This window comes from Triturus cristatus, chromosome 1_2 (genome assembly GCF_964204655.1).
Source record: "Triturus cristatus chromosome 1_2, aTriCri1.1, whole genome shotgun sequence".
NCBI classification, from domain to species: Eukaryota; Metazoa; Chordata; class Amphibia; order Caudata; family Salamandridae; genus Triturus; species Triturus cristatus.
In genome coordinates, this window is record NC_140580.1 from 502,762,580 (window position 1) to 502,906,758 (window position 144,179).

The window sequence follows — 144,179 nt, forward strand, 5'->3', positions numbered from 1 at the left end:
AGGCACTGCCATCGCAGGGCCACACAGCAACAATAATTCAAATTGCGGCAAGATGTAGGAAAATACACTGCACACTCTGGGCTTCAACCTGGCTTCTGCAATGCGGCTATTACCATAGGAGCCTGGTTCCAGCTCCATAGATGGGCCTGACTGCCAGACACTGCCATTGCAGGGCCACACAGCAACAATAATTCAAATTGCTGCAAGATGTAGGAAAAGACACTGCAAACTCTGGGCTTCAACCTGGCTTCTGCAATGCGGCTATTACCATAGGAGCCTGGTTCCAGCTCCATAGATGGGCCTGACTGCCAGACACTGCCATTGCAGGGCCACACAGCAACAATAATTCAAATTGCTGCAAGATGTAGGAAAAGACACTGCACACTCTGGGCTTCAACCTGGCTTCTGCAATGCGGCTATTACCATAGGAGCCTGGCTCCAGCTCCATAGATGAGCCTGACTGCCAGACACTGCCATCGCAGGGCCACACAGCAACAATAATTCAAATCGCTGCAAGATGTAGGAAAAGACACTGCACACTCTGGGCTTCAACCTGGCTTCTGCAATGCGGCTATTACCATAGGAGCCTGGCTCCAGCTCCATAGATGGGCCTGACTGCCAAGACGCGTTTTAAGAGTTAAGTAAATATTGCACCTGTGGCGGAGCAATTATTCAATACATTACCTTAAAAGTGAGAAACGCCCACTTATTCAATTGAGGTGCCATATTAGTCAGATGCGGAGTGTTAATGATTTCACAGTGCCCTTGGATAGTTCCATAACGCAATAAATACATTCATGTTGTGAACCCACCAAGAGCCAAACGATTAATTGATACGTTTAAGTAAGCTATAGTGTATTTACATGTCACCAAACTCTGCCAAAAGAAACTACATTGTTATTTTTCCTGATATGGTGTAGGAGAGTGGTCTGTATGCACAGGTAAACTGATAGCCAATTATGTTACTAGACCCTTCTACTGTGATTAGAGGGACATCTGGCAGTGGCTTGAGTTAAGGCACTAAAGATTGTTATTAATGACCTGAGGTGCCATTCACTTCAAGCAGGGCCGGACTGGTTGTAGCGGGAATCGGCGTTTCCCCAGGAGGCTGGAAGGGTGGGGCTGGTTTTTCAGCAGTGGAGGCTGGTTTTGTGACTGGGGGCCGGTTTTGCAGTTGTGCTGCAATATCATCGCCCGTTACAAAAGCAGTAATGCACACTTGCGCACCCCCGGGGGCTAGCCTGACAAAATTGCCAGGGCTGCTTGGGTCCTCAGTCCGGCCCTGACTTCGAGGGACATCACATGCAGTCGACAAGGAAGCACCGTCTCTCCAAGCTTCAGCATACAAGGCAGAACCTCCAGTGTCTTACTCACTCCAAGCTCTGCCCTTACCCAGCAATGAAGTCTAAGGTTCCTCTGAGCAAGACCACAAGCTGCGGCACTTCAGGTCTCAGCCCACCTCTCCCGCTTTCACGCTCTCACACAGGAGGACCCTATACACCTCCAGGGATGCGCAGATTCAGCATGTTTTATCTCTTCTTGCGGATGTATGACGTTACAACGCATGCTGTTACAACACATGCTGTTACAACGAAAGTTTTACAACGCGAGTGCATTGACAACGCAGGACATTACAACGCAAGTCTTTACATCGACTTGCACTAGATGGCGTGCTAACATTAAAAAAGTGTAATTTACTATTCCAACTCCAGTCCACGTAACAGTAGGGAAGGTGTTGGGATAGTAAACTACACTATTTTTAATGTTAGCACGCCATCTAGTGCAAGTCGATGTAAAGACTTGCGTTGTAATGTCCTGCGTTGTCAATGCACTCGCGTTGTAACAGTTTCGTTGTAATGGTAGTGCGTTGTAAAAGTTGCGTTGTAAAGGTTGTTCCCCATTTAAAAAGCTCAGGAGTCTTGCAACGGGTCGTGGTACTACACCCACTTGACCTCAAAGGTAATTCTAGTAACATTCTGATAGTAGGAAATTACTATATTTTGTGTGATGTTCCCCAAATTTTGCCCAACTTGTTTTTCTAGCATTAGAAGTCTGTGCACGTTTCTCCTGCTAATCAGGAGTAGAGTGCCTTTATACCCCCATAACACATGATGAAATTGCCTTAAACCTGATTGGCACCATTCACTTTCTTATAAGGCCATAGCATGGGGTTCAGAAATGTACCCCTGGCATGGAAAGTCAAATGCCACTTGTGGACTGCAGCACCTATTGTGCCATCCACTACATTAACAGTGAAAACTTGGTTTCAGTCCTACTTTGTGTAGCCTGAAGCAGCAGCTTGAACCCAGTTGCACAGATCTGTCATTATTTTGAATGGTAGGAGCACCTGATTTTAAGAATTCAATAAGTCACCACTACTTCCGACCACGGTGTGGGGTCCGGGATCCCGCCGCGACCAGCAGCCGGGTGGGGTCCGGCGCAGAGGCTCCGTCGAGCGGAAGGGCCCAGTGACAGTGTCGTCCTCGAGTGGTGGGCCTGATTTCGGCAGCAGCGGCCTTGCACCGCGGAGGCCTGTGATGCATCCCTCGCCCTCCCCCACCCACAGCGACTAACTTATGCGGTGGCTGCTGGACGCTACGACTGGGAGCCCACTGTGTGGTGGCTGTGACCCGCTACACCTGCGAGGACCCAGGAGGTGGTGAGGCTGTGCCAGCTGCAACCCAACCGGTAGCGGAGATGATCCTGTGGCAGCATCACCACTGAGACGTACAGGTGAGGACCCCACCGGGCGGACTGTAAGGGTGCCGCATCAAGTGTCTATACTGTCCCAGCAAGGTGCCACTCCGGATGCAGGGAGACTCGTGTTTTACTCCCGACTCCAAGTTCTTCAACTGCAGCTCTGCTTCACAGTGATGGGCTCCTCTTGGGGGTATCAAAGACTGTATTGGCTCCCCCTTTGCCTGTGGCATTGGGGTCGGTGGGACCCCGGATTCACCGGCTGGTGGAGTGCAGCTGGAGGTCGTGCGGACGCCTGCCCTGCGTGTCCCGGAAGGGACTTGTCACAGACTAGCAGAGAAATGGATCGCAGTAAAGGCGCTGGGGCCCGGGGGCTCAAAGGGGCGCAAACTAACAAACTGGACTGTTACGCGGTTCCCAAAGAAATGCAACAGGGCCGGTTGTCCGGTGTGGCCTCCCAGGATGGCTCATGTGGGGAGGAGCAGGAATTGTCTCTGAAGGACGTCATGGATGCTATCACCGGAGTCAAAACCTCCCTTGAACATAAAATAGACACCATGGCGATTGAAGTAAACCTCATCAGGGCGGATCTGAGGAAGGTGAATGAGAAGGTTAAGCAGGTGGAGATCACCGCCACACGTCTTGTTGGAGATGTCACACAGCTCCAAGAAGAAGTCCGCGAACTACAAGACTTCCGTAAACTTACAGACTTAAAACTGGATGACTACGAAGGCCGTCTATGACACAATAATCTCCGCATTTTGGGTGTTCCAGAAAAATCAGAGGGGCAAACCCCTGACCTATTTACCGAAGACCTTATCCTAAAACATCTTCAGCCTAAAGGCCTCAGTAAGTTCTTTGTTATCGAACGGGCACATAGGGTCCCGGGCGCTCCCCCTCAGCCGATGTTGGCTAGAGTTCTAAACTTTCGGGACAGAGATGTCATCCTCCAGAATGCGAGGACGGGGGCCCCTCTCTGCTACGAGAATGCAGACATAACCTTTTTCCCGGACTTCACGCAGAGGGTACAAAAGCAGAGGAGGTCGTTCCTCTCAGTGAAACGTGCACTTAGAGACAGAGGCCTGAAATATTCGATGTTATTTCCAGCATGTCTCCGGGTCGAGGCGGATGGGAGGGCCTGGTTTTTTGAACGTCATGAAGCAGTGGCGGACTGGATCGAGAACTATGGACTGAGGAGCCCAGGCAGTCACATCGGAAGGGAGAGTGAGGACAATCGTCCTGACTGAAGGGAGAACACCATCATCATTTCTTTTCGTATTGAGTGCTTTGGGCCTGGGGCGGGTGGGATTGGCTGGGGAATTCCTTATGTCTGATCCTTCACGATGCTAGACTCTCTTAGACTTGCCATTTCTAATTCAATAAGGGTGTACATTTGGCTTGTTTCGGGACAGGGAGGCGGAGCGCTTTATTTCCCCCTTTTCTTCTACTTTTAGTTCTACTTGGGCGACAGGCACTCTGCAAGTTTTTTGATGGGCAGTTTTAGGCCCAGAGTGCAGGGCAGCGGGGTGGAGGGTTGTTGGGAGGGGTTGTTTTGTTTGATTTTGGTTGTATTCATTGCATCAGCATCTTCTATGGTAACTTTCACGGAGGTAGTCGAAATTCATGTCACAATCCCTGGAGAGGGAATGGTGATATTTTCTAATCATTCATGGCCACACAGAGAGACGTAGGGATTAAAGTGTTAAATTGGAAAGTCAATGGGTTGGGGATAAGATCAAACGCAATGTGGTCCTGTAATACATCAAGCGTCAGGCCCCCGATATTGTTTTGCTCCAAGAAACTCATCACGTGGGCAATGCATGCAAAGCCTTACATTGAGGGGGCTATATACTGCTGGCACATGCGGGATTCACCTCTAGCTCCCGAGGGGTGGGTATTATGATGAAGAAATCCCTTCCATTTGCGGTACAGGCCACCTGGACGGATGACCAGGGCCGATATATTGGGGGTCTCGGGCACATGGGAAGGTCACCCCCTCCCTTTTCTTTCGGTTTATGTGCCGCCTGGCCTACAATCCACCACCTTTAGAGATTTAGGGACTATACTATTAGCTCTTCCTGAGAGTCTGTTAATTTTAGGAGGGGGCTTAAACTCGGTAGTCTCAGGTGAGTTAGATCGGCATCCCCCCCAAGAACTGAGCCCCACATCATGTTGGCTTCCTGAATTCCTTGAGACCATGGGGCTGGTGGCTTGCTGGCGGTCCTTTCACCCATTTTTTTATACAAAGGCTGTTGAGAAAAAATGAATTCTCGTGCCCAAAGGGTAGAGAGGATATAGGTCAGAGTAACACCTCCCAATATCAATAGTTACACAAATAATTTTACTCTAACTAACCATACGGTGGTCATTATTAGTACATATAGATGGTCCTTTCACCCAAACACAGTGCAGCACACCTTCCATTCCGGGGCACACGGGAGCCTCTCAGGTATAGATTATTTTCTGATGCCTGCATCCCAGATTACACACATCCATGAGGTTAAACACCTGGCCAGGGGTATATCTGATCATTCACCAGTTTGGCTTCACGTGGTTCTTACTTATAAACAGGTGGGATGAGTGGCCCCCATTAACCCGTGGTATTTCAGAGACCCTAAAATCCGCAAAACACTCCTTACAGCAATAGATAACTACTTTATTGACAATGACGGATTAGTGGACTCCCCACAGACATTATGGGAAGCCTTCAAGACTGTGATTCGGGGTCAGGGTCTATCCCTAATCTCTGGCAAGAAGCTGGATCGCGATAGAGCGATTGTGGCCATTGAGGCGGAGATTAGCCAATTGGAATCCGACCTGGAGTTGGGGGATACACCCGACAAACTCCACTATTTAGCGCTCCGACAGCAGGAATTTAGAGCACTGGCAACGGACCAGGCAAGGGCCTTGGGGAGGGCTACGCAGAGACGGCTATATGAGGTGGGAGACAAAGCTGGGAAACTACTAGCATGGTTGGACAGGAAAGAGTGGGCAAGCCGGCTAGTACCGGAGCTTCGCGGGGAGTATGATACCCCCCTCACGGATCCACAGGGCATTGCTGACAAGTTTGCTGCCCACTTTTGCACTGTCTACTCTTCAGTAGCTCCCTATTCCATAGAGGACTCCCGTCAGATGTTGGCCGACATTACGATGCCCATAGCAACATAACCACTGATGAAATAGCGAAGGCGATCAGGTCCATTAATTCAGTAGCCGAATGGGCTTCCGATTGAACTTTACAAGCTTAAACCGTGCGGGCTGGCCCCATATCTCTGGACCATGTATGAGGACTCAAGAGAAAAGGGGTTCCTGCCGATAGACCAGAGGACAGCCACCATAATCGCTATCCATAAAGAGGGTAGACCTAAAACCGAATGTGGGTCATATAGACCGATTTCCCTCCTGAATGCGGAGCCCAAGATTCTGGCCAAGCTTCTGGACAACCGTCTGATTACAGTGATAGAGACGCTAGTCCATCCAGATCAATCTGGTTTCATTCCCCATCGTAACACCGCGCTTAATCTGCGCAGGGTGCATGGCGTCTTAGACAGAGCGGCTTCGATCGAGGAACCTGCGGTAATAGTATCCCTAGATGCCACCATGGTCTTTGACACCATTGAATGGCCGTATCTGTGGGCAGTTCTGGAGAAGATCGGTTTCGGCCCGAAATATATTCAGTGGGTGCAACTTCTGTATGCTAAACCACTAGCACAAGTAGTAATCAATAACAAAAAATCGGCCACCTTTGAGCTGGGGCAAGGGACCCAAAGATTCAACATATTTCTGCTCAACCCAATCACCCATAGAAAATAGTGTGACATTTTGCACTCGCAACATTTGCAAAATTGTCAGATTTGGTGTTTGAGCATGGAATGTGGCAGTATTACCGAGTGCTAGTTTAAATATGGAAGGAACTGATAATTAGTGAGTAATAGTAAAGATAGTAACATGCATTAATATTTTCTGTGTGATGATTGTGCAACTCTGAACATGCCCATGTATTATAGTACAAGTGTCCCAATGCAGCCAAGTTTTCAAGTCATGGCTTAAATTAGGAATGGGTGGAATTCACAGAATTTCACTCCTTGGAATTCTGTGGCGTTACATAAAAATTCAGTGAATTTTTGCAGAGCTCCTCCAATGGGCAGATATATGCATGTTGCACTGCTCGAGCTGCAATTTAGCACCCGTGGCATGCTACATGATGAATAATCCATGTGAACAGCACCAGCAAGAGCGAGTAACCCTTTGAATTGATTTTGCTGCTGCTCAAGAAGAAAATCTACCCGAAAAGCAGCCCTCTTGCTGCAACTGCTCACTACTGCCCACCTTAGAAAATCCGATCAGAAGACCTCCTAATGATTGGAAATTGTATGAGGGGACACTCACTCATGCTTGTCAGCTCGTATTTCTAGAGCTTTGCAGGAGACAAAATTCTCCCATGCAACAATTGGCTTAATTTGCCCAGACCTTCGCATTACAAAAGTAACTCAGAAACTTCGGCAATTCCACAAGCGGAATGAAACTTCCCACCCACTAGTTTAAATCTGTCCCATATGGACAAATTCTGCTTTGTGAGTCCAGTTCCACTAGGGAAATATTGTACAAAAATGTTGAGGTGTGGGGGCTGGCCCAAAAGGGCAGAGTCAGTCTTTCTACCCCGCAAGGGGGCAGATGGGGCAATGTCCCCAAATGTGCCCCCCCAAGGGGGCAAAAAGACCACTAGATACCAGGAACTGCATTTATGCAGTGTTTTGTTGTAGAGGAGTGGCCTCTCTGGCAATGGGCCTATGCTCTCCCCCAACACTTCACCCAATAGACTTTTTCCCCCTGGTGTGTGGGTAGGGATACTGACACCCAATGTGCTTCCCCCAGGTAGCAGAAAGTCCACTAAACACGAGGGATTTCAAAACAGAGCCAAAACAAACAATAAGGAGGGGGCAGCCCATACTGGCATCCAGTCATACCCTACCCCAGAAGGGCCAATAGTGTCTTTCTGCACTACTGGGGGCAAGTAGGAGATTCCTCCCAATTTGGAAGGATACCCCAAACATGTGCCACAGTGAGGGTAGAAAGTCCACCTGACAATAGGGACTTTGAGTGTAGGCCAAAAGAAAGTGGTGCAGGTATTACACTCCGGTTTGACCCATTTGGGGTGGGGTGTGGCCAATTTCTCAAAATTACTAGTACATCCAGTGCAAGAAGAAAAAAAACTAAGTAAAAGAAAATAAAGACATGGTCATCAAATTACTCGAAATACAAAAAAGACCACTTCAGAAGTAAGCATTATAACCAAAGCATGAAACTAAAATGAAAGTGAAAATCGCATAACATAAACATAACAATAAAAATGCTATATGACATGTATTACCTGCAGGTTTAGTGTACTTGTCTTACAATATTATTATGCCTTTGTAACCAGATTCACTTGTTTACTGGTTTTATTGTTTCTTTTCATAGCATTGTATAGCTTTGATCATTGGTCATTGGACTTAGTAATGGAAATAATATCATGTGTTGTCAAGAGGATTTCAATGCAAATATTGATATGTGTAGTACTGGCATAACCATGTAAATTGAATAAAAAGCTATACAATTTAAAATAAAATAAAGTAAAGCAAAAAAAAGTGTGCTTTACATTAAAAAACAAACTGACACATTACCTCTCAACTGACTGCAACAAATGCAAACGATGCCAAAAACAACACCCAAAATTTTTTGCAAACCAAACATCTATAATTAAAGTACAGACAACATCCATAACATATGTTAAATTGTGTACTTGTAATGTTAACATTTTAAAATGAACATATCATGCATTTTGTCTTTTGAAAAAAGTAATATATATTTTCAATACTCTAAAGCCCAGATAAAATTTCAGAAACAACAAAATATACCAAATCCCAAAATGGGATCCTGTTAAATTGTAGAGGATATACTTATAGTACGGAGAGTACAACAAGCGAGAAAACACACTGGAAGTGCATGGCATATTACTCAAACACGTTATGGTAGTGCGAACACCAAAAATAAAATAGCTGAAAATGTCAGGAAACATAACCATCCTCATAATATCAATGAAATGGAATTCGGAATTTTTTTACAGCCCCTAGGGGCAGATTACGATGGTGGAAGGACTTCTGTACGTCCACCATCATATCCTATTTGGGACTGCCCACCTACAAGGTGGCAGTCCCACAGTAGGAATTACGTTGCGAAGGCCACCGAGGCTTTTCCATTGCCTATCTTTTGTACGCTGCAGGATAAAAAGGGGTCACCACACATATTCCTGAACTACATGGCAGGCACCATGCTCTGTCTGCCACATGGTGCAGAGACGTGCCCCCCAGTGCCCGCAGCCTAGGGCCAGGGGAAAAGGGGGGCCCGCTACAGGCCCCCAGTGTCCCTTCCCACCAGCTTTTTCATGGTGGGTGAATCACCATGGAAACGCTGTCGGGGAAGGGACATCGTACCCCTACGGCGGTGCCTGGTAGGCACCACCACCAATGCAGGGATTGTTCAGCCCTCCATGTACCCACGGGCTTTAGGAGCCCGTCGGATGTGTGGCAGTTGGTGTTTACGACTGCCATCACACTGGCCACCATCCTAACTTAGCGGATGGTGAAGGTGGTCCCAATGGCGGTGAGACCGCCACTGAAAGCCTGTCTGTGGTGGTCTCTCTGCCATCGTAAGGACCCCCTGACTGCCAGTATCAGCTCACAAGACCCAACAGGTGTTGGGTGGGCTCATCGTAATAAAGCCTACTGTGTTCCAAAATTTCGATGTTAGATAGGGAAAAAAGTGTCCACTTCTGGGTTTGTAAATTTTGGGCACTGCAAAAAGTCTCTGGTCAGTGGCGCGTAATGATTAGGCCTCAGCAGAGTTTGTGGAGTTCTACTCTGCGGAACTCCGTCAAGTGCCGAAAATACTCCACTGCACTCCGCGGAATTCCGCCAGTTGCAGTCTTTTAAGTTGTACTGCTCACACTGATTTTAAGCACTGGGAGTTTGTCCCGCACTTTAAAGCCGGAGGGTACTGCTGCTTTCTGCTGTGTGAGTAGACATTCTGCTCAAGCAGGAGCTTCCACAATGTGAGCAGCAGATTTCTCAATGCGAGGGGTCATGACCTGCTGGGACCACCTGCATTGAGAAATCTCGCTGGGAGGAGGTCTAGCGCTCACATTTTTCTTGTGAGTGCTCACCATCTTAATGTTGGTGAGCTGCGCAAGAGAAAAAGCTTGACTCCACATCGGTTTCAGGAGTTTTGTGGAACTCAGCACAGAGTGCGGAGTGGGTAAAACTCTGTGAACCCTGCCAGCGGAGTGGATTCCTTCACCCACCCCTAGTAATGATCTTTTGAGGTAGTAGGGGGTTACCAACCACTGTATTGGAGGAGAGCTTTTGTTATACATCACCCGATGGGCCAGACAGAGAGATTTTAATGTAATTCTCTGGAATACTGGCAACCAATGAAGGGCTGCAAGAGACGAGGAAACCAAATGATGCTTCGGAATCCTTAAAAGAGTGCGCACTGCAGAATTCTGAACCCCTTGTAATTGCTTGACCACCTACAAAGGGTTTCCCAGATACACTGAGTTGCCATAATCCAAATGGGACAGCATTAGACCTTGGACTACAGTTCGAGTGGTAGAGGGAGACAGCTCAAAATCAACTTCGTGTCCTAAGTATGACAAAACAGCAGGCTGCTAATTTTCTTACTTGGACCTCTATAGTGAGATGGCAGTCAATCCAGAAGCCAAAACTTTTTATTGCCATTTTGTGAGGGGGTAGATCACCTGGACAGTTGGGCCACTGTAATTCAGTTCATAGAGTGGGGTTGTTACCGACTACCAGGCCCTCAGTTTTGTCTTTGTAGAGTTTCAAATTACTGCTTGTGGTATCCTAGTTACCGGCTCCTTGGTGACTAGATGCCACAGGTTCCAAAATGATGGGTGGTCAAGGGCAGTTGCTGGCTGTGTCATGCCAGAGGAAGGCTGTACCTGCCTCTTTTCTTCTCCAATAAAGATACTACTACCTGATTCTCTGTACCATTGGTTCTTACACTGCTACTCATCCAATTGGTGACTTCTCTTAGACAGGCATTGAGTTGGGTGGGGAGTGCTGCTGTATCTGATGTTAAGGGAACCATTATTTGAGTATCATCAGAGTATAATCCTATTGAAAATTCATGCCCCGTTATAATGTCTGCCAATAATCGAACATAGACATTGAACAGGGTGGAGCTTAATGATGAACTTTGTGGCATTCCGTATTACAGGGCCAGTGTGTCTGAGCAGAACGATTCCTCACAAACCTGAAAGCTTCAATTCCTTAAAAATGAAGAACTGCTGTATCATAATATTGCTCCACATTCTTTCTTTTCTTTTACATTTCTTTCCAGGGCTAAAAGCTCATTTGCGAACCATGGGGCATGTGCTTCAATGCAGCAACTTTTCTGTAATCTCTTAGGGATTGACTGCTCCAGTGAGTTTTCTATCTATTCTTCAAATGTAAAGTGTATTTCGGCAATTTCTCCTGTTATGATGGTAACAGAGCTGGAGAGGATTACATTCCCAGTTATTGCCGTCTAATTATGCCCAACTTCAGCAGGGCCTAAGCTTCTAATATGAGTTGGTTTGGTTCATAATTTACTAATATGGAATGGGGTCATATAATGATTTGACCAGCACAGAGCGAGAGGAGTTGCTCTTTTTAAATCAGGTAAGTTTTAAAATATGGAATCAAGAAGATGTCCTATTTTGTGAATGGGCAGCATCACTTTTTTAGTGAGATGAATGGCCTCAAGATCCTGAATTAAGTTGTTTGCATTGGTGCATTAGGTATTTTCAAAGCGTAAATTGAGATCTCACCAAAATATCTAGGTTTCCATCTGCATACTTTGACCACTTCATAAAAATGTAATATATATAAACAAACGTTACACCAAATGAATGAACATTGCCCAAGATAACACTTATGATTTCATAGCTGAAGTCCTTGTCAGTAAAACGATGGTCCACAAAAAGCATTCCCAAAAATAAATCAGAGGAAAATTGAATATCCAATATGAACATCAATATTCCAAGGAATCCACCCAAACCCACAAGATGAAAAATCTGTTTTGATTAAAAAAAATCCAACTTTTTTCCTTGAAAAAATTAATAAACACATAAAATGTATCCTGTTTGAACATAAATCGTATTTTTGCAAATAAGCAACTGCAAAGGAAAAAATATATAATCCCACCCGAAAACACTTACTACCCTTGCACTTACAGTCATAGTATAAAACAAATCGTAGTAAAAAATCATTAACAATAATGTTAAACACATAGAAAAAATATATAAAATACAAATCAATGACCAGTGACAAAAAGTAACCTATCTCAGTATACCACTAAACCCTTAAGAAATAAATGTCAAATACTCTTACACGAAACGGAGTGCAGGGATAGGAAACTGCAACCGCAGACTCCAAGAAGAGCCCAAAATGATCAAGAAAGACTGCAAAATGCAAGAAAGTGCAAAAACTGAGAAAATGAGAATAAAAAAAGACTCCATCCCATAGAAATCGATGTTAAAACGTTTTTTCATTTAAAATGTTTATAAAGTAATAAAAAAGTAAAAACTGCAAAAAAAATCTGTTGAAATAAATTTACAGGTTTTATGTATAAATATATATTACAAATACTGATAAAAATACAAAACTATTATTGAATACAATTTAATATATTTAAGATTAAAAAATATAATCAATATACAAAAGTCAAATCCAAGCATAAGTTTTGTTTCTCTAGTTGAGGTGTTTTGAGCACAAACATGAAAGTGTTTCTATATCCCTGATGATGGACTTGCCCTTTTGCAATGTGGATTGTTAAGCATATCTCCTTTATTTTCCAGTGGACCATTGTGGGGCTGTGTGTATCAATTGGGGACTGATACTTAGACCTACTTTCCTTCTCCTTTAACCTAGGACTTTCGTCCCTATTGACACTCGCAGTCAGTTGTGAGCACTGCTGCCAGATAATATATATTGTCCTACTTATTTCCTGCAATTTTATTGTACCGTGAAATGCAAAAAAAACCTAATAAATGGATTCAAACAAAAAATAAAGAAATAGCATAACTATAACATAATGTACACTACAACTATGTCACATTGTAATTGCCATTTTTCTCGAATAAAAATAATATTTTTTTCTTGGAAATCAAAAAATATTCTAAAATAGTTGCTGTATTTATTGAAATATAATTAACAATAGAAAAAACATTATTTATTAAAAGTTATGTTTACATGTTCTTAAAATAAAAATAAAATAGTGATACTTTACAAAAACTATATTAAGAAACATACAATGAATTAATAAATAGTATAACTTTTTAAATCTACTGAATATAAAAGACAAACCAATGCTATCACAATTTGGATATCACATTCACATTTCCCAACACAAACGGAGTAACACTGTTGGCAAAAGTATAATTTACTGCTCCCTTCAAACCTTACCACACTGCAGAAAATGGACTCGGGGGGGGGGGGGCAGATGTACCTTTCCAACTCAAACCTTAACAACATTAGGGAAAGTGTTGGACTTTTTGGATTTCAAATTTACTATTCCAACTCCAAATCTAACCATACTGGTGAAAGTGCTGGACTTTGGGGGTCGGTGGCAGATGTAATATTCCCATTACAAACCGAACAGCATTCAGGAAGGTTTTGGAGTCTTTCTCGGTTGGGGGGTCAGATTTATTATTCCAACACCAAATTTAACAACAATAGGGATAGGGTTGGATGTTGGGGGATTCAGATTTACTATTCTACCTCAACACCATATGACATCAGGAAAGGGGTGGTCTGTGGGGGGGCTGATTTACTCTTCCCACAAATTTAACAACAGTTGGGAAAGTGCTGGACTTGCAAGGGGGATTCAGATGCACTATTCCAACTCTAAGCTAGGGGTAGGTGAACCCGTGGAGTTTCACTCCACGGAATTCCTCGGATTTACATAAAAACTTCTTGAGTTCTGCCATTGGGCGGAATTATACATTTTGCCTTGCTCACGTTGCAATTTAGCCCCAGTAGTGTGAGCAGTGCTGAAAAATTGGCACAAATGGCTGCACGCAGCGAGTATATTTTAGAAAATCTACTCAAGTGGCTGCAAGTGTACTCAATTAGCTGCCCTCTGACCACGACCTCTTACCACCACCCACGACTGTCCACTTTAGAAAATGGAGCAAGGGGATGCCAAATCTCGCTCAATTTTTGGAGCCTTGCAGGAACAAAGATTCCTCCATGCGGCGATTGGCAGAATTTGGACGGAACTCTGTATTACAAGAGTAATGCAGAGTCACCAAATTCTCCTGGTGGAAGGAAACATTCGATCCACCCCTACTCTAAACTTAAGCAGATTGGTAAAAGTTTTGGACTTGAAGGGACATCCGATTTATTATTCCCACCCCCAAGTTAATAATATTTGGTAGAGTGTTGTACTTTGATAGGTGGGTCATATTTACTATTCTAATTCCAAAATAACCACATAGGGGAAAGTATTGGGCTTAGATCTGTTCAGATTTACTATTCCAACTCCAAACCTAACCACATGGGGAAAATGTTGGACTTTGTTGGTTGGTGGATTAGAATTTCTATTCCCACTCCAATTGAAACACCCTGGGAAAAGTGCACTACTTTTAGGTGACTAAATTAACTACTCCCACAAAATATTAGCAGATATTAGACTTAAAATAAAACATTACAGAACACCATTTAAATTATCCCCAAAAAAGAAACTCAATGACATAAATAGAGTTAATTTACAGTACTATCAAAAAGGTTACAACATTAAAAAAGTGTACTTTAACTTGAGAAATATAACTAATTAGTATATTTTTCAATTAAAAATAATACAGAAAGATTAAAAAATGTTTTACATTTAAAATTACATCTCACAAAGGTTTAACTCCTAATAAGAAAAAGATACACATGTTGAAAAGAAACCTCATTATAAAAAGAAACATATATTGCAATTAAGTACACTCATTTCTTTACTTTAAAACATACAAAAAATATGACAAGTAAAGAACATTTGCTTAGAAAATTAAGTTAAAAAAATTATCCCAAATTTCCAAAAGTATACCAATATGGTTATGAAATTTATTTAAAAAATGCCTGTAAGATATAAATCAAAAATAGATACGGCAATAATATATTTTTTTCAAAGAATTAAAAACAATTACTTTAAACATTACAAAACTTAGAAAATTGCAACGTTTGATTGCAATAACTCCCCACCCTATTCCCCTATAAATCCAACATCCCACTCCTAAAATTAATGTGAAAAAAAGCAAACATTTTAATAACAAATACAATATAATAATGTAAATTGAATACACAAAAACACTTAAAAACAACAATATAAATTACAATGATAAAATACACAATTACATTTTTAGTGATATTAAAAATATTTAAAAAACATTATCTTACCTGCGATATTCTGAATTGATATTTTGACTTTATGATATTTCACACACGATATTTGTGTCTCACAATATTTTGCTGGAAGCACTGATTCACAATTACTTCTTACGGTAATGGACCAATGAACTTTGATTATAACTTAGAATCATTTTTCACATGTTGATTTTTAGGGGCATATTTATGAGCCCTTGCAACAGTTTTGCACCGCTCTTGTGTCACTTTTGGTGACGCTGCGGTGGCGTAAAACATGCGCCACGTTGCGACATATTTACAAGGTGACACATCTAGGCAGATGTATCACCTTGTAAAGCCCTGCGCTACATTATACCTGCATCAGGTATAATGTATGCAGGGTGGGCGTTCCGTCACAACAAAGCCTTGTAGAAGTGTCGCAGCGAAATCGATGAGATTTCACTGCGCACTTCTATGCCGTTACTGCGTCAAAACCACCTTACATCTGCCTCATGGCAGGTGTAAGTGTGACGCAGGCCCTTTCACATGGGGCTTGCCACATGTGAAACGAACATTGCTGGAGTTGCGTCACGCTTCAGACACAACTCCAGCAATGCTCCACATTTGCGTCGAAAGATACGTCCGTAATACTGACATATCTGTCATTCCTTGCGACATTGGTGTGGAAAGAGGGTGCACTGAGAAGTGTTGCATCGCTGCTTTCACACAGCGATGCACCACTTCTCATAAATGATGCCCCTAGTGATTAGACATCCTTTCTCCTTTACTGTGTTTTGGTGCAGGGGTCCTTCTTTGATAAGCATGCAGCTTATATCTACCTTTGACATTTTTTAAAGTTTCCTGTTCTGGCTTTTCAATTTACGTTCAAAACATAATTCTATGTTAATTAAAGCTGTAGAATAGTGTTTTACAGTCTTGTAGGGCAGAACTACTATCAGATCATTAATCAATTTACTTTTATTTTCAGTTTGACTTGGGACAAAGTATTAACTTCAGCATTATTTTGACCTGATTTGTAATCAATTACACCTTCATACCCTGAAAAATATAAGGGCAACTGACAGCTAAGCTGTCTGCCAATCAGTGTTGTTACTGATATCTAAAACTGTAAACTCCTGTGATTAGAATGTACATCTAGAGTGTTTGACACAAAATAAATAATGTCTACACTTCTCAAATCCCTTTTTATCACCTAAAGCTCCTTCTGAGTGATTATATAATTCAGTTCTGCTGTGAAGCATTTGAGAAAAATAAGCCACTGGGCAGGCCTGCGCTGTATCTAGATTCCCCTGGGACAGAACACATACCACAGCCTGATGGGAAGTAATCATTTCAGCAATAAATGGATTATCTGTATATGTATGCTTAAAAATCATGGTACTACAAAAACATTTCTTCAAAAAGCAAAAAGCTTGATTGGCCCTTTTGGAGCATACAAAAACTGCTCCCTTACATAGTAATTAGGTAATAGGTCTTTCTATTTCAGAAATCACATGAATGAATCTTCTCTTAAAAGGAAGCTAAAGCCTAGGGGGCTCATGAGGATGGCGGTCCGAAAACCCCCCGACCGCCATGGAAGCGGAAAACAACCGCCTGCCTGTACTGTGGAAAAACCGGGGGCCAAATTAGGATCCTCCGCCAAAAAACACCGACCGTGGCAGAACGGGGCCAAGAAAAACTGCCCGTAGCAGGCGGTGAGTGCCAAAATCCATCTGCGGCGGTCAGATACGCGGCGGAAAAACACCAACCCGCCGCAAGCACAGTAGAGACACCGCATGGGAAATTAGGATATCCCCGACTGTCCCGCGGTACGTACCGCTGTTTCCGACTGCCGCGGTCGCACACTGGGATGAATGGGAGAGCCAGCGGAAGAGCTGCGGCACAGCCACCACTGCGGACGAACCGTGAAAAACATGGTGGACAAAGCCAAAAACCCACAGTAAGTCCAAAAAAAGCACACAGCAAAGTAGCAATGCCCCCCAACACACAAAACACACCCCAATAGCACAACCACATGGCTAAAAGAAAAATACAGCTCCCAGGACAACACACACAACACACCTGACAGCAATACCCCATTTGGACACACCCACATAGCTGACTACAAAACCAGCCCCTTCCCTGACCACAATCCTTTGCAATACTCCAGAACAGAAGGGACACACACCCCAGCTCAAAGGAGAGGCAAAGAACACAACACCACTAGCCACACCACATACAGCACCACCGCCACTTCCACATCTGCACCACTAACCCCCCAGCACATCACACACCACACACACCACAACCACACACACCACTCACACCCCTGCACCCACAACCACTTTGCACACCACACACCATGGCAACACACAAAATGCCCAAATTCACTGAGAGTGAGTTGAAGGTTATGGTAAATGAGATAGTCAGAGTGGAACCACAACTGTTTGGTACCCTGGTCCAACAGACACCTTTAGCCACAAGGACACACATGTGGGCAAGGATAGTCGAAAGGGTCAATGCAGTAGGGACCACCCCAAGATCCAAAAAGGAGATCATAAAGCGGTGGCATGATCTGAAGAGGGTTGTCAAAGAGAGGAGGAGCAAGGACCGTGAGCTGGCTCAGAGGACTGGCGAGGGCCCTCCCATTCCACCAAAACCATTCACACCATGGGAGGAGAAGGTGCTTGCCATACTGCATCCAGAGAGTCTCACAGGAGTAGCCAGGGGAGTGGAGGCTGGTAAGTACAAACAAATGACTTCCACCACACTGACATGTACTGTCTTGCACAACTACAAAGCTAACCACCTAGGACAAATTCCATTCATCTGCACCACACACTCACAAAAACATGTCTCACAGATCCAACAACCACTCACTCCCATTCACCCCAAATGTAGCTAGCAACATTACCATGTGGGCATGTGTACAGGCAGCCAGCAATACAACTCCCACCAGGCCCCCTTGTCCCACAGCATCAGCAAGATGGAGCCCTCCCCCACCCCACCCAGAAGCATGTGTCAGCCATTACATTACCCTCATCAAACCAACAGGTAGGTAGATATCTTCACAGTGAGGGTGTTTGTGGGTGGGAGGCCTGCACCACGACTCCCGCCATGCGCCCTGTCCCACACCTGAGCAGGATGAAGCACTCCCCCACCCCACCCAGAAGCAGTTGGAAGCCATTGAAGTACACCAAACAAACTTACAGGTAGGTAGACATCTTCCATGGGATGATGTTTGTGAGTGGGAGGCCTGTACCACTACTCCTACCATGCCCCCGTCCCACACCTGAGCAGGATGGAGCCCTCCCCCACCCCACCCAGAAGCAGTTGGAAGCCATTGCAGTACACCAAACAAACTTACAGAAAGTAGCCATCTTCCATGGGAGGGTGTTTGTGGGTGGGAGACCTGCACCACTACTTCTACCATGGCCCCTGTCCCACACCTGAGCAGGATGGAGCACTCCCCCACCCCACCCAGAAGCAGTTGGAAGCCATTGCAGTACACCAAACAAACGTACAGGTAGGTAGACATCTTCCATGGGAGGGATTTTGTGGGTGGGAGGCCTGCACCACTACTCCCACCATGCACCCTGTCCCACACCTGAGCAGGATGGAGCCCTCCCCCACCCCCCCCCCAGAAGCAGTTGGAAGCCGTTGCAGTACACCAAACAAACAAACAGGTAGGTAGACATCTTCCATGGGAGGGTGTTTGTGGGTGGGAGGCCTGCACCACTACTCCCACCATGCCCCCTGTCCCACATCTGAGCAGGATGGAACCCTCCCCCACCCCACCCAGAAGCAGTTGGAAGCCATTGCGGTACACCAAACAAACTTACAGGTAGGTAGCCATCTTCCAAAGGAGGGTGTTTGTGGGTGGGAGGCTTGCACCACTACTCCCACCATGCCCCCTGTCCCACACCTGAGCAGGATGGAGAAGAGAAGCCCCCACCCCACCCAGAAGCAGTTGGAAGCCATTGCAGTACACCAAACAAACTTACAGGTAGGTAGACATATTATTCTGTCTTGTGACCCCACTGAGCAGCATGTGAGCCTCCAACACGCACACACAGACGTGTCACATAACAAAGCAAAATGTAAGCACATTACAGGTAAGTAGGCAGTATGTGCACCCTCACATTCGCCCAAAAAGAAATGCTGCCATATGACAACACCAGACCTCCCATTGCACAAATATGCACACCTACCCCATTACCACACACAGTGTGCACACAGGTAAGCTAAGGAAACTGTCACAGCTACCAAAGTGTGACACACCAATGCACATTTAGAAGAAAGGCTGTGCACAATCATGCACAGCACCTATTGACATGGGCATCGCCATGGGGCAAGTGCAACAAGGACCATTCGAAAAACACAAAAGCAGGTCTGGTGGTACAAATCAAGATAAGCACATTACAGGACAAATATATGCAGGAGATGACAGTGACCAGTCCATGGGCAGATGTGGCGCCTGCCAGGTAAGACAAATCAATAGAGTCCTCAATGAAAAACATGTTGTGCCAGTCCCCAGATGGCAACAGGTCCCCGTAATCATGAATTAGGCACGGCTCGCATGGTATGTCTTGACACCTCACACCATGGACCAGTAATGCATGTACCACTGCATCATGTCAGGAAGCACAGTTTTGCACATAGTCAACAATGTGATGATCAGTCAATTGTGCAGTGTACAAAAAGTGAATGACACACAGCTAACACAAAGCTTGCGGGGTTCACTACAATGACCATTTTTCCATCTGATCCACAGGTGACCAAGAACTCACTGCAGAGGACAACACCAGCAACCTGCAGAGCCAGTCTCCCCTACCGGTACATAGACTCTTGGAAGTTGACTCCCGGGATTCTCTGGACGATGAGCTCGAAGCCGGCCCATCTGGTGTGCCAGGGAGCAACAGGTCCCAGGACCCCATCATCCCCACCACCACAACTGCGGCAATAACAACTTTGCTGCAGACCCCTGCTGTTATGGCCTGTGTGGCCACCGACACCACCTCCACCACTGCCACCGCCACCACACCACCACCACCAGTGCAGCATGCAACACCATCCCTGTCCCAGAGGATGACCACCCCACACCACTGACGGTGGAGGACAGGGAGAGGATGCGGGTGCCCACAGTGGTGAGGCAACAGGTCCGTGGCAGCAGGGCAGGTGGGATGGGCAGGGTCGCCCACAGACACCAGGAGGCTGGGACCCAATTCCTGGAACACATCACCAGAGTCCTTGGCGCATACGAACAGGCCCAGGGACGAACGGGCCGGTCTGATGAACTGTTGCACGAGCTCATCCTGCAGATGAGGTCTATCGACACCCGCATGGGACAAATTGTGGACCTCTTGGGCCAGCAAGTGGCAGAACCGAGGGACAGGCCTGTGTCACAAACAACACCTCAACCTCCCTCTGGTGGGCTGCAGGATGACAGTTCACCATCCTCCCCTGCGCCCACAGAGAGGGGTGAGTCCTCAGATCCCACTGGCCCTGCAGCAGGCCCCCCCCTTGCCAAATGACGGTGGGGCCATCCTAAGAAGACCCTGAGAGTAGCTGGAGGCCACGCACCTGCCAGGCTCCAGTTACGGAGCCAGCCATGATGGCAACCCTCTTCACCACTGCATTGACTTTTTTGACTGTCCTTCCCCACACTGCCTTGTGAATGGCAACTGTCTGTTGGACTGGGTAACCACATCAATGTGGTGACTACTCGATCATCTCCTATACCATTACTGTCAACTCACTGCTCCACCACCACCTCAATGGAAATGTACACCCCCTCATATGTCACCATTGCAAAATAAATATCCTTACACACATTTTGTTGTGTCTGCTCTGTCTTTATTGCAGGATGCACAGCCTTCAACGTGATCACAATGTACCAGGAGTATGGGCTGTATGTAGGCAAGGAGAGGTTGAAGGCACCTAGGGAAACACAACAGAACAACATTCACTGGTCTGGGTGTGGCATCACAGACATCACACAACAGGTAACATCAGGATAACCCAACATGCATACATCACAATGGACAGCAAGTGTCAACATACATGTCCTGTAGATCTTCCCAGATGACCTGTCCAAGGAACATTGCCAACCACTGCTGAGCCCACAACTGACTGCTGTTACAATTCTCACATACCCCTTCACGACAGCAGCAATATCAGCAGAACATGGGCATGTTGTACAATGTCACCCACTGTCAAGTGAAGTAGAGGGTGATGAGTTGTTGACGCAGGTCAACACCTTCCTCCTCTCCACTGTCCTCATCACTGGACACAGGTTGGTTTGCAGGCTGGGGCCCTGGGTCATCCCCATCATCCAGGAGCAGGGGAATCCCCTTGCGAATGGCTAGGTTGTGGAGTATGCAGCATGCCACTACAATCTGACACACCTTCCCGGATGAGTATGCCAGTGCACCTCTGGTCCTGTCCAGGCAGTGGAAATGTGACTTGAGCAGACCAAAAGTACGCTCCACCACACCACGAGTCCTACCATGTGCCTCATTGTAGCAGACTTCAGCGGGTGTCCTGGGATTCCGCAGTGGGCTCAGCAACCAGGGACGGTTGGGATATGCATACTCACCTAGGGATGACAAACACAAATACAAATTGCAATGTTGCTGAGGCCGAGGGCAGCAGGTCACACACCCAGCACGCCATACGACTAGGCATACTCACCCACAATCCATGCACGCTCAGGGAGCAGATTAGCCATCAGCTGGGGCACAGTGCTGTTCCGCAGAATGTAGGAGTCATGGGCAGAGCCTGAGAATTTAGCACACATGTGGGAGATGATCATATCTGCCAGGCATACCACTTGCACATTTATGGAGTGGTAATGTTTGCGATTCCTGTATATGTGCTCACGTGCCTGTGGAGGCACAAGACCGACATGGGTGCAATCAATGGCACCTACGACATTGGGGATGTGTCCCAGGGGATAGAAATCTCCCTTCACAGCTGACACTTCAGCACCCCTGGGAAAATGGATGTATCTGTCCTTGTATATCATCATGGCGGACATCCCACCAGCGCTGGCCACTGTCTCCTGGAGCGATCCAGTGGCAACAAAATGCAGGGCCGCCATGACCTTGTAAGTAGGGGTGAAAGCTGTTAGATATGCCCTGCGAGGCTGCAGGTGGGGCTCCAACAGGTCACAAAGGGTTTTCAGGGTTGCTCGATCCAGCTGGCATTTCTGGATGATCACAACATTCTCCATGTCCTCCAGCACCATCAAGTGATGAATCAGATTTGGGCCCCTCCTATTTTAGATGAAAGTGGACACATGTCAATGCAATACATCATGAGATGGGGACAGCATCTCACATTCTGGATGGCACAACGACAACAATCACTGCCATAAAAATTGAGTTACAGACCAGCTTACATGTGGGAGCACCTTCAGCTACACAAAGGGCACACCTGTCAACTTACACAAAACAAGTATCTCAAAAAACACCTTGGTCAATGTGAATGCACATAGGGATATGGCCACATTTCACATGGGTACGCCTGGGAGTATAGCATCCAGCACATGTGTAACAAATCAACACCACTGTCCCCTACATAGCTGCTGTACCTGTCACACCTTCAAGCGTCATCTCAACATGCCACACCTCCACTACACAATGACCACAGTCTGCGCAGAAATGTCAAATGTGTGCATGAGCAGACATGAGAGGCCATGCAAAAAGGATCATCATACATTGAGCCAAGCATTGCTGTGATTGTCAATGCACCTCAACACTTTGACATGTGTACACATTGTAGAGTCAAGGACAACACTGTCCTGCCTACCCGAACATCAAATCCATAAGTGACATGTCAGGGAGTACAGGCCAATACACAACTGCACATACACACACATGGCATGCGTAGTCACCAGTGGAGTAAATGGGACATTGGCATTGTGTGCACAATGATGTGCCATTGACCATGTGGACACTGTGCACTGTTGATGTTTGCCAGATGGCCATTGCCATTGTATGGCACCCAAATCATGGTGGCTACCACCTGGCCCCAGCGGTGTGTCACCAGCACCCCCATTCACACAAGTGCGGTAGTGATAGGCATGTAGATATGGGTGAATGGCGGTTGGCATGCACCGCCATCCATGTCACGGTAGCTACCACCTCGCCCCGGTGGTGTGTCTCCAGCACCCCCATTCACACAAGTGCGGTAGTGATAGGCATGTAGACATGGGTGAATGGCGGATGCAATGCACCGCCATCCATGTCACAGTAGCTACCGCCTGACCCCGGCGGTGTGTCACCAGCACCCCCATTCACACAAGCGCAGTAGTGATAGGCATGGAGACATGGGTAAATGACGGTTGGCATGTCCGCCATCCATATCGCGGTAGCTACCGCCTGGCCCCGGCAGTGTGTCACCGTCATGGAGCTTGGCCTACAGCCAATGGGAACCTTGATAGCGGTGGCATGATGCAATTTTGAAGATCGCGGTAGGTGTGCTCCACCACCGCGGAGGGGGCCATTGGATGCACTTGAAAGATGCACCATCGCGGTAGCACACACCGTGCCCCGGCGGTGTGTCACCACCATGGAGCTTGCCCGTGAGCCAATGGGAACCTTGATAGTGGTGGCATGATGCAATTTTGCAGATCGTGGTAGACGTGCACCGCCACCACGGAGGCGGTCATTGGATGCATTTGAAAGAGGCAGACCTGGACCACCAATTGCTGCTGCTTGGCACTTTAGAAATGACCCCAGGAGGCTATATATGTGTGGGAGTGAGCCTCACATTTCCCCTGCTCACAGAGCCTGCTGCCTGAGACCCCTCACCTGCTGTTGCCTCCTGGGACTGCTGCCTGAGACCCCTCACCTGCTGCTGCCTCCTGGGACTGCTGCCTGAAACTCCTCACCTCCCGCTGCCTCCAGGGACTGCTGCCTGAGACCCCTCAACTGCTGCTGCCTCCAGGGACTGCTACCTGAGACCCCGCACCTGCTGCTGCCTCCTGGGACTGCTGCCTGAGACCTCACACCACCCAATTCCGCCACTGTTGTCTCATGTCCACAGTGATGGAAAGGACAGAGAAGATCCGGGCCAGTCCCTTTACGAGCGATTTGCTGGAGGTCCTGGTGGATGAGGTGCTCGCACAGTTCCCAAGGCTATATGGTGCCCCAAATGTCGTGGTAAGTCCTCAACAGGGGGTGCACACATGTAGTAGGAGTGATGCAGTATGTGGCTGGGAGTGTGGGATTGTGTCATGCACTGCCTGACATGCTGTCTCCAGGGGGAAGGTGTGTGTACCCAATGCCACAGGGTTGCCTGCCTGCACATGGATGTATGAGTGACCGGTGTTGTCCGCCATACAGTGACGCAGAAGGTTGTTCATGCAGGAGTCAGGACAGTGATTGCTTGGCTGAATGGCTGTGTGTGCCCCTGTAGTCCATTCTCGGTGTGAGCCCAGCTGGCCAGCACAGTCCCCGCCAACAAAGACAAGGACACATCACTTCAGCCACAGAGTATTACATCAGTCTTTTTACATTACATTCCTGCTATGGTCCATCTCAGCACTCTAGATTGCACACGACTGGCCCTGTGAAGAGGTTTTGGATTTGTGAGATCATGTCCCTCAATGTGACATCCATGACACAGTCATCTATTCACAGGGCAGGGATATTGAGGGCTGCGCATTCTTGGACACAGTGAGTCCACCCCCAAACACAGGTTGACATGTGATGTATGCGTTGCTCAAGCCGAAATGGACTGGAGATGTGGGCAGGCAACATAGGTGTTTCAGTGCTGGCATCCTGCATGTGTGTGAGATGTGCAGGGACTGTGTTCCCCCTCACACCTTCATGCATTTACGTCAGGTTTTAGCATGCAGGTGTACCATGTGAGATGTACTCTAGTCTCAGTCAGACATATCGTTGGAAATGTGATGAGTTTGTATCTTGCTGCTATACTGATAGATGTCGGTACATGACACTGTGTCACTGATCATTTCCCTCTCTTGTCTCCCATGCCTGCAGCTCAAGGTACACCACCGTAAGGCCATGTGGAGGGCCATTGCAGCAAGGGGTGCGAGCTCTGGGGGTGCCAAACCGACGGCTCACTCACTGCCACAAGAGATGGGACGACATCAGCCGGCTGGCAAAGAACGTAGCGGAGATAACCTTGGGTATACTTCCTCGCACTGGGCATTTGGCACAGCGCAGCATGGCACCACTAATGGGGTGCATCTTGGCGGTGACACAGTCTTTGCTGGATAAACATTTGAAGGAGCATCAGCAGCAAGCCAGGGGTGAGCATTTTGGGAGTCTGACTTTGGCTGGGAGTGGCTTCATGTGTACAGAGCCAGTGCCGGCGCTGGCATATGTGAAGTTATTAGTGTGATGCAGTGGCATGTAAGTGGCTACTGGGCTGGGTACCGGTGGCATGCATTTACCCTAACTGTACTTACAAAGGTGGTTTGCATGCTGTGCATTCACATTACATTCTGAGTTGTGCTCTTCAGGTTTCTTCTGCATTGGGGTAGTCTTGGGAATCCCATGGGAGGGAACGGCAGTGTGCCCAATCTAACTGTGCCTTCATCAATGCGTCCATTGCATGCACCCAGATTGGGGAAGGCCTACACATCTGACAACAATATGCACCATTCTATTGTCCCCAAAGTACAACATGGTGGGTGGCATGGTCTGATGTCCATTGTGGGCTGTCATGTTGTAGTCTGTGTCTGTGTTGTCCCCTCCTGTTCCATCTAGTTCGGTCATTGGCAACAAGTAGTGCGCCCCCATCATGTCCCTAGGTGTGCTCAGAGCTAGTTGTGTGTCTGGTTGAACAGAGCCACATGCACAGTGCTGTGCTGTTTGGTCATCTCATGTCTCACTCATGCCTGAGTTTCATGTCGTCACACACTGCTTACGTCTATATGGTGAGTTTGCACGATGTGATTGCACAGGGTGGTGTGCAACATGTAGATTTGGTCATCTTTTGTAATGCATTGCTTGCATGTGTTTGTTCTGTTGCTGCCACTGACCTGACCCTACATCTCTCTCTCTCATGCAGCATCTCCTGTGGTCACAGAGGGACAGGAGACGGAGACCAGTGGAGGTGAAACTAGCACAACAGCTGCACAGGAGCCCAGTGACACAGATGTCACCAGCGCCTCATAGGAGGACAGGAGTCTGCTGGAGGAATCCCAGATGCAAAGCACCACATCATCTGATGCCAGAGGGGATGCATCCATGTTGGAGGGCACAGGGAACAGGGACTCTGCATTGTCTTCCACCACACAGCGGCCAGTGCCCACCCTCCCAGCCACTTCCTCTGGTGCTGCCCGTGTCTGCCTCAGTAAGAGGGGAAAAGTGTCCTTCACCCCTGGCACCGCTGCCCCTGTCCCCCCTGCTGCCATCAGTGCTGAGTCTGTGGGCCTTTTGCGCCAGCTGTGTGCAGGCCAGACAGCTCTCCTCAATGCCTCCATTGACCACGACAAGTAATTGGCCCAGGTGGTTGCATTCATGGAGGGCATACATTCAGACGTGGGTGGGCTGCACCGGACAGTCCAGGCTTTGTTAGAAACAGTGACGTCTGCCCTTCAACAGGCACATACTCACAGTGCAGCTCCGGGCCATTTGTCCTCCCCCCTGGCAGTAGCCACGTCTGACGATAGTGACCATGGTCCAAATACATCCAAGTCATGATACAGCACACGTAGCACACAGCAGCAGCAACCCAATCAGTCCCGGGTGCAGACACCATCACTACACAAGGCCAAAGCCACCCCAGAGGGCAGGGAGAAAAGCCCGTCAGGCGACACCAGTGGACAAAAAGCAAAGCAGCAGACCTCATTCACACATGCCTCAGAGGCATCCCTAGCCAAGGACTCTCCTGCCCCTAAAGCATCGCGCAAAGAGAAGCCTACAGTGTCTGTGCCCACCAAGGAGGTGGTGCATGCCAAGGGTACACCTAGGAAGGGCTCCAAGGCAGATTATCCCACCACCTCGACTTCCATTCCAAGCCCTGTGAAGCAGGGGCCGGAGGGCACTGTAGGGGTGACACCTAGTAAATAGGGGAAGGGAGGGCAGAGGCGAAGCCAGGCAAAACGTTCTGCTGGGTCCAGCACATCACCAGAGGGGGTGCCAGCGTCTGCACCTGATGCCGTTTTGGTGGTGAGTGTGCCTGTTTTGCCCACACCACTTCCCATTGATCCTAAGTCAGGCAAGCCATTTAGAATCCCCAAGAAGTGGAAGGGCACCCCTCCACAATCTCCCAGCCACACCGTGTCTCCCTTATGCATGACTTTACGTCCACGTGCCACTACAACACCTGGTCCAAGTCGCCCTCCGGCTTGCCAAACCACTGATAGCTCCACCTCAGCTGTTCCGCTCTCTCTCTCCGTTCAAATGCCCAGACAGTCCCCGAGACACAGCCAGCTCCCAGTCCGCCTGACAGCCAAGTCTGAGTGTTAGTCAGCCTCACACACCGGTCTCTCACACAGGTGGGCCTGTACTGCACATTGTTACCCCCCGACTGTGTTGCTGACCATGGAAAGGCACAGTCGCACACATTCCCTATACAGCCTCTCCTGGACATGCTTAGCACTTCTTTTTTGCCACTGGCCTTGTTGATTTGCAGTGTTCAAATAGTCCCTGTGCAGCTTCTCATGGACATACCCTGCACCCTGCCCTGGCAACTGGACTTGCTGTTTTGCCCTTGCCTGTGCAGCTTCTCATGGACTCGCTCTGCACCCTGCCCTGGCCAGTGGCCTTGTGTTTTTTCCTTGCCTGTGCAGCTTCTCATGGACATGCTCTGCACTCTGCCCTGGCCACTGGCCTTGTGTTTTGACCTTGCCTGTGCAGCTTATCATAGACATACTCTGCACCCTGCCCTGGCCACTGGCCTTGTGTTTTGCCCTTGACTGTGCTGCTTCTCATGGACATGCACTGCACTCTGCCCTCGCCACTGGCCTTGTGTTTTGCCCTTGCCTGTGCAGCTTCTCATGGACATGCTCTGCACTCTGCCCTTGCCACTGGCCTTGTGTTTTGCTCTTGCCTGTGCAGCTTCTCATGGACATACTCTGCACACTGCCCTGCCCACTGACCTTGTGTTTTGCCCTTGCCTGTGCATCTTCTCATGGACATGCTCTGCATTTAGTGCCTTGCTCTTCTTTTCTCATGGTGCCTATCTGTGCAATATTTGAATAAAGACAGTTGCTCAAGTTGTCTATTTTGTCAGTGTCCTTACTGAATAAAGTTATTTTGTTGTGTGTATATGGTTTACTGTGCCACATGGTCTGTGTGCCCCTTCAACATAGTCAATGTTTGGGCTCACTTACTCTCTTTTTTTCAGGGGTGGCAGGGTCCTCAGTTCTTCCTGACCCAGATACTTGTGGTGGCAATGGTGTCAATTTACAATGGTTGGCAGTAGTCATTTGCTTACTTAGTTCATGTTGGCTATATTGTACACATGTCAGGTTGGGGGGCACTGCCAGCACAGAGTGGGTTTCTGCACACAGTATTGCAGGCAGGCTGGCCAGGGTCATCATGTATGTGTGTTCTTCCTTTATGTGTGCCCATTGGTGTATATGTGTGGTCATCTTGTGATGGCCAGTCACCCTAGGCCCATGGATTACTTTCCATGTGTGCTCTTGGATGGTCAGGTAGTGTGCAGTGTGAAGGGGCTGAGTTTGTGGGGGATGTTGATGTGTGCATGTCCCTGCATTGTCAACTACACACATATGTCACCCAGGAGTTGTGTGGCTGTTGTTTTGATTGTTCAGCCCTATGTATGTGGCTGTATGCACATGTGTGAGTTGTATGTTGTGCACTGTGCAGTGTGTTTGTGTGTCCTTGCATTTCTGTCTGACTCCTACTTGTTGTTTTTGTCACTTGTGAGTATGCAGTGTGTGTGACTGGCAAGTCAGTGTTGTGTTTTGTTGCACATCCATGTGTCTTGTGGCTGTTTGTGGGTACTATGCATACCTACTGTTCCACACTGGCATTGTGGTTGTGTTTTCTCATGCATTGCTGTCACATGGTACCTTTTTGCCTCCAGTGTGGCATGTTGTGTGTGTTGACATCCCATCCTCTATCTGTGCTTCAGGTGCCTACCCATTGTGGGTCTGCACTCCCTCTCTGTGTATGGTATACTCCTGCCATGTCCCCTACTGACATGCAGTATACTTCACTTTGGTGTCAGCTGTCTCCTTGTTTTACATGTGTGTGTGTGCCCCCCTTGACTTCATTAGTGACACTGTGCTTTGTGGTGCAGTTCTTTGGCCAGGGTCAATGTGTCACTCAGGGCTTTTCCCCAATGGGTTGTATTGTGATGTTCTGGTGCTGTTTGTCAGTCATGTTTGCTCCTGTGCAGTTCAACTGTGTGTGATGCCCAGTCCTCTGGTCAAGTTGTTTCCACCTTTGTGTGCCAGACTTGTGCATCTGTTGGTGTTGTGTTGGATGTGTGTGTGTTGGCTGTGTTCTTGCTTCACTTCTTGGGTGTGCTGTTGTCTTTGTGCTGTGCTGATTGGTGTTGTGTGGGTTGCTGGCCTGTCACTGATGTCTGTGTGTGGCTGGTAGACTTGGTGTGCACACACTGCTTGTTGTGCATGCAGTGCTGTGTGTGTATGTTGGCTTGTCATTGCCTGGTGTGCATCCTCTGATGTCCAGCTGTGTTTGCTATGTGATATTTCTGCCCGTGCATTTGTTGTTTGTTTGATGTGGCTGTGTTGTTCTGTGATGGTTTATTTCTTGTGTGTGTTGTGGTATGTTGTCTGTGCATTATTCCTGTGTGATGAGGTTGTGCACTCCTGTTGAGTCTGTGCTCCCATTGTCTTTCCACAATTTGGCTGCACAGGGCATGTCTGTTGTTGTTGTGGTTCTGTGTGTGTTTCTGTTGAGTTATGTGTTTGTGTGTTGTTTTAGTGCAGATATTTGTTGTGGCATCCCTGTGTGTGTGATGTTTGTGGCTACCCTTCAGGGTGTGTGGCTGTTTGTGTGTGTATTGGCTGGCAAGTATTGCCAGCCTTCAGTGTGTTTGGCATTGGTGTTGTGCTGCTGGGGGGGTATGTGTGTAGATTCCTACTGGTGTTTCTCAGTCATGGAGTGTGTCAATGGGCCCTGTGTGTAGTGCTGCTGGTGTACTCCTGTGAAGTAGTTGTATGGATGTGTGGTTGTTCACAGTTTGACTTCAGGGCCTTCTTTTCCTCCTTGTGCCTATGTGTGGTTTGCCTTGCTGTCTCCCTGTGTTGTTGCACTGAGCTGTCTGTGGTTTGAGTTGACTCACTGTGCCAGCCATGTTTGCTTTGATGGTGTGTTGTGTGTATCCATGGCCTTCCATTTGTGTGCAGCCCACTTTGGTTTCCCTATTTGTTTTGCTCCATTGCTGTTGGCATGAGGGGTGTGTATGTGTGTCAGTCTGTGGTATGTATGTGTGACTGTGCAGGCTGTGTGTCCATTTGGATGTTGATTTCTTGCATGTGTTTATTTGGTGATTGTCCTCATTTTTGTTTCCCTGAGTGTGGTGTTGTGGTGGTGTGTGGCCCTGTGATCTTTGTGCCCTGCCCATGCCTGGCCCTGCCTTCTGCATTGTGCGCATGTGTTTCCTTGTGTTCGCCACTGCGGTGACGTGACCGGGACATTGCTGCATGGTGGCGGTAGCTGTGTGTCCAGGATGCAGAGAGGTGACTTGACGGCAGGTGGGTGATGTGTTGATGCCCTTGTGGATGTGTCCCTGTCCCCACCAGGGTGTCTGATGTGGATTTTGGCCCTGTGTCTGCCCATGTGTTGTGTGTTGAGTTATTGCGTACCTGCGGCGGCGTCCACGGCGGTCCATTAGTTCCTGGTGATGTAGCAGGTACAGCACCGTAAAGACGTGGAGAGCAGGATTCATGGCAGTCGTGACCGGGTGGTGTAGACCGGGACTCTGGTTCGTGCTCCGCTGTCGAGCTTCCACAGTCTCTGGTTGGGCGGTATCTCCGCTGCAGTGCGTCTGCTTGTTTGGGTCATCCTAATTTGTGGAGCGGGGCGGACGTCATTCCGCATGGTGGAGGGTCTCCATTGGTTTCCACCGCCGCGGTGGCGGGTGCACTTTGATGGCGGTGCGCATCCCACCGCGGCGGTCGGGTGATGGGCTATGTTTGGCCATACTAATATGACAGATGTGAGGACCGCTGCTCGCAGGCGGAAAAAGGCATTTTTTCGCACCGCCAGGGCTGCGGTGGTGCCACCTCCCAACATCCTAATGGACCCCTAAATCTCTGAATAGCTTTTACTTAAGCTGGTGTTGGTCACTGCTTAATTGCTGACTCTTTGTTCTCGTCATCCTAATGGTTACTTTACAGAAGAAAGTAGGAAGGACTTGTCAGTTTCTCTTAGCAAACAGATGGTGATCTCTTACCCATTATAGTAATCCCTTGATAGGTTGTATATGTGCTAGCAGATAATCTGAATTAAACTAAGACATCATCATGCAGAACATATTAAACTGCCTTCTCAAAACCTCTATGGAATATTGAAGGGGAGAATGAGTAGTGCAGAGTTTGAAAGAGCTGACCTTATTTTCAACTAACACAACCTTTACACAAAACACACTTTATCCCTCATCACCCTCTCAGACTCTGACTACACTGTATGCTCAAGGGCAGTGGGCATCACTTTTCTTTGCTGTGGTTCTGATGATTGCTCTAAAGTCTATATGTGATCTTCACTCATTTCCTTTCTTTGTAACAAACATTATGATGAGGCAGAGGGTGACTGTGAAGGTCCAATAAATCGGTTGGCCAAATGTTCAGCTATATGCAAAGACATTAGTGCATATACTCAACTACATGATATTGGAGTACAAGGTACCGAACTGTTCTTACAATCATAAATTCTTTGTTGGGAAAAGGTGCCGTTTTATGTCAAATAAATCACTGAAGCGTTTAGAACAGGAAGGTAAGGTCATTACACAAGCAATAATGTGAGGTATTGATATTCTTGCTACCTTGAAAGGACAACCTTTAAATAATTTTCAGGATATTAAAAACAAATGTTTTATCAATAATCAGAATTAAACTGTAGAATTCTAGCTGCTGTGTCAATGTTGAAATTATAAAATTTCACTCACTGCAAACCTAAAATATTTGTAACATCAATTAAATCAAAATAAATCATTTCATGTTAATTCCCAAAGCAGTTCCCCAAAAGCATATGTGTTTGCAAATGAATTGAACCTAAAGATAAAATAAAACTATTAACTGTTTTAATCAATCAATCAATCAGAACATTTGTAAAGCGCACCACTCACCCGTGAGGGTCTCAAGGTGCTGGGGGGGAAAGGGGAGGTGCAGCTACTGCTCGAACAGCCAGGTGTTGAGTAGCCTCTTGAAGGTTAGTAGGTCCTGGGTCTGCAGTAGGAGGATGGGGAGGGTGTTCCAGGTCTTGGCGGCGAGGTGGGAGAATGATCTGCTGCCGTTGGTCACTCTTCAGGTGCGGGGATCGGTGGCGAGGGTGAGGTCGGCAGAGCGGAGCTGGTGGTTAGGGGTGTAGAAGGTGAGTCGTCTGTTGAGGTATGCTGGTCCGGTGCTGTGGAGTGCCTTATGTGCGTGGGTGAGGAGCTCTTGTTTACGGGAAGCCAGTGCAGGTCTCTCAGGTGGGATGTGATGTGGCTGCGGCAAGGGATGTCGAGGATCAGGCGTGCAGAGGCGTTCTGTATGCGTTGTAGTCGTTTCAGGAGTTTGGCCGAGGCTCCTGCATAGAGGGCGTTTCCGTAGTCTAGCCTGCTGCTGACAAGGGCTTGGGTGACCGTTCTTCTTGTTTCAGTGAGGATCCACCTGAAATCCTGCGGAGCATGCGGAGGGTGTTGAAGCAAGAGGACAAGACGACGTTGACCTGCTTGGTCATGGAGAGTGTTAAGTCGAGGATGAACCCTAGGTTGCGTGCATGGTCGGTGTGTGTTGGTGCTGCTATCAATGCGGTCATGGAGACTGTTGAGTCGAGGATGAACCCTAGGTTGCATCCGTGGTCGGTGGGTGTTGGTGCTGCTATCAGTGCGGTCGGCCACTAGGAGTTGTCCCAGGCCGAGGGGGTGGAGCCGAGGATGAGGACTTCTGTCTTGTCCGAGTTCAGCTTCAGACAGCTGTTCTTCATCCACTCTGCGACGGCTTTCATTCCTTCGTGGAGGTTGGTTTTGGCGGTGATGGGGTCCTTGGTGAGGGAGAGGATCAGCTGGGTGTCGTAGGAGATGATGTTGAGGTCGTGCAGTCGGGCGATGTGGGCGAGCGGTGCCATGTAGATGTTGAACAGTGTCGGGCTAAGGGATGAACCTTGGGGTACGCCGCAGATGATCTCGGTGGCTTCGGATCAGAAAGGGGGGAGGCGGACGCTCTGGGTTCTGCCGGAGAGGAAGGAGGTGATCCATTCCAGTGCCTTGTCTCAGATCCCTGCGTTGTGGAGGAGTGTGCGTAGGGTGCATTGGCAGACAGTGTCGAAGGCGGCTGACAGGTCCAGGAGGATGAGGGCCGCGGTTTCACTGTTGTCCAGCAGGGCCCTGATGTCATCGGTGGTGGCGATGAGGGCAGTTTCGGTGCTGTGGTTGCTGAGGAACTCGGACTGGGACGGGTCCAGGATGCTGTTCTCCTCGAGGTAGCGGGTCAGTTGTCTGTTGACGGTCTTCTCGATGACCTTCACCGGGAACGGGAGCTGGGAGATGGGTCGGAAGTTCTTGAGGTCCTTTGGATCAGCCTTGGGTTTTTTGAGTAAGGCGTTGATCTCGGCGTGCTTCCAGCTCTCCGGGGAGGTCGCAGTCACGAAGGAGATGTTGATGGCCTTGCGGAGATGGGGTGCGATGGTGGTGCTTGCTTTGTTGAAAATGTGGTGTGGGCATGGGTCTGACGAAGAGCCAGAGTGGATGGTGTTCATGATTTTAATGGTGTCGTTGTCATTTATGTTTGTCCAGGTAAGCAGGGGATCGTTGTGGATGGTGGCCGTGAGGTCAGAGGTCTCGGTGGCTGTCGGGTGGTCAGGGTGTTGAAGCTGTTGTGGATGTCTGCGATCTTGCGATGGAAGAAGGAGGCAAGGGAGTCGCACAGGTCTTGCGAAGGTGGGATGTCGTTGGTGTTGGAGCTGGGGTTGGAGAGTTCCTTCACGATGTTGAAGAGCTCTTTGCTGTTGTGTGCATTATTGTCTAGGCGGTCTTTGAAGGAGGCCCTTTTGGCAGATCTGATGAGGTGATGGTGTTTGCGGATGGCGTTCTTATGGGCTGCGTAGCTGTCTGATGTCTGCTCGAGGTGCCATTTCTTCTCTAGTTTCCGGCAGGTTTGCTTGGAGGCCTGGAGGTCCGTGGTGAACCAGCTGGCTTTCTTGTTGGTGTGTCTGTTGGAGGGTTTATTGATCGGGGCAAAAGTGTTGGCGCAATCGTCGATCCACTGTCAGAGGTTGCGGGCGGCGGTGTCAGGGTTGGTGGAGTCAATGGGTGGGCTTCGGGTGAGGGTGGTGTTTAGCTGGTCTTCGGTGACTTGGCTCCAGCAGCGGCGGGGGATCTGTTGAGATTTTTAACCTCTTAAAGGATTTTTTCTTAATCACAGGTATCTTTAGAGATTGACCAAACTCACTGTCCATATAATTCCCTGATTCTCCTGATCTAAAAGTCCTAAAACAATCTGTTAATTGGCCAAAATAATCAGCAGTTCTTTTTTCATGAGCCTGATGCAACCGAGTCATCTTCTTCTTTAGCAGGTGTTGGTACAAATCTGACAGTTCTTCTCCAGGAATGACCAGGGTTAGAGTGTGTATAGTGATGAGGGAGCAGAGGCCACACTATCCGGGGACGAGCTGAGTGTAGGCAAACTCGCCACACTGCCAGAAGATATCCATCAGTGTGGAGGTGCCTCATTGCATGTCAGGAATGTGCAGGATTGTGTCACAGTTTTCATTTGTGCCTAGTAGAATTGTTTCTTTACTTCTGAAGCACTAGGAATACAGTGTACATTTCCATACGATCAGGGGTTGCCCCTTCCCTTCTAGCCATGTATATCCACCTACCTCTGTATCCCAGATTTACTAATGTGGGGTATCTAAGCTGTTGTTACACCCTCCCCTTAGAGACTCATCTCCCTTCGTATCATCGATACAAATGTCCCTACACTGGAACTTCATGTCTGGGGTCCATTTGTTATTATAAAAGACTGCCCCAGATAAGGGCCACCTTGGGACAACAGATGGAAGCCAGGGAGGACATGCTCGTGCACTGGTTCCGTGATTTTGCTACCTTCAAGAATCTCTTTTCTGGGAAGTCTCAGGGCCAAACAGTATCTTCCCCTGTGGTGCCCCTCCTGAGGATCCGATCTAGCTCAGTTTGAATCTCACTAGACTCAGTAAATAGGTACAGTTTGCTGAATTGGTCTACTATCAGGTAGGATTTACTACTACTCTGTGGGGTTCTACCATGTTGGGTTGTGTTTTGGCCCTAATCCTACATAGGTATAGGTTGAGGAGGTATTTTGCTTTTCCAGGGCTAACTCTTGGGAAAAGCAAAGCCTATCTGTGCCTACTACATGCGGTATCAGAGAACAGACGTAGCATGACCCGGCTGATGTCTTGGAGCCCGCAGAATTCATGTGCTGTTACAATGTGTTGTGTAAGAGGGTGCTGTGTGGTACATGTGGGATGCCAGTGTTGGATTCTGTATAATTATAAGTGATATGGGAGAGGTCCCTACACAAGTGCTGTATAAGTTCCTGGGTGGACTCCATCTGACCAGGCAGGTCTTTTTGTGATTGAATGGATGAGACAATACCCATAGTAAACAAAGGGTACATTGAAGTGCAACAATACATAACTTATTGAACACGGCAATTCATGGTATGAATCCAGGGGAGGCGTCTGTAGTCTTCTGGTAGTTGGTAGTTTCTTAAGTTTAAAATCTTTGAGACACAAAGTTCACAGTATAGTTTGTAGTACTCAATTTGCACACTGTAGATTCTGTCTGGTACTGATGGGGCTCTGAAAAGGTGGTGCACTTGGACATTCGATTGCTGACCTGTTGGATAACAGCTATGTTCATTGGTTTGTTCAGAAAACAGTTCATAATTGCAAATGCCATTGTCAAGAGGATGCAGCTTTCTGGCTAGAGCGGTCGACCTCGAAGCTGAGGAACCGGTTTTGAGTCTCAGCAACGACGCTCAAAATCAAAATCCTGTTATTCTGGGCAAATCACTTATTCTCCCCTTGCCTAAAAAAAATGTATGTGTCCTTCTGTAACAAAACTGGTGCTCATGTAAACAGCTCTGATACCTGATGTCTCGGGTCTAGTTCGCGCTATATAAAACTAGAAAAAAATATACTTTTCTTCAAGGTTCCTGTGCTCTTCTCTAGGGATGTGTTCTTCACACTCCATTCACACAATTTTAGTGAGGCACCTGGAAGGTGGTCCCTGTCAGGGTATCTATTTTCGACAGTTTATGTGAAAGAGTGGGTAATGTTTATGAAGCACATCCATTTTCTATGAGTTGTTAGGCCTCTCTGTGCCTAACTGGGTGTTGGACTGTTGAAGGATTTTTATGGGGTGATCTCATGAACATTAGCGTAGGTTACTATGGGCGTTGCCAGCCCTGCTCTCCTAGTCCATGAATGGGGGTGCTGTCAGTGCAGGTGGTGTCTTTTGACCTACACATGCATGGGAGGATGTGTAATGAGGGGACTTGTCACTATTTGAGTGCTGTTGGTGGGTGCAATAGCTGAGGTCATGTGTGTACCCCTCTAGTCTCTGGCATGTTGCATGACCCTTTTGCAAAAGATGTCTTGGCCACGCCTTTTTTCAGGAGACTTCTTTTTTGGCCTTTTTTGTTGTTGATCTTTTCGGTGCCTCCCTTGATCTCAAGTGTCTCATTTTTCATGAAACTGAGGTGGTCAAAAAGCTGTTCCATGCCCCCTGCGTGCCCCTGCTCGTGCTCGAGGTTGGGCTTACTGCTTTCTCCAGATGGTCTATGTAAGGCATTGTGTGTTGGCTGATTGCTAGGCCTGATACAGGGTGAGCACATTCTGACTTTGCAGAGCTGTGAAGGACTTTGGAGAATCCCTTGTTCCAGGAGCCCCCTCTCCCTCGGACCATGTATTTTCCAGGGTATTTGGACCTGGGGTTACTATCTGTGGCTAGAAACTTCTAACCAGTGGAATGCTTCTGTCATTATTTTGAAGGGGCATGACCCGGCCAACAGGCTTTGGATATTTGGATATATAGAAAACTTGAGGGAAAGGAAGAAAAACATTGCTGCATGCAGAATCTGGTGTTAAGGTCAAGAACTCATTGAAATTTGCCTAATGATGGTGATGGACTGAGATAATTGTTTGTTCTGGAAACCTCCCCTCCTGACTGATGCAGTGGCATGCAGCACAATTGCCATACTTTGCTTTTGACATAAACGGGTTACTCCTCTGACATTGAAGAGTGATTTTCCGACGCTTTCATGACGAGTAGATCCTTGAACGCGTCACCCATTAAGCTACGTAAGGCCTGTCACTTGGTTGCCTAGCTACCGTCTCTAAACTTATGACGCATCGGCGTTTCGCGACGGACGCGTCACCTAGCAACTAGTGGCCCGCGCGTTTGTAGCTGACGGGCGCCACGTACACGCATAGCTGCTTGTATATCTATCGGCCGCTTTCATGAGCACTCACCGATTCGGCCGTGGGGAGACAGGACGTATGCCTGAGCCCCTCTCTAACTAATTTCCAGTCGTGAAATCACACCAAGGTGAGCGTACGATATATCGTGGTTTGTCCAGACACCGAACCACTGACGGTACTGGAAAACTAACGAATCCCCCCCCTTTTTATGCAGAACCCTCCTGACGAGTGACTAACACGCTCAACGGGATCCGGACGCACGTCTGCATCCGGCTTCTAACTAATGCGAAACCTGACTGCAAGACATAACACTGATACTGGGTGAGTGCTAATTCCAATATAGACGAGCACCCACGAGAGTACATTAGAATATGTAACAAGCACTGGAAAGGCTAACGAATTCCCTTCCATACAGAACCCCCCAGACGTGCGATTTATGCGCTCAGAGAAGTCAGGACGTATGCCTGCGCTTGGCTTTTGATTAATGTGAAACCCGATTGCAAGACCCAAAACAGATACTGGGTGAGTTTTATTTCACGTTTAGACTAACACCCATTAGAATTACTGCAGAGCATTCAATAGGCAACGCGTGATTATTCCCCACCCCTTTCTCTCAGAATTAGTGTGACTCAGGAGATCTTTGAACACTTGCCAGTCGAAGATTTCGAACCAAGTCCTTTAGGAAATATCGGACTACACTAGGTGAGTCTTCACCTTGCATGCCGATATATTACGAGCATCCCCCTCCCTACTTACACACATTTGACCTTATACTTTGCTATTCTACAGGCTGTCAACCCAACCCCCCCTTCGTAATGTCCTGATGAAGACCCGCATTGACTAACCAGTTGTGCACCTTCAGGGCTGAAACGTCGACTAATACTGGATCAGTTGAAAGACTCTGCTAAAAGACTGACTTAAACCTATTTGCAGACCTATTCAATTACCTGCTTTTCTGGCCTCTTTAAATTGTCGGAATTTTAAGAATCACCTTGTATATAGTACGCACTATCACTAGTGCACTGAGCACCACATGTCACCTTGTCACCAATAATTCTTTAATTATTCTCGTTGTTTGGCAGCCACATAATTCAATTCAAGTATTTATAAATGACGGAATTTATAAAATCATTTATATTCTTTACGGTCTCATTGTGTGTGTATATTTTTATAAATTGCTGTTGTGTTCTGAATAACTAAAGAAGTTACTCAATATCTAAAGAAATTATTCTTACCCGACAGAACCAATTGTTGTTTTTGCATAACTGCCCAGGTTCTGAGGGATACTGGGTTACCCCATTGCTATTCGAGTTGGATTAGTGCAGGTCTTTACCTGCGAGGGTTTTTCTCTCATTTATTGTTTTTTGGAAGTATCGTTTGTACTGTGTTTATTACTTGTTGTTTAGAAATTGTTTGTTTTCTGTATTCTTGTAGCATGTCTGAAAAGGAAACTCTGTTTTACAGTGAAGATTACATAGCAAAGCTAATTCAAGATCAGGGTACTTCCAATTTTCTTCTAGGTTCAGACAGAGTGTCAGTCGATATAGGCTTCAATGAGAAACTAGCCAAAATAGAGAGACTAGAGAAGAAACTCATCAGATCGCGTCTGCATGGACACGTATTAACTAAGTACCTGCAATCCAACATAATTCCCAAAGGATTGCAAGTTCGTAACGAACCTGCCATCTTCATAGACATCCCAAGGTTCAGGGAAGGGTTTAGTTACGTAGCGAACAACTGCTCCAGACATTGGATGGTACTTGGGGTAGACACTGCGATTGAATACGTTAAAAAACTCTCACAAGAAATCGCTGATTTAAAGAAGGAAATACTGGATGATAGAACCCTCTCAAACGCCAGAGAAGCGTTAGAGCGAGCATAAAAAACATTGGCTGACTTTAACACAGTCACACTGAATAGGAAATTAGACAAACTTGCAAAAGACATAAGGAACTACGACAAAAACACAACGTACCCCTACCTGGCTGACGACTATTACCAACAGGACAGCCAGGGCTTCTTTTCCAATAGAAGTAGACAGGGCCCAAGAAGGTTTAAAACATTCTTCGATTCTTCGGCAGGAAGTGGCACAGACTCTGAGTCCGATAGACCCTCCACTAGTTACCAAGGAAACCAGGGCCCCCATTTTTAAGGGGAAGGCTACCGGCAGGCAAACAGGGGGGGAGGGAAGACACAGAATTGGGAAAGACCAAGGGGTTGGAACAGAGGCAGGAACACACAGCAGGGACCATCCCGTGTCCGCTTCTATCAGCCAGAAACGCATGGGGAGATCTCCACACGGAGACAAACCTACAGATGGTAGACACCCGTAGAGGGAATCACGAGACAGTCCAGTTACAAAGTGAGCACGCCCGAACCACTGTAGACAACAACACCGTCAAAATCACAATCCTTACCCCCCTTGATAACAACACCAGCAATACCTCAGGGTTACCCATAAACGAGGAGATGCTTGCCCCAGTACACAATACGAACATCTTGACAACACAGACAAGGCCCTGTCCAAATGATACACCTAACCAGAAAGAACCTATAATCAACCTGTCAGACCACGTTATGTCTAATGCCGAAAGGGAGGTCCTTGCCAAAGGACTCTCATTTGTACCAACTGTTATACCCGACTCTTTTCAAGTTAAACTGGAGCTCCAGCAATTCTTTCGGAAGATTAGACTGAAATATTACTTCAGCAAAAACATCTACAATCCAAAGTCAGCAGCCACAAACTTCAGACCTGTCTCTACCTTCACACCTGGTGCATACTTAATGAGTGAGAAGATATTGGCTTTTGAAAAAATTGTCCTCCATGAAACCATGCAACTCTTGGACACAAGAAGATATATACATTATAACATCACCAAGGAAGAAAGACTGGCATTGAACTCTCTAAGCAACAACAACTCCATCGTTATCAAAGCCGCAGACAAGGGCGGCGCTGTAGTGCTGCAGAACACTAGTGATTATGTTGAAGAAATAGAACTGCAACTGGGCTGCTTGGAAAGCTACCAACCAACCCCACGTGACCCTACGCCTGTTCTTAAATCATTGATAGAAGAATTAACCAATGATGGAGTGAAGGCTGGATTCCTGAGCCAACAAGAACATGACTTCCTCAACAAAAAAGAACCTAGGATCCCCACAATCTACACACTACCAAAGGTGCATAAACGGCTGGTCAAGCCACCTGGTAGACCAATTGTGTCTGGATGTGGTTCTATTTTGGAACCATTGAACCAATTCATTGACCACTTCTTACAACCTTGTGTCCCCAAAACTAAATCCTATGTAAGAGACACCATGCACATCATCCAACTATTGGAGGGACAAGCATTTGATGTACATACACAACTACTTGTAACAATGGATGTATCCTCGCTGTACACATCAATTCCTCAAGAAAAAGCGGTGGACATCATCAGAGCAACACTAGATGAACGCGAGAGACCACATTGGATTCCAAGTGATTTTCTGATCTCACTTTTGGAGATTGCAATGAAAAAGAACTACTTCCTTTTCAAAAACCAATTTTACTATCAGTGTAAGGGAGTAGCGATGGGAGCTACCTATGCGCCGAGCCTGGCGAATATCTTCATGGACCACTACGAAGAGGAACATCTGTACAGTCATGGAAATCCATACCTCAACCAGATCACCGTATGGAAACGTTACATCGACGATGTCATAATGGTATGGTCTGGCGACACTGAGGAACTCAACAAATTTCATGACTGGCTCAACGCAAGAACGAATGACATTCAGTTTACGATGACGAGCAACAACGAGTCCATAGACTTCCTGGACCTTACGTTCCGAGTAGGGGAAGGTTTATTATACTGTGATTTGTATAGAAAACCGATGGAAAGGAACACGCTACTAATGTATGACTCACATCATCCACGAAATCTGAGGGACAATTTACCCTATGGGCAATATCTGAGATTAAGAAGAAACTGTACCAGAAGAAATGACTTCTTCAAGGAATCTGAGACCCTCACAAGCCGTCTGAAGGAAAGGGGATACCCAACTGGGCTGCTGAAACGGGCAAAGAAGCGCGCATGGTACTGTCCACGTGACCAACTCTCAGAAGTCAAGGTTAAGGACAACGCATCAAACAACATTGTCTGTGTAACCACATTTAACACCAAGAGCAACGACATCAAGAAGATAGTAAAGAAATACTGGAACCTGGTTGCGAGTGAACTTAAGATTGAGCAGGACCCTATCTTTGCCTTTAGGAGAGGCAAAAATATCAAGGACACGGTTGTCAGGGCATTCTTGGAACCTCCCAATCAATTGGACCTCAGAAACTACTTTGGTCTACCACCTGTGAATGGACACCACAAGTGTGGCCATTGCAAAGCATGTGACCAATGTCAAGAAGGGACTACATTCACATACAACAACAAAACATACAAGCTAGCTCACTTCACCAACTGCAATAGCTCTCAGGTTATATACGCTATTCTTTGTCCCTGTGGGCTGATTTATGTCGGTCAAACAATCCAGAAAGCAAAAGCCAGAATCCTACAACACATGAGCAGAATAAGATGCAAAGTACAGGGCGCTCCCATGGTTGAACACTTTGTTACCCATAACCACCCTCCAGACAGCATGAAATGGTGGATCATAGAGAAGATCATTCCCAATGCGAGGGGAGGTGCGATTTCTGTGGCCCTGAACTTCAGGGAGTGTAGATGGATTCATTCGCTCAACTCGGTACAGTCCGGGTTGAACGAGATGGAGGAGACTGCAAAACAAATGGGGCAACTCTAGCCCTCAACGTTCTCATTGGACATAAGCTGTAATTTTTTTTTACTGTAGTCGCCATTTAATTTCCTGTACAGTATCATGACCATGTTAATGTACACATATGTTTTTACAATGTAAACACTGTAAAATGTTGTGCATCTTACACATGAAGCAATATGTAATTGTGAATTTTTAATTAAGCTGTGAGAAATGCATATAGAATAATCAGTTGCACCTAAATCAATTCGACAGGATGCCACACGTTTGCACCCACATTGGCATTGGCAACCTTTACATTCTGCCACTAACCACTAAACTGTAATTGTGCTTGGCTCCAGCGGCAATTTTTTAATTCTGTGCCATATTCACCGGCAATCCTGGTTCCTGTCTGGAGTCAGATCACACAATTGCCATACTTTGCTTTTGACATAAACGGCTTACTCCTCTGACATTGAAGAGTGATTTTCCGACGCTTTCATGACGAGTAGATCCTTGAACGCGTCACCCATTAAGCTACGTAAGGCCTGTCACTTGGTTGCCTAGCTACCGTCTCTAAACTTATGACGCATCGGCGTTTCGCGCCGGACGCGTCACCTAGCAACTAGTGGCCCACGCGTTTGTAGCTGACGGGCGCCACGTACACGCATAGCTGCTTGTATATCTATCGGCCGCTTTCATGAGCACTCACCGATTCGGCCGTGGGGAGACAGGACGTATGCCTGAGCCCCTTTCTAACTAATTTCCAGTCGTGAAATCACACCAAGGTGAGCGTACGATATATCGTGGTTTGTCCAGACACCGAACCACTGACGGTACTGGAAAACTAACGAATCCCCCCCCTTTTTATGCAGAACCCTCCTGACGAGTGACTAACGCGCTCAGCGGGATCCGGACGCACGTCTGCACCCGGCTTCTAACTAATGCGAAACCTGACTGCAAGACATAACACTGATACTGGGTGAGTGCTAATTCCAATATAGACGAGCACCCACGAGAGTACATTAGAATATGTAACAAGCACTTGAAAGGCTAACGAATTCCCTTCCATACAGAACCCCCCAGACGTGCGATTTATGCGCTCAGAGAAGTCAGGACGTATGCCTGCGCTTGGCTTTTGATTAATGTGAAACCCGATTGCAAGACCCAAAACAGATACTGGGTGAGTTTTATTTCACGTTTAGACTAACACCCATTAGAATTACTGCAGAGCATTCAATAGGCAACGCGTGATTATTCCCCACCCCTTTCTCTCAGAATTAGTGTGACTCAGGAGATCTTTGAACACTTGCCAGTCGAAGATTTCGAACCAAGTCCTTTAGGAAATATCGGACTACACTAGGTGAGTCTTCACCTTGCATGCCGATATATTACGAGCATCCCCCTCCCTACTTACACACATTTTACCTTATACTTTGCTATTCTACAGGCTGTCAACCCAACCCCCCCCTTCGTAATGTCCTGATGAAGACCCGCATTGACTAACCAGTTGTGCACCTTCAGGGTTGAAACGTCGACTAATACTGGATCAGTTGAAAGACTCTGCTAAAAGACTGACCTGCTTTTCTGGCCTCTTTAAATTGTCGGAATTTTAAGAATCACCTTGTATATAGTACGCACTATCACTAGTTCACTGAGCACCACATGTCACCTTGTCACCAATAATTCTTTAATTATTCTCGTTGTTTGGCAGCCACATAATTCAATTCAAGTATTTATAAATGACGGAATTTATAAAATCATTTATATTCTTTACGGTCTCATTGTGTGTGTATATTTTTATAAATTGCTGTTGTGTTCTGAATAACTAAAGAAGTTACTCAATATCTAAAGAAATTATTCTTACCCGACAGAACCAATTGTTGTTTTTGCATAACTGCCCAGGTTCTGAGGGATACTGGGTTACCCCATTGCCATTCGAGCACTTCGCATCCTGTCAGATCTTGTGTGTGTTGTGGAGCTATTGGGGTCTTCACTATCCCAAATGTACGGAAAACCTTGCTCTGGAGAACAGCTTAGTTTTTTGGAAAGAAAGAAAAGGGGCTTCCATTTGGCTAGAGGCTTCTGGTGTTTTGGGGGGGGTCGCACTGCTGGGACCACATGACATGAAGGAATATCGGTCTGGGCTGGAAGTCTGACAATGTGGATCCTTCGACTTGGTGATCAGAACCTGTCCCAATTGGATATGGGTACGGGGACTTGCCTCCCTTGTCAGACTGCCCTCCTTCTGTGGTGTGTCCAGTCAGACCTGCCCTTAGGGATCAGCAGCAGAGTGGAGTCTAGGCTACCACAGGCACCCTGAACGGCTGCCTCTAGTGAGGATACCCGATCATCAAAACACATGCAGCAGCACTGAATTCCTGAACTCAAGTAAAGGCTTGAATTCCTAATATTGTCTCATTGGTCCTTCTTTTGAGTTTTGGTGCAGCAAACTTTGAGTTGTGGGATAAATGGGTGGTATGCATTGGGGGTTTTAGCTCACTTCACATTTATTTTTCTGCGTCTGTGTGAAGGCACCACGTTCCAAGACAATTACCCCTCCCTGCTGACGATTTGGCCCTGGTCCCAGTTGAGCTGGGATTCCTGTCTGCTGTTGCTGTTTCCACATGTTTGCCCAACTACCTGGTCTCTATTATGGTGGTGCAGTGGCTGACTGTTGGCTGCATTTAGATTTCCCTGGGACTGGTCTTGTGGATGGAGATTTTGTAGGGACTGTCCCTGGCTCATCAACCTCTGTTCATCTGTCTGTCATGTGGCCCATTCTGAGGCAATAGGCCCTGGTTGTCCAGCCTCCCTGGCCTCTGCCGCTATAGCTATGTTGAAAGCCTCTGGGTATTGCGGGGAGCCCTGTTTAAGGCTGGTGCCATTTGAATGCCTGTGGGCAACACAGCCCCCTCGAGGATGGTCTTTTTCAATTTGTGGTGAACCAGCTTAACAGTGTCTCTCGGGGCTTGCTTCAGTTTGGGAGTCTTCCTAGTGGGTTGCTAAGTGGAGGGTACATGTGACTGCCTACCCATCTCACGCTCAGCTTCCCTCCCCATGTTGTAAGTGGAGACACTTTCTTGTTGTGGTTGTCTTTCTACTTTACAAGCAGTATTTTCTGTGATAGCTACATGTTTGGGTACCATAATCGGCAACAGAAAGGGGTCCTCAGGCATGGAGAATTCCTCACATAGCACCAGACAGCCTTGTCTGTGCAACTTCTTTGTGCACAGAGGTGCTAAGGTGGCAATAGAGGCTGAGTTCAGTGGTCCTAGAAGTAGGTATGCATTGATTGTTACTGCCGTTGCCCCTGTGTGCCTTAGCCCTGTTTCCTGTCTCATCCAAGGGGACCCAGCAGGCTTGTGCATGGCACAGTCCAGACTCTTTTCCTTCTTACATCCCCTATTAGCTATCAAGGTCCGTATATTTTTAGCTGTCTGAAATAAGAGACTGTGCATGCGACATGCCCACTGCCAAGCAAGTTCGCACATCTCAAAGAAATTACCTATAATTCTAAGACTGCCTCAGCAAAGGGGATCTGATTGGTGGGGATTGTCCTCGCCTGTGTGCATATGATGTGGGAGTGTTTTAATGGCCCTGGCTCAGGGGCAAGAGATCCAGGGGAGGAGCAGGCTATAGTCCCTTCATTAGTAAAATGGATGGACATATTGAGCTTGGTCATCAGGTCTCGCCCTAGTATGTTAGTCGGAGATGAGGGAAAATACAATAACTGTTCCCTCACACTATTCCCTCACTACCTCTAGATCAATAGTTTCTGTGAAGTAGATCCCTGTCACTGTATCTGAGAAACCTTGAATAACTGCAGTGTTTTTGGGGGACTATCCCTTCTCTTAGGCATGACCTTATCGCCCCTGTGTCTGTTAGGAAAGAGTATGGCGAATTATTCACAAGTACCATAAGTACTGGTTCTTTCTCTTATCGGCCCAGGGTGAACAGTAGCGTTTTTGTGCTTTTGGGTGCCTCATCTTCTTTGGACATTGAATCCTGATTTTCCCACTTGGTTAGCTGGGCAAACCTTGGAGTCTCATTCTCACCATTAGATGCCGGGGGACTGGGATCTACTTCCTCACCCGCACGAGTTATATCACTGTCCAAAACCACTAGGATTCTCTCTGTTACCCAAGTGTGTTAGCCTGAACTGGTGAAAGTAGGTGCTCTGCACATCGCTGGGGTTGGATGGGCTGAGCCAAACGGAAAGGGGGTCTAATTTCGGGGGGGCCTTTGCACTAGACAGGGGCGGCATTGGGATTGCTTTGGCCTGCGGGCCTGTTAGATTCACATGCCTGGACCTAGCAGTTCATTGTTCAGAAGGAGACCCTCCGGTTTCCTTAACTGGTGGGTTGGTGTATCCTAATGCGGGGAGAGCAGGCATTGGAGAGAGCACCTCCATACCTGCATATGGAGGGGGAGGTGCGCACGCCTTGTTGTTGTCTGTGGAATAGGATTATTTGTCTTGGTCTCCTCGAAGATGGCCCATAGTTCTAATAGGACCTCTCTCCTGTTCTCCTTCCGTCCTGCATATTTGATTTGTATATCTGTTTCCAAGTGTTTGATTGCATTAGTGTCAAAAGTTCCCTCCTTTTGCCAAGGAAGGGTGTGTGCCTTAGTGTGTGCATGCCATTCTTGGCAAAACTTGTTAAGTTTTTTAGCCTGTGTGTGGAACGTGCTTTGCATGTGTTTTAGTGGCGACTCTATGATCAGTTGGGTAGTTTTAGAGGACAGTTTCTCTTATTTAGGGAATCATTAGTTTTGCCCTAATCGTGGGAAAAATATATACAGCGGGGTTTACTGGCTCTAATTATTTACTATGAGCTCAGTGATGTCTACAGATCCATCAACATGAATATTTCACAAACACAAATAACAATGGATATTTTGGGTTACAACCTAGAAGAAAGTGAAACTGTTAATCAAACAACATGACATTTGGCAAATTTTGCTTTGGCATCAAATTACAATATTGAGAAATAGCATCCCCTTCATATAGGACATTGAATCATTCACAAAGTACAGCACTTAAGACAAAAAACAGTTGCATCAATTACCAGCACCACAACATCGAATATACCTTGCATCAATTTCCAACTATAATAAGAAAAACTGATGGAGCCTTAGCCCACTCCTACTGCATGGTATCCTGAAGCTCTGAGTAATACACAGGACTAAGTGAGCCTTATAGTCTTTCAATATCGGCTCCGGGGCAAAGATAATAAAAAGTTGTGTGGACAAAAAGCAATACGTTGAAAAATGCCTGGCCCCTCTTGGTCAAACACAAAGTACACGTAATCTCCCAGATACAAATATTTTTCCCTAATGCCCAAAACACACCCTGTATCACCCCCAGGAGCTCTGTGTCGTGTCCATGGGTCCAACCAAACAACACTTCTCACATCATTCGGATACCAACAGTGTACAGAAACCATTAGTACTGAGAAATCCTTTTAGACTAAAAAATAAGATTAACCTGCTGGCCCAATATTACACCCTAGGGCCCATGCGCATCATCTGTGTTATGCCCAGGGGTCCTATTGTTAAGGCCTCAACCCTGTATCAAACCCAGGGGACAAGCGTACCATCTGTGTCATGTCCAGTGGTCCAAGCAACAAACAATATTCACATTTCCTAGAATGCTTTTGAAAAAAAGGAGACCTCTGTGGAAACGCCTCCGAGGCCGCCTTGCGACTACTCAGTTTGGACACATAAAAATGTAACATGCCAGATTTCTGTCAGTCTCCGCGCGCTCAGGTTAAATTTCAGCATTTCTTCCTAGTTTGCCATACACCAAATGCTGAGACTGAGGATCTGATGTAGTCTCTTATCCACTGTGACGGCGAATTCAGGATAGATCTCTGCCCTGCAAATTCAGCAGAACTTCCAATCAATTGCGGTGTCTGCTGACCTTCCTTGCTGCGCAAATGTGCATCCGTGAAGGTGGGGTCCCTTTCCTTCGGCTGCAGTCACATCCGAGGTACTAATCACTCCTATCTGGTTCATCAAAATGTTGCTCAAATATGAATTTGCCTTGAAAAAACAAGAGGCGATTGGTTTAATTGAATGCTCATGCCAGGAGTACAGTTACAGAAGTGGGTTGGAGGACTGTCTTAAAGTACAATCGATCTAAGCAAGGTTTAATGCATTTCTTTGACTGACTGGATGAATGAATGAGTGAATGAGTGAATGAATGAAATGGAATTTGTATAGCGCTCCAAAAGAGTTTCCCAGCGCTGAACATTGAGAAAAGCCTGCCCACTGCCAAAAGGATGATCGTGTTACTCATTTTGCTGGAACAACCAGGTTTTTAGTTTTTTACTAAAACCTTGAAGCTCTGGGATGGCTCGAGTTTATTCCATGTTTTTGCCCCAGGAAAGAAAACGATTTTCCACCTTTTCTTTCCCGATGAGTTTTTGGAAACCTGGGAGGAACGCAATTCTTTGAGGGGGAATGCACACATTCTCCTTCTCAGATACTCAGCTCCTTTCCCATGGAGAGCTTTGTGTGCCAGGGTCAGTGTCTTAATGAGTATCCTCTTTTTTATGGGCAGCCAATGTAGAGTCTTCAAATGAGGGGTCATGTGTGTTCTTGGAGTGAGATTAAGAATTAATCTGGCTGTTGCATTCTGAACTATCTGTAACCGGCTAAGCAAGTAGTCTGGGAGGCCTACGTAGAGAGCATTTCCGTAATCAAGCTTTAACGTAATCAAAGCCTGGACAACTGTTTTCCTAGTTTCTACTGATAGAAAAGAGAAACATTTCTTCAGAGAGCCTAGGATCCTGAAACAGGAGCCCACCACTGTCTGAATCTGAGGTTGGAACTAGGACAATGCTCCATCAATTTTGATTCGCAGATTTTTACTGCGTTTTGGTGTGAGATATGGCATGGGAGTATCTTGTGGCCACCTTGACCTACAAAGATCAGGAGAGGAGTCACCAAAAACCAGGACCTCAGTTTTATTTGGGTTGCATTTTAGTTAGTGCACTGATAGCCATGTGAGTACATGGGAAAGACAAAATTTAATGGCTATTCAATATAATTAATTCCCCTTTCGCATGTAAAGAGCAGCTGAGTGTCGTCTGCTATTACTTCCCCCCAAGCGTCTGCTAGAATGGCCAGGGGTGTCAAGTACAAGTTGATTAATGTGCGACTCAAAGCTGATCCCTGGGGCACAACTGCCGCCAATTCAAGAATCCGGGCTGCGTATAGAGGGGTCCATACTTCTTGACTCCTCTTGTTTAAAAATTAGGTTAGCCTCTTCAGAGCGAAGCCTTTAATTCCAATGCCCTGTAGGTGAGCCACTAGTCTTTCATGAGGGGTGGTGTAGAGCTGAAGAAAGGTCTAGTAATATCAAGACAGCCTTGCCCCCTTTGTCAAACGTGCCTTTTATATGCCTTTTATATGATCAGTTATTTCTCTAAGGGCCATTTCAGTGCTGCATTTGGCTCTAAAACCTGATTGACTCGTGTGTAGGAGGTTATTATTCATTAACGTGCTTTTATTAAATCTTTGAGAATGCAGGGAGTAATGAGATTGGCCTGAAATTGTCCAGTATTTTGGGATCTTCCATAGGCTTTTTAAAGAAGAGGTAGAATTGTTGTATGTTTCCATCTGGCTGGCATTATATCGGTCTATAATGAGTCATTTAAGACGTTGTTAATTACCGGGTTAATGGACAGGGCCACTTTGACTAGAAGAATGGGTGGGCATGGATCAGCTGGATCAGCTGGCGACCTTGATTTAAGTTGTTTGATGACTCCCTGGAAATATGACAAAGAGTGGAGAGTATGGACGTCTCCTGAATGCTGCTACATCTGTATGAGCCTATCCCTTCAGAGATTCTATTGTCTATCTTGGGCGAAATCAGAAAACTCACCTGAATTGTGGTTATTTTCTTGTGGAATTAATCTGCCAGCTGTTTACACCATTCGTCCGAGGAGTGTTAACCAAAGGTTGTTGCCTCTGGGTTCAGAAAGGATTTTAAGGTCTTGAAAATGTTATTGGGTTTGTTACATGATTGATCAATTTTCTTTCAGTGAACAATTTTTTCTCCAACTGTATCTGGAGACAATACTTCTTTAGTGCTTTTCTATATATAGTTTTGTCCGTCAACTTATAGTTTTTTTGCCAATTTCTTTCAAGGCATTTGTAATGTTTGTTTCCGAACCGTACGTTTTCAGTAAACCAGGGGGCAGATGTGCTAGATCACCGCCCATGTGCCACATTACACAACTTCACCATGAGCACCACATCAACATAATAGGATCAGATGATAAATTACCACTACTATAGGTGCAGATGGACAGGACACATGCAGCAGTGGGTCGCACACGATGCACAGAGATCATCAACAACCTTTTTTAGGTAAGAGTGTTTATAAAATCTAAGATATGGACATCACCCAGGATGGTAATGCATTGTGCATAGCTGAAAGATCACCTTTTATTCAGGTTGTTACAATAATGTCCCTCTCCTAAAGCAACTGTATCTATTGCGGATGTAACCTTAACTAGGCAGCAAGGTATGTCATTACAAAAAAACAAACAGTGGACTCTTGACTCTGAGTGTTCATTTTAGCCATTTCTTCTGGCATCTAGGGTTGGGTGCCTTGTCAGCAACATTGGCCTGTGAGAGTGGGGACATGTCAGACACAGCAGTGTTCTGCCTTGTATGCCTGGTACTGCAACGATGTGGCATTAATGCTAGAACCCTCTTCACTCTCAGGTGGCGGCAGTATGTTGGGGACAGAGAGGTTGTGGGTCTGTATGTTCTTAAGGGCTGTGGTCACTTGAAGCAGCCCACATGCAACATCCTGACAGCAGTGTTCCATGTCATTCTGTATGTTGATAGGTCTCCTTGCAAGAGTTGTTATGGCTACTGCCAATCGATTGATGGAACAGGTGAAGGCAACAAAGCGTGCCTGGTACTGCCTGTGTCTCTGCCCCTACTGCAATTGCTCCATCGACCTTGACAATACCACTTTTAGAAAGTGTGATAGGTAATTGGGCAACCCACTCAACCCTTGTAGGACTTGGGTAGGAAAGTTGAAAAGTAAAGCTGTCTCGAAAGGGATTTATTGAAACACAAAATTATAGAAATTCAAAGAATGTTTCCATGGAGTGATATCTAACAACACTCAAAACACTCATATGTATAGGACAGACTCATAACTTCAGTGTTTGGAGATGGATATACACATTGATAACTAAGATATTTTCCTTGTATTTAATTCATATATGTTCTGTTGTCAATGTGATTTCAGTCTGTGTCATTGTGTTCTTTGTATCCCTATATATTTGTTCTGTGAATTTAACGTCATTTATTTTGTTATTCTATGACTTTTGAAATATATTTTTCCATAATTCATCACCCGGTTGTTGTAATTAATTTACTAATTTGTTTAATACAATTTTGATTTGCTCTTTTGAGTGTTATTAGATATTACTCCATAGAAACATTCTTTGAATTTCTATAACTTTGTGTTTCAATAAATCCCTTGTAGACAGCTTTACCTTTCAACTTTTAGAAAGTGGGCCTTTTCCTCCTTAATCATCCTCTGTGCCTCTGCCTGTTAGTGTATTCACTGTCTGGTTTTGGAGTGACAGGAGCTGAGAATGAGCATTCACACTAGAAAGTCACAAGTGAGGTTGAGGTGTGTACTGCCTTTCCTGGGTAACTCATAGCCAGGCTGCATAGACCTGTCTGCATTTACTCTGGTAGCAGGAGTTTTCATCAGCATATGAATAGGCTGTGTCTGCTCTGCACAATGCTGTCTCCACCTCCTGTAGTGAAGCTGGACGAGGTAGCACAGAACTGTTTTTTGTGGAGCTCAGAGACTTTTGCCTAAAACTTCAAGGGGAAAAGTAGTATAAATATTGGGGTCCTGACCACAGAACTTCAGAACTCGTTTGGACTAAGGAACCTACCAAGAAGAGGAGCTGGGGAAGATATTAGGAGGAACTACCACTGCGCTGTGTGCTTTGCTGTGTTGGCCTGAGGTGATGGCTTCTGTCTTGGGCATTGAAAAGACTGGACTGGACATTCTGCAACTTATTTTCCTGAGTTTCTCCAAGGCTTGAGCTAGAGGGTGCCCCCTGTTCAAGAAGTCTCAGGAACAGCAAAGTCTTCAAGATCATCTTCTACCACCACAGGGAACTGTGTGTTTTGTGCTGCAACAGAAGAAAAAGCAAATTGACGCTGTCAATGATGCTGCTGTAGTTTCTGTGACCTGTTGGCACTGCAGAAAGCACCGCCCTGCTTCGCACCGCAACCCTGGTCTCACGACAATGCCGCCTGATGCCGCCAATGAGCCGCTGCTTGCACTGTGACCTGAGGGCACCGCACTTCGCATCACTGTGCTTCACATCGCCGCCCTTGTATCCCCGATGATGTTGCTCTTAATCGACATCGATACCTCTGCCTCGACGCATTGCCCCATTCCACTCTGCAGCCTTGGCCAACCAAAGCATGCCTCATCGACTCTGGATCGTCTTATGACAACCGCGCTTCAGCAACAATGATGACACTGCTTGCACCGTGACCTGCCAGCACTGCGATGGGCACCACTCCACTTCACACCACAGCCCTGGTCCCACTGATGCCGCTGGACGCCGTCACTGAGGGCACTTCACCACTCCACTTCGCACTGCAGCCCGACGCCTGCCAATGGCAGCGCTCCTAACTTCAACCTCCAGGAGTTCGATCTGCAACGTATGTGACTTCAAAGGACCATCGACTCCTGCACTGACCTCTGAAGCCGATGCCTGCCAACACTGCATCTTCTTCTGATCTCATCACAAGGTCCACCACGTCCTGCATTTTGCAAGGTGATGTTTGCGGGTCTTCCTGACACCGTAGCTGGCCTGCGCTGCTGCGTCGGCCTAAACAGTTGTATTTCTTTGTTCACGATGATGTGGTAGCCCCGGACGGAGCTATTGACTTCAAGAAACTGTATTTTAAGTCTATTTTTGCAATGTTCATATTTTGATCACTGTATGTTGGATCCTTATCGCTTATGGTCTTGTTTTACACAGATAAATATTGGCTATTTTTCTAAAACTGGTGTGGCGGCCTTTTGCCCCGTTTTCACTGTATTACTGTGTGTTATGTGCAAATGCTTTACACATCGCCTCTGAGATAAGCATGACTGCTTGTGCCAAGTTACCAAGGGAGCGAGCAGAGGATATTTTAGAACTGTAATCCCTTACTCTGACTAGAAGGAAGGGTCCGTAGTTGGACAGGGTACAAACCTTCCATTCAGAGACCCCAATTTCTAATAGTGCCTAAAAAGGATAAACTTGCAACTCACAGCTTGAAATCTGGATTAGACAGACACTGACATCAGAATTATTTAGGTGAGTAATAAAACACCTACTTTTCAAGTGCCAAGAGACAGTTGCTCTTCCTCTTTTTTGTGGTGTTACCTGGATTCATTTATGCCCTTAAAGGGGCTGGAGGTCAATTGTTACTCATGATGGAAGGCAGAGGTTTAGGTATCCTGGGTCAGGAATGGAACTGTGTGTTTTTACATCCTGAGCAAGGCAGTACATTTAACCCATAGATCAAGCAAAGTGTTGTGTGCTTTTTTGCTCTGGACCGTGCACGACTTTCTGCTTTTTGGTCTTGGTTTAGGTCAAGCAGAACTATTTGACGTCTATTGTTAGTCTAGTACCCAACGGTTTCCATTTCAGTACTTAGTGAACTGTCAGTGTATGCTTTTCACCCCTAGGTCAAGAAAGCAGTTTGCATTTTAAATAGACTACAATCTGTATTGTATCTACGTGCTAAAATGAGAAATGTTATAATCGACAAACTCGGTGGAACACATTTTTCCAACCTGGAAGGTTGAAGTCTACAATGGCCGAATTTAAATCTTTGACTCATATACCTGTCAGCGCTGGTCAACCACTGAGCTATCTTACAGACCTATCCTGCCAGTATATATGTTTGCATGATACTTTTTACTGGTTGGCTAACCTAGGACTTGTGGATTTTTCAGTCTTGGCTAAAAGAAGGATTTTTGTAATTTTATGCTATAGCTCATATAGCTGTGTACTTTACAAGCATGTTTCTGGTAGAGAGCCATGCATATTTCACTTATTTTAAATCAGATAGCTGTAGTTTTATATCATAAATTGAGGGGAGCATCCCATCGAGAACTATGAGGCATATTATCAAGACAGGCGATAAAATTATTGCAGCTTTAGCAGCAGAAAACTGCCGCTAAAACGGCGATAATGCGCTTGATTAAATGCTCTATGGAATTCCACTTGAAGACCATGTTAAACGTCCTTCACATTTAACATGGGCTTCAATTGGAAGTCCATAGAGCATATTATCAAGCCCATTATCACCATTTTAGCGACAGTTTTCTGCCGCTAAAGCGGCAATAATTTTATCGCCTGTCTTGATAATATGCCCCATATGATCAACTTTTCAATGACAAAGAGCTGTATCATGGGTCAGTTGTCTGCTTTAAGTGGTCTCAGAAGATTTTATAGTTGTTAGGATGACAGAATACAATGGCAGACTAAGATAGTTTTGGGCCCACAATTTTTTTTATAGGTTGATGGAAAGTGTTTCTTATTGTTGTAGCTTGGGACATGCACTATTAATTGCCTTGAGGATCCATATAAAGAATAAACCTTGATAAAACGATCTCCCAAAACACCTGTTGCATAATGTTTTGGAAAATACACCGGATGGCTGATATGATAGAATACACATAGAGTACCCACAATTTAGGATAGAAATTTTGTGATCAAATATATATTTGGCAATAAGGTGAAGATACAAGATAGTTGTTATTTTTAATTTGTATTGGCTTTTCATTCTCTAGGGCACAATTTACTAAGAGACAGGTCTCAAAAAGTAATAGCAAATGTGGCATCATCTTTTTGAAATATGTTTCTGATGTTGTGATTCGACCTATCCACTAACAGGTTTCATTGCAAATTCCTCAGTCACAGAGGGTTTCGAAATGGCCTGCCTAGTGCTTATTAAATATGTATGTTTCTATTTGCAACTTCGCTCTGTTTGCATTCCTAAACAGGAATGTGTTTTTAAAGCTGCCCATTTTTCTTAAAGGAACCATAGCTGCTTTACAAATGGAAAATGTTTTCTGCTTGGGAAGTTGGAGAAAAATCGGGGGGGGGGGGCTGCGCCAGTGGTCCATTGACTAGTTGGTTAATGATCTGTGGTTTGTGTCTGAAACTGCAGCAGCACATTTTTGCTACAGCCAATTGTGACTCTTAATTAGGTGGTGGTGTCTCTTTTAAACCTCCTGCTAATTGAGATTCGGGATTGATTGCAAAACCCATTTAACTGGTCAGAAAGGCGTTCCTAACTTGAAAAAGTGGGCTACGTACATAGAAATAAAGATTTTTTGGGGTGCATATCCTGTGATTTTGCGAATTCCAGGGTTGGTGAGCCAAGGAGGTCTTTGTATATTTAGCCCTTAGTTCTGTGTGACGTGCCTTTCTAAATTTATGTTGTAAATATAGCACGTGGATGTTACTTGCCTACGACCTTTCCCTTTGAATTAATCAGACAACTGTGTTAGTGTATGGATTGGGTACAGCAGGGAGATGTTAACTTTTCAGCCATGGTTCAAGTATGGAGTTTTGTACTCTTTAGCAATGGGTTGACTGCAAAGTTGTGCCCTTGTAGTGTTCATTTGTAATCACAGCAGTATACAAAGGGGATTTTCCAAGCTTCAGTGAAGAAGAAATCTAAAACTCTTATTAAAGACAATGAGATGTATAATGTGCAAACTCTTTTTTAATTGCCTCCTGGCAACAGCAATGAGAGGTGACACAACGAAGGCAAGATTATGTCACTGGAGGTACAAGGGTTAATACGAAGAATGAAGAAGTGGAGGTGGACTAACTGGAACGAGCTGGAGAAGGGAGTGCAACAAATCAAACTTGTATGAACTAGAAAATGGGTTGTGACAATTCCAAGGCTAGAGGCAGAACTACTGATCCTGGTGTGAAATCCTCTTAGGCTGAAACTGTAGAAAAAGGGATGGTGAAAAGGGTGGAAAAAGGCAGCAAAATCAAATAGTAATCACAGAGACGGTGGGAAAAGAAATGCCTAGTGGAATCAGAAGATAGTAGGAGATATTAGAGATCCTACCCCTTCGGGAGGGAGGCTGATATATTATACACACCTCATTGTCTTTAACAAAACCTTAGATTTTCTCTTTGCTGAAGCCAGAAAAATCCCAATTTCTTTCCAACACACTGGCAGTATAATATGCAAGTTTGAAATCTGGTGAGGACTTGAGCAGCCATATGTTCGACTGGCTTAAAGTAAAAGGTCCTGAAGGTAGCCGCTCGGACTTTTCAACGGCTTTGAGAAAGTCTTTAGAGGCCATAATATCTCAAATTGAGTGGCTACCAAGAGAGGTGGTGTCAATGCCTACATTTGCCATGGTTAGTCTGACCCGGTGAGCCAAGGTGGGACAAGAAACCAGGTTGTGAGGGTTCTTGAAAGAGAGTAATAGTCCATTTCAAGAGCAGATGGCAGCAGTGCAAGCTTGTTATCACCTGAGACAGAAGCTCCACAGAGGGCTGGAACGGTTATAATGTAATGGAAAAGAAATTAACAAGAGCCTATTTAGGTGTAAGCTGAGATGTAAAAGACAGCACTCTCAGAGGAGAAGTGAACGCCTGAAACAAAGAGGACTCTCATGTCAGAGATCTTCTTACAGCAGATCAGACAAAGTAGGGGCGTCAACTAGAGAGATACATAGAGGTCTTTTCAGGGTAGAGAAGAGTTGGGATATGGTAAGATTAAAAAATTAAGAAAGATGGAGATGCCCCAATCAGAAGAGGAATAGGGTAAGGGGGCGGCTCTTAAGATGAATGGCCTTCATAAGGCAGAAGATTAGAGAGCATCCTTACCCAAGCAAATGGAGTTGTTTAGGGAAAGGTGGGCTGCAATGACGGACTGATATACATTGATCTTTCCACAGCAAAGATACTTATAGTATAGAATGGAAAGGAAATTACATAATTTCAGTGGTGTGATAATAAGCTGATCCATCGTTAACCCCAATCAACAGCAAAGACAGGCCTTCCAGGCAGAATTATAGGTCTACGGTTATTTGGGGCCCAGGGTTTATCAACTAGGTGCAGAGATGTCCCATGCCAGGTGGTGAAGGTGTGCATTTTGGTCCAAAAGGGAATTACTGGACATCTGTAGTTAGATCCAGTAAGTAAGTAAAGCAGGCTTGTGAGGGCCAATAGGGGGTGATAACCACAATTTTGCAGAGTAAGTCCCTTGCAAAAAGGAGACTCCCAAGGTAGAAGGGTGAACACGGCAAGACATAGGGCCAAAGTTGCAACCAGATAAAAAGAAAGGGGTTTGTTGCCCAACCTTCCGGATCTGGTTGCCAATTCTCAAAATGGAAAGTTGGTGATTCAGGCGTGATGTGAAAATATCCATGCAGGGGAACCCCAGAGAAGAGACAAGGCATCAGAGTAAAATTGGGAAGACCAGGGAAATGTTTCGCATCACCAAGAGGTTGTTGTGGCGACAGTGTTCTCATAATTCCCATAAGAGATCCATTGGTGGCTTGGACTTTGTTCCTCTTAATTTATTGACATATCTTACTGCTTACACATTGGCCATGCGAAGCAGAATACAACAGTGGATTTTTTTTTTTTTTAGGCTTTTTAAGCTAAAGGTCCCTGTCAAATGTTCTAGACACTAATGAGGCGATTTCTTTCAATTGAGGGTCTGGAGCGAGTTACTATGGTTCCAGAAACAGTACACCAAACTAATCTTCTCACATCTGTTTGATCACTTGATCTAGAGAGGAACCAAAGATGGCTTTGCAATTCTAGGCCTCCAATTTTAGTAACCGCTATTGGAGCTCCACATGAGTCTCCTTGTCTAGAGAGACAAGATCTGAGTAGGAAAAGCCTTGATGGAGAAGCTGAGTTTTGTGATGTTGGAGGTCCCAGACATACAGTGGGGTCTGAATGATTGCCTAAATAGAGGCTGCTAGGAGTCTTAAAATGCGTGCTACAGACCTTAAGAAAAGAGATGAGGTTGTTAAGGTGTGCTTCAGTTCCCATCTTATGAGCGTACATTATTGTATGTAGGTTTTTGTGTCTAAGAGATTTTGTGTCCATGGCAAAATCTGTTGTCTGAGAGGGAGTGGAAGAGGACTTCTCAAAGTAGACCCGGATGTGGAGGATTGTGATTGTTAGATCTAGCTGTCATGGAAGGAGGATGTTGTCTAAGGATATGATGAGACAAATTCCTCTAGATCTTCTGTTGGCAATTACTGCACGGAGGACCTTGGTGAAGCAGCAAGAAGCAGAGGAGAGCCCAAAACGTAAGATCACAAAATTGCATGTCTGACCTTTCCAATGGAATGGGAATTTTCAATCCGACAAATTGGAATTTCAAGACTGGTTGATGGTCTGGGTCGATCAATATGCGCAGCTAGGTGGAGACTCTCCGCAAGTATGCCTCCAAATTTTAAACCTTTTAACAAAAAAATGTTAAGTTTAAATTACAAAACTTAGCAGCTTTGGAATTTTCAGCTTTTTGCTTTCTCTGTTGCCTCCTACCTTCACGTCCTCCTCCAGGGTTGCTCCCCGGTACGCCTTGGCTGTTTGGGCGCCGTTTGACCAGAGGGAGCAAACCCTGGAAAGGTGAATTCTGGGACGTTAGCTGTCCGCCATCTTGGCAACTGGCATTCTAGTCTTTTAATTCTGATCTCCCTGGGCTCCGCTCTCTTATTTAATCGGAGCCTGACGTGGACGTACAGCGGATGCCCACAACAGGCACACCAAAGGCAAGCCCGTCTTTTAATTGTGATCTACCCGGGCTCCGCTCCGCTCTCCTATTTAAATGGAGCCCGACGCAGACGCGCAGCTAGGTAGAGACTCAGCAAGTACGCCTCCAATTTTAAACCTTTTAACTCACATTTTTAAAGTTTTAATTATGAAATTTACTAGGGTTCCAGAAACAGTACACCAAACTAATCTTCTCACATCTGTTTGATCACTTGATCTAGAGAGGAACCAAAGATGGCTTTGCAATTCTAGGCCTCCAATTTTAGTAACCGCTATTGGAGCTCCACATGAGTCTCCTTGTCTAGAGAGACAAGATCTGAGTAGGAAAAGCCTTGATGGAGAAGCTGAGTTTTGTGATGTTGGAGGTCCGAGACATACAGTGGGGTCTGAATGATTGCCGAAATAGAGGCTGCTAGGAGTCTTAAAATGCGTGCTACAGACCTTAAGAAAAGAGATGAGGTTGTTAAGGTGTGCTTCAGTTCCCATCTTATGAGCGTACATTATTGTATGTAGGTTTTTGTGTCTAAGAGATTTTGTGTCCATGGCAAAATCTGTTGTCTGAGATGGGAGTGGAAGAGGATTTCTCAAAGTTGACCCGGATGTGGAGGATTGTGATTGTTAGATCTAGCTGTCATGGAAGGAGGATGTTGTCTAAGGATATGATGAGACAAATTCCTCTAGATCTTCTGTTGGCAATTACTGCACGGAGGACCTTGGTGAAGCAGCAAGAAGCAGAGGAGAGCCCAAAACGTAAGGTCGCAAAATTGCATGTCTGACCTTTCCAATGGAATGGGAATTTTCAATCCCACAAATTGGAATTTCAAGACTGGTTGATGGTCTGGGTCGATCAATATGCGCAGCTAGGTGGAGACTCTCCGCAAGTACGCCTCCAAATTTTAAACCTTTTAACAAAAACATTTTAAGTTTAAATTACAAAACTTAGCAGCTTTGGAATTTTCAGCTTTTAGCTTTCTCTGTTGCCTCCTACCTTCACGTCCTCCTCCAGGGTTGCTCCCCGGTACGCCTTGGCTGTTTGGGCGCCGTTTGACCAGAGGGAGCAAACCCTGGATAGGTGAATTCTGGGACATTAGCTGTCCGCCATCTTGGCAACTGACGTTCTAGTCTTTTAATTCTGATCTCCCTGGGCTCCGCTCTCTTATTTAATCGGAGCCTGACGTGGACGTACAGCGGATGCCCGCAACAGGCACACCAAAGGCAAGCCCGTCTTTTCATTCTGATCTACCCGGGCTCCGCTCCGCTCTCCTATTTAATTGGAGCCCGACGCAGACGCGCAGCTAGGTAGATTTTAATCCTTTTAACTCACATTTTTAAAGTTTTAATTATGAAATTTAGTAGCTTAGGTATTTTCAGCGTTTAGCTTTCTCTGTTGCCTCCTACCTTCAGGTCCTCCTCCGGGTCTGTTCCACGGTCCGCCAGGGCTGTTTTGGCTCCGTTTGAGCAGCAGGAGCAAACCCTGAAAAGGTGACTTCCGGGACATCAGCTGTCCGCCATCTTGGCAACTGACGTTCTAGTCTTTTCATTCTGATCTCCCTGGGCTCCACTCTCCTATTTAATCGGAGCCTGATGCGGACGCACAGCAGATGCTGCAGCAGGCACCCAAAAGGCAAGCCAGTCTGTGCCCGTCCACGCCTGGACGCCACCAGCCACGAGGAAGGCGGCATCTTTTTGGGTAAATCATGTCCCATAAGCCATGCTCAAGTTTGGAGCTTACTGAGATAGGAAAGCATACTCTCGGCATCTCTTGTAGAGAGAAACTTCATCTATCTGAAAAAATAGACAACTGGCAATGCAACACTTGCAAGTTCTCCTGGCTCTACACCACCCCCCTAGCCAGGTATAAGGCTCTTGGGCCCTCAATATATGACCCCTCAACCAGCAAATCTCCAGTCAGTAACAATAGCATTAATCCGGTTAAGGCCAATCACATCCCACCTCAGCTTCAGTGCACTTATTTAAACACACATTCCATCCTGAGCACACTTCAGAACTTTGGAATCTTTTAGATTCAGTGAAGCCAGACATATGTTTCATTACCGAAACCTGGTTAAACCTGTCCTCCTCCCCTTCCATAGCTATAACATTTCCTGAAGGCTATAGTGTAACTAGGTGCAACAGACAGCTCAAAAAGGGAGGGGGAGTGGCTATTGCAACACAAATCCTTTAAGAATGAACACTCTGAACTCCTGTTCTACTCCTGGGTTGGAAATGATAATATTCCAATGAAAAAATTCAACAAACCTAATTTGGAAGGGGGCATTGATCTACCGTCCAGCAGGTGAAAAAAAAGATTTTAGCGCGAAGCTCATGGAACAGCTAGCACCTCACATTTTAGCAGCAGATCATTGTCTGCTCTTGGGGGATTTCAATTATCATATTGATAATCAATCTGACCCGGATACCCTCCGTCTCCTGGCAGACATGGAATCACTGGGACTCCATCAAATGGTATAAGGTCCTACACATGTGGCCGGGCACACTCTCGATTTAGTATTCACAGATGCCCAAACCTAGTGAGGACTGACCACTTCTCCTTAGAGCTTCTCCTGGATGTTCAGAAACCTATGGGTGACCCTGTGATGCCATGAAGCTCACAAGACCATGGAGAAAGGTTGTTCCTTCAACCTTTTTCCCTGCTTTTACTCCTCCTATTGTATCTGACTATGAAGACACCAATCTTGCACTAAAAGCCTTTGAAGACTCATTTATAAAGGCCTTCGAAAGGCCTTTATAAATCATTGCTCCACTAAAAGTATCTAAAATGAAAAGGGAAAACTCCCCTGCACCCTGGCATTCTGAAACCTTAAAAAAGGAGAAAGCCGCATGTAGGAAATTGGAATGTAAATGGAGTAAATCCAAATAAGAAGACGGGAAACTTGCTCTTAAAACAGCCCTGATGGAATATTTAAAATAGTGTAACATCACTAAAAGGACTCACATAGCTGAGAGAATCAATTCTGCGAAAAACTCCTCCAAAGAGCTCTTTAGAATCCTTAAGGAACTTACGAATCTGAGCAGTTGTAATCCCCTAATATCTAAATCCCAATTACATTGCGACAATCTTGCAGCGTATTTCGAACTAAAAATGTAGAACATTTACATTTCTTTCGCAAGTAGCATGATAGCAATGACTCTAGAATCTCTGGAAGCCTAGACTAACTCTCAATCTCCCAGCTTGAAATTTTCAGTCCTGTTACAGTGGATCAAGTATTGGTCTGAATAAACACAATAAAACTGGTTCCCCGCTGGATCCTGCCCCCGCCTCATGTGATAGCTACTTTGACCCCTATTTTGCTTACCACGATCACAGACTTATATAATTTCTCTTTACAGTCAGCTACTCTTCCACTTAAATGGATGACAGCACGTATCAAACTCCTTCTTAAAATTCCCTCGGCTGACCCCCTGGATATGCAAAACTATAGACCCATATCTCTACTCCCTTTTATGTCCAAAATCGTAGAGTCACTGGTGAACCAACAATTGTTGTCCTATCTTGACTACCACCACCTGCTCTCAGTGAGGCTTCCTTGCATTTTGTAGGACGGAATCCGCCTCAATGGAGGTCACCGATACAATCAAACTCACCCTAGACCAGGGAACCTCAGCTTTGCTAGTTCTCCTGGATCTATCAGCGGCTTTTGATACAATTTCCCGTCAAAGTTTAGCTCAAAGATTGGGGGCAATTGGTATCACCGGCAAAGCCTAAAATGGATGGAAATTTTTTTTTCTGAGCGCCCCCATTCTGTTCAGATGGGTAACTACTTATCAAAACCCATGGTCCTGGACAAATGGGTGCCCCAGGGTTCAATTCTGAGCCCCATTCTTTTTAATATTTATGTTGCTCCCCTGGCAGAACTCATTAGGTCATGTGGCTTTGAAACCATCTCTTACGCTGATGACACGTAATTGATCATTACCATGGATTCTAACTCAACACTCACAAAGATCAAATTCAAGGATTGTATGCTAACAATTGGCTCATGGATGGCTGCAAAGTTTTGAAGCTTAACACGAATAAGATGGAGATCCTTCTATTCGGGAAAAACCCACTCAGTCTGGTCTGCTGGTTAATCCAAGCGCTGATAGTCCTTCGCCTCGACTACGGAAATTTCCTATTGGTTGGAATAAATTAAAGTCTTTTTTCTAGGCTCCAGGTGGTGCAGAACACTGCCACCCATCTTATCCTGACTCGCCGTCCTCGCTCCCCATTGGAACCCAGTCTGCGTCTTCTTCATTGGTTACTGATCAAAAAACATGCTCTTTTCAAACTTCTTTGTCTAGTCTGCAAAACTCTGCATGGAAAGGGACTGTGTTACCTTAAAAATAAACTAAAGCCATATACCCCTGTTTGCCAGCTCATATATAGTGATTTATTACAGTTACACCCCAAACGTATTTGTATGACCAGATTTGGAAGTCGCTCCTTTTCATTTTTGGCCCCGCATCACTGGAATCAATTGCCCATGTCCATCCATTTCTGCCCCAATTTCATAATTTTTAAAAAACTTCTGAAAACGTGGATGTTTAACCTCTAACATTGCCATTGTATTGCAAACTGCCCATTGCTGCCAAGACGCCTAGATAAACCCTTTGGGGATGATTTGTGCGCCCAATAAATAAAATAAATAAATGAAGTATTGAGAAATAAGCATCCTAGAGGTCCAGCCTGACTAGCTAGACCCCTGGAAGGAGGGTGTCCCACAGAAGGTGGTCGCCCTCCATCTTGAAATGATTGAATGTGATCCAGTGGTGGAGGGCCCGGAGATTGATGACTGAGTGAAGGCCTTTTTCAATTTTGTGGATGAGAAAGAATGAACTCATGCACTCGCTTTCCGTGTTGGGCAGGGTGATTGCACCTTTACATTATATGTCTGATTGTCCCTGTTACCCAGGAGTGGACTCCTCTGGACTTAAGGTGATGGGAATGGGACTGTTGGAAAATGGCCTTCTCTGAAGGGGCACCCCAAACTTTTTGCCTTCCTCCTCTTCTTTTTCGCATTGTCTTTTTGTTGGCTTTAGGATTCTGAGCACTTTACCACTGCTAACCAGTGCTAAAGTGCATGTGCTCTCTTCCCTAAACCTGATAAGATTGTTGTATACACAATTGACATAATTAGTTTATGTGTAAGTCCCTTGTAAAATGGTATACTATATACCCAGGGCCAGTAAATTGAATGCTACTAGTGGGCCTGCAGCACTGACTGTGCCACCCCCACAGGTAGCCTTTCAAACCTGTATCAGGCCTGTCACTGCAAGGCCTGTGTGTGCAGTTTACTGTCACTTCAACTTGGCATTTAAAACTACTTGCTAACCACTGAGCTCCCCTTTTATTGCAGATAGGTCACCCTCAAGGTAGGCCCTAGGTAGCTCTAAGGGCAGGGTACTGTGTAAGTTAAAGGTACAACATGTACTTTTAAGTTTTGCATATCCTGGTAGTCAACAACCAAAGTCGTTTTTCACTAGTGTGAGGCCTACTCCTCTCATAGGCTAGCATTGGGAATTCCTTAATACACTTTTAAGCTGTAATTCCTGATAAGAAAGGAATACCCACCTCATGTTCCATATCTTTGGAATAGTAATGATAAATCATATTTACTGGTAAAGTTGCATTTAACATTGCTGTTTTAGAAATGTCACTTGTAGAAAGTGGACATTTCTCTGCTCTTACTGCTCAGTGTGTCATGCAACATGTCTCCAATACACATATGGGATGGGTGACAGCTACACTTTGCGTATTCTCTCTAGACAGACAAAAACACAGGTAGGGTAGGTGTGTCTGAGTGCTCATCTGCATTTGATAGCTTTTCCTGGTCAGGAAGAGAGGTGGAGCCGACACACACTTGCACCTGAATAGGCAGTGACCTGTTTCCCACACAAAGGTCGGATTACCCCCTACTGATAGTCTGGAGCCAGGGCTAGGAAGAAACAACCTATGTGCACATCAAAGACCCTTCTTTGAAATCACCCCCACTTCCAAGGCAGTATAGTACAGGGTATAAGTACTGGGCCTACCATGACAGCACACTACTGGACCTGTGAAGAACTCTGCCAGGAGTGAGAATGCTGTGCCACAAGTATTGCCACTCTGCTTGACTGCTGTTCTGGAAGAACTACTTTTCTGCTTTGCTGTGCTGCCCTGCTGCCTGCTGATCTCTGCCCTGCTGAGGACAAGGACTGAACCCATCTCACTTGAACACAGAGTGACTCCAATGGCTTACTTGCTTGCTCCCTGTTTTGAAGTCTCAGGGCCATCAAGGACAACTCTGCAACAGCACCTGGATTCTGCCATCTGTGAGTCCTGACCTGCCAAGTTGTGCCAATCCAGTCCTGGGCCCTTGAAAGTGAACTTTTGCTGTGCAGAACCATCAAAATCGACAAAATGATGACCATGCGCCGGTCAGAACCGATGCATTGCTGTTTGATGCTGACGCAGGAGCTGATCGACAACATCGCTTCTAAGGACTGCACAGTACGACAATGATGGGCAGCGTGGCTTAACTATGACGCAGCATCTTCATCGTACAGGGGTTCGTTGAAGAAACCTTCATTGTCTGTGAAGTTCAGAACCAACGCATTGAGTCTTCAATGTCGCCTTCTCCAGCCAAGGTACTTTTTCAGCAGGACCTGCATGTGTCCTGTAGCCAGCCCGCCCTCCATCATGTTCGGCCTGAATTTTGGATTTACCCTGGTCCAGCATGACCTCAAGTAACCCCTTAAGCGCTCTTTGTTTCTAAGCAGTACATTTTGACTGAATCTTTCAAAATTAATAATTCCAGATTTACTTATTGGATTTTTGGTGTATTGGTCTTGGTTTACTTATAAAATTTATTCTATTTTTCTAAACCTGTGTGGAGTATTTTGTGGTGTTTTCATTGTATTGTGTGTGTATTGCAAGAATTCTTTACACATTGCCTCTTTAGATAAGCCTGACTGCTACCAGAGGATGAGCACAGGTTATCTTACAGTGTATATCGAGCTTATCTTGACTAGAATGCTGGTTCCTCCTTGGACCTGGTGCATATCTCTTCCAACCAGAAACCCCAGTTCTAACAGGGACTGATACAGATTAACCCAAAACTCTATTTGGTAAACAAAGACTGTCTGGAGAACTCAGAAATCAGATGTTTTGGCATGCCGTGCTGTAAAGAATAATGCAATTCGACCACCAGTGGTAGTCTTTAGGGAATATGAACTGCTTGATTGACTTGCCTTGGTTAGGTGGGTGCTGCTTGGTTGTTTGAAGCCCAGGATGGTAACTCTGGAGGTGATAGGTCCTCTCAGGAAGAACGCAGGAGATCAAGAGCTGATGGAAAGGTCCATCCATCTTTGATAAGGATGGTGAAAGGAGGCTTGCCCTCTAAAATGGCTGGATGATCACCACCGGTAGTTGCTGGCCAAGGCAAATAGGCGGGGCTTGTGGATGACACGTTTCATATTTGATTGAGCTTTGTCCAAGGAGAAAAAGATAGAAACAAATTTGGACAGAAACATAATAAACCTTTTTCAGAACAGATGTACTTCAACCGTATTGAGGATTGGATCAGAGTATAAGTCAGCAAGCTTTGGTGCAAGGCACAAGAGAATTGTGTGCTGTCTTTTAGCTATAATGGAGGCATGACAACCCCCCATAAAGACTAGGGTACATTGTGCTCAGCATTGCAAGGCTTCTAGGTCCATCTCTTTAGTTAGGACTGCTGTCTATTAAAGGGTCTCTAGAGGCAGACAAGAGGAATTGATGTTTTTAACAAATAGTCCTGGCAGTGTTTAAGGGCTCTATTGAATCCCCTGTGTGGTTCACAACCCAGATATTGGAGGAAGGCTAAGAGGTAAGTGTTGGGCTCAGGGGTGAAGCAGACTTTGGATGGACAAGAACACGCAGTTCTTAAAATTATTCTAACATGTTTGTTTAGTGGTGTAGAAATTCCACCACAAAGGGGGAAAGTTGCTAGTCTTTGGAGTTAGGGTGCCCTAATTCTGAAGGGTCAAACACAGGCTCTCTCAACACTATAGGATGGAGAGTTTTTAGTTGGTGTGTAGGGGTAAGGTGAGTTTGGTCTAAAGTATTTACTGACAAAACACCGGTATCAGTGACAACATCATCCCCACTTGATAGTGATATGGTGGAGAAGTCCTCTTCTGTAGTATCAAAGTCGTCCTCATCTACATCCACAAATGGGGCCAAAAGGGTAGGGGGTTTGGGCACATTTCTCATTTGGCATTGTGCTCTCGTTCAGTGAATGGAGCCAGTGGGTGATGCAATCTTTAGCCCGGGTAAGGCATCAAGCTGGCCCTTGCATTTATGGGTGGCTTTAAGGAGATCACAAGAGGGTTCTGGGGTAGTGTGAGTTTGAGAGAGATTAAGGAAGAAAGAACACTACATTGAAATAAGTTTGAATAAGCTCATGGAGCACCTGGTAAAGGGCTCCTTTATCCTTTAACTTTTTTGTTGATTTAATTTGCATGCTTTTAAATTAATTACTTCTGTATGCTAGGTACAGTACTTTGTGAAGTGACTGGGAAAGGGCTCGTAATTTTAATGATCATTAGCTTGCAGGTTCAAATTTTATTTTCAACATTGTAATCCTACTCAGTTTGCTCACCTGTATGCATTGTAACTAATTGTGTCCCTCCCCGGTCCATCGCGGATTGTTACGTTTGGGTGGAGGGAGGTGCCACCTACCGGAAGTGACCCACTAGCACTTCCGCCGGATACCAGAACTGAGGTCAGCAGTCTAGCTACACACCTCTCTACTTATACTGATGCCTGGCCCAACCAGCAGGGGGCACACCGCTGGCATGCCGAAGGCACGCCTAAGGCAAGCCCGTCTGCGCCCGTCTGCGCCCGTCCACGCCTGGACGATGCCAGGAGCAGGATCCCCTGTTGGTATGGTTCCAAATCCAAAAAGTAGGATAGATGCTCTCCATATCTATACTACTCTGGAGCAGGTTAGGAATAAAGACGAATATTTCTTTAGACTTCTAGGAATTACGACATGCATCACATCCGCAGAAGCAGTGGGACCTTTCTCATGTAGATCCTGCAGAAGTATGAAACAAGCTCAGCACCAGATTTATAAAACTACTACCGATCAGGAAATAAATAAACCCCACTGCACCAGCGATAGGAAATGCTCTCCCCTGCCCACTATGAGGACGAGGAGATAATATCCGCTATTATGCAATTACAATGTGGCAAGGCCCCGGGCCCTGACGGCCTACTGGCCGAGTTTTATAAATTATATCAACACCTCATTATTCCGATATTGCGGCATGTATTCGAAGAGGCCAGGGAAACCGGTATCCTACCTCGATCGATGCGCGAGGCACTTATAATATCCTTACCTAAGCCAGGGAAATCGCCTACGCAACTAGATTCGTATAGGCCCCTCTCTCTTATCAATTTCGAAGCTAAACTCCTCGCCAAACTTGTCGCCAATCGGATTAGTCCTCTCATGCCAGTATTGGTCCTCCCGGATCAATCCGGGTTTGTTCCGACAAGGAGCACCGCCCACAACTTGCATACCCTATTCGTGCTCTTCCAAGACATAGATCCAGAAGCGGACGCGGCGGCTATTTTTCTTGATGCCACTAAGGCATTTGACTCCCTGGAGTGGGACTACCTCTCGTTCATTCTGGTGCGCATGGGTTCCCCCCCCCTTTCCTTGCCTGGATTAATCTGCTGTATACGGGTCTCCGTGCCACAGTAATGGTGAATGGAATGTGCTCATCTTCTTTTTCACTGGCCAGGGGCACTAGGCAAGGATGCCCACTCTCCCCTCTCTTATTTGCTCTTGCCATTGAACCCCTTGCTGCAAAAATACGACAACATCATCATGAATATGCGCTTATATACCCAGAAAGGCAGATCCTTATTTCATTATATGCGGATGATATCACGTTATACCTGCGCCTGCCCGAAATAAGCTTGAATCCCATCTTACGGCTCTTTATTCTATTCGGGGAGGTCTCCAGAGTCAACATTCCCCTAACTGCCTCCACTGCCAAATTTCAACCCGATTTTCCCCTCAAGTGGTGTGATTCCACCCTCACTTATTTGGGGCTCATACTTTCTCGCAATCGTGAAGAACTCATGAGGGATAACTATGGGCGGACGCTAGATTCCATTACTGTCAAAGTTACTGGCTGGATTGTGCTGCCTTTGTCAATGGCTGGTAGAGCAACGTTAATCCAAATGGTTATCTTGCCCAAACTTTTGTATTTATTTGTCAATATTCCGTATGCTCCCAGCCGTCACTTCTTTTCGGAGATCAGAACCCAGCTAATAAGGCTTGTCTGGGGGCAAGCAAGCCAGATTAAAATGGGATGTTCTCACGCGTCCTTTTGAAGTGGGTGGGTTCTCGATACCGGATTTTGAATTGTATTTTAGCTGTGCACAGGCACATTATGCCGCATACTGGATGAAACCCCACCCTTTTATGCCTCATTTGGCGATAGAGGACGGGTATATGACCACATACCAAGCATGGCCTACCTGAGTGTTCCCGAGCTCCCGCAACACCTTGTGCACACTACCGTTCAGTCCACGGTTAGTGCGTGGCATGATCTCACAAAGGCAACCCACTGCACTTTACTATACTCCCTGCTTCTGCCCCTCTCTGGACGACAGGACCTCCCCGTTACACAGGAGGGCGGCTGTCGCCGGCTCCTCCATAAACTCTCTATTCATACTTGGGGACATCTCTATACAGGGGGAACATTTAAGACCAGTGCAGACTTCTTTAAAGATATCACTCCACTGGAACGCTTTTATTATATCAGACTCCGTCCAGCAGTGAAAACACCACACCTACGTTCCCTCTTGAGCCTCAGATTATGCTCCCATTACATGTGTTATTGCAACAGGAGGCCCCCGCTCACGTGCTCTTGCTTCTGTATCGCACTGTACAAACTAATGGGGATTATGCGGCCCCGCTAGCTCACACCAGGTGGGAGGAGGAACTCGGACACCCTCTCACGGAGGAGCAATGGAGATACTGCTGCAAGCAGACTGGGGTGATCTCCGCCAGCAGTAGGTTCAGAATAATACATTACAAATATATTCACCGATTATATTACACGCCAGCGCGACTGTACAGGTTGAAGCTCCGAGATAACGCTTGCTGTGATAGATGTGGTCGGGAGGGGGCGGACTTTAAGCATCTAGCTTGGGATTGTCTGCCCATACAGAGCTTCTGGGGCGAGGTACTTGCTGCATTAGACCTCATGACAGGCCTACATATTCCCAACGATCCCCTGACTGCCCTGCTGGGCTACACTGCCCCTCTTGCTGCTAAAATACATAAATACACCTCCCTTGCGCTGCTTCTCGCCAAAAGGAGAATTGCTTGCAAATGGGGAAGGGGTAGAGCGCCGAAGTTTAAGGATTGGATTCAGGATCTTATTTATTGTCAGGAGCAACTCCACACATATGCAGATCTTCAACCCCCCTCATCACGTCCAGCAGATATATGGGCCCCCTTGCAAACCTACTTATTGGAACACCCCATCGATACAAACACGGGAACCTCATGAGAATTGCCTACAACCCAGCCATAGAATTTATTGATTGAGCCTGCACACACCGCACACAGTAGGATTGGGGAAGGATCGAGGTGACGTGTCTGCAAATAATGGTTAAAAAGCCTCGTCACCTTCGCCATGCTATCTTAGAGCACAGTGCCTTAGTGGAACCAGTCCATGGGAATGTTCTTGTTGACCAGTGTACTTCTTAACTGCATGCTCGAAAGTGACTGCATGCCTGCTTTGGAACCTCCATCAACGCGGCCGGCCAGAAAGGGTTATAGGCGGCTTGCTGTGTATTCCCTTATCCCTTCCTGCATTGATCATATATTTGCATTTACGTACTGATGCATTGCCGGCCAGATGGTGGTTGTAGGCAGTATGCTAAGCTGTATACCTTCTTATTTTTTTGAAGTGCAATAAAGGTTTGATTTAAAAAAAAAAATTAAATAAAGTGTGCGATATATACTAGTTACATCCGCTTAGTAAGCAGCCTGAAGAGTCACTGGCAGATTAATACTTTGAAACTATATAATTTTAAAGTCCAACATTGTTCGGCGAACACAAAGCACCTTCTGTTTGAGGGCTCAATAACATTAAAAAGCTATAATGCTAATTGTACATTTTTTATTAAAAATATATTTTGCTCAAAAAAAGAAAAAGGAAATGCTCTCCCCTGATCTTCCACAACAACGGAGACTGGAACTGTTTTTTGACTAACGTCAGATCTTTGTCCAAACATGCAGTCAATATTTGGGATCTGCTTTCCTCCACACGCCCCTATATAGGGTTTCTGACAGAAACCTGAATCAAACCCTACTCTTTTCCCGCAATAATAGTGGAACTTCCAGATGACTATATCATTCAAAAACTGGACAGATCGCATGGGGGGGGGAGAGCCGTTGTTTATAGAGACCCCATTAATGTCTCCATCTTAGACCAAATATGTAATGACATGATGGAGGTCTTAGTTTTCAGAATAGATCTACACTCGCGATTCAGCTGGAAAGGAGCTCTTTTATATCGCCCTCCGGGACCACTCTCCAACTTCACTTCACAATTTTTGGAACTAATCTTCCCACATGTTATCTTATTAAGGAATTTTTTACTTCTTGATGATTTTAACTTACATAGCGAAAATCCTGCTAATCAAGAGGCTTGCACACTTCTGGCTGATCTGTCTACACTTAACCTAATCAAGATAAATAATGAACCCACCCATCTGGCAGGACATACGCTAGACTTAATCTTAACTAATCCCCCTAATATTTCTTACGGGGCAACCTGCCCCCTGACATGGTCAGATCATTCTATGATTGAGTTCTGAATTAACGGTCCCAAGGCACATACGGTTCCTAAACCACATTCGAAAAGGTGCTGCAGACAGTGGCATAAAATCACGCCTATGCAGTTCCAAGATAAGTTTACTCCATCACAAAATTTGAACTCTGATAACGTAGAGAGGCGCTTAGCCTCCTTCAATACCATCTTGATATCCACTATGGACCTCCTATTCCCCCTGAAACAGTGCCCTCTCATTAAACGCCACCAGTCAACATGGTACTCTGCCACTCTTCGGACCGAAAAAAGTCAGTGTAAAAAAACTCAAACGTCACTGGCGCCTCTCACATGACCCGCAAGATAAAGAAAGATTCAAGTATGCACTGACTCAGTACCACAAAACCTGAAAAACGCTCGCAAAACGCATATTGCATTGCAATTGGAGCAAGCAGGGAATACTCCGGGAACTCTTTACCAGATTCTAAAAACATTTACCATTCCCAAGGCCTGTGATGTTGAAGAAGCTCCATCTCAAGCCTTGTGTGATGATATAGCAAACCATTTAATTCAGAAAATTGAAGTGATCTACAATAAAATCACTTTGGCTCTCAGATAGGCCCTAAGTTCGACCTTCGACCGGTTATTCCTAATGCTCTAACACTGGAAAATTTCCTGATACTCACACTGGAGGAGATAGAAACTCTACTAAAAATTGTTAAATCAAGGTCTCCATTAGACCTCATTCCTGCCAAAACTGCCTCTACACTATCCAAGCAACTTGCTGGCCCCATCTGTTCTATCTTGAACAGCTCTATGAAGGAAGGCACTCTCCCACTAGAGTGGAAAGCCGCACAAATTCTTCCCATTAGGAAAAATCCCAAACTCCCCATGGAAGATGTATTCAATTATCGTCCCATTTCTTTGCCCCCCTTACAGAGCAAACTCCCAGAAAAGCACATTAACAAGCACTTGTCTGAATTTGTTGAATCCTCGAACTGTTTGGACTCCTCTCAATCTGGATTCCAATCCAGACATAGTACAGAGTCTGCGTTGGTGGAAGTCACGGATAATATCACAATGCTGTTAGATAGTGGTCAAGCGGTACTTTTGGTGCTGCTTGACCTGTCTGCTGCATTCGATACCATCTCCAACCAGACTCTACTCAGGAGACTTGGGGACCTCGGCCTTAAAGGGAATGCTTGAAATGGATGTCTAACTTCCTGTCTGATATAACTCAGACCATTAATCTGGGACCCTTCCGCTCGCAGACCAACAGAGTGACCAAGGGAGTACCACAGGCCTCCTGTCTGAGCCCTACTTTATTCAACATCTATGTTACTCCCGTGGCGGGACTACTGAGGAACTTAGGATCCATTCCTATATCCTATGGCGATGACACCCAACTTTTACTCTCCTTCGACAAAACCAATTCCAATATTCAGAGCAACTTCTCAGAGGGTATGATAGTCATCTCGGACTGGATAAGAGACAATTTTTTGCAGCTCAATGCAGGTAAATCAGAAATAATGTTGTTTGGAGAAGCAATGGTAAGGTGGTCCCCTAGATGGTGGCCAGAGGAACTTGGCTCAGCTCCAAGCCCGAAACAGGTGGTAAAAAACCTAGGAGTTTGAATAGACCAAAAATTAACACCGGGGGAGTATATCACCTCTACCGCTGGAGCTTGCTTCCACAACCTTAGTCTTCTCAGAAGAGTTTTACCTTTCTTGCCACTTTCCACTCTGAAAACCCTGATTCAGGCCTTAGTACTAAGTCGTCTGGACTACTGCAATGCTTTGCTGATCTCAGCTAATGAAAGCTCCCTAAATAAATTGCAGGTAGTCCAGAACACTGTGGCCCGCTTGGTGGCCAATGCCCCCCCTAGAACAGCATCTCTTCCTCTTCTCCAAAAACTGCACTGGTTACCGGTGCGAAAGAGGATTAAATTTAAGAGCTGCTGTATTACTTACAAATCTGTAAACAACTTGGGTCCCAGTTATTTAAATGATAAATTTGTCAGTTATTTGCCATCCAGGCCCATGCGGTTCTGGGTCTAAAGCACTTCTTCATATCCCACGCTTTAAAACAACCCGCTTGGGTGGCAAAGCCTTCTACCACCTTGCCCCATTCTACTTGAATCAACTCCCCATACACGTACGTCAATGTACGGACTATCTTGTGTTTAGAAAGCTGTTGAAAGCTACACTGTTCTGATTCATCTCTTCTTGGTTGACTATGGCAGTCTTAGAGCGGAGATATCCTTATGGGGTGATTTAGGCGCTTTCTAAATTAAATTAAATTAAATTAAGGCCTTATCTAAGGAATATGGATCTAGGCAGTAGAATCATTATTTGCCCTTTGCAACTGATGCTACAAGACTGAGGGCAGAGAGGGAGAGGAGTCATCTTTAGCTTTTTTTAGAGGCTGGCATGATAATGTGCACTGTAGTGCTGAGGATATATCATAAGGTGCCAACATGCTGGACCAATAGACTTGGTGTATGGATCGGTAAGGTGCTATTACGTGTAGAATTACCAAGCCTGAAAACTTGGGATGGACTGTATTTATTGAATCTATTTGTAAATCTGAGGCATTGAAAATTTTAGATTGGCATCTTGCAAGGTTGAGGGGAATGTATGATATAACAATGCACGCATTCATCACGCATGCCTTTACCACGCATCCACTACCACGCATGACTCACTACTATGCATCCCATTGCCACGCATACCATTTCATCACACATGCATCCCGACACTTTGTAAGTTCCATTTAAATGCGTACACTAACCACGCATACCACTTCATGCACACTTTTATAATGTATTTGTGGTATGTGCTAAACTACCTATAGCGCTTAAACTTTCGCTCAGGGCAGCTCTTCGGCTCCCTCTCTACATTACTGTTTATGCATCACACATGCACTCTCGCACCCGTACTCCCCTCTCTTTCCGATTAACCTACCACTTACCCTTCACAGTGACATACCCGTAGTTCCTGGTGTGCTCCTCTTTGGTCCATGTCCACACCTCCGAGATTGTTTGCTTCCATTTTTTTTTCTGCACCTGTTGTAGTCTCTACGCATGTGCAGCCTCGTTTCCAAGACCACGCTTCTTTCTTTTTCTTCAAGTTCGCCAAGCCACCCTCTCCTCATTTCAGGTACTAAATTTCCGCTTTGCTCTCCCGGGCCGTGTGCCTCATCCGCTGCTACACGTTTCTAATATATTAATATTAATAATCATATTCTAAATATATTATTTCATTTTTTTGAAACGTGTTGCCTGGGGCGCCAAACCAGGATTACATACTCTGTCCTCCGCCATTTTAGCAGTTTTCCGCCGTCATTTTTATTTTACCTGCCACCTACCTTCTCTGTGAGCCATGAGATTTCCTGCCACAGAAACCCCCGTGTTTGTCCTTGGCCTCCGATCTTATCAGACTTGGTCACACGCATACCTAAAAACTAATTTTAAGCACTTAAGCCACAGCCATTACAACGCGTGACCGTCACCACAAAGCCATTACCATGCTTATGCCTTTATCATGCGTGGCAAATGCATACTCGTGGTAAAAGCATGTGTGGTAAAGGCATGCGTGGTAAAGGCATATGCGTGGTAATGGCTTTGTGGTGACGGTCACTGCATACTCGTGGTAAAAGCATGCGTGGTAAAGGCATGCGTGGTAAAGGCATATGCATGGTAATGACTTTGTGGTGACGATCACGCGTGGTTATGACCGCGTTGTAATGGCTGTTTCCCGGTTGAGGTGAGTTAGAAGAAGCCTTAGGCACCACAGCTTGAGCATTATCATAAATGTGTAATGTCTGGTTACTATTTTTTACGACAAATTTAAAGAGTATTTGTAGTGATGAAAGTGTCCACAATTCACCTCAAGATATGAAATGAGCTAATTGTAAAAGCTGCTGAGGGCGGTTCATGGCAACAAAGTAAGCACCAAGGAATCGTTAATGATAGCATTGCTAGTTAAGTATACTGAAAGAAATAGCAGGTGCACCATGTCATTACTGACCCGCCAATATGGTGGTTGAGGAGGACCAAAAAGGGGGAGAGCGTGCCACACCAATGAGAAGCGGATTGATATAGACTGTCCAATCAATAAGGCAGAGGTAGGAAGTGCGTGGTGAGCAGCATGAAGTGTAAAGAAGGAGGGGCATTGCCAAGCCAAATGCAATGGTGGTTGCAGCGCAGATAAATAGTGCAGATCCTGCAAAATGGAGGGGCCAAAAACCAGTGATACAAATTGTGGCGTGGCTTCACACGTCTTTGTTGTGAACCATAAGGGCGCATCAGCCAGATACCAGACTAGAAGCACGAAGGCACGAGGGCACAAGGGCGTCTGAGCGACAGTTGTTCCCGCAGCAGCGGGTACGCAAGAAATAGAAATAGAAACTTGTTGACACTGACTGAGAAACAACAGAAAGAAGTAACAACAATGCAGTGAACGTTAAAAGAAAGCGTTAATGACAGGGGTGGATTTCCTGGGAGTGAAGAAATATTTGGGGGCCTATTGAAAAGGAGAGCAGGTGAGAGATTAATTATGTGTTGCCAACAGCAGCAATAAGAGAGAATGTGTGGCTTATGGTCTGCTTCTCATATACCTCAAGTGACATCTTCTTGCCTTTCTTGACTCTCATCTCGTTGCTGCCAGAAGACAGATAATAAAGAGTATGCCTCTTGTACTGCTGCATTGTCTTGGAATAAAATCACTAAAACTTCCTTTAGTGTATGTCGGATTAAGAAAAAGCTAAATTATCAGCCAACGATGGTAAACCTATTTACTGGGGGTGAGTGGTTGAAAAGTTTCAGCACTCCATCCATCATCTTGTTCTGTTTGGTAAACATATTTGCCTGAACACTCCCACTAAAGAAAGTGAAGACAACTAACAAGCATTGGGAAACCCAATATATCCGGCTTGCGTGTTGAGTCATGACTGGATTATTTTTTTAAAGCCTGCTGGTTTGAAAAATCAAAGCAAATAACACTTGCTTTATGCATACCATGCCTTTATGTTTGATTTGTCATGAATCAGAGTACTTTTGACATATAAAGTAGTCCCTCGTGCTATGCAGGGCAAGCATCCCTCAGTAGTTGGAGCAAAACACAAAACATGTAAGAGATGGGCAAGCCAGAGAATTTATGGAAGCAGTTGAGCCAGAGCAGAGGTAGAGGTACGGTTCTAAAAGCGTAAACATTAGCTCATGCCTGAAAAACGTTATCATGCTGTGACAGACTGGAGGGAACATGGGGGAGCAGTGCAAATCCACAGGACCGGCAGAGGCGGATGAATGCATAGTTTAGCAAGAAAACGCAGTGACAGGCACCTGATAGGCCGGTAGTGCATTCAGTCGCACTCTGTAACATTACATTACTGATTCTGCTCCAACCCTAATTGCCTTTTCATCCAGCCCGTTGTGGTTTCACTCATCTTCCTTAGCATCTGTTAGCCCCTATGCTCTTTCTCTCTTCTATCATTTCTCATATCATCCCATGCCAAATTCCCCTCCTGTCTAAGTTACATGTGCTTTACCAGAGCAAACACAATGAGATGATGGACGGAGCGCTGAAACTTTTCAGACACATCATCGTTCTTTAGCTCACTTCGCCACCCCAGTTCAGATCCAGTCATATGCAAATGAGCCTTGACTCTGTTCCTCATGGGAACAGTCCAGTTTCAGCTGCCAAGCCAGGTCCTCCCTGGACCGGAAACAAGCAACCTGGGACTTATGTCGGGGTTACACCCCTCATCAGCCAGGCTAGCTTAAATCCAGTGGCAAAGTGAGCAAGGGACCCATGTCTGGGCATACCCTGCCAACGTAGGGCGAACAAAGCAAACACAAGAGGATGATGGATAGAGTGCTGAAACTTTCCAGACACTCCCCCCCAGTCACAGATCTGGGTTGAAGCCATAATCGTTCTTCAGCTCAATTCACCACCCCAGTTCAGACAGAGCCATATGCTAATCAGTCTTCACCCTGTTTCTCATGGGAACAGTCCAGCTCAAACTGCCAAGCCAGGTCTTCCCTGGACCGCAAACAAGCACACTGAGACCAGTTTTGGGGTTCCCATGGGGAACAGGGTTAAGACTGATTTGCATATGGCTGGATCTGAACTGGAGTGGCAAAGTGAGCTAAAGAACGATAATGGATTCAACCCAGATCTGTGACTGGGGGTGAGTGTCTGAAAAGTTTCAGCGCTCCGTCCATCTTCTAATTGTTTTTGCTTTACCAGTCTTCACCTGTATCCTTCTCTGTCATGTCTCTTCCTAACCACTGTAAAAGTCTCTGCCAAATCTCTTATCCTCTCCCTCATCTCTTCCTCTCCAATCTCTCTTCACCCTCCCTCACTTGCACTATGTACCGGAGCAGCAAAGAGCAGGGAAGGGAAGAACCTAGAAGCCATTACAGCATTGGCGGAGCTTAGATCCTGAAAGAGATAGATGGGAGTTGCTCGACTCGTTTTAGACTCCAAGGTCACCAGGCGCAGCCCATGATTAAGGGGGGGGGGGGTTGAGCCTGCCCATCTTTCTTAAGCATGACGAGTGTCTGTCAGGTTGAGGAAAGGTCAGCCTGACAGACACTCATCATTTTCAGGTCAGGCATCCTGATGCTTTACATGTGTTAATGGCTCATCGCAACTCTTACTGACCCCATTCCACTCTGGGGCGAGTTAGGGAAGGCCCCCCTCTTATTGGCTGACCCATGACAAGGACAGGCAATAAGAGGAGGCAGTGGGATCATTCGCAAGTCTTCCTTTCTCTGAGCCTCCGGAAACCACGAAGGCCTTTCGGACTCTCCACCTGAGGTCACTGCCATAGCCCAATAAGCGAGAACACATGTGTGTGCCCGCCCCACTTCTCAACTACATTAGAAGCCACCACCGAGGGTAACAGAGGACCCCAGGTCAATCCAGAGCCAGCGATCTAGCTCGAGCCAGGCTCGTGTCCTCTGTGGCTTGCCCACCTATACCACCCAATAGCAGGTGGTGAGAGAGACATATTCCTCTGGGTGGAATCAAAGCTCTCTCCGTGTGTGCTTTAAAGAATAGAGAACAATAGGGAAAGTAGACAGCCATGCAGTGAAGCCAAACCCAAAAACACGACAATTAACACCCGCACTATATCATCAGTTGTACTGACACACCTAAATATGATTATCAGACCAAAACGTCTTCGCTCAACAACACGCAAGGGAATAACAAGGTAGAACAGACAGATCACATGTAAATAAACATGTTATTTTAGAGCAAAGCAAATCTAAAGCGTACTGCATAGAACGGGTGAGAATTGCTAATGATGAAATGGTTTGTATGTTGTGTTTTTTTTTTTTTACATGCCATGGGGCTTCCTGGTTGTGTATTCATCCTAATTTTCAGTGAAGTCTCACAGCAGAGGTCAGAAAGATTAGGGTTAAAATCGAAGGGAAACTGAAATGCCTGTAATCAAAAGTTAAAGTCATGTGGCTCCCGCTGTTTTTATTTTCCCAATCTCCACACGCGCCCGACGTCTGCCTTCATCTTCCCGCTCATAGCATAGGCTCAATTTTTGCAATTTTTCAAGAATCAGGTAGGAAGCGGTTACAGCCAATAACAATATTATTAACAGCAAGGACACGGTGGCAATATCAACAGGGTCCACGCAGTTAATTGGTCATTTAGCCCAACTGAGCAATGGGGGTTGGAAGGACTTCCGGGTCGATCAAAAGACAGTCTATTTAGATTTCTCTGGCCGCGTCTTGCAAAATTTCTCTTTCAAGCAAATATGTCACAGCATCCTTTGCCCTGCCTGGAAGTTCCGTCTCTTTGATGAAGCCATTAAGCAACTTTGTGCATTACTGCCAGGAAGCAGTTCACTGCTCTGGGTCACTACTCCACTTTCCTTTGAGATATATATGCACTATTACGCTTCTTAAAGCGCTTAATAAACCTCCCTGAAACGGGCCATATAACAAGCTCTCAACCATTAGGAACGCTTTATTATATTCTTTTTAAACTTATCAGATAGATGTCATGAAAGTGTGCAGTGTCGTGTTACTTGTTTTTTTACATTGTTATTTTTGTATACGTCTTTCTGGGCATTGAGTCTCAAAGCAAGTTGAGAACCATTCGTTATCTTTCTAGTCTTTCTGTTTGTACATATAATAAGTGGTCTGAATAAGAGAATAGGGGGGGAAAGGAAAAACAGATTGGGGTTAGGTTACAGAGTGAGGCAAAAAACAGTGGAATTATTCAGGTTTTAAGAGTTTGGTGCATTTTGTTGACAGTTGTAATTATTGCAGGTAGCTTGTTGTGGCTCTCCTCCAATTGCCCGTTCACACTTTTCTCAGTCTTTATGCGGTATGTTTCACTTTTCCTCAGGTTTTTTTTATTCTCCTCCAACGCCAGTGAGTCTTACATCTAAAGGTAAAGTAGCTGGTAAGAATCTCCAAATCGGAGGCATTGTCTCCTTTTTCCTACCTACTTTGCTGCACCAGCAGTATCTTATGCCATTTTTATCATATGTACCATGCGTACTCTTAATGAATAGATCATTTGATTAAAAAAAATAAAAGTAAGCATTCATGCTTTTTTACCCCATGATGATGGAGATGTTTTGATTGGCTACTGACACTTGGTTAGCGGACATTTATGGCTCAGCTTTTCCTCTTGTTACCTCGGAGAGCTACATAATTTGAAGCTTGACCGCAATATTCAAAATTACATTTGATGGTCCTTTCCAGTAATAGCCACCCTTAGCGTCACAACCATTTTGGTTATAGATTGTATGATGTATAACCTCACGGCAAGTAAACAATTTTGGGTTTGCCTGTGTTGAATTATTATCTTCTTTTACTCTTCAGGCATATGGGTCCCTTGTAATAGTGGATTTCAATATGTGGGCCAAGTCTCCTTTTAGTCTAGATTTCATGTTTTTGCATTGCTTTTCCATTCACTGTTTGAAGAAACTGGCCACTACCTCACATAAAAAGGATTAGTCTTAATCTGATACTTCCTCTTCTAGTATCTTAAATATTGGGTTAATTGTCTACTTCCTTCGTCTGATCGTGCTTTCTTTTTTACTAATGTTTGTGCACCTGGTGTCATCTCGTCTACATGTGGCACAATGTCGATTTTGAGATTATCCTGGAAGAATGGGAGGTTGGTGACATTACACTGATGTAGTGAGTTTTCAATATTGGAGTAAGGATGCTGTCATCAAGACTCACACTGTTAAAGTCATAAGCAAATCAGATCAACAGACATCTGGTCAATGAAGTCCTCCTCAGAGTCTCCAGTTTTGGTGCCCTTGCTTAGAAACAGTATTTGACCACTTAAAAAAAAGATTTTAGTAATTATTAAAGTTTCAGGTGCAAATGCCCCTTTTCAGAGGCCTATTCATGCTCCTAAAGTCAAGAGATAAGAGTTTAATATTGTTAAAAAAAATGTCTCCTCTTCTCTCCTTCTTGTGGCTAAAGCGGCGATAATGGGCTTGATAATATGCCCTTGAGAATTCCCTTAGAAGCCCAGGTTCACACCAGAACATGGGCTTCTATTGGAATTCACAAGGGCATATTATCAAGCCCATTTTTGCCCCGCTTTAGCGGCAGTTTCCTGTCGCTAAAGCGGCGATAATGTTATCGCCTTTCCTTGATAATATGGCCCCTAGATCTGATTCAGCATAATAACTATCGACTAATTACCTTCTTCCTCTGGTATAAAAAACTGTACAAAAGAGGTTCAATAGTGATTGTTCCACTGCCCTAGGGAGAACTCCTAGGTGCGACTGAGGCCAGGTTTAGGCCTGTTCATCGGATGGAATCAACTTTAATTGCTGTTTGAAATCACTTACAGCCTCAATTAGAGTTTTGCTGAAACAGAACAAAAGCCAAAAAGCATCAGAGGCCACATCTACCCTATTTTGTGCCAAATAAGGTGGATGGTTACCCACCACTTTGTGGCAGCTATGCAGCATCCACCAATCACTAAATACAACTGTAAGACATTTGATGGAAAAGGGTGGATCTGACCCCCCAGTCGTTTTGTATTTTTTCTTTCAAGCCATGCTTCTTCAAAGATGATATCTGGCAGGGTAAGAGGCAGCACATACGCCTTGTACAGCAATGTTTGAAGAGCTGGATCAGTTGGTTTCTCTAAGTTCTCATCAATTCTCTATCTGTTTAATTTCAGCTGTCGGATCTGTGATTGTCACTCAGTCTAACTTCAAATTGTATGTTTCCACCATTGGCAGCATTTGAAATGTTATTGTTATGCAGATTAGGCCCAGCTGATCATTATTTTGGAAAGTGAGCTAGGTTTCACAAGACTGAAGTCATGTTGATAGGGGACTGACTTACTGTTAGACTAGTAGTCAATTGTCTAATCTAGGATGCGCCCTTCATCCTTGGTGTCAGCATGACAGAATAGGGAATTTACATTTCATGAAAAACTGGCACATCTTCAGAGCCACAAATTGACATCTGTCTGTTTCTTCACGCTGAAAATCTTATGGAAAATTCTTCTGCTGCTGCTGCCCGCAGAACTAGAAAACAATGACCCAGGACTTGCTTGTTTCCCATCTGGACTATTGCAGTTTATTATTTCTAGATTTGCAATCATCAACTTGGACATGGTTCAATTAAAACAAAAAGCAACAAAGCAACTGCATGTCTTGTGCTTGGGTTGTCCATTTGTCCCACATTACTCAACGCTTCAATACAGCGCTTAATTTGAGCCGGTGGTTTCTGAGCTTGGCACCTGTACTTAGTTGTCGAAATCAGCACTTATGACAGTCTGCTACAAGGTGTCACTGTCTGATTTAGAGATGATCAAAACAACAGTCAATGTTAATTCAATATATATTAAAAATGACTAATGCTTACGCCCAAGACATACTTATAGGTTTGGAGTAGACTGAAGTGTCTGACTTGTGGGAGTGTAATGGTTGGTAGTTATGTTGGTACTATCATTGGCAGTGCTGATGGGGCTGTGGTTGGTATAGGCTGCAGTGGACTCCTGACGAGGGCCCTGGCGCTTATTTTACTACAAATTAAGCACTGCTTCTCTATATTGGCTCGTTATGATATAAAGGATGCTATTCAAATGCATAATAATTTCCCATCTGGACTATTGATCCATGGATGTTTGTCTTATGTGATGTTTACTCCTGGTAAAGATTATTATTTTTCAAATGTGGCCCTCAATCACAACCTGGGTGTAACAATCGGTGCAAATTTTCAAGTTTCAGCTTCCAGCGGGTGTAAAATTTGCTCATGATTCTGAATTTTGCACCAAGGAATGGAAAATAATGTGCAAATTGCCCGTTTTCACTTTTAACAAGGGGCAGGAACATGTTCTTAGCTCTGTTGGCCTGAATGATTATTGCCAGTTTTTACCTGTCAAGAATCGCGCTGGAAATATCATTGGGGTTTTGGGCACTAACTCATTTTTTGTTTTCAAACCCACACTGTTGTCGAGTCCTTAGTGTGTTAGGATTATAACAGCATGTGGTTAGCAAACATGACATTCTAGTACAAGTTATACCCAACAGTTGCACCAAGGCACCATGTCACCTATGTACTGCTGTGATTACTGTCTCCAGGATGTGAGAAAAGCCACCGAGGAAGCAGGACGCCTCCTGATGAACTACACGGGGTTCAGTCAGACTTTACAAGGATGCTGAATGTCTTTATAATGAAAGCGTGTCGCTTTCTGCGGATGCTTTAGCACTCTGGAAATTCAAACTTCATGGGATTGAAGTGTGTTTTGCAGGAGCTCAGCAAGACGCACACAGCCTGCACGCATCAGGTCTCATGTATAAGTACTCTGACCAGAGGGATTGCTCTGTGTTCCCTTTCCAGAGACAGCAGACATTACTGAAGTGCAGGCCACGCTAGCAGCATTTTTTTGTGTAATAGACACATATACGATGTGCTTTTTTTGTGCTTTGCTAGACTTTTTGTCTCGAGGCCTCAGGTTGAAACAGCAACCCTTAGGGATAACTTCTGCTGGTGGCAGTAAGCACGTGCTGTACGAGAGAGAGTCATTTCCATTTCTAAGCCAACAAGGACGAGCCTTTCCCTGCAAGCGGGTCTATTTTCCTACATAATAGACACAAATAGACTATGCATGCCAGGGCTTTGTAAAAAATGTCTCCAGGCCTGAGGTAGAAAAGCCGGGCCCTGGGGGACCCTTGTTCGGGTGGCAGCCATTTCTGTACTGAGAAAATAAGAGATTTCCATTCTGTAGCCAACAAATGCAACCTCTGGGATTTGCAGACTACTGGAAGAGTTAAAACCTTTCTCGTGTTTGCTTCTGACAAGAGGCATCTGAAAAATGCTCAACTCCATCATGACATTTGAGGTCCCTGTGGAAACGACTTGATGTCATACCTGGTTCAGAGTATTAGCTTGAATCCAGTGGTGCAGGGGCTAATTATTCATTTTCCACCACCCCATCTGTTTTGTTTGCTGGTGTGTTAGACATTAAAAGGAGCTCTGTCGAGAAAAGGAATCCGCTCAAAGCGTGGTGCACAAGAGTGTGAAGGCACAGTGCCTCGGGCAGCTGAGGCTGTCTGCTGGAAGGGCTGCCTGGGCAGAAAATCTCACCTGCCACAAACATGTCCTCAGCTCTCTGAAGGCCTTTCAGACAGAGCACATTAAGACAAAGTTCAGACACATAAAAAGGTTAACAAGAAAAGGCGGCAGCGGCGTCCTGACAATCATTTGTGCAAACAAGCTCACCTAACGGGGAAATGCCAAATGATTGGAAAGAAAGGTATGGACGACACGCGAGCGGGAGAGGCAATGCAAAGAAACCGTTTATCCCTATATGTAACAGATGACACTTTTCATTATTAAAAATTACTTGAAAAAAAATCGTCAGAAAGCATACTGTGCCGCGTGTATACTTCAATTTACCGACTAACTGGAAGTCATTCACCTGCGGTGAAATTCTCTGCAGTGGTTTACACACGTCCAGTGCATGTTTGAAATGGTACACCCTATCTCTGTGTCTGTTTTCGGATAAAGTACTGTGCTTTGTCAAGACTTTCTGTTGGAAGTTTTTCGCGTAATTTTGTACGCATTATTTAGATTTTGAATTTGTATAGTGCTTGACCCCAGTGTGCTGGAATGAAAGGAAGCAATAATACTTCTCTTCTCTCTTTACATAAAGTGTGAATATGCAAATTCTGTGGAAGTCGGCGAGAACCGGAACGCAACGATTTTTTCTACTGTTTAAAAAAAAAAAAAATATAAGTCCTCATTATGAGAAACTCTAGAATACCTATTTCGCACAGGACTGGAGTTACCCACCTATGCAGCATTCTCAGTAACATGCATTCAGGGCAGGACTGGGAACTGAAAGCAGCCCTGGCAAATTTTGCCAGACCAGGCCCCTCCCCCGGTGCGTCGCGAGCACAGCGAGCGAGTCCGACCACTACTAGAGGGGTTTAGGGGGTCTTCTCTCCTCAAGAAAATTTTGGAAAAAGACAGACCAAAATGGTGCATTTTACAGCACATTTTTCATTACATATTTAATTGTATCAACTTTCAAAGCACAGTAAATAGTAGATGATGACCTTAAAGAGCACCAGGTTACCCACCCAGTCATATGTGTACCCAAAGATATTCTTACAGAGAACACAAAAAATACACGAGTAGTGAATCAGAGAGAACAAAGTAAAAGTGAGACCAGCCCCCATATGGTGTGTAGCGAGCAAGCGCAGTGAGCAACCACTACTAGGGGGAGTTTAGCGGGTTTTCACCCCAAGAAAATTTTAGAGACAGAAAGGCCAAAACAATGCATTTCTCAATACATTTTTCATTACATATTAGATTGTATTAACTTTTAAAGCATAGTAAATGATAACCTTGTGGAACACCAGGATACCCAGTCATAAATCACAGACATTCCTACAGAGAACACTAAAAAATGAAATGTCGAGCACGAAACATGAATTTAAATAGAACCAATTTATTCTTAATATAAAAATCCTCACAACCTAGAGATTACTCACTGGGTATGGTAGGTGTAAGAGAGAGTGAAATTGCATACATTGCTGCCCAGGACTCCTGATCGCAACATCCCTTGGGCCACTCTTGTCTTTTTTTTAAAAAGTGCCATGCGTTCTAGGCTTTTTTTTTTAATACTGTTTCAACGTCATAACTTTACATGTAGGTATTATTTCCTCACCGCTCGGATGTAATATATCCAGCGAATCTTGGGAGGCTCATTTCACTAAGATCTATGCCTGCCCAATCTCTAACGAACCTGAAAAAGTTTACACTTTTACCTCTGGAATACAGATTGAATTAACTGAGGTTGAAGAGGCCATAAGTCAAAGTTCAGGAGGCAAAGCACCAGGTCCAGATGGGCTCCCGATTGACTTAATTAAAGATAAACCCGACTTCTGGGCACCACTTCTTACCAATATTTTTAATAATCTTACCGATTCATTTATTCCTGACTCTTGGTCATATAGTACTATAGTCCCAATTTTTAAGAAGGGGGACCGGACGGATCCGAGTTGTTATAGGCCAATTTCATTGATTGACAATACCCTAAAAATTCTGGGTAGGGTATTATTTAATAGGATCAGCCTATGGGCAGAGGAAAATAAGGTCTTGCACCCATCCCAGCTGGGGTTTAGGAGTAATGTTGGCACGGTTGAACAGTGCCTTAACCTTCACCTGATTATTAGCAAATATACTATAGCTAAAAAAACACCTATGTACCTAGCCTTCATGGATCTCACGTCAGCCTTTGACTTTGTCAACAGATCACGGCTGTGGCAAATTCTTTTGAACTTTGGGCTAGACGACCAACTGGTTTTCTTTCTGGCATATTTACACAGAGACCTGAAAGCTAGGGTGCGTATAGGAAGGAATGGTGAGATCTCGAAGGCTATTAAAATTGGCAGGGGGGTGAGACAGGGCTGTGTCCTGGCCCCGCTTCTTTTTATATTGTACATTAATGATCTAACTAAATCACTTTTGCCTACAACTGAAGACGTCCCAATTATCAAGGGAAACAAGATCCCCGCACTGCTTTACGCCGATGACGCCGTGCTAATGGGGCGCACCCCTAAAGCTTTGCGCGCCTTGGTTCACGGTTTTGTGAATTTCATGGCAAATTTGGGCCTATGTACTAATTTTAAAAAATCATTTTTAATGTCATGTGGGTCCAAGAAACACTCCAATTTTACTATTGTTTTAAACTCTAACCAATTGATTAGCACATGCACTTTTCCTTATTTAGGCCTGGTATTTGCATCAAATGGTTTATGGAATGATCATATTGCTCACTGTAAAAGGAAATTTACCAATTCTATTAATACAATCTTGAGGCTACCAAAGCCAAAAAATATAGGGGTAGTTCCTTCTATTATTAAAATTTACAGATTACAATGTGTACCAACTGCTACATATGGTGCAGAGGTATGGGGGCATTCCACCTGCACACCTATTCAGTGCGAAGAAAATAGATTTTGTCGTAAAACTCTGGGAGCCCCTTTCTTTTCTTCCACATATGCTAGCCATAGCGAATTACATCTGCCGTATATAGAAGATTTTATAAAGGCTCGCCCGACATTGTTCTGGTTAAGAATTTGGAAGAATAAGGCTGCACAATTGACCAGAGAGATAATCATGGATTGCATGAATTGCGACAGAGGGTTGGATATACCGTGGCTGGCAGGAGTACATAAAAGTTTGACTAATTTGAATATGGAACATTTGTTCCTAAATCCCTCAGATTATAGCCCTGCTAATATTAAAATTATAGAAAGCTCACTTTATGCATCTTTTAAAAAAACTAGACTAGCAACTGAATATAATAAGACCTCAGTTGTTAGATATATGCAAGTTGAGTCTGTAACCCCAGATTTGCCTAAATATCTCTTAAATCCTGTTGGTCGTTGGGAAAGGGGCTTATTCTTCAGGCTGAGAACAGATACAATGAAATATTTGTTGTCTTTTCCTACTGGCTATACTGCTAACCTTGAATCCTCTGTCTGCCCATGTAATAATAGCTCGAAACAATCAATGCTACATTTTTTATTTTTCTGTTCTTTTTATTCCTTCCCCACAAAACATTTTTTGATCCCGTACTTTAAGTCACAATGTGTTTCGAACTATAAGATTGCTTATGATATGGTGCTTGCTATCAATAATGATGAATTATGTTTTAGAGTTGGATCCTTTTTAAAATTGGCGGTACGCACTCGTAATACTATGCACTCGATATAATTCCGCTATTTTATATGTTTATATTAACCCTATTTTTCATAATGTGTTTTGTTTTAATTGTACTTTTATGGATATAATGTATATCCGAATAAAGTTCACATTCATTCATTCATTCATAACTTTACAGCATAAAAAATACATTCTGATATTCTTTTTTGTATTTTCAATAAATTGTCACACACATTGTCACACATTTAGCACTGACATGTGATGTCACACATGAGCACACAGGCCACTGAGGCCAGAAACTGTGGACATGCCACACATAAGCATCTGATAACTAGCACCTAGGGCACAGAGGCCAGAAACTATGGAAATATCACACCCAGGCCTGGTCACACCAGGTCAGAAAGCATGGAAATGTTACACATAAGCACCCAGACCAGTAAGCATGGAAATGTCACACATGAGCCTCCAGGTCACTAAGGAAACTATGGAAATATCAGACATAAGCACCCAGGCAGCCAGAAAGCATGGAAACATCACACATAAGCACCCAGGCAGCCGGAAAGCATTGAAACATCACACATAAGCACCCAGGCAGCCAGAAAGCATGGGCATGTCTCACAGCACCCTGGCCAGGAAGCATGAAAAAGTCACACAAAGGCACCCAGGCCAGTGGCACTGGAACACTTTGTTGCCTGTACATCACTGAAGTCATGGAATTGGTAAAAATTCAAGAATCACACAAAGAACAAGGGTAGCAATTGAATCTCACCTATTCCGGGACATATAAAACTTAAAAGTATATGCCAAACCATTTAAGTACACTGCACTCTGCATACTGCACCCTGCCTTATGGACAGGGCTTGCGCTAGTAGTTACATGACATCCTGGTGACATATGTATTAAAAGGGAATATTTTCAGGCCTGGCAATTTTGCCATGTCAAAATGGCAGTTTTACATCTGCACAGGCAGACTGCAATGGCAGGCCCTGGCCTTGACACATGTTTAAATAGGCTACTTAAGAGGGGGCAGGGGCACAATAAGTTTTCCAGACCCACTAGCCGCATTTAATTTACAGTCCCTGGGTACATGTAGAACCACATTTCTAGGGACTTGCAAATAATTTAAATTTTCAAATTCGGTGTTAGCCAATTTGACCATGTTTAAAGGAAAGAGCGCAAGCACTTTAGCACTGGTTAACGGTGGTAAAGTGCACTGAACCCTTAGAGCCAACAAAACTGGCATTTTGATGTAATAAAGCAGATCAAACCTGAATTTAATTTGGAGGAATCTGAGGCCGACAAGGACTTATCTAGAGATGTCTCAGCAGTCAGTATGAACAATATGTATCTAAGAAACACTTCTTCTCTCTATCCACGTAATTTCATTGTCATCTCCTTCTCTTTTTGTGTCTTTCTGTCTTCCTTATTCGTCTTGCTATTGTTTTTGACTTTCTGCTATTTTTCATCTCTTTTCTATTATTTTTCTTTCACCTTGTGTGCCGTTTTCTGCTCTTTCTGCTCCCTCCTCCAACCCCTCGTTTGATCCAATAGGAACGCATTCATATTTATACTGACTGTAAAGTACCTTTTGCACTGGTTGGTCCATGCAAACAGTACAAAAAGGGCTTGTCGACAATAATTACTCAGTCTCAGGTGCTATGCGTATAACCCAATCCCATATATTTATTCAAATCAAGGAAGGAGGAAGGTAGAAGGAGCTATGATCCATTCAGCTGCCTATTAGTCAGTCAGAATCAATGGGGAATGGATCACTTGTACCTGCAACCAGAGTCCACTGTGTTCTATCCGTCAGCCCTTAAAAAACCCTCATTCACGTAGACAGGTCAGGTGGCAGTTTATCTTGATTCTCCGCCTGTATCAGATACGTTGCGCATCATCATTGGGTCTCTTTTTTGTGTGCGTCCTCCACCTGGAGGGAACCACTGGTTTTTACAGTGGTTACCAGTAATGGGTGGTGAGTGAAAGGTGCTCAAGTGAAGTGAGTTGTTTAAAAATTGTGTTGTTTAAAAAGTGATCCCCATACTGCCTAAACTGTAACTTTATTCCATTTGGTGTATGGGGAGAATATATAAAAAAAGGGTGTTTGTGCAGGGGGGAACTATTTATGAGTCCGCTGCACTTTGGTAGTCCAATTCAATGGTCATTGAATTGAATTGTACAACTCACTTCACTTGAGCATAGGCACCATCACCTGCCTGCACCCAATGGCACAACTACCATAAATCAGTGCATGCCATGATCAGGCCTTGCCATGATGATAAATGCCACATGGATGCCAGTGCAGTTGTGCTTTTTTCCTGCAGTCTGACTCACAGGGTCACGGCTGAAAATCGGCACCCCTCTGAAAAAAACTGCCCCCACACCATCCGGCCTAGAGGGGATTGCCCGGTGGCCGGAATCACCAGTCCGGCCAGTCCGGCCCTGACTGCATATCCGATTATTTCTTCTAAACCCTTTCACTAGGAAGCATCCAGCAAATACACTTCACTTGAGCACCGGCACCATCACCTGCCTGTACCTAATGGCACAACTGCCATAAATCAGAGCATGCCATGACCAGGCCTGGCCATGATGATAAATGCCACATGGATGCCAGTGCAGTTGTGCTTTTTTCCTGCAGTCTGACTCACAGGGTCACGGCTGAAAATCGACACCCCTCTGAAAAAAACTGCCCCCACACCATCCGGCCTAGAGGGGATTGCCCGGTGGCCGGAATCACCAGTCCGGCCCTGACTGCATATCCAATTATTTCTTCTAAACCCTTTCACTAGGAAGCATCCAGCAAATACTTCTATGGTTCTAGAGGAAACAACGAAAAAGGACAACATCTTGAAGGAACAATGGAAGCGCCGGCAGAAAAGAAGGGAAATCAGGAAGGATTGAATTAAAAATGAAGTAAATTGTGAGGCAATGAAAGCAAACCAATATAGAGTCACGCAAGCATGTAATTGAGTCACATCACTATGCAGTCACATGAGGCATGTAACTGAGTCCAAACCACTATGAAGTCATATGAGGCATGTAACTTAGTTACAACCACAATGCAGTTACAGGAGGCATGTAACCAAGTCCAAACCACTATGGAGTCACCCAATCATATAACTGAGATCAAATCACTATGGAGGCACACAAGGCATGTAACTGAGTCCAAACCACTATGCAGTGACGTGAGGCATGTAACTGAGTCCAAACCACTATGGAGTCACACAAGCATGCAACTGAGTTCAAACCACTATGGAGTCATATGAGGCATGTAACTGAGTGACAACCACTATTCAGTCAGACGAGGCATGTAACTGAGTCCAAACCACTATGGGGGTCACACGAGGCATGTAACTGAGTCCAAACCACATTGAGGTTCACCTGAGGCATATAAGAGAGTCCAAATCACTACGAAGTCACATGAAGCATGTAACTGAGTCCAAACCACTAAGCAGTCACAGGATGTATGTGACCGAGTCCAAACCACTATGCAATCACATGCAGCATGTAAATAAGCCTAAACGATTATGGAGTCACATGAAACGTAATTGACCACTCTGGTGTCACCTGAGGCATGTAACAGAGTCCAAAACACTCCTGAGTCGCACAAGGCTTGTAACTGAGTCCAACCCACTATGGAGTCACATGAGCCATGTAACTAAGTCAAAGTTGAAAGCCAATACCCAAGAGCAGCCTACTCTTGAAAGGTAATGAACAAACACAGATTAAGTCTACAGGTCAACAGCACTCGGAGCATTAGAATGGTTGAAAAAGCCTTCTGTGTTCCTTCTGTGTTTAACATCGAGTTTCGACAAACGAAGGCAGTGGTGCAGTCATAGGCTACCACAAATGTCCAGTGAAAACTAAACAGCATTCCACATATGCTGGATATGTAAAAATATTTTTTCCTTGTGGGTAAAATGCAAAACCAATGAAAAACAATTAAAAGATTTAGGTTGAGTGCAAGGGGCTTTTCTTGCGTTCGATGGGCGGGTTACTCCATCACAAACATGACTGTATCCTGTCTACTGTATTACAAATATCATTAGATATAATGCAATTGTAATATGGCTGCCGGGATATGCGTCATGTTTGTGATGGAGTAACTCATCTGCTGAACTCTAAATGAGGCCCTAAGGCTCCTTGCTATACCAGGTGAGGTGAAATTAGGTTATGCTGTGTTGTTTTTCTTGCATATACTGATATGTCTCCAAATGGGTTTCACCAAACTAAGGGGCTCATTACAATGGCGGTGGCGGTCCCTCCGCCTTCATGACTCACGTTTCCTCCTGCCACATTAGGATGGCGGGGGGAATTGCATTGTGACCTCGGCGGTCACAAAAACCGCCCTCCATGCTTCCGCTACAAAAATCGTCACGATTGCCTGGCGGAGCGGTCAGCATGGTTGTAATGGCAGCGGTGCCTCGCAGGCACCACCCGCCAGATTACAATGCTGGTGTCAGCCAGCCTTTCCATGGCAGTGGAACTGCCATGGAGAGGCTGGCAGAGGCTGGGTTCTGGGGCCCATTGCGGGCCCCCTATGTGTGGGGGGTGGGTCACTGTGCACTGGGGGGCATTTCCATGCACAAGGGGGCAAGCACCGCGTGGTGCCTGCCACGTTGTGCATGGAAATGCACGACATGGCCTTTTGGCATTGTGAACGGTGCTGCAGCCAGTAGCACCGTCCACAATGATCAGGGCCCTGGATGTGCCTGCCATAGTGGCAGGCACATCCTAATTCACATACGGGACTGCCGCCTTACCGGCGGGCAGTCCCGGCACTGTAACGATGGTTGGTGGACTGATGTCCACCCGCCATCGTAATAAGCCCCTAAATCTGCCTGAGCCCTGCTGCTTGTGTCTGCCTGGAGTGGAGTGCTGAGCCATAATAGGTGCTCCGTAGGTCTTGGATGCTCGACTGGCATCAGAATGTACTCCTCTTTGCCTAACTGTGGGTTCCATCAATTCCATGGCAGCATAACGGCCCTCGATGCAGGAGCCCTCATTGTAGCCCCTCACAGCTCCTGAACGGTGACGTCATCGAAACCAAAGCAGCGTGACACAACTCAACACAGGGCCTCAGATCTTGCAGCTCCTGTTCAGCGGCCTCATTGAATATGACGCAGCTTGATGCAACTCAATGCAGGACCTCACAAGGCAGCCCTCACAGCGCCTGATCGGAATTGGCACAGTGTAAGGCAACTAGATGCAGGACTTCACATTGCAGCACCCAGGGCCGGCTTTAGCACTGGTGGGGCCCTGTGCAACATTGTTTGTTTGCGCCCCCCAATGAACACATCTAACACGGATTCCCCTACTAGAACTATTTAACAGTGCTCCTCAAGTCTTTATAACCACTCTCTCTCTCAGGCTGATTTAGTTTTTATAGCACCACTCATACCAGTGTAGGGTGTCAGCTCACTTTAAATCGCACACACATTGGCAAAGAGACAATCATACGTGTGTAAATCAGTGTATAGGAAATGTTACATAAGACAGATGACTGCAAGGTGTAGGAGTCACGTCATCTATAGTGGTAGCCAGTAAAGTTAAAGAGTCCATGGTCTGGAAAAGCACAAATTCAGAATTTAAAACATAACATCATTGTTAGGGGTTCTCTTTAATAATAAGAATTGATTTCTACCCAAATGAACCCTTTTTGCGAGTTTAGGATAATGAAAGACAGGGCAAAAAAACATATAGCTCTAATATATATCTTGGAGTTTGCATGCAGCTTTTTGATGACAGTTAATTACTCACTGTACTATATTAGGATGTTAACTTATAAACTGCAAGTAACTAATGGATGTCTAGGACGCAAGCAGTAACCCACTGACCTGTTTACATTATAATATATGCACTTTGTGATCTGCATGGTACACATTCTTTGCAGCAGGCACATTAACCCACTGCAATGACTTACGATGAATTAAAATTTCCACTAGACAAACCTTCCATCTCTCTCCAGCAGGAACATTAATCACTGAGTGATCTTGACGTTTTTATTGATAGCTGAAAGTTGCTGGAAGCAAGAAACGAGGCAGCAGGTGCTTTCAAAACGAAAAAATACTTGCAAACAGGGCGCCCCTACCCCAAGCCAGCGCCCAGTGCTATGGCACCGATCGCACCGCGCTAGAGCCAGCTCTGGCAGAACCTAGCAACTCCTGATCAGAACCAACGCCAAGTGACATGAAGAGTGACATCAAGGACATAAGGTACAACTTTCAGCTGGTCTAACCGGGCCCCTGTTTTTGGCCCGCGCTCCATCCCGGTCAGTCTGAACTTGTGGCTATGTCCCGGTCCAGCGTGACCTGATAACCACAGTTGGTGTTTTGTGCCTTTGGCACCATTTTTACTACAACCTTTAAAATTCAAAAACTCTGATTTTACTGAACAGATTTATGTCAATCAGGTATAAGTTTATTTCTTAAACTGCATTTTATTTTTCTATAGTGGTTAGGGATTTTTATTGTGTTGTGTTTTCACTTCATTACTGTTCCTTCGACTCAACTCCACACTTTCAAAAGTAGAAAATTGGCTAACCCTCAACCACCTCAAACTCAACCAAGAAAAAATGGAAATTCTTGTCTTCTCCAATCACGACCAATCCCCCTCAGATCCAAGAATGGATAAACAACCTAGACTGCAAACTTACCCCAGCAATCTCAGCTAAAACTCTAGGGATCTCTCTGGACACAAGACCTAACATGAGCTCCCACATAAGCTCCACTGCAAAAGGCTCCTTCTACAGCTTAAAACTCCTCAACAAAATCAAGTCTTTCATACACCCCAATGACCTAAAAATTGCAACTGAAGCTCTAGTTCTGTCCAGACTTGACTATGGAAATGCCATACTAACTGGGACAGCTAAAACACACAGCCCCCAAGAGAGCCACCCTAAACACAGCAGCAAGAATGGTCATAGGTTCTAAGAAACACAACCACATCCCCCCTGCATTGCAGGACCTAAAATGGGTATCTATTGAAGCAAGCTTCTGTTTCAAAACAGCCTGTCTCATCCATAAAGCCCTACACACAGGAAAACCAGATTACCTCGCAGCCAACCTCACTACGGGGCATATTATCAAGCACGGCGTTAAAATTATCGCCGCTTTTCAGTACTGTCACAGTGTTGAATGCGCTAAATCAATGTCTGTTGCGTCATGAAGTGATGTTGTGTCCTCTGTAGGTGTGGACATATCTACTGATGGTATTTGTAGTTTTTGTGGGTGTGGCTCATTCAACAGACTGGCTCATTAAACAGACTGTTACATAATTTTTAATTTGGCCTTGTAACTTTACATTGTTCAACAATCATTGGCAAAACCTATGCAAGATCTTTATGATTTTTTCAATGTTTTATTCGTTATGTTGGACAGCAGCCTGGCTGCTCTGCAGTATGGCTGAAAAAAGCACCTTTTAAAAACTTTCCGCCATGCTGCTCAGCAGCTGCCCTGCTGTACACCATTACTAAAAAAGTTTGCAAAGCCAAGAGATCTCACATAGGTGAGACCTATTGGCATTGCCGATTCTTGTTATCTCTCCTAGCACTTATTGGTGACTAAGGGGGACAGTGACATGACTTACAGTTACACGTGACAGTGTACCAGTGTGACAGCAACAGTGACAGTGTGACCGTGACAGTTACACGTAAGCGGATTTTACTAGATTTAAGCAAGCAGGGCCATGGAAGGCCACACAGGATTCAAATGCTTCCAGGTTATTATTATTATTATTATTATTATTTCTGATTTTGTATAGCGCCTGGTTACACTGTCAGTGTGTCCCCGCGCTGTCAGAAGAGCTAGTTGCTCCGTCAGTCAGACAAGACGGGGCTATTCTTTAGGAAAGAGGAATGTTTTAAGTTTCCTGCGGAAGATGAGCTCCGATGTTTCCACTCTTAAGCTCAGGGGGAGAGAGTTCCATTTATGTGCCTCCAAAGTACGAAAGGATCTGCCCCCCATTCTGGCTCTCTTGTGTCTGGGGACAGCGAGGAGGCCTGCTCCTAATGAGCGGAGTTGTCGGGTAGGCGTATAGGGGCAGAGAAGGTTCCGAAGGAAGGCCGGGCCCTTGCCATGTACGATCCTGTGACCAATGCATAGGACCTTGAAGTCGATCCTTTCATTGATCGGAAGCCAATGTAGTATTTGTAGAGATTTTTTAGAGGCGGCTCTTCTGGACAGCCGGAGGACCAGGCGAGCGGCAGCATTCTGGATTGTCTGCAGTCGACGCCGACTAGTGGCGTTGGCGCCTAGATACAAAGCATTGCCGTAGTCCAGTCTCGACGTGACAAGAGCGTGGACCAGGGTCTTCCTTGAGGATTCTGGGAGCAGGTCCAGGGTCTTACGGAGTTTCCGTAGAATCGAAAAGCACGTACCAGCGACCCGTCTGGTGTGGTAGTCGTAATTAAGCTTTGAGTCCACCCATACTCCAAGGTTCTTGACCTGATCACTGGGGGTAGGGAGAGGCCCCAGGGTCTGTGGCCACCAGGCAGATTACCAGACTGAGGGGGGTTTTCCTACAATCAGCACCTCAGTCTTGTCTCCGTTCAGACGGAGGCAGTTCTTCGCCATCCATCCAGCCAGCTCTTGGAGGCATGATGAGAAGTTCGCGGCGGCTTGTTCAGCAGGTTGGGTCAGAGCGACCACCAGCTGGGTGTCGTCTGCGTATGTCACTACTTCCACCCCATAGCGTTCCGCAGTAGTAGCCACGGGGGTGACATATAAATTGAAAAGGGTTGGACTGAGGCTTGATCCCTGAGGCACTCCTTGACCGAGGTCAAAGGTGTCGGAGCGTGCTCCTCCTTGCTCCACCGAGAAGCTACGGTTAGTAAGAAAAGATTCCAGCCATAACCAGGCCGTGCCTGTCACCCCTCCTTTCTTCAGACACTGTAGCTGCGTATGATGTGCTACAGTGTCGAAGGCTGCGCTGAGGTCCAGGAGCACTAGTGCCGCCACATGCCCGGCGTCCACGTGCTTCCTCAGTGCCTCAGTCGAAAAAAGGAGGGCTGATTCTGTGGAGTGGCGGGCCCGGAAGCCCGATTGGTTGGTATGCAGGAGGCCTCTGGACTCTATGTGTGCTGAGAGTTGTTGGTTGACCAGCTTTTCCGCCAGTTTTGAGAAGAAGGGTAGGAGCGAAATGGGGCGCAGGTTGCTAAGCTGGGACGCACTGATATGGGGTTTTTTCTTAAGAGGCAGTACGACTGCTTGTTTCCACCCGTGTGGGACCTTGCCAGTGTTAAAAGAGGTAGACAATATATGGCCTACATACGGTGCCAGAAGACTCATGGCACTGGCCAGGAATTTGGCAGGGGCAGGATCGTGAGGGGAGCCTGATTTGATTCCTTTAGCAGTGGCTATCAAAAGGTCCTCTGTCGGAACCTGGTATGCTGTAAGGCAGTCTTCGATCTTTGCCTCCCAAGTCGCTTCTTCCTGAGGAGGTAGAAGGTTGGAGCCAGTTCTGGCATCATCAGGGAAACTGGTGTAAATGTCGCGTACTTTTTTGTGAAAAAATTCCGCAATGACGTTACAAGATTGTACTGAGGTATCGGCCTGCTCTAAAGAGGGGGGAGGTGTAGTGATCTCTTTATAGATCCTAAAGAGCTCCTTGGATGAGCAGTTAGCACTATCTATACGGTCAGCGTAGAAGGTCGCTTTGGTTTTCCTAATTTGGAAGTGGTATTTTTTTATGCTAGCTTTGTACACATCTCTTGCCTCTGGTGAATAGTTCTTTCTCCAGGCACGTTCGAGCCTCTTGCAGGCTGCCTTGGTTTCTCTAAGAGCTGTGCTGAACCAAGGTGCAGTTTTAGTTTGCCGCTCCGGGCCCTTATTGGCCCAAGGGGCAGTGATGTTTAGGGCTTTAGTGATGTGTCCGTCCAGGGCCATGCAAGCCTTGTCAACATCTACTCCTAAGTCTGTGGGGGAACCATTCAGTAGGAAGTGATATTCAAAAGAGTCCATGGAGAAACGGGCCCATTTCCTTTGTTGTTTATTGGCGCTATGGTGGGTTTGTTTATGGTGAGTCTTGACTAGGAAGTGAAAGGGGACTAGGAAGTGGTCGGTCCACAGCAAAGGAATGGGAGGGTCCTGTTTCAGATCCTCCAAATTACTAAAGATGGGGTCAAGTTGGTGCCCCTGTCGATGGGTCGGGAGGAGGGAGGCTATTTCTAATTGTATGGTTTGCAGCTCTTGACGCAATTCTTGAGCAGCTGAATTGTTGAAGTCTTCGAAGTGGAGATTAAGATCCCCTAATACAAGGAACTTCCTGTATCTCATAGCCAATGGGGTAGCGTTCTGGATGAGACTTTCCGCGAAGTTTCTGCTACCTCCCGGGGGTCTATAGATTAATAGGCCTTTGATGACCGTATTTTTGTCGATACCGATGGAGAAAGCTCCAGTTTCGCTATCTTTTATATTAGCTGGTTCGAGGGAGCATGTCATATTCACTCTATAGATTATGGCAATGCCACCTCCCCTTCCCTTAGGTCTATCCTGCCTGCAAATTGCATAGCCAGGGGGAAGGGCCTCCCTGACTTCAGGGTCTGAGTCCTCGTCCAGCCAAGTTTCAGTGAGGCATAGTATGTCCCATTTGTTGTCTATTATAAGGTCGAATACTTCTAGTTTATGTTTTTTGAGAGAACGACAGTTAAGCAGAGCGCCACTGATTTTCCTAGTGTGCTCTGGTCGGGCGTTGTCGTTGGGCGTGCTTGCTTTAGGATGCTTATTGAGGATGAAGCCACAGTGTTCACAGGGATTTGTAGGACTGCGTATACTGAGATCAATACTGTGCTCACATACCTTAAAGTATTTGTTGCGAAGGTTGAGGAGCTCCTCTTTATCGTATCGGTTATCTGGGAGGTGAGGACTAGGGGGTCTGGCCCCGTGCCCCGGTCTGCCGCGGACGGGCGCAGACGGGCTTGCCTTAGGCGCGCCTTCGGCGCGCAAACGGCGCTCCCGCTGCGCTCGTCCGCTGCGCTTCCGGAGGCAACACATGATATGGGCGGGGGAGGGCGTGGCCTTGAAAGTGGGCGTGGCCTGTGCGTCGCCGGGGAGGCGAGCTAGGGGTCGTTGCAGCCGTCACGAAGGACGCTGTTTAAGATTAGGTTCAGGTAGGTGAAGCAACAAGCTTAAAATTGAATAAACACAGTTAAAAACAGATTTAACAAGCTTTTAAAAAGAACATGTCTCCCGGCGTCTGCCTGCGGAGCTCTGGCACTTCTGCCAGAGCTCCGCAGGTTCCATCTTTACCTATACTATAGCCAGATATTTAGAAAATGTCAGTGCATCAGTAAGTTTTACAGTTCCTTTATCGCTGGAAAGCAGTAGTTCAGGCTTCATAGTCATTACCCATTTATGTTATAGTGTAAAATAAAAGGAAACTCCCGTTCAAATCCATTGGCAAAAAAAATCGCAAAAATGATGCATACATTTCTGAAATAATATTTTGCGATTTTGTCCTTTGCTTCCAGGCTAGGTTAACTGCATGGCACACTGCCAATGGAATATGGGTCGCCGAGGCTGCAGCAAGTAGATATCAGCATCCGGACAGTTTCTTATACCGCAAGGTACCCGTAAAGGTTTAGCCATTGTTTCCGAAGATAATTACAAACACAAGCAAGCACCACAGGATGAAAGCAGCGCTCCCCAGTGCACACACTACAGACGCACTTCTCTGGCTTCTAAGCATACACTCGAATCTAGGCACGACTGATTTTACAAAAATCCCATTTTCCAGACTAATATGAGTCATCTTACCGTTTTCAACATAGGATAAGACGAATAATATTACGTTTTGTTAGTAGGACCCGTATACGTAGCAAACAAATGGTCTGTCTGCGCCGATAAGAGCTGCTATTATTAAGCAACTCAGTGGCATTCATTTAACGGTCCTCAGAATCCTGCCTGACCCGGGAGCTGGTTATGAGGAGACACATGCCGGTTGCCAACACATCTTAGAAACAGATGCATGAACCACTAGCATAATATGTAATTACCGTATTTCATGCCTTCCAATATGTTGGCCCGCAACCCATTTTTTCCCCACTCCTAAATCCAGATAACAAGAAATATTAGGAGTATTCTCGGACTTCTTCCATTTCCAGATTTTGTGGCAAGGCTAGAGACTTCAGGACAGATTTAGTAAGGTTTAACAGAACACAGGGCAGAAAGCTAACTTGCTGTGCTACATTTCATGAAAATCAGAGAGCAGAAATACACTATAGCGACTAAGAGATGGCGCACTTCTGCTCCCTCCTTGCACTGGCGCGCCGTGTGCAGTCATGTGTCAATGCAGGCACCCTTGCACTATAATCCAAGGGTGCCTGTGTTACGAGCAGGATTGTTTTTATGTGGGAAGGGATACCTTCCTGCACACAAATAATCAGGGCCAGACTGGGATCGGAAACCAACCCTGGCACTTAGGTCAGACCGGCCCAGTCGATGCTGGTGGGAACACTGCTGCTGCGTGCGTTTGTGACAAGTGGCCGATTTTGCAAAACGGGCCCCCAGTAATAAAAACGGCCCCACCGGTCAAAAGCCATCTCCCACCCTTCCGGCCCACTGGGGAAAAGCTTGGTGCCCGCTACAGTCAGTCCGGCCGTGAAAATAATCCTTAAAGGCATTTTCCTTTTTCTATGTCTGATGCGCAATGCATCACTCATAGCAAAGCAATGAGGAGAAAAAAAATTTCTCTTTGTTACACCTGGGTTCGGGAGGTGCATGTTTTTGGCACAATCGCATGTTTACGGAACTTAGTAGATCTGGGATAGCGTCAAAATCTATGGGTGGATGCATGGGAGCAATCAAGCTCCACCAATGGAAAGCCACCCCGAAACAAGGTAAAACTATACTTTGGCTTGCGTTTTTTTTTTTACAAAGCCACGCAAGGTGCCACAAATCGCCCCTTGGGCAGCTTTGTAAATCACTCCTAACATTTTGCGTTGAGGCTGTGTGAAAAAAATGGTGAAGCCGTAAAGAAAAGGTTAGTAAATCTGCCCCTTCGGGTATTATGTAGTAAGGATTGCACAGCAGCTTTCGTGACTCTGTACAGTTTTGTGTGCTACACCCACAGGCTTTCATGATCGGAACTAAATCCTGCACAGTGCTTTACAATAATTTGGGTTACTTTGCAAGTTGTGAGTGCCTTTACTACAGCTCCGCAGAAGCAAAGAACAAAATACTGTAATAAGAATTGACTTCAACTCCTGTGATCCTGTAGGGAAAGTGACGAATTTATGAGAGAGGCAATCTTCCCCAAGCCAGAATGTTATTAGTTGTCAGGCATGATGAAAAACATCTTCTTTCTTTTATCCATATCATCGGATGGGCATTGCTCTTTTTTAAGCATATTTTGTTTAATATTTCTTTAATTCTGTTGATTTCAGAAGCAGTTGTTTGTAATCTTTGGGGGCATATTCTCAAGGACTCATCGCCGAGTTATGGGCACTTTATCTCAGCCAAATGTAATGATAAATGGATCGCCCTATTCACAAGCTGGTGCTAGCAGCCCATATAACCAGTTTTCCTGCAATTGCAGCCGCAAAAAACATCACCGCGGATGACACCGGCAACTAACGCTAATGAGATGCAGAGTAGGCGTTCCTGTGCAAAAAGCCGCAACAACACCACTTCGCAACATTATCAATGACCAGCCAGATCGGCGATAAGATCACAAAACATGCGATAAGGCGCGTTAGCAGCAGAGATTTAACACCTGCTCCTACCTGGTGTTAAGTCTGACGACTACCTGCAGTATGAAAGGGAGCACAGCCCAGAGCCACACCTGAAGAACAACAGATGCCATGGAGCTACTGATCATGCAGCTCGGACACCCAAGAGGGCCACAACACCCACGGCCACCACCCACAGGCCCCCCCACCCGGGGCCCTACCCCGGGCACACCCCCGGACAAAGATACTGCACATCAACTTTACCAAATCCTGAACTAAACAATTCGCCTGATGTCGCACAATTACAACAACTAACATTCATGTGTAGTGAGAAAATGGAGAATCATTCATTCATCATTGAAATTACAATCAAAATATTTCACTCAAATTTAACTCAAAGCAACTATTTGGAAGAGTAATGGCGGGTATTCACTGGACAATCTGTAAGTCACAGCCTGGAAGACAGAATTCAAGATAAGAAGGTGTGTCATGTGCTCATCAAAGGACAGAGAGAGAGAGAAAGAGAGATAGAGTGAGAAAGAGAGAGAGAGAGAGAGGGAGAGAGAGAGAGAGAGAGAGAGAGAGAGAGAGAAATAGAGAGAGAGAGAGAGAGAGAGAGAGAGAGAGAGGGAGAGAGAGGGATAGAGAGGGAGAGGGAGAGAGAGAGGGAGAGGGAGAGAGAGACAGAGGGAGAGGGAGAGGGAGAGAGAGAGGGAGAGGGAGAGAGAGAAAGGGAGAGAGAGAGAGAGAGAGAGAGAGAGAAAGGGAGAGAGAGAGAGAGAGAGAGAGGGAGAGAGAGAGAGGGAGAGAGAGAGAGGGAGGGGGAGAGAGAGGAAGAGGGAGAAAGGGAGAGAGAGAGAGGGAGAGAGAGAGGGAGAGGGAGAGAGACTGTACAAGGAGCACAAGGCCGCTCAGGCTTCTGGCTCATACATGCCAACTGTTGTGTGTGTATCCCCATTGATGCACCATGAGCCGAAGGCCTAGCCTGCATTGCATCGCAAAAGCTACATCACATTTCCAGATTCCAGAGAGATACCATTGCAGATGATGATGACTCCCACACCACGCACAGCGCTAATGAAAGACCAACGTATCCTCACCCCACACACAGAAGACCTTGCTGGAGTTACTCCTGCATGGGATGCCCTTGACACATACACAACAGCCCATTCTTCCAAACGTTGCACAAACATACGACTCATTGCTTTGAGCTGTGGCATATCATCCACATAACTGCCTTAGGTCAAAAGAGTGCCTGTTCTACGAGAGACACCAACGCAATGGTGTGACATCCCGGGCACATGCACAACTCCTCTCACGTGGAACTGTACCATGCACGTATGCTGCATTTGTTGGGAGCACTGCCACTGGCAGTGTTGCGCATCAGTTACCGTCTGAGCTTCCATCTTGCGTACGTCACCTGCGTCCAGCCCTGGTTCCACTGTCGATCATGCACATTTGAGTGGCCCATGGATGTCTGCCTATCCAACACAACGGTAGCTGAACTGGATTATGACTTATGTGTGCGCCCCCCGTTGGCCCATGACCAGGAGTGTAACTGTAATACCCGTGCATGGGATGCCTTGATATTTGGCGTATGTGCCGGCAGTTGGGCATGGGAGATTGCACAAGTCTTCGTGTGCAGTAACCACATCGAGGTGGTCCCCTATTGGGCTGTTTTGCGGATTGGTGCCCGCTACAGCGTGGACAGAGCACATCTGTCCGGACCAGTTAATGGATTGGCTCTCCCTCGTGTTCTTTGAAGCCAACAATGACGTCTTCTTCGAACTGATTGCCCATGAAGCTGCGCTCGCATTCATGGATGAGTGACTACGTTCCTGCAGCCACAACTGATTGTAACCCAGAGCACAGGTCCCAACACCTTGTTGCATCTCAGAGGAATGGTCACATATCCCACAACAACAGTGGACATGTCTGCATTCGCCTGGATTCAAAATGCATGTGCGTGCACTTACGAGCAAGGCGAGGCAGTCCCATGGGTGGTGCTGCACAGCGTCGTTTGGCAACGTTCCTAAATCTGACATACTGCTGGAGGGAGAGTATACACATAGTAATGTAGTACTACATATTACCTTGTTGGACCCTTTCACCTGCTCACTGTCAGAAGAGCATACAGTCAGCGCAGTCCGGTGGTACAGCACTATGCAGATCCCATGGGTTGTGAGTCGTGTCCCCTGACATGGGGCAATGGGCATATGACAAACATCACATAACTCGTCCAGCAAGGCAAGGTAGGCTGAGACCGTCTGTAATGATTGGTGTTCTACTTTTGCCTTCCCGTTTCTTGCACCTCTACATGTTCCTATGCTGCCTGTTAGTGTCTGAAGCATTGGTCTACATGTTGTGACCCTTGTCTTGCCCTTACTGACACGCACATGCTAATAAAGTCTCAGCAACTTCACTAGGGTTCAACTGTGATGAGTGGTGATCAGAATGACAAATCGCGTGCCTCAATGAGCATTGTCCGTACACACGGAGGGAATGACTGATGCATTTCACTCGGGGGTGAATCCCTATTGACAGCTCCACCTCTGTGAACCAGACATTGTGGTTGGGATAGTTGCTGGCAGACCTGTGCTCTTATGTGTCTTTAGCAATGTGAGTATGGTGTCCAAATTCTTGCCATGTGGATCAATGTGATCCATGAAAACAGACTGTGTCCACACAGTTGAGTGTGAGTAGGTATGCAAAGAGACGTTCTGTTGTCACATTTGATGGGGGACACTACTTTGGGCCTGCTACCGAATTTGACATTTTTACACACAGCCCTTTTCCATACATGGACGTGGGGCTACGTTGGGGGTTGCGAGATTGTTGTTCATGAGCAATGAGGCCACAGCTAGTACACACCTTAACAGTCATCTAATTGCCCATGTGGGTCAGGCGCAACCATGCACATTGATGTCATTTCCCAGGGTGTACCTTTTTGTGCAATCAATGTCCATACATTCATCCATACTTTTATACTTGATTGAACATAGACATGACACATCTGTGTGATTTGGAATGTTTTATTCACATTCTGTAGTGTGTCGGAGCTGGAGCAGTACATGGCCATGCAAACCCCACATTAAATGGTTGCCCAGTGGAGGGCCAACCGCAGTCCTTTGGGGAATGATAAGTTAATCAGAAGAGGATGAGTTCAGTCAGCAGCCTGATTGCTGTGTCATTGGTAGCCAGAGCAGATATGGCAGTCCATGTCGGGGTCCAGGTGAATGTCGCAGAGTGTTTCGGGGGACAGTGGAAGGTGTTGTTCCAGGGCATGATGCAGAGGGCTGAACCAAGCAGGAACAGGCCATATGGCGGGGATGAATGCTACAACCTCCTTTCGCACACAGAGTCATTCCCATCCACATCTTAGTCCTCTGATATGCCTTCTGTGTCAGGTGTGTCAGGTGTGTGTGGTGGTGTTATGGCTGCCTCACTGGGTGCCACTGACACATCAGGGGGTGGAGATGTGTGTGTCCAAGTTTCTGCAGCAGTCTTCTGGGATAGGCTCTGTGGCATCATTGGCAAGATGTGGTTCTGCAGGGCATGGAAGATCCCAGCTACATCTAGCTGGTGTACATCCATGGCAGCCATCCTTCCAGCCTGCACCCGCTCCATGTTTGCCATTGTCCTCAGCATGTGTCCCAACTCCCGTCTGACAATGCTGGAGCCTGTCTGACTAGACATTTCTTGTATCCGAGTAATGGCTCCAGTGAGGTCAGCCAAGGAGTATTGTAGAGCATGGTACGGACTGTGGGTGTCCGTTAGGGACTGTAAGTGGTCCCTGATGGGACTCATACACCCACCTATGGCATCAAGATTGGCTGCCATGAGGTCAAAACACACCCGCACCTGTTCAGCCAGCCCCCTCTGGCAGTCTAACACACAGCGTTGGAATGCCATGTGTTTCTCCGCAAGGTTTTAGGAGCAAGCTGTGGTGGTGGGTGCTTCCTGTTGTGTGGGCTGTGCAGGGGGTGGGCTCACCTCGATGCAGCTGTGATGCCTTGCTCCTGGAGGTGGGGTGCGGAGACAGTCTACGAGCCATTGAGGGTGTCAGGGCAGATGGCCAGGGGATCCTCATCATCTTCACTGAAGAGATGTCTGGTCTGCTCTGCAGGAGGTGTTGATTGTCCCTCTGCAATGCAAAGGGGAGATGCGGGTTAACAGTGTGTTCCATGTATGTTGACGCATTGTACATGTTTACATTCAGACTGCATGACAATGTGCATTGTGACTGTTTTGGAGGAGCTGGCTGTTTGATGGGAGACAGTGGACATTTTGACTAATGACGGATGTGAGGTTGTACTTGTACATTATCATCCCACAGTTTCCTACTATGGCCAGTTTCTACGTACAAGCGGCACCAGTTGTGTTCTCTGTTCTGTAGTGAAAGTGTTGCACTTTATACCACATTGTCATCAATGTTGATGTGCTGTGATTGCTATGTGTGTCTGCTGCATTGTGGGAGAGTCGCCCCTGCAGCTCTGATTTGGCAGCCCCTTATCCCTTTGAGCAAAACACAACAGGAGTGAATCCGTTAACCCAATTGAGACCGGGCAATTTATACTATCAAAAAACAATGTCTCAACTGGTCAATCATGTTAGGAGAACCATTTAACACAGAGAAATTAATCAGAACAAACAGGGCAAGGGAGACCGGGTTGAAAAAAGCAGGTTGTTATTTATAATTAGAAGTACAAAAAACTTAATTACAGTAACCATAACAGCCGTGTGAACACTGGAGGTGAAGTGATGGGTGAAGACGGCCTTTGAGGCGGTGTGCCTTTGACTTGTGTGCTTTTACAGTGCTGAGATGTTGGCGACTTCGGTCATTTGTGCTCTTAGATGGTTTTTGTACTCTTGTGCATGGTTTATCAACAGATGTGTTGTTGACGTCAGGGGGTTGTATGTGCACGTGGATGTGTCAGAGTGTGACCTGCTCCTTTGAGGATGTGATCCACACTGGGCAACCTCAGTGTCGTGTCGTGCACCATGTCATGTATTTTGACTACAGCCATGCTCTTGGTCATGCAGTTTCACTTGCATTGTCAGTGTGGCTCACAGAGCCGCTGCTTTGCTGGATTCAGCACATGTGCATAGGTAGGTTGTGAGATTGGTGATAGGGAGGGGGGCCCCTTTGTGCACATAGTGAAGGGGGCCTACTTGGTGTTTCTATGTGTGCTGCAGTGTGCCAAGGGTATCAGGGACATGTTCCACAATCATTGTGGGTGTGCAGTGTGCTACACTTAATTGTGTATGTGTGCCATTGTGCCCGTCTCCCCCCGTCCCCCCAGTCACAGGTCGTTTCTCACCCAGTTGCTGTTGGGTCAGTCATATCGAGCTGTGTCCGGACCCCCAACTCCTGCCACCATCTCCACACTGATGACTGTGGCCACCATTTCATCCAGCTCCTCCTGTGGCGCAGGACTCCCACCTCCGCTCGCCGTTGCTGCCTTCCGGTTGGCAGTGATTTTCTGCTTGGTTTGGCTATTCACGTCATGCCAGCGCCTCTTGACCTCCTACATTGACCTCCTTGACACTCCGACTGCATTCACGTTGTTCACGATGGACTGCCATATTTCCGTTTGTGTTGCCAATGACACAGTGGAGGTGATGAACAGTTGTTGGTAGTGTTCTATCACCTCCATGACGATGATCTGGTTTTCCTGCGGACTGAACACCATCTTCCTCTTCCTCTTCTCCTTGCCCTTCCCCAGCCTCGGGGGTTCCTGGCTGGTCCTCCGTGGGGCTTGTGGGGTTCGAGTTGTCCTCTGCACTCGGTCCGGGTGCATCCATGGTGCTACTCAGTTTCTTTTGCTTTGGGTGTGTTTTTTCTGTTGCTTTTATGGTGCATTTTCCTGCATGAATCGTGGGAATTGCAGGCCTGTCGTTGGTTATCGCTGATTTTTGTATCACGATTTGGGGCATCGCAACTTTTTTCGCGTTTGTGGTTTGCTTTTTTCAGCCTCGTGTTGATTTTAACGCGGTCATTTGGCGCGTTATTGTGAGACTATCGCATGGTGCCCACGGGTTGAGAATACAATGTTAACAGGGTGTTATTTTCCCACGATCGACTGCGATATGCAAAGTTGCATTAAGCTAATTTTACGATAATTATCACACGTTCTTGAGAATATCCCCCTTTGTTGTCTAAAAGTGCTTTATGACTAGGAAAAATTTATTGATTCTAGGGGTTGAGTTACAAATGAAGTGATGGATCCGTGGCACCTGGGCCCTTACGTATCAACCCTTTTTCCCATAGACACAAAATGGGTAAAAGCCTTTCATGCATAAGCCTTTAAAAGATGCTATAGGTCTTACTGTGGTCACTGATTTAAATTGCTATTCAATATGTTACCATTATTCCTGGGCATACGTGTACAGCAGTCAGCACCACTTGTGCCCTTGTAAAGTTGAAGAGTTTAGCCACCACTGGCAGCAATTTACATATCAAGCCCAATTATTGGAAGCTGCTAATGTTTGCAAAATTGTGACGGTGCAATGCACTGAAATTAATCTATCTTGCACACATCCAACTCAGTACAGAGGTGCTATATTGTTGACTCTCTCCATAATCAGCACATGACTTCATGCAATGATAGATTACACATTAACAGTAATGAACACACAGAAGATGCCCAATCAATTTTCTAGACACCTCTGTAGGGGGAAACTCCCAAATATTCTCCTACATCAACATAGGCACCAGGTATAAATATTGAACCCTCCGATACACTCTTCAGATCACTTCCAGACCTGTGATGACTCAGAAGGACTGGCCCGCTGTTGTGTTGCTCTGCTACAAGAGGAACTGTTCTGCTGCCCTGCTGTCTGAGTAAGAAGGACTGGTCCTTCACTTTGAACTCAGGACCACCAGAGTGACTCGAAGACCTGATTGGCTGGCCTCCTGATCAGAGCTTCAGGGAAAGAAAAGGCTCTAATCACATTGAAATCTGCACCTGGACTCTGCCAGCCGAGTCCTCCCTCCCCCCCCAGTGGTGCCTCTGCAGTCCTGGACTCTTATAAGTGGGATTAAAGATGCTCTGCCAGCTCAGCGATGGTGGCCACCAAACCTGATGCAGCACAATGCAACTCAATGAAGGGCCTCGCATCGCGGCTCTCATAGCTCCTCATCGTAACTTCTGGCACAGTGCAATGCAACTCAAAGAGATATCGCCTCGTGGACCTCACAGCCCTCTCAGCACATCACGACCAATGTTATGTATTGCATCTCGACACAGGACCTCGCATCACACCTCGGAACCTAACGTGGTCCCGTCAACCTGCCCACACTCTATCAGAGTCACCCTGAATTTGTGACTTTGACACCGACCAGATAACCCCATTTGGTGTATTGTTCTTTTAAGCACTATTTTTGTTTAAACATTTTACGTTGCATATGTCTGGTTCTACTAATTGCATTGTTGTCATTTTGGTGTCAAATAATTTATTAAAATGTACTCAATATTTCTTAAATGGTGTTGGATTTTTCTGGTATTGTGCTTTTACTTTATCACTGTTTGTGGGTTAATTTAGTGACTTTTGTGGCTGACCCTGACTGGGATTGTGGCTGTTGCTTGAAAGAGCTCACACCCTCCTCTGCCAATAACCCAATTTCTCAGGCAGAGTGATCATTCAGTTTGAGTTTAAAGGTACAAATAAGAGTGAAACTGGTCATGGCAAACATTTTTGTGATTGTGCACTATATTTGTTGATACTTATAGGAAAGCATATCTTAACCTTGGTATTGAGGACCTAGAACTCCGCGATGCCCACTCAGGTGGTCTGTAATTGTTTAGAAAATTAATAAAAGTAGCAGATTAAAAAATATATGCATAGAAAAACAAAATGTAAAACAAAAATTCTTTAAACACACTGGTATTTCAAATTGGAGGCTAAACATGAAATTGTGAGCAGCACAGGTAAGGCACAAAAGAGCTGGCCTAACAGCTAGGGCGGTCGACCTCCAACGTGGGGAACCGGGTTCGAGTCTCAGCAATGACGCTGGACATCCTGTGATTCTGGACAAATCACTTAATCTCCCCGTGCCTAACAAAAACATGAATGTGTCCTCATGTAACGCAACTGGTGCTTTGTAAAGCGCTCTGATACCCGATACCTTCGGGTCAAGTTCGCACTATATAAATCTTTGTAGAAAAAAAAAGTATGGATGACTGGCAGCCTCAATTAAACCATTTGTATGCACTGACAAAAAGAGAGCATGCATTAGGAACAAAAAGACAAAGTGATATGGTAGAGTCCAGCCTATTTTTTTGTCTTTTAGATCGAAAACCAATTTTTGAAAAGCTCTAAAATTTCAATTAAAATGTCACTGTTTGTATATTATACAATTTGGCATAATTTGTCTATTTGTTAGATGCATACTTGTTTCTTAATTTTATGTATTGGTTTGATGTTCAGAATGTATAAATTGTTTAGGCCTGGGTCCCTAGCTTTCAGCAGTGATTCAGTGGGGGTCCACAGAAGTCAAAATGTTAAGAACTGCTGTTCTAGTATGTTGGCAATTCGCTTGTTGAGCAAAATGAGGTTCTATAAATTCAAGTTCTCTGTTATATGCGTAGGCGATACATATCCAATGTGTGGGCAAGGGCCTATAAAATCTTCACTAGTGGTTTGATCATGCTAGAACTTACATCAACCGATTCAGCAGTTGGTATTTTGGCTCTCATTCATTTTAACAAACCGATCACATTTTCATAAGGATGAAAGAAAAATATGATTTTTCTACGACATCAGTATCATTATTTAAACATCAATTCAAACTCACAGCTAGCTAAAGTGTGCAAAGACTAAATAAGAATTTAAATTTCCCTTTTCACCTATGAATGGTTGGCTTCTCTTAAAGGCAACTGGCTGAAGGTAGACAGGGTTAGCCGGAAGGGGTAGACTGTAAGCAGCTTTGCTAAACAGGGCCCTCCCACTGAACATTGGTCATTTAGGAGAAGCACAAAATGTCAAATATTTTTGCCAACATGGTTTTTGGTTTAAAACTTCAGCAGAAGGAAAGCCAGGGGAGGCTTTCCCACAACAAGGCCACTTGACGCACCACCGTGTGAAACCTGCTGGACCCTCACTTCTACATCGGGCAGTGGAACTGCAGGCCAGTAGACCAGCTACTTGAAGGTTGCTGTCCCACATCCACCAAACCCTAATGTAGGACCTTAGAAATGTGGTTTAGAAAAGTATAAAGAAACAAGAAACTGGAAAATGAAACAGTTGTAACTAATACCTCTCTGGAGCTTCTTATGCAGAGCAATATACCACAGATACTAATAAATCATTAAAATATGTAGAAACTCACAATATGAACGCTAATTCTCAAAGTTCACTAGTTGAATACCAAAGCTACTGAATAATGGAATCTGGAAGATTAGCCAATATGGAAGCCACTTTTATAGTACATATTCTGAACGCACTTCACACAGTTTCAACTTTTCTACATTGATCATGCTCCTTTCTGGACAACAGCACGAAGCTGGCTCTCCAAAGCAGAATTGCAGAAAAACTGTCGGCATGTGCTGAACTGTAAGATACATTCTAAGGCAAAACGTATTGCCATTTTAGGGTCTATACACTATATTTGTAGATTCTTTACATTTGGGACTTTATTTTAAAAAAGACCACAGACATCAATCTCACTAGAGCAGCAACAGCACTTCTCAAAGACGAGTGTGAAACTACATGTACATTGTTCTTTTCAGACCTTTTACAGCTAACCTTCCAAAACAACGAGCTCTGTTACACAAGTACTGACTATAAAACCAGGTTTTAAATAACTGCTCAAGAATACACCATAGATAATAATCAAATCACTCTCTTTTTTTGGATAACCTGGTTTCCACACTTTTAGCCCACGTCACAGACTTAAAGACCCAACACACATACCAAAGTAACTTTTGGAAAGAAGTTTAATTTAGTGATCTCTGTCTTCCTTCTCTCAATCACCTGAGAGTCTCCAGTCTCACAATAAGCCCTACGTAAATGCTGAAGTTCTGAGTGTAGGTGCTTACTGGGAATAAAGCATGGTAATCATCTAACAGGTAGCCTCTCTGCTAGGTTCTAGGAGCAGTCTTCTATTCCATGCCATGCCTGTTCAGTCTATCAAATAGTGAAAATGATCCCTGGATATTTTGGATACAAGTGTTTCTGGGATCTCAGTCTCCAGATTGTTTTCCAAAACTATTGGGCATGGGGCCATTCAGCAGCAGAACGAGATTTTCCAAATGATGGAGGCTTTAATAGGAAAACGTGGAACGACATGAAATGAAATGCAGGAAGAGCTCAACTGTTATCTCTAAAAAGATATATTATTTATAACCTTGCCAGTTATAAAACAGCACAAAGTATGAAGATGCAATTTACTGTAAAACTCTAGAATCTCTGAATTCTTAGAAATGAAGCAATCTTTGTCTCTCTCGCCTCAAAAATCCAAGTTATATTTTTGTGCATGCTTGTTGTAACATTTTTACAGTCAAAATTATGTGAAGACTTAGTTCTAACTGCTGCACTGTAAAGTATCCACACTGAAGTCTTTGGAGTACTTGTGGAAGACTTTGAGCATGGCAAGCATGCAAAACAAACAAATGTAACATTTCTGGTAATATATGAGAAAAATGAAATCAGGAAAATTCTGCTATTTTTGTAAAAGTAGGTCTGTTGTCTTACAGAGTATCAATAAAATGTCATCCATATAGTTCTGCCATCTTAAGGGCCCTCTCAAGTTGTTCCTGCAACAGGGAATGGATAATATCAGTGCCAGGATTCTCTCTCTGATGAGATGTGTACTATACAAATACACATTACATAACGTGTAAAGTATAACTCGATATTAAATGAACTATTAATGAATGCCCAAAATATGAAAGTAGATGATTAACGATCACAGCACATGATGTTCATATAAATGGTAGATCTCTCTCAAGACAACGCTTGCCAGTACGTTTATTGAAGATACTGCTTCAGCGCAATTCCATGATAGGAACGAAACTCACACCACAATTATAGTATTGGTTTAGAAACCAGACAATTAGATTTATAACAATTTCAAAATTGAAAATTCCATGTGCTATGGCTCAATGGGTTTAGTAATGCCAAGAGCACTCTAGTAACTCTTTCTGTTGGTCTATTTCTTTGTTCACACTTCATACATGCTTGAATTTCTTCATGCCTTGAGAGCCACCAAAAGCAACACAGGACTGTACCATGCCTTCTATTGTGGCACAGAATGTGAAAGTTATTAAAATGTTTTAACCCTTCATAGGATATTGCCTTTTACTGGATTTTTGTGAGTTTATATTTATTTAACCCAATCCAGTATTTTTGATAATAATTAGCCTTAGCGTTCAACCCAAGAACTTCCACTGATCCTTTAACTTGTTGCAAAAGAATGATATATATTCAGATTTAGAAAAGAAAAAAAATTGCTTGCCTCTTGTTACCACGTTACTGGCTTTAAGCACATCTTAAAGCCCTTAAGATGATTTTGTATAGTTCCTGACCAACACCAGTTGTCATAGAACTACTGAATTGTTAGCATCTTCTTATAAAAATGTATCTTTGTACTCCTCAGCATTTTGGACTTGATCCATGAAGCTGTTTACGTATGAAATTTCAACTTTTATGTGTAAATGATACAATATAAACAAGTCCACACATGGAAATCTCTTTGCATAGTAGTAAGCATAATTCACAAAGGTGTACTTCTGTATAGTAGTACCAGTGATTGGCCATGTGAGGCCCTCTACTTATTCCATGTCTGAGCTGCAGTACTTCTACCACTGTTTTGTGTCCATTTTGGCTGTAGCAACATTTAGAAGTGCAGTTTGTGAATAACAATGGGCATGCTCTTGTGTGTGCTGGTGTCTATCCGTATCTTCTTCTATAAAAAATGAGAGAAGTACCAGCCAATAACCATGTGACTCCATAAACATGTTCTCCCCAATGACATCTATTAAAGTAAGAATCTCGGTAGTGGTCATGCATTCCAATCTATTGTGGAAGCAAATTCCATAACTTATTATTCTATACTTTTAAATAACACTAGAGAGACCCAAATGCAATGGTTTTTACTGGGTTTAATATGTTTAAAATGTTATAGTTGACATAACTAGGCCTAGTCATGTTTTCAAATTTGATTTGCACACTTAAAATGAGTGTGAGGTGCAGCCTGGCACAGACTTGGATTCTCGTTCTCCGCTGCTCACCGAGGAACCTCTATTGTGACCTTCATTACAATATTAACTGTAAAAGAAATTCAGTTAGTCCAATAGTCTTATTGCACTGCAACATTTTAAAATGTATTATTTTCTGTTCATGATGTTCCAGGAGAGCAAAGATTTACAACTGTACATAATTGAAGGCCACTTCCTTTGACCAAACAAAGGGGTCTATTGCGATGGCGGGCGGACACCGCAACGGCTAAAGGGACCGCCCGCCATAGGTGCGGTGGTCCCGCAGTTGGAATTAAGATGCGCCCGCCACACTAGCGGGCACATCCCACATTTTTTACATTGCGGCGGGCGGTGCTGCAAGCAGCACCCACCGCAAGGTAAAAAATGCATGTTGTGCATTTGAATGCACAACATGACAGGCACTGCGCGGTGCCTGCCACCTTGTGCATGCAAATGCTGGGGGGTACCATAGGTACCCCCCATGTGCACCCCCCATCCCCCTGGGGGCCTGCAACGGGCCCCCAAATGCAGGATCTGCATGCCTTCATGGAAAGATGATCTTCGCAGTCATCGTAATATGGATGGCGGTGTCTTGTAGACACCGCCACCATATTAAACACTTTTTCTGCCCAGTCGACTGGCGGAAAACCAGCAGACAGTCTTTCCGTCCGCCGGGGTCCCCCTGCCATCATAATGTGGCAGGGGTTAAATGGGTGGCGGGCGGTGAATGTTGGCGGGCGTATCGCCACCGCCATGTGGGCGGTGGCTATCTGCCCACCAACATAATCGACCTCAAAGTTATTGTATACATTTTTTAATGCACTTTTATTTTTTGTTGTAGGGCATATTACTGTATGTTTCCTACTGGAAAGCTCAATGTAACTTTTATATTGAACCACATTGACTGTACAGTTTCTCTGTCTAAAAGGGCATTAAAACTGATCATTTGGGAGACGAACCAGAGATTTCCACTTACTCCTTTAGAGACAGACTTGACATCAAGTCTTTTATTACGCATACCTTTGAATATTTGTCATGTTCTTCCCTCCTGCTTTGCTGAGCAGTTCGTATTGACAATTGCTCGTTGACTCCTCTTTTGCCTTGTGCTAAATCGATTCTGGCTAATAATTGGATTAGAGCTCAGTTTCCACTACCAATAATATTTGGCATTTGTTTTCATTATGAGCCTTATGAATTGACTAACCATAAATATTTGTTTTCTGTATTGACTTCTTCATTTTAAAAAACCTTCATGGTTTTTTACTTTGAACTTTGTCTGATGTGGATTGTCCTGTGTATTTGTTCCTATATGTATTCTCTAGGTTTACATGAATTTGTGTTTAGGGCTCTTATCTTTGAAGACTTAAACGTAGCTCTGATCCATCAATTGGCCCTTTCGATGTACAAAGTGCTGACAGGATCAATAACCACTCAAGTGAACCATGTTATCAAAAGTGCCTGTTTCCCCTTGCAAACCTGCCGTTCCTTTTTCCCTACATCTGCGCTTTCCACAGAAAGTTTAAGCCATTATAACCCTTGTTTCGTCACACCTGTTCTAAACAAAAAAACTTCACAAGGGAGAAACACTTTACCTTCTCCGACGAGTGCAAAGAATGCAGCTGTCAGGCAAATACTGCTCCTACTCAGCCACATCACTCTGCCTTTAGAGTGACTGACTCACTAGACACAGCCAGATGTCCCTCCTCTAACATACTCTGCACTGATGGCAGGACCATTTACAGCACTAGACCATGTATTATTCAAGTGAAGCCCCACCTCTTCAAGAACAAATTCATCAGTGGAACTTCCTTTTCTGTTCAGGCAGTGAAACATTACAGCTCACTATGAACAAAGATAATAAACATTCAAGAGCACATGGAATTGTAAACATCTGTAAAGACCTAGCTGCTATCCAAAAGATAGCATCCCATCTACATAGCAATAAGAGATACAATACATTCCAAACTGGAAAAGTAAGTCAGTCACACAGCATTGGTAGGTAGGAGCATAAGCAAATATATCTCATAATCTCCTTTGCTTCACTTTGTGGTTAAGTACAGCTACTTGATCACTTCAACACGATAAGATCACGCACATTGCCAAAAACGTCCAAATGAGGCCACTCTTTAAAGTCACACTGCCAACCAAATACATACATTTTATGTATAAACAGAAGCAATGTGATCTTGTATGCCTCTGTTCTCTGCTCAGCACTAAGGTGCTGCTACGTGATGGTAAGTAATGATAAAAGGATCACTCAGGTTTCCACGCAGAACACTAACATTTTCACTACATAGCCCATGCGATAAAAACTCATCCTAAGCAGAAACAATAGAGTAGTGGCCTACCTGTCCACCTGGAAACACTTTGGATTCTCACCAGAGGTATCAAACACTATGTATATGCAGCTGTACAGAAATATGAGACCCTGAACCAAGCTCAGAAACTTCAAAATGTAAAAAAGAAGTGAAAATGCAATTATTTAAAAAGGCTTCCACTTTGGATGCTGTAAGAAATTGGATTATTATTTGGGGTGGGTGACTGCCCCCCTCAAAGAATAAGCTCAAATCTTGTCAGGGTGAGTCCATAAAGACTAAATTAACCTGAGCTCAAACCCCAGTTAGCTATGGCACAGAGCAGACAGACATAACTTAGGGTAATGTGTAAAGAATTTATGAAGTACCAAAACAGTAATAAAGTCAAAACACCACGCAATAAAAATGCAAAACCAAATTGGAAATATAAAATAAGATTTAATAATTAAATGACACCAAAAGAGATAAATGCATCAGTATGATGTGTCACAGAGAGCAAGGAACCCAAAAGTACCAAAAGACAAGCGACTGTGAGGTGCAAAAAAATATTTGTGTGTTTATGGCAAACACCAAACACAATTTCAACTTATAGGCCAGTGTCACAAATGCTGTTGGTTTTTTATGCATGTGGACGACGTTCCGACACCAAATGCAATGCCTATTGCTTTACAATATTTAAATAAATGCGTAACAACACGTCCAAGTGCAAGGTCATTAAGTAATGAAACATATTCACGTCAATGAATTACAGTACATTTCTCGTTCATAGTCATGAGGCGAATACGATGTGTTATCGCACCTGTAAGGTTGTCTATGACATTTGTAATTATGGTCAGAGCAAGGGCGTGGTCATGAACATTGCCTTTGGTGTGGAATCAGCACAGAATATTATTAACAAAATAAGCAGTCGAGAAAAAAGCGATATGAAGGACTATTTAGGGAAAATGTTTGGAATAGATAAAGCATTTCCTCGAATTCAAGCAGCATATGTATTAAATCTTATCTACTGTTTGAAAAGTCTAATTTGGAAAACAACACGAAGTGAAATATTAATATTAATTCACATTTAGGTAATAAATTGCACGCATACATTTAATTAAAAATGGATTACTGTATATTTCGCTAATGGGACGTTTTTGTATGAAAAATATAATGGACTTTTTATGTTTCTACTTCATTCTAAAATGTTCAAGCTTCTTGTATATTCAGACCTTATTGTATCTCATTAAATTTTTAAAAATAGCTATTTTAATTGTCAAGTACATGACAGACTCCTATAAAAACTTGACACTTAAGTTTCAATTTTGCACAATGCATTTTTAATGAATACTTTTCGCTGCTTGTTTGTGTTCCAGAATCCTGGGTAGCATACTTAAATGTCATTTTTTCATTATTTGGGTATAATAATACCGTTGAACTCATAGTAGCAATGGAAAGCAGAGGGCCATATTATATGAATAATACGATATATATTTTAGATGTCATCCAAATTGATGTGTGCTTCAGTGATAAATCCATTTGACTGAGTATTACCAACATATAGCGCACCCCGGACTAGCTACCAGTGCACATACTGTTTTATAGCAATTTACCCAACTAAGCCTGAAAACTGGGACTGCAATTTGTTTCTAAATTTTGAGTGTATCTAGCCACATGATATTTGGGATGGCTAGATGTCATATCTGAAACCCATGAACCTAAAACAACACTAGCCCTTCCAAAGGATTCCAGGATTTTATACGTCCAGCATTACAATAGGCCACATCACAAGACACCTAAAATAAAGGCAGGTTTAAGAGAACCAGTTGGGACATAATAGATAAAGAACTAAGGGGCATATTTACAAGTCCTTAATGCCACTGGAGCATCACTTTTTATGACTCTTCGGTGGCACAGCGGCATTCCCCATGTTTACATGGTGGCACTAAGCCACTTAACGTGGCTAAACACTGCCTTGTATTTATGCCCCTTTCCATCGCAGTCCTCTGCGGCAAAAGGGCATGCAATGGGTGTTACTGTGGGCGTTCCACTGCAAAACCCATTGTTTTTGGACGCTGCCCCACATTTATAAGGCTGGGGCAGCACCAACATCAAATGCCAGGAAATACCTGGTCTTAGAATGGTGATACAAGAAGATATTATTAATTGAATTTGTTAATTTCGCCTCATTTTTTGCTCTTTCTATGTGTGCTGCATTCTGCAGCACACATAGAAACAGCAAATTGCAATTATTGTTTGTTCATGTGGAGGAAGATGACACTTCCTGCACATAAACATCAGCGCAGGCACCCTTGCTACATGGCGGCAGGGTGGCTGCGCTGATGCTTGGCAGCTTGTTTAGCGCCAGCGCTAGGGCAAATACACGGGTGCGCAGTATTCTTGTCAATACGGCACATCCCTTTATTTTGAAAATGTTGGAGTGCCGCATTGCCAAATTTGGCGTAACACCGAACTCCGAAATGTTTTGTAAATATACCCCTGAGTGTGTGGTTCTCCTCCTCGAAGCATAATCATGACATTCTGCTCAGGTGACACACTTTTTGGAAGAACGCTGCTTGCTGGTTACAAAAAACGTGAAAATTCTTGAAGATGCAGACTAAAGACCTCCTGAAAACACATTTGTTCCATCTTTAATGATGTGGACAGATTGCAAGACTTATGTGATTAATGAAAATTCTTAATTTTATCCCTGCAACATAGGGAATATCAGAGCACTTCATCTCCAGATAAGCAGGGATCTCTAAATACAGAAGGATGTCTTCCAGGTGGGGACGGTGGCCAGAGCCTTCACTTACCTGGTGGGCTTGCCATCCACTCACCATAAAATAAATGAAGCATCAAGTCCACTAGCGCAATTAAACAATTGGGAACTGGGTTATAAGGCATCACCCAAGTATACAACTACTTAAGAACACCTTTGTAAATTACCACCCTTTTCCACCAGTGCCAAATTCAAATCTAATCCTACCCAAAACAAAATGAGCAAACACAGCGAGAGACTCGCATAATAGCCACTTATGTGTAACATGTGTGACATTTGTATCTCCCTCCTTCAAGTAGCAGTAGCTACTTGAAAGAGAAGATTGGAGTTCAGACGACCGGTATAGCGGCCGATGACTGGCGACTGCTACTTACTTGATGGGGAAGTGTGGCTAAAATCTGTTTGTGCCCCGTCTCAGAGTGTGTTGCCGGTAGGCATCCAGTTGGCTACCACTGGATGATCCCTGAAGTATAAGCAAGGTGGAAATATGTCCACGAGCCCTGATGAAGTTTCCAAAAATTGCTAGGCAACGAAAAATGTTGGCCGTTCCAATTATAATGGTCTAAACATGCCGTGTGTTTAATCTGGGTGCAGTCACTGCAAAGAATAAAGTATGTACAACTGCAAGTAAGCCACAACTCACTTTAGCTAGGAAAAGCAATTTCCCCATTTGCACGTTACGGGGTCTAGATGGTTGATGGATGATACAAGCATTGACACCATACTCTTACTTTCCTTCACCTTTTTCCCACACAACTTAAAAAATTGGGCATAATAACTTTCCACTTTTCCCTTTTCTGTTCTGGTCATGAAAGTTACCAATGATGACAACGTGAGCAAACTGGTGAGTACCAACCAGTAGCTCCTTAAGTGAAGCTTACGTGAGGTACTTTCTGATCTTTCACACCTTTTTTGTCTCTGTTTATGATGTGAGGCTTTGCATGGTGGACTGACCAACTTTTAAAGTTTACAGAACACTAAGAGTTGGGCACAATTGTTCAATTAGTGGAGATTGCCCGTGGTAGAGATTGGTTATGAACACTGCCCCTCTTACATTGAAAGTATAGAGTGTTCTATATTATCAGGTTATTCATATATGGTTTAGTGAGCGGAGGGTGACCTGGTTATTATCCCTCTTTTGCTCCTCTTTTTTGATGTTGTGTAAAAGAATGCACAGGGTTTGAGGGCACAATTTGACATTTCTTTAGGCTGCGTTGGTATAAGTATCAAACACTTCACGCACCATTCGAAGATTCCTGTGGTCTGTCCTTTATCCCTTCTATAAGAAATGCTTCATGAGCAATCTTGAAAGATTTTGGATCTAGTAACATAAGTTCACATGGCACACAACATTTTGAGATAACCCCTACCTTTACTTCCTGTGAATGAGTAAACTGCTATGGACATTTATGTGGAAGGATTGTGTCACATGGGAGTCGAAATAAGTGAACATGGCCTGATCTTATAGATATTCTGAGAGTCATCCCCACCCCAACTCTTCACACTTTGAAGATCAATAGCCCTCATAATTATGTGTATTTACCACTCTGGTGGCTCATTTTTAACAACTCCAGGGCAGTATTACTCATTCGCATTTGCATCATACTACAAAACGTTTTTTAATAAATAATTGTCAGGCACTGCCAAAGGAAACAGTTAACCTTTAATTTTTCATTTCCTGAAAGGTTTGTAACAATCCAAATTAAATTGTATTGGTTTTATGCAAGGAACTCTGTTGCAAAAAATTTACACTTTCGAGCTGCCACTGATAAGCTTTAAGAACTAGTGAAATCAATGACATTTTTAATGGACATAACTCTATCAATCTCAGAGTAATGCAATGGGAGTGATGTTATATATTATCTTAGTTTTTGTTTTTAAATGTTCACAAAAACTGGCAGTGGCAGTATGTGGCGACTCTCTATGTGAACCCTTGATAAGCTATAACTCATAGTTACCCATTAGCATGTCTGAATAATTAAGGAATTGCTCATTTAAAAAATATGGGTGAAGATTGGATGAAGGTGAGTGCCACTGCCCCAGATGTACATTTATCCATACCAAATGGGAGAGCATCCATCCGCACCTCCTGTTGTCAAACTTTCTGATATGGAGTGCCTTCGGTAGAGGGCATCTCAGCAGTGTAGTCTCAACTTAGATGTTATACACTTGACAGACCGATTAAAAAAGGAGGAGGTCTGGCGGTGTTATATCATGAAACCTTAAAGTCTGCCTTTACCAAGGCCTCTAATTCGGCCTGTGAGGCAACATGTATTAATATGCAAATATCAGACCATGATACTTTCAGTGCCATTCTTTTATATCGACCTCCTGGGCCTAAGGGCAAGTTTTTAGATTCTATTGGCACATTATTAGAGGAAGGGCTATGCAACAAATCTTTCATGGTGTTGGGTGATTTTAACTTTCATCTCGAAGACCTGTCCGACCCGGATAACATTAGGCTACAGCAGATTTGTAGCGGCGGGGATCTTAAACAACTAGTAACTGACCCCACCCACTCGGCAGGCCATACTCTTGATGGAATTTTCTCAAACAACTCCTCTCTTACTTATTCCAAAACAGTCCCTCTTATCTGGACGGATCATAGGGCGGTTCTCTTTGATCTTGAAGTAACTAATCGTAATTGTTCTAGATCCTCCATGAAGGTTTCTACGATCACTAGGGACTGGAAAAATATTGATAAACGAGAATTGGAGAATCTGTTGGACTCATCACGGCCTGCTCTTTTATTTAATGTGGAGTCAGACACAAATGCTTATACGAAATGGGTAGATTCTGCTTGTCAGAAACTTGCGCCAGGCAAACAATGTATCCTTAAACGAATAGTGCCATCTGCCCCTTGGTACTCGGAAAATCTTAAAAAACAAAAACTTGAATGCAAAAAATTCGAACGTAAGTGGAGGGAAAGATATGATACTCATGACAAAGAGATCTATAAATTATGCCTCTCCAAATACAAAAAACTGGTTTTAGAAACCAAGAAAGCATATTTTGGAGATCAAATTAAGAAGGCCGGACCTTCATCTAAGGTTTTGTTTAACACAATTGTTAAACTTACCACTCCCGATAGCCCTAAAACCGAGAGTAGTCCAGAACTCTGTGAAACTCTGGCTGCTTTCTTCCTACAAAAGGTAGGAAAGATCTTTTCTTCCTTTTCCTCTTTATCTTCTGGAGCCGCAAAAGTTGTTCTAACTCAACCATCTGGCGGTAAAATTCACACTCCAACATTAGATTGCTTTATTCCCCCAAACCAATCTGAGGTTTTTAAACTATTCCTTGAGACTCGCTCCGGCTCCCCTTTGGACCCATGTCCAGTATCTATTTTGCACCTGGTTCCGGAAGTGAACGTGGAAGTTCTTACCCCACTGTTCGCAGCAATCTGTGACAGTGGTCATTTTCCATGTGCATGGAAAACAGCTTCTATCCTCCCCCTCTTAAAAAAAGATAATTTAGACCCTTCTGACCCTTGTAACTATAGGCCCATTTCCCGGCTTCCCTTTCCGGGGAAAATACTTGAGAAAGCCATGAATGGGCAACTCAGTTCTTTCCTTCAAGCCAACTCTCTGCTTGATAAAACTCAGTTTGGCTTTCGTGCTGAACATAGCACTGAGTCGGCACTGATTAAATCCACTGAGGAGGTCAGGAAAGCTCTAGATCAGGGAGGTGACGCCATACTTGTTCTACTGGACCTTTCGGCCGCTTTTGATACGGTCCATCATGTGGTTTTGATGGACCGTCTATCTGCGGCCGGGGTCACTGGCAAGGCTTGAGATCTTCTTAGGTCATTTCTGACCAAAAGAACTCAAACAGTGGACTTAGGCAAATACAAATCAAGACCTTTCGCTCTTCCCTGTGGGGTCCCACAAGGGTCCTCACTTAGTCCTACCTTGTTTAACGTGTATGTGGCGCCGCTAGCCGTTGTGATCAGATCATTTGGTTTTCAGCTGACCACATACGCGGACGATACACAAATTGTGTTATCTATTAAAAGGGGGGCTGAAACCGAGATTGGATCCAGTTGTCATAATTGTATGCAGGCGATTTCTGCCTGGATGGCATCGAACTGTTTGAAGCTCAATGCTGACAAAACGGAAGTGATTGTGTTTGGGAATAGCACTAACCTCTGGACTCCGGACTGGTGGCCAGCAGAAATGGGCTCACCCCCACTACCTGTGGTTCGAGCCAAGAACCTGGGAGTGATTATTGATTCCAAACTCTCCTTTGGAGACCAAGTTAGCAGGGTTGTTTCTTCCTGTTTTTTCATTTTAAGAACCCTTCGGAAAATTAAATTTCTCCTCCCTGAAGATAGCCTAAAGACAGTTGTCACGGCTTTTATTCTATCTAGATTAGACTATTGCAATAGTCTTTACATCAATAACCAGGAGAGACACTTGGCTAGACTACAGATTGTACAGAATGCGGCAGCCAGGCTGATCACAGGGACACCCAGATTTGTCTCTGTGAGGAAGGGTATCAGGACACTCCATTGGCTGCCCGTCAGGCAACAAATTCAGTTTAAAGCACTGTGCGTTGTTTTTAAGGCACTCAGTGGAATTGGTCCTGATTTTCTGAAACGTGCCTTTCAGTGGTATGTTCCTGGAAGAGCTCTGCGCTCGGCTCAGGCTAATCTAGTTACCCTCCCCCGCTTCAACAAAACCAACTGGGGAGGTAGGAGTTTCTGCCATTGCGCTGCGAAGGCTTGGAATGGGCTGCCTCCTAAACTCAGGAAGCTCACGGACCTTCTTTCTTTTAGGAAAGAATTAAAGACATGGCTATTTACTAAATCTTCTTAATAGCATTTCACAGACCAATCTCAGGTGGATAGCTTACAGCGCCAGGACACCTCAGGGTAACAGCGCGCTATACAAGTCTTTTTAACATTAACATTAACATTAACTGACTCCATCTTCAGATGCTCTCTGGTTCAGTGTTAACTCAACCCAAAATAAGTGTGCCAGTGGACCCATATTGACATAGTACTCGCCCAAAATTAAGTCTGTGAAAGACTCCTGGATATTCAGACTGCACGAAGGTTGTTTCTGCAAACGTAGTCTTGCGGAGAAAATTGTCTACCTTTCACTATGATTGTTACCTGCTTTTCTACACCTGAGCTCTCATGCAGGTTTTTTCACAAGTGCTATCTGGTTCTGGTGACAGGTGTTTTGTTATCCAGTGCATTCCTTGCAAAGCATTTTCTTGTGAGTACTGTGAAATCGTTAGCTGACAAGCATTTTGCCTTCAAGAGTACCTCTTGTTAAACTTTTTCTCACACATCACAAAAGGCAAATAAAGAAATACTGAAAAATACTTGTGAAAGTCACAATTTTCATGCACGGGCTCTCCTGTGTCGAACTATGGATTCTTATAGTTTTTCTGTGTAGTATGAATATTGTCTGTGAAAAAACTGTCACATCACACTAGCTGACCTCCAGTAAAAGGTAATCATAACATCATAATGTAAATATAATATCATACCATGCTAGAAAACATCCCCACAGCATTTTGGAAAAAAACAGGCATAAAAGTATTAAATGTATGTCCCACTTTGGAGGCATATTTCCAGTGTCTATATTTCATAGTGAAAACCCTAACACTGACAGGGCAATGGTTGAATTTCCACTGCAATTTTATCCTTCATGATGGCTCCTATCATTGTGAAGAATGAAACTGTAATTGAGAACTCTAAATGTGGCCAGTGTTGTTTAGGAGCAAATTCTGTTTCATTGATAGATGGAGCCCACCACACAACTCTAGTATCAAGTATGATATAGACTCTCCTTTCTTCTAAAAGGATCCCAATCAGGAAAATCAATATAGAGAGCCACTCTGCATTAATATTGTGACTCACAGATTGGAACTTTACACTGACACCTTGACAGGCCAAAGCAAATGTTGTTCCGCCAAAGAGGTGGTGAAAAATCTAATAATATTTGAGTTCTCTGTCAGGGTGTTGGAGGTTTCTCCACCAACTTCGCTGTATCTGATTCATATAGCAATTGTTTTGGTAAAAGTTCAACAATTTCTGTCACTACTTGTGTCAAGTTTGCAACAAAATATGTGCACTGGAAATAATACCCACAATATCTCGGCTTTCCAACATAAGGAAGATTTTAACCCAGTATTCTAGGGGCACCATACTACACCGCAATTTCCCTGTCAGTTTGTAAAGAAATATCTCTGATTTATTACTGTGCCTTGGTGAAGTAACTCCAAATCTTAGAAGAGCCGGTGTCAGGACAAGAGAAATCTCCATTGTTAGCACTGCTGCCCCTGAAGCTATGCGTTGAGGTTATACTGAAGAAGCACGACCGCTGTTTTCGGAAAATGCTAATATACTGCCATTCTTTAGAAGACTAGCTCACTTCAGATTATTTGTATTTTCTCATTTGGTATGCATCAGCCATTCCATAGTCATTATAAACACCAAAGTAAGTGTCAAATGAATATCCTCTACATGTTTCCAAAAGTAAAACTATAATAAAGTTGTCACTTTTGGTGGCATTCCACTCATGTTATCCTCTAGCAGTTAGCATTACTGGGTAGTCTCTTCATTATCATCAAACTTGGCTAAGACTCTCTGATTTTCTTATTTGGAAATATCCATCTAAACTGCAACTTCTTCAACAGACTGAAGTCTTCTGCCAAGGGATAATGCAGAGAGTCTATTTCAAGGCCTTTGAAGCTCTGTTAGTTGTGTTTAGGAGGTTACCAAAGTTCCTGTCCTTTTAGGATGTCAAGTAATCATTGTAAGCAATGTGTTGATAAATTCGGAAAACTCTAGATGATATTAGCCTTACACGCACATTAAAATGTACAATGACAATATTGTAAAGAATGCTTAACAAGAACAAACCGTACAAATTTGCATTTCTTAAATGTGTAAAAACAAACGTGCAGCTTATGAGTCTACAGAAAGCTCCTATTTTTATGGGGCTTACATGACTTGGCCTCATTTTTTTGTCTCTCTTCTAATCCCCTTTAATAAAAATGCCTTTTAGAACTACTGATTTATTCCAGGATTTAACTGTAATGCTGTCATTGTCAGAAAATGTGCTGCTTCAAGAAAATATATTTCTTTCTTTCCTCACACCATATGATTTCATTGTATAAAACAAGTCACCCGCTATGTATTCATAGTAAATAAAATGTTGAGTAGAATTAAGGCTTGTTGTAGAAATGTTTCTCATGATCTAACTAGGGCATTGCAAAAAGAAAATGTTTCATTTATTAGACTAGTCTATTGTATAGTGGGATGATGAACAACTAATAGAATAGGCTTACTGAGGGTTCGCTTGAGAACCTTCAGCAAATGTATCTAATAAGTAAAGCTTTAGCAGTCTTCAGATAACCTTATGCCAACTCGCATGCTTTCCATGGGAACCGAGAGGAGAGCTAATGGACCATTGGAAAATCCTTCTTCATTGGTTCAAGATGACTCAAGCAGCATATGTCTATGCTTTTATACAATATGTGTTCCTAGTAGGAGAGGCAATGCTAATCTATTCTATTCAATCCCCTCCAATATTTGATCAATCGTTGCATGCTTTCTATGCACTCCTACCCTGCCATGTTCCTTAGCACTTCATTGTGCTTGCCTGCATTGCTGTGAGTTACTGCTAATGGTGATTCTTCTTTGTTTCCTTACCCTTCGCATGGGGAGTTACTTTCTTAAGTTAAGTCATAGCTACTGCTGTGATTGAATTTCCTTTTACTTGGACTTATAGTTGCTACTGCAATTGTCAGGAAATTCGGCTGAGTTTTCCTGGAGTACTCTTAATGAGGATTTCTCTCTCTTTTGCGACTATTTGCTGATGCTCCGAAACTGGAACGCGCTGTTATTTTTCATGCTGCCTCTAACCAAATTTCTTCTTGATATTTTTGTAACTGGATATATCTGATTAATCTGAATAAAAGCCAAAATGATTACTTATCTCTTAATGAAAAATATAATCTATAAAACTTAACAACCCTTTCATCATTGACTGAACTTTAAACTGTTGTAAGTTGATGATTTCTAATTTTCTTTCCATTCTAACACAGCGGCAAAGATCTGTCGACTGAGAGTTGGCGTGGAGTTGGAGTGCTCTGTGGTAAGCTAAGGGTAAAACCGCTTGTAAATTTTCCTTGCTATCAATGTGTGCTCTGACCTTCTCACTACATTATTGGCTGGACCTTTGCCAGGAAAGACTACAGTCTCTCACTGTAAACCAGGTGCATAGGAGCACAACTAAACCCTTTTCTTCTTGGTGCTTTCTAATATTGATTGTTTTATATTTCCACTGTGGTGCAGCATTCTAACCCTTGACAGGATGCATCACCACTTAGAATTGTACTTTTACCGTATTTAACGTGTAAAATATAGTCTGTTGCATTACTGGCAGCATCCACTCAGTCATATGCGACTTAAGAGTACCAAGCAAAATGCCCCATTCAAGCTTACACACATCCTGCAGGCCACAATCCAGCACCCAAGATAACCACTGTGCTTCAGGACAATTCAAATGTCAACATAATCCCACCTTAGTCCATGTCCGATACCGCACACCAGCTGTACCTCGCCTCACACAAGTCTCAGCAAAAAAGAACCTTGGCCACTGGGCCAGCCCTGTTTAAATAGCCATTCATTAAGTGTGTTCACTGAACCTGCAGTGACCAAGAGAATAACCCACCACAGGTTTAGTGAATGGACCGGCCATGTTGAAGTGATGTGTCATAGCACATCTGGCCCTATTATTCCCAACACCTATTAGATACAGTGTAGTAACGAGACCACCGTGGCACGCTGTGTGCCCGTTCCACATATCGCATCATTTTTACCATCGACAAGCTCAAACCAAATGGACATAAAAGTAAAAATAAATCACACTCATAGTATGCCATCAATCCTCTAGCCACAATACCAAACTAACAACAGTCAAAAGATGAGGCGTGTTTTTAACAGATATTAAATAATGAAAAAGATGGAAATTGTACTTCCATAGTAATTGAAAACTAATCCAATTATGTGAACTGCCAACCATAAAAATACTACCCCGTCATACAGTCACATTTCAAAGAAAAAAAACACTATACAAAAATTATAATGAAAAGGAAAAATAAATAAGAAATAAATAACACAACCACCAAGAATAAACATAAAGGACATGCATCTATACCATGCCTCCCCTAATGATAAGCAATAGTGATCACGTCATCGGGTCGCAAGAAATAATAATGCGAAAAATATATAAAAATGTTAAAAAAATCCCCATATATGGATAGGCCGAGTCATTATATATTAAGCTAAGCAAATATTTCGCTAACCACAAGCACTAGCATTTACCAGCATCATTTCCACACAGCACCCACAGTCATCTGTGGACCACATCATGACAGACCAAATCACCACTAGCTCTGTTGTGGAAATACATTAAGTAACACAAATCCCAATAAAGAAAGCTGCGGCCTGTGCAGCTAAGAGCGGTGGTGTTGGGGGGATTCGACAGAGAACCACAAGGGAAAATTAAATAAATAATTAATTTTCCCTCGTCGTCGTCTGTTGAAATCCCCCTCCACCCTGCTCAACTGCCCTTACCTGCACAGGCCGTGTGTGCATAAAGACCTGGGACAGTATGAGAGGTATAGATTATTCATAATGGTGTATAACCAGTAACAAATCCAACACAAGGAATGATCGTGGATAAAGTGTATGGTAATAAGTAAAGATCTGGGATAAAAAAGCAAAAATGAAAAGAAGAAGAAAAAGAAATAAGGGAGTAAGAAGAATGGTAATAAAAAGGTATCAACCCTCAAACATCACTAGACCAGAAGCATAAATAATCATAGAATGACCAGTTGCTTTTCAATAAATTCACATCATATAGGAGAAATATCAAACCTATATGTAATGTATATTCCACAAAGTTCATATTAATGCAGCAAATGGCTTCTGGTAGTCGTAAAATAACCATGAGTGATGTAATAATATATTCCACATAATTCATAATTCTGCAGCCAGGGGTTTATCAAAATCCGACAATGACCACAAAGTGACTCAGTAAATATATGCCATATAGGGATGGTTTGACCCTTATCTGAAGGGAGGTGATTGTTTTATGACCTCTTTTTCCAGTATTTTGCTAGTAAAGGAAAGATGGCAATATTAATGTTGTCTTTTGTTGTTTTGTTGTTTTTAGCAGTGGCATGACAATAGCTTGCTTGGGTAGTTTAGCAACTGAAACCTCATGGAGTAAACATTAGTAGAAAAGTGAGTTCTTGAATATGAGTTATGAGAAAATGTTTCATAAATACTGCAGTTCAGGGTTTCTAAGCCATCTTTGAAGTTATGATCTTCGACTCCAGAAATCATAACGGGTTGATTGTAACAAATGGTTTGACACTTATATACATTTAAAGAATTTTGCTACCATACCTGGGTCAGTTGTAATTTATTGATGATCACTGGTAGATCCTGAGACATTTTTATTGAAATACTCAGGTATGTTCAGGACAGCTATAAACACCTGAAAACAAACATGGAGACTTGAATTTCTTGGGCCTGCACATTTGAAGCCTTGCTAAACAAAGTGTCAAATTTCATTGACTATTATGTTAGGTAGAGTTGTATGTGCCTGGCTGACAGAATCTTGGTCATGTACTGCCCCTTTCTCACATGATCTTTCAAATGAATCTAAGGTTATAGGGTAGCATTAGCTGTTACTTCTAATGTTATCAACCACAAACCGAGGCTATTCCAGTGGATTATGTATCATTAATGTAAAAAGAGGAATAATGGCTGACTCAGGTTGTTTTCCTTTCAGTAGCAAACATTAATTTGTGTAGGGGCAGAAGAAACCTTGGCCATAGGCAGTTCTTGGGTTGGGACAGATTCACAGAACACTGCAGACTTATGGGAAATCATTTGTCATCCTCATGTTGTGCTGTTTCCAAATTCTGAATGTTGGACTGTAAAGTACCAATTCGTTTTACAACAAGAAAATAACTCTTCAGTCAGTCGTTGGAAAAGGGCTGGCAAAAAGCAGACTGAGGTGAGGCTGCAAGGTCAAGGCATCTCATAAATAGTTCTGAAAAGGTGATGCCTGAATTAAAAATTCTTCCCTGGCCTTAAGCCTTTTTGTTAAAACAAGGCTCAAATGGCATTCTTGATGAAAAATATAGCAGGCAGTTTTTTGGTACGGATTGGTAACTTTTTCAAACAAATCTTTGACTTCCAGCCTCTGGATTTCGGTTGCCACCACTCCAGCCACATTCCTCACCTGGTCTTCCATTTCTGAAGCTTCTAGTAACTGTTCAAGTTTTCTGTTTATGTCTTTCTTGGTGTGAGCACCGATATTTAAATGTGTTTGCTGTTACTCATTTTATTTTGCTTTAAAGTTTATATCATTTAGTGGCACAATTTTTGGTTATCTACACTGCCTTTATTCTCCTAGCGTAAGTCAGTGGGTTTGAAGAGAATGCTTGTCCATATTTTGTCATTCTTTAATTATTTTTTATATATTGACTTAGCTGTATAATGGGCAACATGATGGTATCAGTGGGTGTCTTTCAGTTGCACAGGCATGGGTTCTGGTGCACTGTATTTTGCTTTTGCAGTGTACAGGGTATTTGCGGTGTAGGATGTGAATTGCATTCATTAGCATGTGCTGATAAGGTTATTAGAGCAAGGTGCACGTTTTACTATGCAATACTATTCACATTTGTGCAGTGTTTTATTTTGTTCTTCTTAAACTACTGTTTGTGTGCTGCCATAACACTCCAGGTGTTGGACCACTGTAATTTGGTTTGTATTTATATTTGTGCACTATAGCAGTCCAAATTCTGACACAAGATAAATATTTGCATTAGCCTTTTAAGGCCTCACCTGTAGGAAGACCTGTAATTTCCAGTACATACCCCATCCTTACAGGAGACTTATGGACATCCCAGTGTTCATTATTGATTGGCTTTGTTGCCTATATCTGAGTTGTCTGTTCTTGATTCAATGGCTTTCCCTTCAGTTCTCATGTTTGGCCCACCCACGAGAATTTAGGTCCCACAGTGTTTTGATTGGATTAGCTGTATCTGTTGATTGCACACTTGAGGGGGGGTCTTTTTTTGTACTGTATTCAGCTCTATATAGGAGTGCACGTTTCCCCCCTGCATTTTCCTCTATCCTCATGTGCTCTCTATTCGCTCTCGTTCCCCACATTCCCTGCCTGCTCCATGTCCCACTCCACCCTTGTTCTGTATATTAAATTTGTTTTATTATTTTTTATGTGTGGTCTGAAGCTGCCAAATGCTCCTGGGCTCCCTGTTTACCTTTTTTTTCCTTTGTGCACACTTGTTTTTCACCTTTTTCAAATTTTATTTAGCATCTGCCACATTGGAAAGGAAAATAAAAAATGCTGCCTTCTTGAAAATCGTTTCTTTAAAGGGAAAATCAATTACAAGTTATTCAGTCATGCGATTTCCTACACATGGTTTGGTCCTGTCCGCTACTGCTACTTTACTGGGAAGAAGTACTCACACGTCTGCAAGGGGCTTCGGGTTGGAGTATCCCTAGGGACATTATGCAAGTTTTACTAGGACTGTTACCTATGCCATGGCGCAAAAAGCTAAGTAGGCGGTTTGTTCTCCTGGGTCTTGTCTTGGTCAAGAGAAGTGTCCTCATAGCATGGATGCGCCCCCGGCCTCCGTGGCACGAGGAATGGATTAGAGATGTGTGTGAATGGGCGACTGCAGGATCGGCGCGAATGAAATTTATACAAAAGGATGATACGGTTGGGGACGATCTCCTGGCATGGTCCTCTTTGTTGGCAGAATTAAAAGGAGAATGGTCCTCTGGGACCCAGGGGAACCCAGGTGAGGTAGCCTCTCCCAGAAGAGAACAAAATGGGACTAATGCCTAGACTATATTCGGTAATCCTGATGTTAGATATAGTATCATGTTTCTCCATGTAAAGTGACACAGATTGAAGGGGGATGGGTGGTGGGAGGGAGTCTGGGGAGTTATTCCAATGAGATGTTTTCTGTGTACCATGGCAGGAAAGATTGTGTGGGTCGGGATGCTGTTAATATGTGGGGTGCCAAATGTAAGCGAGGCTCATACATACAGATATAATGTTTACATTTGCTAATGGCAATAAAATATAATAATAAAGCTATTCGGTCATGCATGCACATGTGTCTTGATACATGTGTTCCAACGGGAATGGCAAGAAACATTGGTTAAACCAATAACTCGACTTTTTAGAGTTGAATCACATTGCCTTTTCCAATGCTTGTTAATTTTGCAACTGACAATATCTCTGAAGAATGTGTCCCAGTGTGAATGCTTTCTGCTTAAATTGTGAATGCTTTCAGCCTAAAATGACTTCATGTCAAGTTTGAACTGATCCCGTCATCCATATAAAGCAGTAGCGAGGATAATAGCTTCGTGAAAGCACTGTGAACCATGCAATGCACAGTATGCTGGTCAAAAGTAGACTTGGAGAGGGTAATGGCACAAGAGAGAGAGAGCAGAGACACTAGATGTCTCCACTCCACCTGTTCTTATGGCTGGGCCTAATCCAAGACAAGAATGAACTCTTTTTTTTTCATTCTGATTCCTGCTCACTATTCCAAATATGTTTTATGATTCTCAAGGACAATCTATCCACTTCCAACTCGCTGAGACTGGTTGAAACTCTGTAACATTCTAGAGTCGAAATACAATGAAACCATTGTAATATGTGCAAGAATAACCTAAACTATAATACACCTTTCTTTATGGAAATCTATTTTCAGAGTTTTGAAAACAAAGTCTGTGAGACAATTAATTATCAACGTAAGAAGTCTGTAAGAAGTAGCATAATTGATACACATTCGTACTACACATTTCCTCCTCCTAATACTTCCAGAATACTTTTCATAGCATATCTGGTAAGTAATTCATAACTCCAGGAGATAGTATTTCGGTGTCAAGCTCTGGCAATAAGGGTTCCAGTCATAGCAACTAACTTCTTGGTTGACTAGCAAGGAACACTTTGAAATACAAGGAACTTATACTCCTTGAATCCAATATGGCCACCATCAGGGCAAGTCCCATGATAGTCTTGTTGTATCATGTAGTTTATCTTTACTCTTGCTGTAGCATTACTGGGTCATATATTTTTTCTTATATGCATTTTATTTTTATTATTTCTACCACTCTCTTGGTCCTTAGATGGACCTTGTTTTGTACCGAGAGGAGTTGGATATAAGGGTCCCAACAGTCATCCAGTGCGGTCCAGGAATTGGATAACTTGACTACAAACTAGAAACCAGATTCATACTAATTACTCTCAGAACAATGCTATAAAGGTATAGGATTATCACTGCAAACCCAAATCTCCTAAAGATACGTAGGCGAGCCAAAAAGATACACATCAAGAGCTCAGTTAAAACTATACAAAGTAAAAGCATTAGTCTTTGATGCTCTGAAATCTCTCGAGTATACCCTCTCATGATCATTAGTAAACCCAAATTAAGAAATTACATTCAATTGGAAGGAAAAAAATGATGATAGCCTAGTCATTAAGGTAATTTTAGACTGGTTTAACACATTGTAAAGAAAGGCAAATGCATCGGTAAGTTTGCATCAGGTTATAAGACAAATTAGTCAAATTCTAAGAATGATATACCAAAGCTCAAGAGCTCAGGAAAGGACATGAACATGCCAGTTCAAGCAGTCTCCCAAAAGGGAAGAGACCACTAGGTACATATGGCGTATTCATGATTTGGAAAGGAAGCCACTTGAGTCCGCCTCAGGTGAGTCAAGATTGCCAAGAAAGTTCCGCAAAGTCTCCACCACACAATTCAGCATGACTCTGAAAGTAAGGAAAAAGCAAGCAGCCCATCACTCGGAATCCATCCAGCCAGCATGCAGAGAGAGCCCCCATCCTTTAAATTGGGCAATATTATGTTCTTAAAGTTCCAGGGGTGACACCTTCTGGAATCACCTCATCGGATCAGCCCACTCAGTTCATTGGTCATATCGAATAGGATGAGTGTCAGGCGGCATGAAGAAGACACAAAATGTAGAAAAATAGGTGCGACTATTATGCACTTTAGTGCATTTTTCAAAGTTTAAGCAAATTACCATGAAGTTCAACTTCATGGTAATTTGCTCCCCCTATTAGCGAAATCTCTAATATTTTTACTTTAATGCATTGCATTTAAGGAATCTCAATTTGAGATTCCTTAAATGCAATCGCAATTTAAGTAATCGCAATTTAGAGATTCCTTAAATTGCGATTTTTGCATTTGGGATGATGCATCCCAAATGCAAAAATACCGGTCGCAAAGGGGCAGATTCTGAGAATCTGCCCGTTTGTGACCGGTTTTTGCTTTGATGCATGTGCGCCAATATTATTTACATGAATGATATATTCTAGGCTACATCTTTTTTGCATGCTTTTACGATGCAGCAAGTACAAATTCTCTAGTCTTGTCATGTTTTCTTGAATGTGTAGTTTGATACTTGTTTATTATTTTTCTCTCAAAAGTGTCATAATTAGTTTCTCATGTCATTAAACGTTTCAATGTGATTCCCTCTTCAACACTCTACTTGTGTACACACCAAGCAACACTGGCACGTTGCTCGTACTTTTGACTTTCTCTGATACCAAAGGCTTGAAAGTCTCAGAAGTTTGGTGGGGGGAATTTCTCCATGTCTGGCCAGTCTACACAGGTGAGCACAGCCTGTGGATCATTACATTACCAGGCCACTAGACACACCTATCAATTAAGCACCACATTGCAGTTCTTTAAACCTATTAAAAGCCTTTCTTGGTTAAGGAGGATCTGTTTGGTAAATGAAATACATTTTGTTAGACCTGGATTTTTCAGCTGGTTTATCTCTAGATATTTTGCTTTTTTGGCCTCCTGTTTCTGACTGAATTTCGTTGGTTTTATGACTTCGGGCACTTTACCACTGCTGGTCAGTGCTTATGCTCTCCCTGTAAGTTATTGCTATGGATTGGTGATTCCATGTTTAGCATATTTGATTTACTAGTCAGCCCCTAGTACAGTGCACTGTGTGTGCCCAGGGCCTGTAAGTCAAATGCTGCTAGTGGGCTGCAGCACTGATTGTGCCACCCACCTAAGCAGCTGCTATGTCGACTTTGCAACTGCCCATAAAGTTGCTGATATGGGTAATATCAGTACCGAGATGCTCACACCATGTGAAGATGATAAAATCATCAAAATCGATTTCATTCAAAATTTCAACTCGTTTAATTATAAGATCATCATTTTATTGTTCGTTTATGCAAATTGTGAAACCGGTGATCTCCAATATTCAAATGCATGTATTATGCTCAACGCCTTTGATACAGCATGTTAGGATCCCAGTTTCTTGTGAAAAATACAAGATGTTTAACCCAATGCATTTCGGGCACCTTCTGCCCTTCGTCAGGGGTTTGTATCTGTGAAGTTAAGAATCACATAAATGCTGTTACAATAGTGTATAACTTTTCACCTGAACTGTCATTTAAACAACAATATATCCATGTAAATGGCCGATCTTAACGCTCCCAACTATACCGCTTTCCCGCTAAAAAGATATTCAACACATAATCACGATTTTACCCCTGATGTACTAATCCATCATATTACTCCCAAAAAGTTACCATCCGTCTAAACACGAAGCATTCATCTAGATGTTCAGTACTACTTCTAACCTTTATTTAGAACGAAAAAACTAGCGTGCCGCTAATCTTACTTGAAAAAGTTGCAAAGGCCGCTTCATCCGTCTCTCCTATGGAGATTACGTCCCTTTCACTTTACCACGTGATGCGATCGTTTTGTAACCCTCGTTGTAATCACCCTCACCTGAGTGGCGGCTTTAACTACACTCCTCGATGTTACTTAGCATACAACTCCCATAATTCCCCCAAGCTGTCTATTGGTCCATCTACTCAAGTTCCTATAGGTAGTCGTGATTTAAATTTGAATACCCCGCCCTGCCCTGAGTGGTCAATTAAATGCGATTTAAGTTGAAGATACAATTTACCCAAAACATGAATAAGAATAAAAATACAGACAATATAAACAATGCGGTGAACCTCGGTAATGACATTTTAAATACACCAAGAGTAATGGCAATGTATAATAATCAACATTATTTGATCGCGAAATAGAGTCCATCTTTAATCAATTTAAGTTCATCGTTGTTTGGGTGCTGGTTCAAAGTAGGATGACAGAGAAATAATTGTATGTATGTATGTCCCGCACACCATTTTAGATCAAGTTTTTCGTAAAGTATTCCATTGAGGGGAGCTATCTCGGAGTACGCTTCATCCTGGTAGCGCCGAAGTAATGTCCATAAAGTTGCTGATATGGGTAATATCAGTCCCGAGATGCTCACACCATGTGAAGATGATAAAATTATCAAAATCGATTTCATTCAAAATTTCAACTCGTTTAATTATAAGATCATCATTTTATTGTATTTATTTGCATAAACGAACAATAAAATGATGATCTTATAATTAAACGAGTTGAAATTTTGAATGAAATCGATTTTGATGATTTTATCATCTTCACATGGTGTGAGCATCTCAGGACTGATATTACCCATATCAGCGACTTTGCAACTGCCCCACTTAATCACACACAGAGGAGTAGGGATAGGAAGAAGTGTATAGAAGTGTGTCCACAATATGCATTCAAACATAGAAAGCAATGGCACGTGTTCACTGTGAAAATATCAGCCCTCACACAAAATTGTGACATGCTTCATCATCGGGCATGCTACAGACACCCCCACGCAGACCAACACCTGGGGTGGAGCAACAGGGAGGGGTAGACAATACAATCAAATATCTTTGGATCACCAAAGAAAAAGTGCAACCAGCGAAAGTTGAAACTATCTCAGATGTGTACCCACTGTCAACTTTATTCCAGGGCCATCTGGCTAGAATACAAATGTGAAGGTTGGAGGTAAAAGGAAATTCCTTCACCCCTCCTTTTACTGCCAAAGTGTCGCCATGTTCCTGCCGTAAAAGGTGTGCCCAAAGAGAGGGGGTCACTCTGCATTTATCATGACCCTTCGGGACCCAAAAAGGGATGTCCTCTCTGATCCTACCTCCATTATCTGTGGTGAATGCTCCTAGTAATGCTGAGATACCTTAATCAACACACAAGTCATGTTCTGTGAAATACAAAAGGAAAGTAAAAGAAAAGAAACATCACTCATTTACCCAAAGACACAACTGTCCGAAGGTTACAGGGAGAGGAATTACCTAGCCCTCTTACACCACAAAATGACACACACCACACATAAAATCACCCCTAGGTACTCGTAGACCTTCGTCTGAGCATCACAATCCAAATTGGACACACATATTCAATGTGCAGATACTACACACACACAATATCCATATGACACGCTCCAGGTAATCATCCAATAAAAGCAACCAAATATCACTGTTGTTATGTCAAAATCGGGGTGGGGGGACTCATAGAGTTTCATAGATAAAGTCTTTAGAACTGGCTAGCTATTGGGGTGACCCTTGAAGTCAAACTCTGGAAGAGAGACCAACACGTGTAGATTCATATATACTGGATGTTGTCAATATGCATAACCACTCGCATGGTGTAAATATGGAGACAAAAATGGTACATAGTCTCCTAAGCACTCAAGCGTGTCCCTCAAAAAGTGCCTGAGAGAAACGATATCAGTAAACGGAGCTGACAGGACAAAAGAGTGGAAATGTTCCTGTTTCCTGTATACAAACTCCCACTAAATCATGTGGGAGACTAAGGTTTAAACCCATAGCGTGTTGCAAGGGGATGTCCGGCAGCCTAAAAACATGCCGTAGCCATCGTGAAATGATTGGTGGTCCACCTGCAGAAAAAACGGTTCCATTTTCCCATGATCAAAGTAGCAACGTTAAAATGAAATAACATAACATAACACCAGACCGTCAAACACCCCCCTTCCTCCTTTCTACGTCAAGGTGGGTACAGCGCTCAGAGAGTTTCCAGATCCTCGCTGCGAAGGTGGTGAGGATCTCTGCTGCCCATCTCTTAATACAGGGGCGTTCCGGTCACGTACGAGGGATATAGCTGACGTCATCGCATGTTCGGCAAGTGTCTTACTTCCCAGTTCAACATAACTTTATTGAAAAGGGGAAAGAGCAAACGGAATAAGAACAAATGCACTTTCTGACACACGGAGGGGGGCAATAAAACAATTCATGGTTGAGGACTAGTAGAGCATCAAATATGTGTGCTACACTGCTATTCCCATTAGAGAGTTGAAGATAGTCTCATCTGGGTTACTAAAACCCAAATCGTTACCTGCATCAAATGGGGAAAGAAAACTCTCTGGTTGAAAAAAACGTCTAGGTGAAGAGCTAGCTAGCAGATATACAAGCTTACTCCTGATTCCCTGATGTCAGTGATTGGAAGAAAAGGGTCGCAGGCCGAAAAGAGTAAATGTATTGGTATACCCGACACCTAGGCTTCATGGGAAGTAAGAGCCCAGTATGCAGATCATGATAAATACCCTTGGTCAGGAATTGCTGATACCCTTATGTAAGTCTAGGTGGTGGGGCAGATATATCTACGGATGTGGGAACCAAGTGGTTCTCTAGGAGTGACTGGTCCGAGAGGAAAGTATATTTTCTGCGAAGCCTAAAAGAGCGGGAAGGACATAAGCAAACCAAAGTACCCCTTAATTGTTCAGGGTATTCCAGGGAATATCATCACTGAGTCCTGATATATGACTTTTAAGTCTATACACCCATTTATGTTCCCTCAGTAGGAGTGTTCTGTTCCTATCACTGGTAGAAGAGTGGATCCTGGGTTTGTCTAGCGCGGTCCATGAGATATCATTAACCAAGGGATTTTGTTCTAGATAGTGTTTTGTGAATTTCGTATTTGACTTATGGCATCTGATGGTACTCCTATGTTCCATTATCCGAGTTTTTACCCTCCTAGTCACCATACCAATGTAAAGTTTATTACATGGGCATGTGATCATGTAGATCACATTCTCCGAGTTACAGTTCGTATGGACCCTCTGTTCCCATGGGTAAGTAAGGCCCACATCCACACTATTAGATGCCTTCGTCAAATGACACACGTCACAAGAACCACATCTCATGTGCCCTACCACTGGGGTCAGTGATGTTTGGTCTGTGGTTTCAGTAGGTTACTCCATGGTAGGATGTGTGTGTACCAATAAGTCCCTCAGTTGGCGCTCCTTTTGAAGGAGAATAATGGTTTTTCCAGATCAAGCCTGTTGGAATTCAATATACGCCAATTCTTGAGTATCAGCCGTTTAATATGATGAGAGGCTGTGTGGATGTATGACGTAACAACGCGTGTGTTTACAACGCGTGCAGTTACATCACGGTTTTTACAACGAACCGATGTAACCACGCAATGCCATTACAACGCAAGTCTTTACATCGACTTGCGCTAGATGGCGTGCTAACATTAGAAAAGCGTAATTTACTATTCCAACTCCAGTCCACTTAACAGTAGGGAAGGTGTTGGGATAGTAAACTACACTATTTGTAATGTTAGCACGCCATCTAGCGCAAGTCGATGTAAAGACTTGCGTTGTAAGGGCATCGCGTGGTTACATCGCGTTCGTTGTAACGACCGCGATGTAACAGCATCGCGTTGTAAAAGTTTCGTTGTAAAGGTTGTTCCCCGGCTGTGTTGAAGGTGGTGACACATATGGTGTTCTTATTTGGTGTTCTTTCAACTTTTTCCTAGAGGGTTTAGCTGTTCGTGTTCAGGGCTCTCTCTTGCTCGTTTGATGATCCTCTTCGGGTAGGGTTTCGCTGTTCGTGTTCAGGGCTCTCTCTTGCTTGTTTGATGATCCTCTTTAGGTAGCCTCTGTTCTGGAGTGTGTTGGTAAGAATGACAGCTTCATCATTAAAAGACCATTCTGTCAGTGAGATAGCGTCGTAGGCGGAAGAATTGTCATGCTGGTAAATTTTCTCTTAGAGATTTCGGATGGAAACTATCATAAGAGAGCAGGGAGTTCTTATCTGATGATCAGATCCAGGAAAGGTAATTCAGTTTTTGTGACGGTAGATGTAAAATGCAGTAGGGGGTTTCGCTCATTCAACCACACCAAAAACTTTTGAACAGTTGAAAGATCCCCTCTCCATATCACTAGAATGTCGTCTATGTATCTGCGCCAAAGTCTGATATTATTAGACCATATGTTGTCCACAATATAGATATTTTCATCTTCAAAGGCCCGACGTACAGGCCCGCCAGACTGGAGGCGAACGTACTCCCCATGGATGTCCCGTGGGTCTGCAGATACAAAACGCCATTGAATTAAAAAAAAAATATTTGGGGAGACAATCTCTGCCAGGTTCAAGATAAAGGACCTGGGGGTTTGGTATTCCCAATCCCCCTGTAGACAGAAGGTCTTCAAGAACTCTCAGGGTTTCTCTTTGGGGGATATTTGTGTACAAAGCTTGTATGTTGAGGCCTGATAGGTATTCGTTCTGGGGGTCAAATTCCAAATCTTTTAATAGGTTTAAGATGTCCTGGGTATCTGGCAGGTAAGCTTTCATCCTTTGTACCAAGGGTTTCAGGTAGAAGTCGCAAAATTGTGATAGGGGCTCCAAAATGGACCCTATCCCTGACACAATCAATCTACCTGATGGGCAACGTGTAGGTTAGTGTATCCTCAGGAGTATGTAGAAGAAAGGTGTTCTAGGCTGGTCTTTTTTTAGGTAATCCACCTCATGTTTTGAGATCCAATCATTTGTCAGGTCTTCCTCTACCACAGAGCATATTTCCTTGCTGATATCTATAGAAGGGTCCCTCCTCAAGATGCTGTAGTTCTTTGATCAGATAGAAGGCGTATGCATTCATTCATATGTCTTCTTCTCCTAGATTACAATGGCGGCCCCTTTATTTGCCAGTTTTATTATCAAAGTGGGGTCAACTTTCAATTGCTGAAGGGCCTCTTTTTCTTTGTTATTCAAATTCACAAAAGGCTGGCCCCGTGTGACATTAAGGGATTCTGCACCGTGATCCACCGCCTGCTCAAATGTTGCCACCTCTGAGGGTAATGATGCTATTGGAGGAGTGAAATAAGATTTGGGGCTTAGGGGAGTGTCCTCACCATGTGTGTCCCTTTCCTCTTTTCCTTCAAAGAACACCCTCAGCCTTATGTTTCTGAAGAAACCTACCAATTCCGGACATATCTAAAAGATATCCAGTGTGTTAGTAGGGACAAAACCCAAACCTTTATTACCTTTATTTAAAACTCTCTCTTGAGCTGTGGACAGGGATGTTGCAGATAGGTTTACCACTAGTGTCCCTCCCTGCTTGTGTCCGGTTTGAGGTTCTGTGCCATGCTCCTGGTCACCCTCTGGTCCAGGTCAACGCGTGTGATCCTCTGTTGCCCTTTCTGTCTCACTCTGCCCTTGTCCCTGCCTCTGCCTAAAAATGGGGGGAGTGGTTGAGGGAATTGGGGATTTTGGTAACCCTGCTGTTAATCATACCAGGCCATCTAAACCCCTGGCTCATGTAACCATGGAAAGGGGCGGGTACATAGGGATGCGTTCACCGCTGGGACCCCGTCCTCTTCCCCTTCTTCATGGATAAGAATCAAAATCACTCCCATCGCTACTACTACTCTGGGTGTCCAGATCTCTCCTCCCTGACTGAGGGACCCGTTTCATGTCTGCCAGTTTGTGTTGAATATACTCCTCATTAGTGTAGGAGTATACTTTCTCCTTCAAAAACCATTTCAGAACTTTTTGCAGTTTAGTGATTTTTGACTGCATAAGATACTCTTTGTATTCCCCCAACTCAGTATTGACCTCCTCCAACTTACATTTAAAAGTGGCTAGGATGACACTTGTTTTCAGACCTTGTTCACTTGTCTGTATTTGGATGATAAGGATGTCTGCTAATCTCTTAGCCGTGTTAATAATAACGATTAACCAGTCTCTAGTACACATCCATGCAATGAGTGCCCAATCTCTCCGGAAAGAGCCATCTTCCAGGAAAATTAGCAGTTCATTGGTCACAAGGAGGCCTTGTGGTGCTGCGTTTCCCCTGAGGTATTCTGTGAGGATGGCCCCATTGAGAATTGTTTTCACATGTGTTCTTTTTAATTCCAAATGTGTGTCCCACCCCTCATTCTGAGTCAGGACCTGATTAATCAGAATGTCTCACAATAGAGATGGACCCGCTAATATTTCTGCTACTGCTTCTTCTCCGAAGGCCAGGCCCTGATCCTCTGCCATGATCCTACCCTCCCGTAAGGAGCTATATCAGTAGACTGCTGGTGAGAGTGGAAAGTAAAAATGGATGTGGATGAAAAGAATGAATATGGAACTGTCCTGTGGGAGATGTGCCAAATGACACTATTAACAGCTGCGGCTGAGCCGCCACTCAATGCAAAATGCTCACAATAAGAAGGGGGGAGAGGAAAACTTCCTACTCCAACCTTCCTGTCCAATCACTGAATCACACACAGAGGAGTAGGGAAAGTAAGAAGTCACTTCTTCCTTTCCTTACTCCTCTGAGTGTGATTCAGTGATTGGACGTGGAGGTTGGAGTAGGGAGTTTTCCTCTCCCCCTTATTGTTGTGAGCATAAGTGCACCCACTTGCCAGGCCTTAACCTTCCCTTTTCTTACATGTTAGACAGCCCTAAGGTAGGCCCAAGGTACCCCTGTGGGCAGGGTGCAGTGTATGTGAAAGGTAGGACATGCCCTGATGTGTGTGGCATGTTCTGATAGTGAAATACTGCCAATTTCGTTTTTCACTATTGAAAGGCTATCTGTTCCCATAGGATAGAATGGGTAGTTTAATTATAACATCTTAGAAGCATAACTTCCCCTGGGAACCAGATAGGAAAATAACGTTTAGTATGCCTGAACTCAGAATGTTAAAATGCATCTTTTAGTGAGGGTGATTTTTACATTCTGTGTTTGAAAATACCGCTTTTAGAAAGAAGGTATTTTGTTGCTTAGCCATCCAGTGTGCCTCTGCTAGGATGTGTATTGACTGCCTAGCTTTGGAGTGACAGGGGCTGGGGATGTGCCGTGGCTTCAGAGAATCTGGATGAGTCAGCGCTAGGCTGTATAGGCCTGGTCTGCATTTGGAGTGGTGGGAGGAGTAGCACCTGCATCTGAATAGGGTTGTGCCTGCCTTCCATAATGATGATTCTGCCCCCCTGTGGTGTGTTTGGAGCCAGGGCTCACACTAACAATGGAGGTTGTTGTGCACTTGCAAAGTGCCCCCCAGAAATGGTTTGGACTGGGCTCAGAGCCCCGGGTCAGGAGAGAACAAAGAGATTTACTGTATAAAAAGAGGGGCCCAGACCCCGGACTTTTAGATCACTTCTGGGAATCAAGAGGAACCTTTGCCACAGAAAAGCTGAGGAGGAATACTGCCCCTGTGATGTTTGCTGTCTGGGGTTGGCCTGCGGTGGCTACTTGCTGCCAAGGAAAGGAGAAAGGACTTTGCTGTTTACTGTGTCCCCTGCTTGAGGAAGATCTCCAAGGGCTTGAAACTGAGCTTGCCTCCTGTTCTGAAATCTCAAAGACTCAAAGACTTCACCACCAGCTCCCCTGAACTTCCTTGCTGGGAGTTCTGACCTGCTAAGAGGTGCCTGCTGTTGTTTTGGACTTCTGGAGGCTGTTTGACACTGGGAGCTGTGAAAAGTAACGCAATTTCGAGAAGCGCAATGTATCCCCACCTGTTTCCGATGCATCGCCAAATAAATTGTCTCAGCACCTGAACGCAGCTCAAGAAATCGCCACACGGAGCATCGAGTGCACCGATCTCTGAATCCCAAGATCACCACACCTGATTCCGACGCAAGACCTGCTGTGCGGCTGCAAGAACCCATCCATCATCACGGATCCTCGCATCGAATCGAGGCGCTAAATCTGTCGCATTGTTGGGGGACGCAGTAAGAAACAGATG